The 121920-nt window shown below is 44.5% G+C and overlaps 1 protein-coding gene across 2 annotated transcripts; it reads left to right on the top strand.

Annotated features, from left to right (window-relative positions):
* Positions 1–2324: 2324 nt before the first annotated feature.
* Positions 2325–84331, top strand: ctnnbip1 (catenin beta interacting protein 1). Of its 2 annotated transcripts, none has more exons than XM_033048530.1 (4): positions 2325–2491; positions 39063–39186; positions 47856–47946; positions 82328–84331. In XM_033048530.1, the coding sequence occupies exons 2-4, from the start codon at positions 39091–39093 to the stop codon at positions 82384–82386; spliced, it is 246 nt and encodes an 81-aa protein (XP_032904421.1). In that variant the 5' UTR covers positions 2325–2491; positions 39063–39090; the 3' UTR covers positions 82387–84331. The 2 variants fall into 2 exon arrangements, with proteins under 2 accessions (XP_032904421.1, XP_032904420.1); XM_033048529.1 differs by lacking the exon at positions 2325–2491 and adding an exon at positions 34250–34312.
* The last annotated feature ends 37589 nt before the right edge of the window (positions 84332–121920 follow it).

The following is a 121920-nucleotide window of genomic DNA, read 5'->3' as shown; positions in this document are numbered from 1 at the left end:
CTATGCATGACATCTTTTTACTCACGAAGTCTGGTGCGCGGACAGTCACCACACAGTCCTTGACAGGACAGACCCGGATCCAACGGCAAGGACCTCATGGGAGTTGGGAACATAGAGCATAGAACAGTACCTTCGACCCACAATGTCTGTGCCAACATGATGCCAAGACAACCGCTTATCTACCTGCACATAGCCCAAATCCCTCCATTCCCTTCATATACATATGTCTACCCAAAAGTCTTTTAAATGCCACTAATGTATCTGCTTCAACCACCACCCCCAACAGGCCTGGACCACCAAAACTGTGGTTTGTCAGGAACCTCCCCCTCGACCTGCCCACCATGAGTGACCCTGCATTACAATAAGATAGACACAAAATGCAAGAGGAACAGGCAGCATCTCTGGAAAGAAGGAATGGGTGACGTTTTGGGTCGAGACCTTTCATCAGACTAACGCTGGGAATAAAGAGAAACCCCATGAAACAAAAAAATCCTTGTCACGAGCAGGAGATTGACAACGTCATTGCTTTGTGACTAATCTCTAATTAGTGGAAACCACAAAATGCTTCACATTGAGCAATGCATGGCAGCAGTGAGAACAAAAAGAGCATTGATGGACAGCGTGACATTTATCCAAGACACGTGTACTTGTGTTTCCAAAACCTGTTTAGCTTTGAACCAGGTAAGAGAAGAGAGGATAGCTCTGTAAAGCGAGGTAGATACAAAGAACTGCAGTTGCTGCAATCTTAAGTAAAACACAGAGTGCTAGAGTAACTCAGCAGGTCAGGCAGCAACTGTGGAGGTAATGCATAAGCAATATTTCTAGTCGGGACAGGTTTTAGAATAATTATAGTCGGGGGGGGGCGGGGATCGGGAGAGAGTGAGAAAGAGACGTGGGGTTGGGACAAACATATCTGTCAGGGAATGTTGCTGACTGGCCTGCTCCAGACTGCAGGAGTACGTGCTGAGGGACGCACTGAAGCTCGATGCAGCCAACGCCAAGGCTCTGTGGGGCAGGACCACAGTCTGCTGCTGGACTTTGACGGACAGAGTCTGGTTGGGACACCCCTCAAACAAGGGAAGGGATATCACTCCAGGGGCCACATGAGTGGCGATGGTGCCTAAGTGTAAAGAGAGGAGTAAATATTACTGAGTATACCACTTTGGTAGTCTAGGGGTTCTATCTTTGCACATCTCACTTTTTCTCCTTGCTTTTTCTCCCTTGATTTCTTCCAACTATAGCTAAAAGTTAAAATTGAAGCTGCACAATAACTGTATTATGTCATATGCCGTTGGTTCTATTTTTGTACATTTGCTTCTAATAAATAAAAATATTAAAAAAAAACAAAAAAACATTACTGAGTATGACACTTCAACGTATAGACAGTGTGAAGAGATTTTGTACCGATTTTAGTTTAGTTTAGTTTTAGAGATATCGCATTGAAACAGGACCTTTGGCCTACCGAGTCCATGCTGACCATTGATCACAAAAGGTTTCAGGTCGAGAAAGGGTCTCGACCCGAAACGTCACCCATTCCTTCTCTCCAGACTTGCTGCCTGTCCCGTTGAGTTGCTCCAGCTTTTTGTGTCTATCTTCGGTTTAAACCAGCTTCTGCAGTTCCTTTCTAAACACTGACCGTTGATCACCCGTTCACACTAGTTCTATGTTATCCCATTTTCTCATCCACTCTCTGCACACGAACAGCAATTTACAGCGGCCAGTTAACCTACAAATGTGCACGTCTTTGGAACGTGAGTGGAAACCGGAGCACCCAGAGGAAACCCACATGGTCACCAGGAGAACGGAAACTCCACACAGATGTCAGGATCCCTGGAGCGGCTCTACCAGTTGCGCCACTATTTTTAGTTTTACATATACGTGTTTTATTCTGAACAAAGTTTATTTTAGGGGTCATATAAGCTGCAGCAAGCATTTCCAATGCTGGCCACTAAACCCTCCAACTCCATTGACATAGTCAATGTCAATGTCATCCATGTTTACCGCCCCACCAGCGCCCCCTGGCGCCGGGAGAACAGCGCCGTGTGCCGCACCAGCGCCCCCTGCGGCTGGGAGGACCAATCTCTCAGCGCCCCCTGCGGCTGGGAGGACCAATCTCTCACCGCCCCACCAGCGCTCCCTGCGGCTGGGATGACCTATTTCTCGCCGCCAGACCAGCTCACCCAGGCGATTGGGGGCAAAGATTATAGAGGATATAAGATCTTTGATTGGGGGACCTCGCCGGGTGTCGCACCAGCGCCCCCACCCTTCTGGCGGCTGGGAGGACCAATCTCTCACCGCCCCACCAGCGCCCCCTGCGGCCTGGAGGAGCTCCGGCACCCACTACCGTCTCAGCTGCTGCCCCCGTCGGTGGAGCGCCCGGCGCGGCCCGCCTCACTCACTCACTCGCCCGCCCGCCCGACGCCCGGCCGTGCTCCCCGCACACACACACACACAGAGAGACCCTGGCAGGGCAGGGACGCGGCCTGCAGCGGTAAGGAAGCATCTCTCCCCGTCAGCAAGGTTGTGCCGCTCTCTCCCCGGGCCGACCGGGCTCCCCCTGGCAACCGCCGCCCGCCCGCCCGTCGCCGCTTTGTTGTCCCGCCGGGACCTGGCCCCTCAGCGGCGGCTCCTCATCACACGAGTTCAGTTGCCGAGGGGATGGTCGGCGGGTGGGGTGGGTGTGTGTACCTGTGGCCGGTGAACGTCCAGGCATTGGCCGGCGGTGGAGCGGAACAAAGAGGCGCTTGTTTGGCAGCATGTTCCTTCAATCGGTTCATTGTTCCAGCCCTGGATCACGGAGGGGAGGCTGTGTGCCCAGTGAGGTAGCCCTGTGCAGGGAAGGTACCCCTTATCCAAGGGAAAGGTAGCCCTGTGCCCTGAAAGGTAGCCCGGTGGCCCTGTGGCCGGAGACATTGTGGCCGGGGAGGTAGCCCTGTGGCCAGAGACATAACCCTGTGGCCGGAGAGGTAGCCATGTCTAGGGAGTGTAAGTCCCATACCCAGAGAGGTAGCCCTGTGGCCAGAGAGGTAGCCCGGTGCCAGGGAGAGGTAGCCCGGTGTCAGGGAGAGGTAGTCCTTTCTATGATAGGTAGCCCTGCGGCAGAGGGAGGTAGCCCTATAGTAGCCGAGTGTCCGGATGGGTAGCTCATACATGGAGGAATATCCTTGCGCCCTGAGGCTATTCCTGGACCCTCAGTGCTACCCCTCTGCATGGGGGGGGGGGGCTCTGTCCAGGCGCGGTGGCCCTATACCCCGAGGGGCAGTTGTGTGCTGGGACGGGGTTAGCTTTGTGAATGAAGGAATGACATTTTAAGGACACTTTTAAAATCTATATATTAATTTTGGTGCTTTCTTCGGAGTGAGTAAAATGTTGAAAGCAACATAGAATCGTGCAGCAACAGTTGCTATGTTGCACGCTATCGGAAGTGCTGCCGTTCAGCTGAGAACGAAACTATCACATCACACTTCTCTGAAGGACAGCAGGAGGGTGATGTCCAGATCTGGCTCCTCATTCAACCTTGCAGAATAAGCATGTTGTAGTGCCAGCATTGAAGTGCTTCTTGTGTACATTTCTAACAATTACAACAGCGATTATACTTCAAGAGTACTTTTTTCATGATTAGTATCACAATAGCTAAGTCGATTGTGTGTCTGAAGCAGCGTCCTGATCCGCAATGTCGCTTAAGCATTTCCTCCCCAATTACTGCCTGATCCACTGTGTTCCTCCAGCTTTCTGTGTACCGCTCCTTTTCGAGCATCTGTTGTCACTTGTGAATTGATCGAGGTTTATGTCAGCAAATATGTCAACCCTTTAATGACAATATGAGTCTGAAACCTTACAAATACAGTAGGAAGGAACTGCAGATGCTGGTTTACACCGAAGATAGACACAAAAAGCTGGAGTAACTCAGCGGGTCAGGCAGCAAGTCTGGAGAAAAGGAATAGGCGACATTTTGGGTTTCGACCCAAAACATCACCTATTCCTTTTCTCCAGAGATGCTGCCTCACCTGCTAAGTTACTCCAGCGTTTAGTGCCTATCTTACTGGTAGAGTACTTTGCCAGTAAATGCGTTTTTACTGTTGAAGAGGCTGTTGAGGTAGAATTATGTCCTGAAACGTTTCTGATGTTTATGTGAAACAATGGAACAGGCAGTTCCTCAATTTTTACATTTCATCGTGAAGCCTTCACTTCAGATAAAGGCATTGCAGGCATGCACTGAACTGCAAATCGGTTTAAAGCTCAATGTGGACGTTGAAGTGAAAGCTTCCAGACCCAGTTGAATGTGTTCTCAATTGAACTGAGTGAACATCTATGTTTCTATGACTGGACAAGCTAGATGCAGGAAAAATGCTCCCAATGTTGGGCGAGTCCAGAACCAGGGGCCACAGTCTTAGAATAAAGGGGAGGTCGTTTAAGACGGAGATGAGTAAAAACGTTTTCACCCAGAGAGTTGTGAATTTATGGAATTCCCTGCCACAGAGGGCAGTGGAGGCCAAGTCACTGGATGGATTTAAGAGAGAGTTAGATATAGGGTGATTTCACGAAAGGTCACTGGAGCGTAGATCCTCACCCACGTGACCGCAAAATTTAACTGGGGTACAAGCGTCACTTCCGGTACATGTTAGTGATGCTGAAAACATGCACTTTCACACCCGTTAAAAACCGCGAAAACGGCCAGTTTTTGAGCTGTAAATTACTGTGCCAGTCGGGGTGACGGTGAGGCACAGCTACCTAACTTTACAGTCCAGAAGAAAGATAAAAACTAAGGTAAATTCAAGAGGGAGCTGAAGGTGCAAAAATAGCGGAAGTGATCAGCGGACATTTGCCGTGGAGATATAAAGATCGAAAATATCGGGAATTGTCGCGTTTGCTCGCTGCATTTCATCAAAAGTAAGGCATTATTGACTTTTTATCTTTATTCATTTGTTATATGAAAAGTTTTAAAAGTGAAAAATCCGTCAGTAAAATTGCAAAATCGCCCATGGTTCTCAGGTGGGTTTTAACATGCAAAATGAAAACGCTTCTGAAGCTCCATTTACCATTTAAATAATCGTAAACTATCAATGCGTTTTGAAATAAATTTTACTCAGATGCAAGCTAAGGAATGGGATAATTGTCAGCTGTTAATTGGACAAAATCAGGACATTTTATTATTTGCCAAAATATATTTCTCAATGTCTCTTGTTTAAAGCCTGCACAATCACCCAAACTACTTATTTATTTATCATCTAATAACAGACAAGCCTGCAGCATGGAATGATGTCAACAATCCTGATTGGGCACCCACTGTGAGCATTGGGAAATATATTTTGGCAAATAATAAAATGTCCTGATTTTGTCCAATTAACAGCTGACTATTATCCCATTCCTTAGCTTGCATCTGAGTAAAATGTATTTCAAAACGCATTGATAGTTTACGATTATTTAAATGGTAAATGGAGCTTCAGAAGCGTTTTCATTTTGCATGTTAAAACCCACCTGAGAACCATGGGCGATTTTGCAATTTTACTGACGGATTTTTCACTTTTAAAACTTTTCATATAACAAATGAATAAAGATAAAAAGTCAATAATGCCTTACTTTTGATGAAATGCAGCGAGCAAACGCGATAATTCCCGATATTTTCGATCTTTATATCTCCACGGCAAATGTCCGCTGATCACTTCCGCTGTTTTTGCGCCTTCAGCTCCCTCTTGAATTTACCTTAGTTTTTATCTTTCTTCTGGACTGTAAAGTTAGGTAGCTGTGCCTCACGGTCACCCCGACTGGCACAGTAATTTACAGCTCAAAAAACTGGCCGTTTTCGCAGTTTTTAACGGGTGTGAAAGTGCGCGTTTTCAGCATCATTAATATGTACCGGAAGTGACGCCTGTACCCCAGTTAAATTTTGCGGTCACGTGGGTGAGGATCTATGCTCCAGTGACCTTTCGTGAAATCACCCTATAGCTCTAGGGGCTAGTGGAGTCAAGGGATATGGGGAGAAGGCAGGCACGGGTCATTGATAGGGGACGATCAGCCATGATCACAATGAATGGCGGTGCTGGCTCGAAGAGCCGAATGGCCGCCTCCTGCACCTATTTTCTGTTTCTATATGTTTCTATCTTTTTAAAAGGTAGGGGTCCACCTCACTGAGATATTGAATTTCCAGTCGGATTCATAGGCCTTGGTTCTTATAGACCGTAGAACAGTGCAGCACATGAACAGGCCCTTTGCGAGTCAGGAGTGTTTTCAGACTAGTACTTTCTTCCAGATGGCAGGGGTGATATGAGAGCGTGGCCAGGGTAGTGTGGGTTACATCATTTTTGAGCCAGCACCTTCTCTAGATCCCTTCGATGGTGGAGGGGTCAGTACCCGTGATGGACTGGGCGGTGTCCACCACTTTTTATAATTACCAGTCATTCCAGGAACCAGGAACCTGCCGAACCAGGCCATGATGCAATCAGCCTGTATGCTCCTCAGTCAGGTCTTCAAGAGATATGCACGCCCAGGAACTTGGACAAGTTGACTTACTCCATTACCAACCTTCTTCTTATTTCGTGTGGCATGCACAGCCTAAAGTTATTGGACAACTTGTTCTATTTGATCTTCCATTTGTGCACGTCGAGTTGATTGCATTAGTCGAAACAGGGCGGACCACGTGAAGGTTGCAATCTTCCACCCCATCGCCAACCTGTCAATGAAGATATGTTTAAGAAAGAACTGCAGATGCTGGAAAAATCGAAGGTAGACAAAAATGCTGGAGAAACTCAGCGGGTGAGGCAGCATCTATGGAGCGAAGGAATAGGTGACGTTTCGGGTCTCGACCCGAAACGTCACCTATTCCTTCGCTCCATAGATGCTGCCTCACCCGCTGAGTTTCTCCAGAATTTTTGTCTACTGTCAATGAAGATAGGTTTGTAGAACCTTGGCCTTCTTCTTTTAAAGTCAAGGGAATGACCCAGGATGTTAGTGCTCAAGCCTCTGGAGTGAGAGTTGTGGCTGCAATCCTCTGACCAGAAGCCAGAGGTCCCACGGAGGGACAGCTGAAATGCCAGTGCAGATCAGCTATCCTGCCTTGGAGCAATTGATGCTGGTGCTGCAGAGAACTCAAAGATGGAATTACTTACTAGTTGAGGTGGATGCAAATGTGAATATTCCAGACAGCATTAAAAGTAGAGTGTGCCTCCTTTAACCTTGACCAAGAAGCCTTGCGATGAGGTGCAGCAATGACAGCCACTTCTCAATTGGTTAGACTGATGTCCCCTCTTGACAGAGGAAGTCGGGTGTTACCAGCAGATACTTAGCGATGGCGGCACGGTGGCGTTGTGAGTAGACTTTAAAAAATATATATATTTATTTTATTAGAAGCAATTGTACAAGGAGAAAGTAATCGACATAACAATTATACAATTTTCGTACAGCTTCAGTTTTAACATTTTATAAACTAATAACTAAAATGGACAAAAGAAAAAAGGAAAGAAGGGAAAGGAAGAAGAAAAGAAAAAGAAAATAATCCATTCGAAAAAGACGCAAAAGAGAAAAAAGAAAACCCCCTGAACTAACGAAGAAGTGAAAGAAGCGGAGATATATCCCTCTACCCTTCCCTACGCCCGCTCACCCGACCCTAGCACCGGTTTTGAATTTGTGTTCAACCATTATGTTGTTGAAGAAATTCAATGAAAGGAGACCATATTTTGGAAAATTGATCTGGTTTGTCAGACAGTGCAGTGGTAGACTTGCTTCCTTACAATGCCAAAGTCTCGGATTCGATCCTGACTACGAGTACTGTCTCTACAGAGGTTGTACGTTCTCTCTGTGGGTTTTCCCCGGGTGCTCCGATTCCCTCCCACACTCTAAAAAATTACAAATTTGTAGGTTAATTGGCTTTGAAAAAATTGTAAATTGTCTCCATTGTGTAGGATAGTGCTAGCGTGTGGGGATTGGTGGTCGGCGAGGACTCAGTGGGCCAAAGGGCCTGATTCCGTGCTGTATTTCTAAACTAAACTAAACTAAATTACACTGAAAGCCTCAGCTAAGGTGGAGTGTTAATAGGAATTCTGCACCTTAGTTTGTCACACTTGAGCGGATGTCCATGAACCACCCCTTTGTGAAAAATCTGTAATGCGCCAGATGCAATCAGTGTGAACAAGCGATCAGATCTTGTGGAATTTGGGAAGTAATATGCAGACTAAACATCAGATCGTAATGCTCTTGCCCTGGCAAACATACAGCCTTCACTCGCCAACTCTCAGACACCTCCTCCTACTTACCCTCCGACCATGATCCCGCAGATGAACCTCAGACCATTTCTGATTTTATCACGTCTGCTGTCTGCCCTCCAAAGTCTCCAACATTGTTCCACAACCCCACACAGCCCGGGGTTCCCCCCAAAATTCATAAATAGAACTGCCCTAGCAGACCCTTTGTTTGCTCCTGTACCATTGAATTAATTTCCACATACCTCAACTTCATCCTATCTCCCCCCCCCCCCCCCAGTTCAATCCCTCCCCACCTATGTCCAAGACACCTCACACACCGTTCGTCTCTTCAATGATTTCTGTTTTCCAGGCCCCCACTCCCTCATCTTTACTAGGTCTGAAGAAGGGTCTCGACCCAGAATGTCACCCATTCCTTCTATCCCGAGATGCTGCCTGTCCTGCTGAGTTACTCCAGCATTTTGTGTCTACCTGTCTATCCTTCAAATGAATGCCTGTTAAAACACTTGGTCATTTTCCTGGGCAATTTGGCTTTTTTCCTTCATTTTTCATATAGCATAACACAGGAACAGGCCCTTCAGCCCACAATGTCTGTGCCAAACGTGATGCCCGTTAAACTAATCTCATCTGTCTGCACATGATCCATAATCCTCCATTGCTTATTTAAAACCCGCTTTAAATGTGAGTGTTGCTGACAAGGCCACTATGTAATATCCATTAAAAATTAATTTAATTTTTGTGCATCTCCACCCTACCTGTACTCATTTGAACAATGGCCTGACTCATTGGGCACGATTCCATTTGCAAAACCCATTTGCTGGATCCTCCCTTAAGTGACTAACAAGTCAACAGTGAATGCCAAGACTCTTCTTGAAGCCCATTCACTGCACATGCACACTTAAGGTCAGATCTGAAGCTGCAGCAATCCTCCCCAAACTTTCCCCTCACTAACTTTAAAGGCATAGAATCACACAACACAGAGTCAGGCCCTTCAGCCTAACATGTCCATGGCAACCAAGATGCCCCATCTAATATAGTTCCATTTGTCCATGTTTGTCCCATACCCATCTCAACGTTTCCTATCCCTGTACCTGTCCAAATATCTTTTCAATGGAGTTGTTGTCCCTGGCTCAACTACTTCCCCAGGCAGCTAATCCAATATACCCACCACCCATTTATGTGAAAACAAAATTTGCCCCACGGGTTCCTATTAAATCTTTTGTCTCTCATCTTAAACATATGCCCTCTAGTTCTTGATTTCCCTACTCTGGGGAAAAATACTGCATTCGCTCTATTTAATCTCCTAATGATTATATACATCTCTAGAATCTCTAGGTAGACACAAAATGCTGGAGTAAATCAGCGGGACAGGCAGCATCTCTGGAGAGAAGGAATGGGTGATGTTTCGGGTCGAGACCCTTCTTCAGACTGATCTATAATCTCTATATCTGAAGAAGGGTCTCGAGCCGAAACGTCACCCATTCCTTCTCTCCAGAGATGCTGCCTGTCCCGCTGAGTTACTCCAGCATTTTGTGTCTACCTTCTCTATAAGAACACCGCTCAGCCTCTTGTTTTCCAAGGAATAAAGTCGTAGCCTGCACAACCTCCACTAATAGCTCAGATACAGGGGTCCTGGCACGGTATCCAATTCTAACACATCCATTCTAACCCATCCTTGTTAATATAAAGAGAAAGTGATGTGAAACATGCCAGAGATTGAATCCAAAATCCCACTGACTCCCACAGCTATCTTGACTACACAGCTTCCCACCCTGCTGCCTCTTGCAAGAATGCCATCCCTTGCTCTCAATTTCTGTCTCCACTGCATCTGCTCTCATGATGAGCCAAGATGTCCTTGATCTTCAGAAAACGTAGTTACTCCCCCTGCCCTCACCTGCGTCTCTGTATCCCATAGTGCTGCTCTCGTTCACGCCCCCCCCCCCCCCCCCCCCCCCCCCCCCCACCATCCTCTACACTGGAACAAGGATAGAGATCCTCTGGTTCTCACCTTTCACCCCACTCGCCTTGGCATCAAGCACATTATTCTCTGACATTTCCACCGCCTTCAACGTGATCGCACCACCAGTCACATCTTCCCGTCCCGTTCCAGTTTACACAGTGACCATTCTCTCTGCAACTCCTTGGTTCACCTATCCCTTCTCACCCAAACCACCCCCTCCCCAGGTATTTTCCCCTGCAGCCACAGAATATGTAGCACCTACACCCTGTTCTTACACCTCCTACCTCATCCATCCAGGGACCTCAACAGTCCTACCAAGTGAGACACTGGTACACATGCTGCACAAGTCATCCACTGTGTTTGGTGTTCATATTGTCGCCTTATTTACATTGGCGAGACCAAGCCTATCCAGACCGTACACTTGCGCTCACTCCTTTTATTCTCTCTCTCTCTTAGAGACATAAACCTTAAACCTTAGAGACACAGAGACTGCAGATGCTGGAAGATTGTGCAAGAAACAAAACGTTGGTGGAACTCAGCGGGCCAGGCAGCATCTGTGGAGGGAAATGGACAAATGACGTTTTGGGTCGAGATCCTTCTACAGACTGATTCGACAGTTGGTTTGGGTCGGGGCCCTTCTTCAAAGTGAAGAATGGTCTCGACCTGAAGTGACATCAATCCATTTCCCTCCACAGAGGCCGCCTGACCAACTGAGTTCCTCCAGCACTTTGTTTTTCACTGGTTGAAGTGTCAAATCAATGCAGCTAATGCCGTCGAGGTTGAAAACTCAGTGAAAGCACAGCATTGCAACGTGATCTTGCCACGTGATGCATCAACATGTTGTCATCTCACCAAGTGAGTGAAAAATCCCAAGCACCTGTCCTTGGGAAAAATCCCAAGCAGTTGAGTCCAATTTCTGACAGGAATTGTTAGGTTAGGAAGAGACCTAATGACTTCCTTAAACGGCTGAAGAACGATTTGACCAAATTTTGGGTCTAACTTGCTTCAAACATTCTTGTGACCCAGCACTTAATGGCCCAGAATTGTTCTGTTTTTTGCTGCTTTCATGTAATACAGGCCTAACAAGCTCATATTTCACGATGGTGTCCTCAAATGTTTGTTGATAATCTGTCACCTGAGATGGAGACAAAGAGATTAAGAAAGTCGAGAGAGATGTCAGATATTGTCCAAGTGGATTTCAGGGCAGGGTGGAAGTTGGTGGTGAAGTTGTTCAAATTGATGAGTGCAGTCATCGAAGCAGCCCCAGTGCAGCAGAGAAGGAGTTGGGGAGTGGTGCCAGTGCATTTAGAACGAAGAGTATTCGACGTAGTGTGAATGTATCAGTAGTTGCAAGAGAGACCTGGGAACATGTCAGTAGTCAAAAAGTGCCTCTCACACAGAAAAGTTTGTAATAGCCATTTTTAATAACACCTCAAAATATTCAAATATGAATTTTGGTCTTATCCATGGTACCAGCATAATTTTAATGAATTATGCAAGGTTTCTGAGTCAGGATGAAAAGCAACTATTTTGTTTAAAAAAATTACTTGTAGGTCTTTGCTCTAATTAATGCTGCTCCTGCTTTTCAAAACAATATCTGCAAATGGTACAAGCTGCAGCGCATTAAACCATTCTTAAGTAGCGGTTGATGTGAGGACTTAAAAGTGATGACTTGACGTTATTGAAGCATCACCGCTTTCTGTCCCCACTGACATATTAAAATGATGGCAACAGGATGAGCCAAACCACCTTCCAGCCAGTGAAGGGCTTTTGACATATGATCATTGTTCTAATGTAGGAAAAGCGGAGACTAATTTGTGCACAACAATATTTCACAAGGACCCATGAAACGGAGGTCAGATAAACGGCCGAGGGTTAATTATTCGTCTGTTCATTCCATGTGCTTGATTTTGTTCCGATGCAAATCGTTAATGTTTAAAAGTATGATGAAAACTGTGCTGACCAGATCCAAGTTATGCAGAGCCAAACCAACTGGGTTTCTTGTGTAGGAGGGAACTGCAGATGCTGGTTTACCATGAATATAGACACAAAATGCTGGAGTAATTTAGTGGGCTAAACAGCATCTCCGAAGAAGGGTTCCGATCCGAAATGTCACCCATTCCTTCTCTCCAGATATGCTGCCTGTCCCACTGAATTACTCCAGCATTTTGTGTCTATCAATTGGGTGTCTTGATTCTTTTCACGTGATTTTATGTTATTTAGGTGGAAAGGCGATAGGTTCAGAGGCAATATAAAACATTTTGAGGCTTTAATGTAAGAGCGTTCGTAACAATTATCACCAGCCTCCTGAATCAAAGGAGTATTCAAGAATGAAACTCAAAAAGTAACTGTAGACACAGGGACCTGTAGATGCTGGTTTACAAACAAACTCCAGCACTTGGTGTCAAAAATGAACTGGTTGTATTACCATAGCTATTTGGTATTTAAACATTGAAATTTTCACGACTATTTAGATTACAATATTGTGGTCTTCATTACATTTAAGTATCAATTTAAATGGACATTACAGCCACAACAGATTTCCTTAGCTCGGCTATCCATATAAAATACCATCTGGCGGTGCTACATCCTGAGCAGATTTTATTTGTCGTCTCCTTTTACGCTCCCACTGGAAGCAGTGGCGAGCACGCTTCAAAGATTTAAGGAACAGCAGGGTTTAATCGATTAGCTAGTTTAGTGAAAATGAACACTCGTGGATCGAGAGACAATATTAGCAACTGTATCACGTGGATTATAAAGCCATCCTTCCATTGGATAGTATTTGCTGATAGCCGAGATGAAAGAAAAATAACCTAATTCCCATCAGAGTGCTAAATGCGGGGGCCAGATTTTACTGAGGACAATAAACATGTGAAGTGGAAGTGAGTTAGTTGAGGGGAACTGATTGGGTCTCCGTTCAAGGAAGATTTTTTTTTAGGACAATTTGAATGCATTATTGATGTGGGGGCTGCTCTTACATGGATGGTGTGCGTCAGTTGTGATCTCCAAATTTGGAAAATCATTCATGAATGTTGCAAATCCTGACCAAATACTCTGCCTAACAATGTTCTCCAGAGATGCTGCCTGCTGGGTCACTCCAGAACTTTTTGTCATGTGTATCTTTTCCTCAGCGATTTGGCTTGTAAAGTGGTTACTGGTTGTTGATAGACATTAGACAATAGGTGCAGGAGTAGGCCATTCGGCCCTTCGAGCCAGCACCGCTTTGATCAAAGAATATTAATTGAAAGAAGGGATAGCTGCTGATTTATGCAAGAAGGTTTTATACATGGCCCGTTGCTAACTCTAAACCTAGACGTCTTGACACTGGAACTGAAACTTCAAATGAATTCCCCAACAATGATACCTTTCACTGCGATCAACTGAAGTAAGACATTGCAAAAGGCAACATGCAGTTTTGGGAGTGGACTAATTCACTAACTGAAGCTTTAAAGAAGAATGCAAATAGTGCTTGGATTATAGTTTTCAAGGATTTAAATTTATTTGAAAAATAAATTTCCAATTAACTTTATCAATAATCTATGCTGGCGGTCCTGTATTTTACCACTGAATGTGTAAATCTCTTTTGGTGACATTTTGCCTTTAAATACATAGAAACATAGTAAATAGGTGCAGGAGTAGGCCATTCAGCCCTTTGAGCCAGCACCACCATTCAATATGATCATGGTTGATCATCTAAAATCAGTACCACGTTCCTGCTTTTTCCCCATATCTCTTGATTCTTGTAGCCCTAAGAGCTAAATCTCACTCTCTCTTGAAAAAATCAAGTGCATTGGCCTCCACAGCCTTCTGTGGCAAAGAATTCCACAGATTCACAACTCTCTGGGTGAAAAAGCTTTTCCTCATCTCAGTCCTAAATGGCCTACCCCTTATTCTTAATGTACATATAAAGTGTAATATTGATTTCCGTGACTATGATATGGAAAGTTTAGGTATGTTTGCTCAAATTCAACTATTATTCATTAGGTGTAGGAAAGAACTGCAGATGCTTGTTTAAATCGAAGGTAGACACAAAATGCTGGAGTAACTCTGCGGGACAGGCTGCATATGCTGCCTATTATTCATTAGGCCTGGATAGAGTGGATGATGTTTCCACTCATAGAAGAATCTAGGACCAGAGGTTGTAGCCTCAAAATTAAAGGACGTTCCTGTAAGAGGGAGATGAGGAGGATTTTTTTTGTTGTCAGAGGATGGTGAATCTGTGGAATTCATTGCCATAGAAGGCTGTGGAGGCCAAGTCAATGGAGAGTTTTAATGAAGAGATAGATAGATTCTTGATTAGTACAGGTGTCAGTTGTTATGGGGAGAAGACAGGAGAATGGGGTTAGGAGGGAAAGATAAATCAGCCATGATTGAATGGTGGAATAGGCTTGAAGGGTCGAATGTCCTAATTCTGCTCCTATCATATGAATTTATGAATATTTGGGTTTAGAAAATTTGAGGGTGGGGGTGGGATTAGTAGGCAGGAAGGATGCTCCTTTTGGCCAGGATGTCCAGATCCAGCGGTCACAGGCTGTGGAATAAGGGATAAACCATTTAAGGCAGCGATTAGGATTTTTTTTTTTCTCAAAGAGAGTGATGAACCTGAGGAATTCAGTTGAAGTCAAATCATTAAGAAGGTCTTCGATATTTTTCCTGGGGCTGGTGGGATTAACAGCATTGGAGAAAAAAACTGGACACGGTATTCAATTTGGATGATCAGCCATAATGCGATTGAATGGTGGAGCAAATTGAGAGGGTTCAATGGTCACCTGCTCCTATTTTCTGTATTTCTCTGTTAATGTCCTTAATCATTTGACCACTAACCTTCAAGTTGTGAATACAGTTTTGAGCATGTGATGTTGCCGGATTTGACATCCGGTGAATTACTGAAGTGAATTTGCCTATGTTAGTTACAATCAATTCAACGCTGTGTATTTAATCTGCTGCTTTGTTTCTCTGATGCATCAGTAGGCTCATCTGATGATGTCGAACTATGCAGAGGAGGAAGGAACTGGGTTTGATCCCAGAGCTGCATAGCTAACTTTACGCAGCCATGGTTGTGATTAGGAGTTCTCATTTGGGGCGAGGGAGGAGACTGTTGGCCAGATATTTTGTTCCTGGTGGAATATTACAGTTTATAGGTGATCCGGTAGTGATCAATTATATGCAGATCCACATATCCAATGTGATCTGTCAAGCGAGCCACTCGGCAGTGCCTGGCACCCGCACCCAAGCAATATAACTATTCAAGCAATGCATCAACACCTTTGTGTGAGAGAAACTTAGTGAAGAAAGAATTGAATCTCAGGACACCAGCTTACTCTCCATTTGGTTGAGTTTGGGAAAAGCAGGAATACCAATGATCTCAGAATAATTTTTAGCTGATATGAATTTACCTCGGCCATTTTAAGTTGACAACTGCAACCAATACTTGAAAAACAGGTGCGGCACAGTGGCGCAGATGTAGGGTTACTGCCTTACATCGCCAGGGATTCGGGTTCGATCCTGACCACGGTTGCTATCTGTACGGAGTTTGTACGTTCTCCCTGTGACCTGCGTGGGTTTTCTCCGAGTGTTTCGGTTTCGTCCCACACTCCAAAGACTTATGGGTTTGTAGGTTAATTGGCTTTGGTAAAAATTGTAAATTGTCCCTAGTGTGCGTGTGTGTAGGTTAGTGCGAGTGAGCGGGGATCGCTGGTTGGTGTAGACTCAGTGGGGCGAAGGGCTTGTTTCCATGCTGTATCTCTAAACTTAAATAAATACTAAAACACCAAGAAGGAAATTACATAGCCAATTTTTTGAATTTCTATTTCAAAATTATTTAAATTTGGTCTGGTTCTGTAATAGTGTCATGAGAATTGCTAGATGGGAATATCCTTCGAACAGGCAGCATTTGTTTGGTAATGTCATTGCAGATCTAGAAGTATAACATTTTTCCACTGAACCTGGCAAAGGAAAGGGTCCTGACCTGATACATCACCTATCCATGTTTTCCAGCGATACTGCCTGACCCTCTGAGTTACTCCAGCTCTTTGTGTCCTTTTCTGTAAACCAGCATCTGCAGCTCCATGTTTCCACTCGAGGAAATTCTCTACTTTGCACAATGCTTTTTGTGAATAGGATTTCCCTCTGTTAGCACATCTTATCAAATGGTTCTTTGGTTTGGTGGCAAGCGAGGAAAGATCCCTCTCCAATCATTTTTAAATGACTGTCTTTAGGAGGAGCAGAAGAAATGAGAGGGTTCACATTGGGCGGCACGGTAGCGCAGAGGTAGAGCTGCTGCCTTACAGCGCCAGAGACCCGGGTTCGATCCTGACTATGTGTGCTGTCTGTATGGATTTTGTACACTCTCCGGCTTCCTCCCACACTCCCCCCCCCCCCCCTGAAGAAGAGTCTTGACCCGAAACGTCGCCAATTCCTTCGCTCTATAGATGCTGCCTCGCCCGCTGAGTTTCTCCAGCTTCTTTGTCTACCTTCGATTTTTCCAGCATCTGCAGTTCTTTCTTAAACATTTCTTAAACACTAGAGATCTTTGCTCCCTCTAGTGGTGTCAATTGAAACTCCACCAAAAAAGAGATCCTACCATTTTCTAATCTACCTGTTGAGGCCCCTCATTTCCCCCCAGTAAATGGTGGATCTACAATGTACTTCGAAAGTTTTGTCAAAGACGTACAGGCTTGTTGGTTAATCGACTTCAGTGAAATTTATAAATTGTTCTTAGTGTGTAGAATCGTGCTAGTGTAAGGGGGTGACCACTGGTTGATGTGGGCCGAAGGGCATTTTTCCATGCTATATCTCTAAAGTTCAAAGTATAGCATTTACAGAACAACTATATTACAGCCAATGAGTTGTATTGTTTTAATGTAGTGAAATGCAGCAGCCAAGCCATACAAAATATCCCACAAATAGCAGTGAAATAAAAGACCAGGTCATTGTAGATTAGATGCCGGTTAGAATAATGGAAGAATTTTAGTTCCTTTTCAGATAGTACAATAGATCTTTGAGTTTTCTCTGTATTGGTTAAGGCTCCCATTGAAAAGTACACAAGCCTACCCAAAATGTTGTATTCATATTCTGGGCATAGGCTCACACGTCTCTCCTCCTGACTTTGTAGCGTGCTAGTAGTTGGCAGCCCTGGAACCTGGATTATAGGAAAACATTTTGCCGGATAAGTTATCTCACCATGGAAGAAGGAAGATTAATGAGATGATTCCTTCGTGCGACCTACCTAAAGCAGAAATGTTCCATCACCTTTCAGCTACAGAAAGTTTATGATCTAAAGAAATGAAAGGAAAAATAATTTGCGAAGGAGGCTTACAATTTCAGTGCAACACATGCACAATGTCAACGGTGCCGTTCACCGAGGCTTGAAACCGCTTGAACTATTTTCAAGCGAAGACCTTGATTAATTACCACCACATTAAGCCGTCATTCCACTGTAGCACACCAGTTCATCATCAAGAAAATGCCACCAGACCGGCATGTTGGCCACAAGCCTGCAGCGCTTGAGAGACACAAGATCAAAACTGTTTATAAGGTCAGGATTTAATGGCCCAAACTTAGATGTTCAATTTATACAACTTTGATGAAGCCGTTGAGAGGACTTTTGAGAGTCCAGTTAATTTGGCAGTAAGCATACATTTCCTCTGAGTGGAAAAACATAGTGCTCTCAAGAGTGTTTCTAATTTCTAAAGCACAAATACCCTGTGCCATAACCCCTACTTTTCCCAATTCCACATGTCAATGCATCACCTGCTCTTGAAGTAGGTGACCATTTATAGATCTTTGTGAAGATCGAAATACCAAACATATGAACATTGACTTCTCCAATTTCAGGTAGTCTTTGCTTTCTCCTTCCTTCACCTCCCCTTCCCAGCTCTCCCACAGCCTACTGTCTCTGCCTCTTCCTTTCTTTTTCCGGACCCCCCACCCCCTGACATCAGTCTGCAGAAGGGTCTCGACCCGAAACGTCGCCAATTCCTTCGCTCTATAGATGCTGCCTCGCCCGCTGAGTTTCTCCAGCTTCTTTGTCTACCTTCGATTTTTCCAGCAACTGCAGTTCTTTCTTAAACATTTATAGATCTTTGCTCCCTCTAGTGGTGACAATTGAAACTCCACCAAAAAAGAGATCCTACCATTTTCTAATCTACCTGTTCAGGCCCCTCATTTCACCTCAGGAAATGGTGGATCTACAATGTACTTTGAAAGTTTTGTCAATTTTTCCATTGACGTTACAATCAGTATGCTCCAGTAGCTTTGAGCTTTGATTCACTTACTTTAGTTTTAGTTTTTTTTAGATATAGGGTTGTAGACTTTAGGAGAGCCCCCCTTCCCTCCGCCCACTCACCATCAACAACACCACAGTCATATCTGTGGAGTAATTTAAGTTCCTTGGAACCTCATCTCCAGGGGCCTTAAATGGGAGGTCACCATCGACTCCACAGTCAAAAAGGCCCAACAGAGGATGTACTTCCTGCGGCAGCTGAGAAAACACAATCTGCCACAGGCAATGATGGTCCAGTTTTATACTGCCATCGTAGAGTCTGTCCTCACCTTCCCCATCATGGTCTGGTTTGGCTCAGCCAACAAGCATGACATCCAGAGGCTGCGGTGCATCGTTCGATCAGCCGAGAAGGTTGTTGGCTGCAACCTTCCCCCCATCGACGAACTGTGCACTGCAAGGGCCAGGAAGTGAGCGGGTAAGATCATCTCTGACCCCTCTCACCCAGGCCACAAACTCTTTGAAGCACTTCCCTCTGGAAGGCGACTCTGGACTGTCAAAGCCGCCACAGCCAGACATAAAAACAGCTTTTTTCCACGAGCAGTAGTTCTACTCAATATCCAAAAGTCTGTAGCCTCCTTTTGCTCTGATATTTTATTTCATTTTTCACATGTTTAAATTATAATGTTGTATTTTTAATTGTCGTTGTTCCTTGCGAGCAAAGCACCAAGGCAAATTCCTTGTATGTATACATACTTGGCTAATAACATTTATTCAATTCAATTCAATTCAAACAGACCTTTCAACCCACCAAGTCCAAGCCGACCATTGATCACTCGTTCCACATTATCCCACTTTCGCATCCTATACACTGGGGGCAATTTACAGAAGCCAATCAACCTACAAACCTGCATGGCTTTGGAATGTGTGAGGAAATCGGAGAACATGGAGGAAAACAACACGGTCACAGGGAGAACGTGCAAATTCTGCACAGACAGCACCTGAGGCCAGGGTGGAGCTGTGAGGCAGCAGCTCGACCGCTGCACCACTGCGCCGCCCTATTCTGAGCTGTGGCCCATTCTGAGGTCTGTTCAAAGATCCATTCAAATAACTGAAGTGGGTGCCTTTGTCATTTGTTGTTTCTTAGCCACTTGAATGATTCACAAATTTAGAAAGTTTGCACAAAACATTTTGTTTTTCAAATTCCTTGAGCAATATCAGCAACTTGAACTTATTAAAGCATTTTTTCCGCACATAGTCACTTCACAAGATTATTATGAGAAAAAAAATCCTAACAGACACAAAAATACCCAAATGCTTGGTCAAAGATTTAGGTTTTGCAGACTACCTGAAAGAAGAAATGTGACGAGAGGCAGAGATATATACAGAAGGAATTCCAGAACTTGGGATTGGGCAGCTGAAGGCATGGTCATCAGGAATGAGGCAGTTACATTCATGGATGTTTGAGGCCAGAAATAGAGGAGCATGAGAATCTCAGTGGATTATGGAGGCAGAGGGGGAAAGGCCAAGTTTATGAAAGGAATTGAAACCAAGGACGGAAACTTGTTGAAGCTAAATTACATTCTAGACCATCAGTTTTTATAAGGGTTTAACAGCCAAGACTATGTTGGATAATTAATACAACTTTATTGAAGCTTTTGGGAGAACGTTTACAAGTGTAGGTAATTTGGCAGTAGGCACGTAACACCTTTCCTCTGATTGGAATAAACCGAGTGCACTGTGGAATGTGTTTAATTACTGGAGCACAAATACCAAATACTGCGATCCACATGAATTTCCCAACTCGACATGTCACTGCATCACTCGCCCTTGAAGTAGGGAACCATTATAGATCTTTAATCCCCTCGAGTGGTGTCAATTGAACTTGCAGCTGTAGTTCTTTTTAAGTTAGCAGGCATTTTTAAATGTAACATGAACCATTCCCTTAAGCCTTATTTTTCAGTCCAAGACTGTATTGTTATGTGAAGCAGCTCAGTTTTTAATTGGATTGTAATTTTTCATATCTTTCATTGCGAGTGGGTATCCTTATAATCCCTTATAATTTTAGTTGAATGGATTCATAACTTAGTCATAGAGTTGCTCAGCATGCAATACACCCTGGGGCCCACCATATATACGCTGATCATCATGCCTCTCTTACCTGCATTAATTCCATAACTCTTTATGCCTATCTTATTCAAGTACTTGATCAGTTGCTTCTTAAATGTTGGTACTGTTCTTGCTTCTACCACTTCCTCTGGCAGCTTATTCCAGACACCAACTATATTTGGAAAAAACCCTCGTCCCTTTTCAACCTCTCATCTTAAATATGCCCTCTAGATTTATCCACCATAACATGGAGAAACAAACTTGCTATCTATTACGTCTATAGCACCTCTCAGCCTACCTTGCTCCAGGGAAAACAGACTCACCCTATCCAATCTTTCCTTATAACTCAAGCTTTCTAATCCAGGCAACATCCTTGTGAAGGTAGACACAAAATGCTGAAGTTATGCCCCTGTCCCACTTAGGAAACCTGAACAGAAACCTCTGGAGACTTTGTGCCCCACCCAAGGTTTCCGTGCGGTTCCAGGAGGTTGCAGGTAGTGGAAGCAGGTAGGGAGACAGACAAAAACCTCCGGGAACTGCATGGAAACCTTGGGTGGGGCGCAAAGTCTCCAGAGGTTTCCGTTCAGGTTTCCCAAGTGGGACAGGGGCATAACTCAGCGGGACAGGCAGCACCTCTGGAGAGAAGGAATGGATGACGTTTCGGCTCGAGACCCTTGTGAATCTTTCTGCATCCTGTCTTGCTTAATTACATATTTCATACAGCATGGCAACTAGAACTCCAAGGATGGCTGAACCATCATTTTATACAATTATAATGACGTTGCAACTATTGTACTCAATGTTGTGGCCATTGACGGCAAGCTTGTTATATTCTGTTCAGCTATGTTGTCACTTTCAGGTATTATTTACCTCCCCGGGTCCTTCTGTTCAACAAAAGTCCCTAAGACCGTGCCTTTCACTATGTGTGTCCTAATCTAGTCTAACACCCCAAATTGCATCACTTTGCACTTGTACAGGTTAAATTCCATCTGTCATTCCTTCACCCACTTTCCCAGTTGTTCAATATCCTGTTAGACAACCTTCTTCACGTCCATTATACCAGTGATTTTGATGCAATCTGCAAACTTACTAATCATGCCTCCTCGTGACAAACAACAGAGGGCCCAGCACCAACCCCTGCAACACGTTTCTGGTCATGGGCCTCCAAACTTAAAACCAACTTTTACTGGATCTTGGGTTGCTGATTTTATGTATCATCATCCACCTGCCACACCAACGGGGATCGCTGGTCGGCACCGACTTGGTTGGCCGAAGGGTCAGTTTCTGCTCCGTTTACCTTAACTAAACTAAACCAAACCTATGATTTCCAGTCAGTGCCAAGTTAGTTAAGTCTTGGCAATGAATCTTGGTTGTGAGGTTCATAGATAAAACTTAGTTACCATTCACCTAACGTGACACAAGATGGGAACCAAATCTGGTACATTCTACTAAGCAGAACTGCATAACTTTATAATGGTACCTGATAATACATCCAGCCTCTAAAATGTAGCCTCTAACATCTAGCCTCTAAAATGCCAAATCAAACCATGCATCCCATGTATGGATTATAAAGAATTGGATAATAGTTTAGGCACGCTGGCACTGCCTGAAAATATGTAATGGCCGCCCTCTGTGTTTTAAGATAAATTGCATTTTAGATCGAGTAGCCAAAATTATAAATTGTTTACACCATAACCTAAAGTTAAGGGCCTGTCCCACGAGCATGCGACCTGCATGCGGCAAGCGCGACCAAACCGGAAGAGGGGGCCGCGCGGAGGTCGCGTGAGTGACGTGAAGTTCTAGCGAAGTCCGCGGGAAGTTCGCGCGTGACGTACGGCGTCAAGACGCTGCGCACGCCCGTCGAGGCGGTGCGTACGACATCGAGGCGGCTGCGGCCAGCAGGCCGTTGCCGCACGGACTTTTTGAACACGGTCAGTTTTTCGGAGCCCCGCGCGATGTCGGGACCAGCTCCGCACAACTCCATACGGCTCCAACGATCGAAGTGGGACCGGCCCCGCGAGGCCGTACGGCTCAAGCGACCACGTTAGGTCGCGCTTGCCTCATGGAGTCGCATGCTCGTGGGACAGGCCCTTTAGTGTGCGCCTATTAAATCTAAACCTATGTAAATGAAATTCTTCTCAAGGGTGTGGGTTGTATTGGTGTACTTCATTGATCTATTGTGTAACCAGGCTGTAAAAAGGATAGGTTTTGAGATTCCACTGCTCCCACATACACTGTCAAACTACCCTCTGGGCGTCCCATGCATTTAAAATTAGAATCCATGAACACAAAGAACCATGAGTAGATCCAAAATTAAAAGAAAAACAATGCATGAATGCATTTCCACAGTCCCCTTAACCTCAGGATATCCCGACCATATCCCGACCAGACTGAAGTGCTTTTAAAGTGTCATCACTTGTACGAAACACGGAGGCCAATTTGACGGCGGCAAGCACCTACATGCAATCAGCAGTGCAATAATTAACACATTGGTGTTGTGGACGAGGCATAAATGCAACATCATTTCATGTAAAACTCTATAATGCAGAGGGGAGCAGTGAAATAGGACTCCCTCATAGGACTCCCTCAATGCTTGTTAATTGGCCAGATTGCACCGTCACCTGGACTGCCGATGATTAAAGGGCCTGTCCCACTTAGGCGATTTTTTTGGCGACTGCCGGCGACTGTCACAGTTGTAGCAGGCCGCTGAAAAAACAGCGCCTGGACCCCCCCCTACGACAATGTCTACGACAAGCTACCACCTAGTCGCGGCAAGCTACCGACGACCCATTAGGACGTCCACCTACGACAACCTACGACCACACAGGCGACAACCGAAGTCAACTTGCGTCCACCCGAGACAAGCTACGACAAGCAATGACCCTGTCGGCGACAACTGAAGACAGTTCAGTCGCCGGTACCTGTCGCCGGTTGACGTAGGTTGGCATAGGTAGTCGCCAATGGATTTCACCGAATCCACACCCAGCGACAACCTGTGTCATCCTGGCGACAACCTACGACAGGAGAAGACAAGCTGCGTCAAGCCCACAGTCCCCGAAAAGTTTTGAACATTTCAAAATCCAGCGGCGACCAGAAAAACGTTACGACTCTTTAGGCGACTTGAGGAAACTACTCACGACCATACAGGGATCACCCCGCGACCATGTGGCGACAGCCTAGTCACCTTTAGTCGCCGAAAAAATCGCCTAAGTGGGACAGGGGCTGAACCCTCTGCACTCCACATATCCTTCCTGCCTGATCATATTCCCCATTAGCCTGGACTTACCCACACCAGCACAATCCCCTGTTTGACTTGCTGAACTAACCTCATCGTAACATGCCTGTCTCCATAACCCTCCCCTCATTTCTCACCATTCCACGTGGTGGCAGGAGATGACAAGGGAAAAGGGTTGCAAGGTGAATATAATACATTGATCACTGCATTGTGTATAATCTTTCTTATTTAATAGTCTTTGATAATTTTCAAAAGTAATCAATAGCTACCTGTCTTATTATGAAGTATTGGCACTGTAACGATCCAACTAAAGATGTACTTCTGATGTAGTAGTTTGCTAATTGATAAACTACTGTGGGGCGCCTATTTTTTCTGAAGAAAAGCCACTTTGTCATTTATTTCAGAATCAATGACTTCATTCCACCCTAGTCCTTCCCGGGAGATTATTCCTTTTCAAATTAACTCAGCTTGTACACTTCATTGCTTGTGAGATAAAATCTCAAAACCTCTTCCGTTGATGTTGCTTTTATGCAGGTTTCTTAATCTCTTCTTTCATTATTGTTTTTAATATGATTCATACTTTGAGATGTCTTTAGACTAAAAGCAAACAATCTTTTTTGAGAAAGATTTAAAATTCCCTTAAAATATATTTTCTGCAATACAATGCACTTTGCATTCTGACTCACAGAAAAGTCGGAGTAAAGAGCCTGTCCCACTTGGCGATTATTTTCGGCGACTGCCGGCATCATTGACTGACGTATCAGGTCACCGAAAAATATGCGGCGTGATGACGTCTGACGCGCGGTGTTTTTTCAAGTGTCGTAATTTTTTTGGTTGCCGCTGGATTTTGGAATGTTCAAAATCTTTTGGCGACACTGATATCGCCAAGTGTGACAGGCCCTTTAGTGAATGAGCTGAAGCCATTGTAGTCATCAGACAGTGCTTGTTCTGCATTTTTCTCCATTTTGTGTGTGTGTACAGCTGGAAATAAAACTGATATATTTAAATGTCAGTTATATTTAAAGACACGATTCGAAAATACAAGATTGAGCATGAATGTTAGAACTGCTGTAAGACTTGCCCGTGCTGCTCAGCCTGCAAGGTGGGCTGACTGAACAAATTGTGAGCTCAAGTACGTGTGTGAAATGTGTCACAGACATTCGCAAGCTGACTTCATACCTTACTCAGCGCTTGTTGGCGACTGTATTCTCACATCGAATATTTGGAGCTTTTAAAATTGGTTCTGGCTCTCCATTGTCTGACAACACTGATCCCCAGACTTGCATACTTCCCTTGTACCAGTAATGGATACCACCCCAGCTGTCTTATACTTTAATATTAAAAAATTCATGCACTTTGGCCAGGTCTTTTTACTCTTGCCGTTTTGCAGATCATATCACAATAAGACTCTCTGCCACTCTCTGGCTGAAGAAGTTTCCCTTCGGGTTCCTATTAAAGGGCCTGTCCCACTTACGTGATTTTTTTTTTCGGCGACTTGCCGGCGCCCGTCATAGTCGAAGCAGGTCGCCGAAAATTTAAAAAATGTTGAAAATCCCGCGGCAACCAGAAAAGGGTACGACTGTTGGGGCGCCTACTCACGACCAAACAGGCGTCACCCCGCGAATCATGTATGGTCGTGAGTAGTCGGCCAAAGAGTTGCACCTTTTTCTGGTCGCCGCTGGATTTTCAACATTTTGAAACTTTTCGGCGACCTGCTGAGACTATGACGGGTGCCGGCAAGTCGCCGAAAAAATTTGTGTATGTGGGACAGGCCCTTTAGATAGAAGGAATGGGTGATGTTTCGGATCGAGACCCTTCTTCAGACTGCTTGACCCTGAGGAACAATCTAAGAAGAAAATTGCACTTTCCTTTACTATTGACGTCAGACTAACTGGTCTGCAGTTCTCAGTCTTTTGAATGGTGGATTATATTTGCTACCTTCAAGTTTGTCGGAGACATTCTTGGATCTAGAATTTTGGAAAATGGCAAACAATGCACAACTATCTCCACAGCCACCTCTTTCAAACTCTTGGGATGCAAGCCATCAGATGTTGGGAATTTATCCACTTTCAGGCCATTTCATCAGTCTAATGGTAGACAAAAATGCTGGATAAACTCAGCGGGTGAGGCAGCATCTATGGAGCGAGGGAAATAGGCAACGTTTCTGGTCGAAACCCTTCTTCAGATTCATCAGTCTCTCCAACTCATCAGTCTAATACTATTTTGCAACTCTTAATTTTTTTGTTAAATTGCTCATACACTTTAGAACTATTGTTCTTAACCGTTTCCAAGGTTTCTGTGTCTCCTGTGAAGAGGGACACGAAATATTTGTTTAATTTCTCTGCTGTTGTTTCTTATTTCCAAAAAATGCTCAAGTCTCTAAGGTACCAATGCCGACCTTTGCTAATCTTTTCATTTTGCATATCTACAGAAGCTTCAATTGACAAAAGGCCAATATTTCTGACAACAATCATTCATCTTTACTACTTCCTTTTTCCTCATCAATGCCTTGGTCCTTGGCCGAATTCAGACATTTTTGCAATTCTCAAGCTCGCTACTCTTCGGCAAATGGTCAGCCTTTTTATTCGTTTAATACCACTTGTAACTTCTCATGTTAGCTGTGACTGGATCTTTTTAGACTTTAGACTATAGTTTCAGGTTGAGCCACTTCATTCTCAATCCTGATTTAAAATTCTATCTTGTTATGATCACTCTCTCCAAAAAGCCCCTTCATTGCTAAATTATTAATTAACCCTTTCTCCTTGTCTAATGCTAGCTTTAAAATAGCATGTTCCCTCATTGGATCCTCAACATACTGATCTATAAAACTATCTCCTATGCATCATTTTCACAAAATCACTGATGATAAGATTCACTCAGATAAAGTCCTCAATAATTGTTGGATTACCCTTGTGATATGCACCTCTGATTTCATGGTTTATACTATGTTCTATATTATCATTTCAGTTTGGGGGCCTTTAGACAACTCTCACCAATATTTATTGCCATTTGCAGATTATTGGCTCCACATAAATAGATAATGCTTGATTTTCTAAGCTAAGATCCTTTCTCAGTTGAGATAAATATAAATGGCCCCTGATTTAAACTGTAAACTGGTAATTTAAAATGCCTTCATCCTGACCTCCATGTCCATTAAGATGGCATGCTGATGTTCCATTAAGATGTTACGTTTCTAGACAGTATTTTAGCGACATACATTGTGACTTGTAAGTGATCGTAATTTTGCCTATTAATTCCGTCCTTCAGCTTGTGACTGGATGGTGGAAGAGCTATGAGAGATCATGCTGTTTCTAACATTGTGTTACAGCATCAAGAAAAAACGATAATCCTATTTTAGTCATAATGCAGTTGTTTGAGCTGAGTGAGATTGATGTTAGCATAATTAGACAATGAAACCTGAGCTGAGGATGAGAGATAACCAGCAAATGTCTTGGATCATTTCAAACTCAGACGTGATAGTGGCTTGGCCACTGCTTCCGCCAGCTGAAGTCTCATTTATGTTGACAGTTGGCCAATTAATTCATCGCCTTAAAGCAGATAAAAAGCCAAAGGATGTTCTGTTCTTAAATTCGGAAGTCGAATGTTGGAAACTCACCAGATTCTGTGCTTCCTTCTTTGAATTTATTCTAAATTTTATTTGATATCTTGCTTTCCACTAAGCTGACATCTAGAGTCCAGAATAGGAGACGGATGCATATAGGTTTAGTTTTTACATCTTGCATAAAACATGTAGAACATAGAATAATGCAGCAGAAGAGCAGGCCCTTCAGCCAACAATATCTGTGCCGAGCATGATGCCAAGACCAACTCTTATCTGCCTGCATATAATCCATTTCCCTCCATTCCCTGTATATCCACATGCCTATCCAAAAATCTCTTAAATGCCACTATCATATCTGCCTCAAACACCATCCAGGTAGTGCATTCCAGGCACTCACCATCCTCCGTATTTAAAATAAACATTCCTTGCACATCTCCTTTAAACGCTGGCCCTTTCACCTAAAAGCTATGCCATCTAGTATTTGATTGTCTCCATCCTGGCAAAACATTCTGAATGCCTACCCAATCTATGTCTCTCATAATTTAACATACTTCTATCAGCTCTTCCCGCAACCTCCGGCGTTCCGGAGAAAACGATCCCAATCTGTGCAACCTTTCCCAGCAATTAATATCCCCTAATCCAGGCAACAGTCTGGTAAGCCTCTGCACCCTTTCCAAAGCCTCTAATTGTAATAGGCCCAGTGCCATCGAAAGCTCACCACACATTAACCCAATCATCCCCGGGATAATTCTCGTAAACCTCCTCAGGACCCTCTCCAACGCCAGCGCATCACTCCTCAGATACGGGGCCCAAAACCGCTCACAATACTCCAAATACTGTCTGACCAGTGCCTAATAAAGCCTCAGCATTACATCCCTTATTTTTAATTCTAGTCCTCTTGAAATTTGGCTTTCTTACTACCGATGCAACTTGCAAATTAACATTTTGGGAATCCTGAACCAACACTCCCAAGTCACTTTGCTGCTCTGATTTCTGAATGCTCTCCTAATTTAGAAAATAGTCCATGCCTTTAATCCTGCTACCAAAGTGCATGACTGCTCACCTTGCTAAGCTATATTCCATCCACTTCTTTGCCCATCGCCCAACCTGTCCAAGTCGATCTACAGAGTTCCTGCTTCCTCCACCCTACCTGCTGCTCCACAGATTCCCTGCTACCTTTACACTACCTGCCCCTCTACCTATCTTCATATCATCCACAAACCTGGCCACAAAGCCTTCAATTCCATCATCCAAATCATTAATATAAAATGTGAAAAGTGGCGGACCAAACACCGACCGACCCCTGAGGAACACCACTAGTCACCAGCAATCATCAATAAAAAGCCCCCTTCATTCCCACTCTTTGCCTTCTGACATTCAGCTAACCTCTATCCATGGTAGACAAAAAGCTGGCGAAACTCAGCGGGTGAGGAGTGAAACTCTATGGAGCGAAGAAAATAGGCAACGCTTCGGGTCGAAACCCGAAACGTTGCCTATTTCCTTCGCTCTCACCTGCTGAGTTTCTGCAGCTTTTTGTCTACCTTCGATTTTCCAGCATCTGCAGTTCCTTCTTAAACAACCTTCTATCCATGGTACTATCTTCCCTCTAATACCATGCACACTCATCTTGTTTAGCAGCCTCACGTGCGACACTTTATCAAAGGCCTTCTGAAAATCCAAGTAAACAACTCCCACTGATTCTCCTTTGTCTATCCTACTATTTACTTCCTCAAAGAATTATAACAGATTTGTCTGGCAAGATCTCCTCTTCACAAAACTGTGCTGACTTTGGCCTATTTTATCATGTGCTTCTAAGTACTTGGAAACATCATACTTAATAAAGAACTCTTAAATATGGTCTGAAGAAGGGTTTCGACCCGAAACGTTGCCTTTTTCCTTCGCTCCATAGATGCTGCTGCACCCGCTGAGTTTCTCCAGCTTTTTTGTGTACCTTCGATTTTCCAGCATCTGCAGTTCCTTCTTAAACTCTTAAATATGGTTCCTGTTTCTGGTTGTTCACTAACAAGACATTCATTTTTGGCTGTCTGTCTAGGAAAGAACTATTGAACTCAGTGAAGAGCCTGAGTTTTAGTTTAGTTTAGAGATACAGCATGGAAACAGGCCTTTCAGCCCACTGAGTCCACACTGACCAGCAATGATCGAACCCAGAACTCTGGTGCTGTAAGGCAGCAACTCTATCGCTGTGCCACCATGCCGCCCATTATTTGAGTTATGAGAAAGGATTGGAATTTGTGGACTTTTTGTCTGAGAGGTGACCTTATGACAAAGGCAGAAACAAAGGAGATGGGAAAAATGTTCCTGAAATTCTACTTATAATTATTTTGTAACAGTTCTTCTTCTTATCGAGTCCACACACAAGATTAGAAGTTGTTCAGCCAGAGCTGAACACACTTCTCGGCATCTGCACAATGGTGTCTGTCTTGCGCTTCTTGTGCTTCTTGTGCGTGGTGGTGGAAAGATTGGTTGAAACAGGGCCGCGACGTGAACGCTCTTTCCTTGGCCCCTGTAACAGTTGGAAAAGTTACATTAGGTTTATAAAGTCATTGAGAATGATAGCAAGAAGTTTGACACAAAAAGGTGAATGCCATTAATTTTCAGATAAAGCGAAGGTGAAAACAATGGCACAATTTAAAAGACAGCATGAGGTTACAGTAATACAGTAGGTTTTATTGTGGCTAGGTGAGTTAGGGTGAGCCACCAAGATGTATCAGAGAATTGTGACATTTCACAGTGTAGTGAGTCATTGTCTACACAGGAAGAAGGGTATAATGATTATAGTGGAAGAGGGAGGAGGTAACATCCAATAGATATTTGGCATATGTAGACCAGGAGTCAATGACAATTGTTATTTTTAAAAAGGAGAACGACGAATAGGCTTTTATAGTAATGTATTATTTTCCATGAAGGATAAATATATTTCCAGAATATAGAGTTCATAAATTTATATTGGAAGAGGACTGATATGGTGCTCTATGTTCAGTTAGTTTTTAAATGGTGGCATCTGGGTTACTGTACTCATTCTAAAGATTCCTAGATACGATATACCTCGATTTCCAAAACATTTTTCTCAAAGTGAGACTTGCAGATAATATTAAAACACAAAATACCTGAACATTATCTTGACAGATACACAAAAAGGGTCAGTTGTGATAATATGATACTGTAGGTAATTGTGAACTAATTGATAATTTTATGCAAGACAGATCACTAGATATGCACACTGTTGTGCAAGTGGATTTTAATGGAAATTATTAAGGGGGGAAATATGTTTGGGGTGTAATAATAAATATTTAGGATGCATTTGCTGGCAGAGGATGGGAATAATTTTAGAATGCAATCATTGTACTGATCTTATACTTTAAGCATGCAGCGTGGAAACTGGCCCTTTAACCCTCCTAGTTCTCGCTGACCAGCAATCACTGACCCTATCCTAGACAGTAGGGACACTTTTACAATTTTGCCAAAGCCAATTAACCTACAAAGCTGCACGTCTTTGGAGTGTGGGAGGAGACTGAGCACCCGTAGAAAACCCGCACGGTCACAGGGAGAACATGCAAACTCCATACAGACAGTACCCCGTAGTCAGGATCGAACTCGGGTCTCTGGCCACGTAAGGCAGCAACTCTACCGCTGCTCCACTGGGCCGCCCTTATCCGTGAAATAATCTGGTGAACTGAAACAATTACCAATAAAGCAATGCTTTGGACTTTAATGGAAAATGAATCTTTGTAAATTGACTTTGTATAGATTAATGGTGATGCTGGTTCTACGAGATTTTGTCCAATTGAGAGACAACCACAAAGACTCTTAACAATTATAGGTGAGGTGAGGTACCTTGCAGATCTTTAAAATAATGAGGTGTAGATAACATTTTATTTATTATGGACGGTGAACATAAAATTAGAGGCCATGAGGCCATGAGGCCAGATTTAAAAGACTCTTGCAAAGAAAGTAATGGCAAAAACAAAATGTTTCCCATAAGATAGTTACTTTTCTGTTCAGTAGAAATTAGTGTTCTATGAGATGGAGTTTAACTGGTTAATCTTTGCATAAAAGTGCATGACATTTTTTTTCCTATATTCCAAGAATAACCATACATAGAAGCTGTCCAATGAACTGTCTCCTCCCCTTTCCACCTTCCGCAGAGACCGTTCCCTCCGCAACTCCCTGGTTAACCCAAGCCACCCACTTCCCAGGTACCTTCTCCTGCAACAGCAGGAGATGCAACACCTGTCCCTATATTTCCTCCCTCGACTCTGTCCAGACAGTCCTTTCAAGTTAGGCAGACGTTCACTTGCACCTCCTCCAACCTCATCTACTGTATCCGTTGTTCAAGATGGGGACTCTTATACATCAACGAGACCAAACATAGACTGGGCGATCGTTTCGCTGAACACCTTTGCTCAGTCCGCCTGGACCTACCTGATCTCCCGGTTGCTAAACACTTTATTCCCATTCCCACACTGCTCTTTCTGTCCTCGGCCTCCTCCATTGTCAGAGTGAGGATAGATGCAAATTGGAGGAACAGCATCTCATATTTCACTTTGGCAGCTTACAATCCAGGGGTATGAACATTGATTTCTCTCACTTCAAGTAACCTCTGCATTCAAACTGTCTCAAGGCCATGAAGGTCACTGTATAAACATACTTCCATCTTTCTTCCTTATTATTAGCAGTCTTGTTAGCCATGTTCTTATCCAGAAATATTCTTGTGGAGCTGCAGCTTTAAAATATTGTAGGAAAGATTCACGGATATATAAATTAATTATAAGAAATGAAGCTCACTATGCAGCTTACAATGAAGCTGTCTTTATTTACACACTGACTATTCCTACTTTCCACTGCAGTATTTGCCCTGACTCTGTCTGTTCAGACTATGTCATGTGGTAGCTGGAGAGTAGATGCCTTGTTGCTGAAAACAAAGCTCCCTCTTTTTTAACATTGCCCTAAATAGGTCATGATGCAATGAGAGTACTGTATACTGTTTACTCTGTGAACTTCATGTGAACAGGGAATTTCATTGCACCCTATGTATCTGACAGTAAACTAATCTGAATCTTCATAATTTACAGCCAAGACGTCTACCTTGTAATTATGAGCAGCTGTAAACAAAAGTTAGAGACTGTTAGAGTTTAATAGAAATAAGCTTCTATAGTATTCTTTCTTCAGAAGTACTCAAGACCGATTTGTTATCCAGTTTATACTGATGCAAGGCTTTGTATCAGTGTCCACCATCTACAACAGTTTGCGTTACCCAAAGGAAGGCACCTGTACTGTCTGTACCGGTTTTGATGTGCGGGTTTGTAGGTTAATTGGCTTCTGTAAATTGTCACTAGTGTGTAGGATAGAACAGAGCGGCATGGTGAGAGAGACAGTAGAGTTGCTGCCTTACAGCGCCAGAGACCCAGGTTCAATCCTGACTATGGATGCTTGTCTGTACGTTCTCCCCATGACCGGCGTGGGTTTTCTCGTGATCTCCGGTTTCCTCCCGCGCTCCCAAGACATACAGGTTTGTAGATTAATTGGCTTGGTATAATTGTACAATTGTCCCTGGTGCTTGTGGGATAGTGCTAGTGTGCGGGGATCGCTGGTTGGCGCGGACATGGTGGGCTGAAGAGCCTGTTCCCACGCTGTATCTCTAAAACTAAAACTAAACTCAGAAGGTCAAGAATATCTCCAGCTGGTGGGGATAGCTTAGCCAAGTGCAGAGCTAAATTTAAACTCTGAACTTGTAATGTTCGGAGCAGACGGCCTGTCTTTAAAAATTAACTGCATTGCACAGAGGTCCATTGTTCTGAATAGGGAATGACACAGGAGCCAGGCTGGTAACTCGATCATGCCAACTCTATATTGAGCTGTATAATTACATGTTACTTATTTTTTTACTGTTTGGCATTGGTTCAACCATTGGGTATGTTAGGGGGATTTATTCGGTTTAGTTTAGAGCTACAGTGCGGAATCAGGCCCTTCGGCCCACTGAGTCCACGCCAACCAGCGATCCCAGTAAACTAATTCTATCTTACACACTAGGGACAATTTACAATTTTACCAAAGTGAATTAACCTGCAAACCTATATGTCTTTGGAGTGTAGGAGGAAAGCAGAGCATCTGGGGAAGACTCACGCAGTCACGGGGAGCACGTACAAACTCCGCACAGACAGCACCTGTAGTCAGGATCGAACCCAGGTCTATGCTGCAGTAAGGCAGTAACTACCGCTGCTCCACCAGGCCACCCTCTCCCTTGCTTTCCCCTGAAGATGCCTCTCTTCTCTCAGACTGTGGAATTGAGTGCCGCGGGTCTTTCCCTCTTTCCAGACAATTTCACACGTGCTGATATATATATTTTTTTATTAGTTTCCATAAGTTAATGGCTTTGGTTTTCAAGCATATCAGATTAGGATATATGAATGCATGAAAAATTGCCAGAGTGGAATAGTCAAGCAGCATGTATATGCCATATTTTGTTTTACTGTGTTCAACACTCTTCATTCAGATTGAATGGAATGAATTTGCTCACAAGCAGGAGCTTTTCATAACTGCACATTTTGTAGCCTGAAGATTCAATTTGTGCAGTAGCTATTTTTAATATTTCAATGCCATCTCGCATGATATCTTTGAGAGTTGACAGCAGCTTCACTGTACCAGACATGATAACTCGCTTCCATGAAATCAAAAGCGATAATTTACTCAACAGGATTAGCACTCAGTTAATTTGCCGTGTCAATTTGTTTGGGTTGTTTGCTGGGCTTCATGGTAGAGCATTCACACGCCAGACGTAAATAGGAGTTTTGTGTCGACATGTGGCTTTCTGCGCTCATAAGAATGGACCTTCCTGCTGTCATTTACTTTGTGTCACAGTAGCGTAGACGGTCTTCAGGCCGAAAATGTGTTGCGACTTCCCTTGGATCGGAGCTGAGCTGATTCCTCGGGAGGAAGGGGGAGGGGTGACAGATTCCACACAGTGTGGCACACAGCAGCTCCAGCGAAGGGAAATCATGGATCCTTGTGGGTAAGCAGGATTTGTGCTGTGCAATGGGAGAATAGGAAATGAAATAAGTTTGGGAAATAAATTCAATGTCGTTCAACTTAGCTGTTGCCTGCTTGCTCGTTTTGGAGCATGATTTATATTGACCAGTCATGCCTATTAGCTGTTTAAAAATAGCACCGGGACAAAATTATGGTGGCTGCCACAGTGTTCTTTTGTACCCAGTAAATTTGTTCTTGAGAAGCAGTAACTGGTCTGCTTTTAAGATTGTCTGAGCTTTGGAATGGGAGCATTGCCATTAAGAATTGCCTTGCCACTCGGAAAACGTTTGAAATTTTTGACATACAAAAATAAAGATATAATTTGGCTAAAAGATTTATAATCTCCATCCATTTTAAGGATAAATTGAAATACTGCCTCATAGATTAACTGCAAAATAATAAGTGTCTTGTGTAAGATACTAAACTGCAATGAAACAAACTGCACACAGGTTTCTAAATGATGTTGGGCTCCTGCTTATTATTATACTGCAGAGCTGCTACATAACACCAAAAGCTGTAATGGGGCCGAGAACATGTGCCATAGTGTTGTTATCCTTTAGCTGTAGACTCAGTTACATACAGTAAACTTAGGTCTTTTGTCTCATCAACAAATATAGAGGTCAGTCAGTAAACACAGCGGTGTGAAGGTAGCCGAGAGGTAACAAATAAACTGCACCAGCGATACATTGGATACCTCTACTGGAGTACAATATATGACATTAAAGTTGCAAACAGCCTGACTCCAACGCTTCCCTCTTTTTACCCTATCCCTGCCCTCATCCCCGGTGTGCACACACTTCTCGCACTACTCTGTCCCGCTGAGTCAGCCTTTCGTGTCTATCTTCGGTAGTAAACCAGCATCTGCAGTTCCTTCCTACACTCTAGCTACTCTGCCCCTTCCCCCTCCTTCGAATGCTCATCTCCCATTTCCCTTTATCTCCCCTTTTTCCTCCCCCCCACTGTCCTATTCCACCCATATCCCTCCCTCCCTCTGGATTTATATTTCACTCCTCCTCTTTCCTTGTCCGACACCCTTTTGACATATTTTCATGGGCACAGTGTCACAGCAGTAGAGTTGCTGCCTCATAGTGCCAGAGACCTGGGTCCAATCCTGACTATGACTGCTGACTATGCAGTTTGTATGTTCTCCGTTTGTGTTTTCTCCCGTATTCCACAGACATGCAGGTTTGTAGGTTAATTGGGTTTCTGTAAATTGTCCCGAGTATGTAGGATAGAACTAATTTACTGGTGATCGTTGGCTGGTGGTGGACTCTGTGGGTGGAAGGGCCTGTTTCCATGCTATATCTCTAAACTAAACCTCAAGCCTTTGTCACTTACTCCACCCATCTGCAAATAAAACCCATCTCACCTGTATCTACTGATCACATGGCAGGAAAAGACACTTAAAAGAAGGGACCCGTCTTCAGAGTGAAGAAGGATTCGGACCCAAAATGTCACCAATCTATATTCTCCAGGGATGCTGCCTGTCCCGTTGAGTTACTCCAGCACTATGTGTCTTGTTTTGTCAACTAGCATCTGCAGTTCCTTGTTTCTATCACTTGTCAGGCTTTGCCCCACCTCTTTCTTGCTTTTTCTCCCCTACTTCATCAGACTGAAAAAACATGTCCAAAAACACTGCCTGTCCAGTCCCACGCAGTTGCTTTCTGACTCGCTGACTTCCTCCAGCAGTTTTTTTTTGTTCTAACTCCATCCCCAAGGGAGAGCTTGGTAGATAACTTGCACGTGCTCTACATCTTAAAGTTTTGTCCAAATTCAACACAGCTTTTGTGAACTTAAATGCATGTGCAGAATGTACTAATTTTACTGAGGTGCCAGTCCTCTGCCCAGTTCATTGTAAACATGAATAACATGAGCAATAGACAGCCTGCGGTTCAAAGTTGATGGCTTTGTGCTGGTTGCAAGTGCCCCATGGTGGCTGCAGGTGGTTCGCTCAATGTGGTCTGGCAGCATCTGTAGAAGGAATGGACAGACAGCATTTTGGATCGGGACCCTTCTTCAGCCTGTCCATTCCCTTCACAGATGCTGCCTGACCCGCTGAGTTCCTCTTGCACTTGGTGTTTTGCTCAATATTCCAGCACCTGCCGTTCCTGTGTCTATTCTTTATTTCAGATGGATTATGACTATTACACACCTCTTTCAATGGTTAAACGGAGCTGCTGACCTCCTGTTACGTTTTATAGCAAGCACTAAAACTAGCCACACATCCCTTTCCCGAGAGACCGATTCCATGGGAGGTCAGCTGTGCATCATCAGCAATGCAAACGCATAAGGTATTCAGGCTGCCTGGTGGGCTGGTTTAAAATGTTCGGTCTCAAGGGTGTATGACGTCTGACGTCCAGCAAATAAATCTGCCAAGGAGGGCAATTTGGCAGAGCTCTTCCACAAGAGGAGTTCCGTTTTAGCCAAAAACAGAAAGGTGTCCTTGTGTGACCTTTTTCACACTGTAAGCCATCGTGCAAAACTTCAAAATGTAGGGGGAGAGTTTCTGTGGTGTTGCTCATTACTTCTGCTGCTGCAGCTTCACTTTACTTTCAGACCAGAACCACAGATTGAAGTTAGGTTTAGTTTAGAGATACAGCGCGAAAACAGGCCCTTCGGCCCACTGAATCCACGCTGACCAGCAATCCCTGCCCGTTAACACTATCCTACACACACTAGGGACAATTTTACATTTACCGAGCCAATGAAACTACAAAACGGTACGTCTTTGGAGTGTTGGAGGAAACCAAAGATCTCGGAGAAAACCCACGCAGGTCACGGGGAGTATGTACGAACTCTGCACAGCACCGGTAATGGGGATTGAACCCCAGTCTATGGCGCTGCAAACATTGTAAGGCAGCAACTCTACCGCTGCACCACCTGTTCTGGATTATAATAATAATAGATGATTAGACTACTAAGAGATTATTAGAATAATAAATTAACTAGTGTCTCATTTATTTATTTACATTCTTGTAACCGGCTTCCGTCTCCGCACCAAAGATCCCATAGGAAACTAGTGCGGAGACGGAAGCCGGTTACAGAAACATCCTCGTAAAAATAAACGTTATTTGGTAAAAATCATCTCATTTTCAGAATTGTAATTTATTAACACAAACTGTTCCCCTGCAACGTTGATTACACTGCGAGTCGGGTCGGGTCCGGTTACGGAAATGGATGAAAAAAAGGCCCACGTTCCGCTCCGTTGCGTACTACACGTCAGCCCATTGCATTTAGCAGGAGTGGTCTATCTTGCTCCGCTATAGGATCTTTGGCTAGGATAGTGATGCAGCAGATAATACTGCTAGCACAAACTACAGTGAGCTGGGTCCCATTCTGACCTCAGCTGCTGTCTACCTCCAGGTGATTTGGTTTCTTCCCACATTCCCAAAGATGTGTTGGTTGCTAGATTAATTGGTTATTGTAAATTTCCCCTTGTTGTAGGAGGGAGGTCAGAAATGTTGAGGTGGGAGTTAGTTTAGAATTGCAGCATGGAAACAGGCCCTTTGTCCACCACAAGCCGATCGTCCATCATCTACTCACACTAGGTCCATGTTATTCCACTTTGTCATCCACTGGACATTTGGGGCAATTTTTCAGAGCCAATGAACCTACAAACTCACACGTTTTTGTGACGTGGGAAGGAACTGAAGCACCTGGAGAAGACCCATGTGAGTCACAAGAAAAACGTGCAAACTCCACACAGACAGCACTCGAGTTCAAAATCAAACCTAGGTCTCAGCCACTATGAGGCAGCACCTGTGCCATTGTGCACTCCCCCCATGGGAAGATAAAAATAATGAGCTACATGGAAATAAGAGGGAGAATGTGAATGAAGTGGTTGATCTAGGAGTGGGCATAATGGGCCAAATGGCTTCCAACTATGTGTATGAAATATAATATATGAACATAATGAAAAATGGTATCAGTGAGACAGGAAGGTAAACTGAAGTTTGATCCAGAGCTTGAAGATCCATTGAACCAATGACATCTTGTATCTGACAATTTAGTCTTTTCTGAACATACTTTGAATGCTTATAAAGTTGTTAGTGATGGATTTCGCACCAATTTTCTGTAGCTATTATTGGTATTGGTTTATTACTGGCACATGTCCCACGGTACAGTGAAAAACCTTATTTTCGTGCTATCCAAATCATATTATACATGAGTACAGTCAAGCCATTCACAAGTGCACAAGATAGTGCAAAGAGGAAAATACCAGAATGTAGTATGTAGTGTTAGAATGCAAACCATATTGCAGCACAGTGGTAGAGCTGCTGCCTTACAACGCCAGCAACCCGGGTTTGATCCTGACTGGGGGTGCCGTCTGTGGAGAATTTGTACATTCTCCCTGTGATCACGTGGGTTTTCTCCTGGTGCTATGGTTTCCTCCCCCATTCCAAAGACGTGCAGGTTTGTGGGTTAATTGGTTCTGTAAATTGTCCCTAGTGTGCATGATAGAACTAGTGTATGGGGATTGTTGGACGGCGCGGACTTGGTGGGCCAAAGGCCCTGTTTCCATGCTGCAACTCTAAACCAAAAAAATCTAATTTAAGCATTGTTGCAGTACTGTTACAGTATAGATTATAAAAAGTGCATGTTCTGCAAAGAGGTAGGTTGGAAGATGGATTTCTGCACCCAAGCAATTATTACTGTTGAAAGAAAATATGACCTTTATGGTGTCAAGGCATAAAAATATGGTATTTAAAAATATTTATCTTCCTATTATTAAGTGATAACAGAGTGACTGGAGCTGAGCAGATGAACCGTGAAGGTGCCCACGGGAAGACTCCCGATGAGATGTACATCCAACAGAAGGTGCGAGTGCTGCTTATGCTGAGGAAGATGGGATCAAATGTGAGTGAAGAGCTTAATGTGCAGCCATAACTAACTGTTCCTCAGTATGTGGGAGTTGAATGCAAATTATTAATAGGATAAAATGATATCTTGCATAAGGAGGCCATTTTTTTCATTGTGATTGTGTTGGGTCTTTAAAAGAGCTGCCCAATTAATTATATCTTCTTGCTCTTTCCTTCATTGCTGTTCAGATGAAAGTTGCTAAAATGACATTATAATCTGCACAGCCCCAACTTGAGCTGCAGCAGTGTAATTTAATGATTTTTAATCTTTCTTCACATTAATTCTCTGAACATTTATTTTAATATTTATTCATTCTTCAGCGTCAGGGAATGGATTATGAGCAAGGCCAGCAATATCTGTCATCTCTAATTTTTCTAGAGAAGATAGTGGTGAGCTACTGAACTACTGAAGTCTAGTTTAGAGGCACAGCATGGAAACAGGTCCTTCATCCCACCAAGTCCACGCCAACCATCGATCATTTGTTCACACACTAGTTCTACACAATCCATACACACTGGGGGCAATTTACAGAGGCCAGTTAACCAACAAAGCCTCACGTCTCTGGGATATGGGAGGAAACTGGAGCACCTGGAAGAAACCCACGCGGTAACAGGGAGAACGTGCAGACTCCACACAGACAGCACTCGAGGTCAGGATTGAACCCGGTTCTCCGGTACTAGGAGGCAGGAGCTCTATATTTCCTGATCGTAATGGTGTATCAAAGGGGCCCCTGTCGATAGTGGTGTTCCCACACACCGGCTGTCCTGAGCTACAATGGCAGAAGTCACTGATTTGGGAATTGCTCACAGAAGTGCTCCGGCATGTCACTAGAATACATTTTGTAGATGATCCACACAGCAGCCACTGTGCACCGATGTGGAGAGAATAAATATTTAAATTGCTGGGTAGTGTACCAGTAAAGTAAGCTGCTTTCTCCTAGATCGTTTTGAGTAACTTGGGAGATATTGGAGCAGTATTCATCCAGGAACATGGAGAGAGTATTCCGTCATGTTCCTGACTTGAGCCTTGTAGATGGATGAAAGGTTTGCTGTGTCAGAAATGAGTCGTCGGGCCAAACAGCTAGGAAACAGGCCCTTTGGCGAAACACATCCATGCCATGCCCCATCTAAAATAGTCCCACGTTTGGCCCATATCCCTCTAAATGTTTCCTATCCATGTACCTGTCCAATAAAGTAGCTCAGGAAGGACAGCCTCTGACCCACTGTTGTGGCCACGTCTTCATGTGCCTGGTTCAGTTAACTCCTGTTCATGATGGATAATTCAGTGATGTTAATGCTACAGAATGTCCAGGGTGGGTAGTGGTTAGAGTCTGGTGATTATTTGGCAATTCTGTGGCATGGGCGTTACTTCCATCTCTTTAGTCCCTGCCTGAATACTACTGTATGAAGTTATAGACTACTTAATTTACTGAGGCATTTCAAATGAAGTTGAACATTGTGCAGTCACTGGTGAACATTTCCACTTCTGACATTATGATGCAATAAAGATCTATTGCATGAAAACTGGTAATTGTGAAGAGAATAAGGGTTTCGACCCAAAACGTGTCCATGTTCTCCAGAGATGCTGCCTGACCAGCAGAGTTACTCCAGCAGTTTGTGGCGTTTTCTGTTAACTTATGAGATAAGGCTCTTTTTCAGCAATGGTAAGAGGTTTTCATCTTAATTTGGAGTGGTAAAATTCAGAAAGCTAGGAACTTACACCAACACTGTGAAAAGATGGGGAATATATTTAATATAATGAATTGAATTTTCAATGTGAGCCAATATCGAATTTATTACAATGTAGAGGTCTGCACAACTTGCTCCCAGAGACAGATAGAATAAATCGTGGGCGGCACAGTGGCGCATTGGTAGAGTTGTTGCCTTACAGCGCCTGAGACCCAGGTTTGATCCTGACCATGGCTGCAGTCTGTACTGAGTTTGTACGTTCCCCCTGTGACCGTGTGGGTTTTCTCTGTCTATTCTGGTTTACTCCCTTGCTCCCAAAACGTACATGTTTGTAAGTTAATTCCTTCAGTTTAAAAAAAATGTAAATTGGTTCTTGTGTGTACGATGATGCTAGTGTACGGGGTGAATGCTTTTGGCGCAGACTCGGTGGGCCGAAGGGCCTATTTCTGCCTTTTACCACTAAAGTCTAGACTACATTTTGTATTCTTGAGATGAGGTAGTGCTGGTCTTGCAGTCTTTTGTGCATTTGTGGGTTTTGGGGGCTGGAATTAATGTTTGAGGGCATTGGGGGAAGAAAGGAATTTGATAAATATGTCACTTCTAGGGATCATGGTCTGGCACTGCACTGCTAAACCATGTTGCCAATATCCGCAGGGAAAATTGGTCCCAGTCGCTTTGCAGTCCTCCGAAAGGAATGTGGCAAAGAGAAGGCTGCATAAGTAGACACGAAAAGCTGGAGTAACTCAGCAGGTCAGCAGCATCTCTGGAGAAAAGTAATAGGTGACATTTTGGGTGGAGACCCTTCACCAGACATCAGGTCTGATGAAGGGTCTTGATCTGAAACGCCACCTATTCCTTTTCTCTAGAGATGCTGCAGGACCTGCTGAGTTACTCCAGCATTTCATGTCTATCTTCGGTGTAAACCAGCATCTGTATTTCCTTCTTACACAGCTTGCATAGGCGATCTTTGATAATAATGATAATAATAATAATATATTTAATTGTCATTGCACATAAGTGCAACGAGATTTGGTATGCAGCTTCCATCCGATGTCATAACTTAAACAACTAATAAAATTTAGATTTAGATATCCAGAGAACATGGTTTATAAAAAGAAGGCGCCGTCAAGCATTCCAAATGACGCAGAAACACTTTTTTTAAAATGTTTTTTTTATTGGCGGTTCACGTGGAAAATTTGATTTCCGTTTGAATAATGTTGAAAACAATTGCATTTTGCAATTGAATTTTGAGGCATTTGTTTACAGAGAGAAGTGCAAGTGATAGGAGATGGGATTTTGAGACCAGGAAGGTGTAGAAGGTAAAGTATGGAGGTGTGAATTAAGGATGATTGTCCTTTATACGGATCGGCTGGAAAATCAGGGAGAGGAAACAAGAGGCACTGAAAATTGAAAGTCTGAGATCTGCAGATAAATGTGACAAGGTTTGCTGCAGACCTTTCAAAAATTAATGGTTTTGAAATGACTAGCAGCTTATTGGAACATCTAATTTAGATCATTATTTTCTGCTGCACCTGGTGCTGCAGCTGTCAGAATTCTTCCTTCCTCTCAGATGTGAAAACCCGTGAGCTCCAACTGCTGTTGAATTAAAATTGCCATCCTGAACTTTCTTCCCCTCCATCCTTTTTGATCCCAAATGATCAATCCTCAACAGAGCCCATCCTAATGAACTCCCAGCCTGAGGTGACATTGGGACTCTTCTTCTATCTCCATGCCCATTTCTTTTGCCCAGAGTCTTCACCCTAGATTGTGGACCCTTCCATCTCCAGAATTTCAATCCGCTTGGATCTTCTGCTTTGGCCCCTCTTCCTCTCTAGACGTATTCTTTGCTAACTACTGACGTTGCAGTCCATCTTGATTTTTCACTCCCCTTACTCTTGGTCCTTTAAGAGGCACAGATTCCATGATGGTTCAGCCACTGTTTCAAAGAGTTACTGAGTTATACAGGAAAATCCCAAACTCTATTTGGCAGTCAGGAATGTTTTAAGTTGGAACTGCAGATTACTGTGGCTACCTGGAAAATCTCCAGCTCAGTAAAGTACTGATCTCAAGTTCAAATCCTAAAATGCTTATTTATTTATTTATTTATTCCGAACAAGTAAAGACATTAACGACATTAATATTAACAAAATCGAAATTATCAAACAATTGGACATTACAGTCAATATTTACAAAGCAATGAGAAGAACAAAATCAAAGTTCCAATGTCCAACTCTGTGTCTGCACAAGCTCGAAAAGGAGTGAGAAGAAGAATAACTTATTAAATCTCACCCCTTTTCCCCAACACTTCTACCATATTTAAAAATCAATTCATTACTAATAATAATACTACCCTAGGCAATTTCCCGTAATACCTACAGACATATATATACATACAACTATTATGTACATACAAACTTCATAACTGAAGTACCCAAACATAAGTAAACAATAGTAAAGCAATAGATAAACACTAACCCCCACTTGTCAACCATCCCCTCCATCCATGTGTGAGTTTTGTTTGTTTTTAACTATTGGGCATCTCTCCAAACGACATTAGTTTATTTATTTATGTCTTCCCTGGACATGGACATATCTGGCAAAGCCTGCATTTCCCATTCCCTACTGCCCGCTGGCTTTGTAGCAATTCAGAATGCATTTAAACACCCACTTTGATGGGTCTGGATTCGCACACAGCCACAAGGAACTGCAGATGCTGGAATCTTGCCTAGAACACCAAGTGCTGAAGTAGCACAGTAGGCCTGACAGCATCTGTGGAGGGCAGGGGTAGGTGACGTTTCTGATCGAGACCCTTCTTCAATATGAAAAAGTGTCCCAACCCGAAACATCACCTATCCTTTTCCTCCAGAGATGCTGCCTGACCTGCTGAGTTACTCCAGCACTTAGTGTTCACATGTAGACAAACTGGGTAAAGATAGAAAATTTCCTTTGTTGAAGAACATGAGCAAACCAGGAGTTTATGACAATCTGACATTTTCATGGCCATCAGTACTAGTTACTTGATACCGGTTTCTTTTATTCCATATATATTTATTTGATTTTTAATTCCTCAGCTGCCAATGTGGAATTCAAACCGGTCCTTGGATGCATAGTCTAGGCTTCTGGAAATGTGACCAGTAACTTAATCATTATGCTCCTGTGGAAGGTGAACTTTAGGGAAAGGGAAAAAAATGAGTGTGTATGCTGCATGTAGTTAGTGCTCTGAGTGAAGTTTCAAGTGTTTCCGAACAATGGGGTGATCAATAGATTTGTCGAAGGTAGACAAAAATGCTGGAGAAACTCAGCGGGTGAGGCAGCATCTATGGAGCGAAGGAAATAGGCAACGTTATGGGTCGAGACCCGGCCAACATCTGCAGTTCCTTCTTAAATAGATTTGTCGACATCAATTAATTTGTTAATAGCTCAATAGATAAGTTAGTTCAATGAAAACAGTGTAAGATTAGGCAATTGGGACTGCAAATGCTGCCAGTAACTTAAATGCTGTACACTGGCCAAATGTTAATTCCTTCACAGAATTCCACTATTTGCTGAGGTAGCATTAAAGATCTTGCTGCTCCATTTAATGAGATTAGGGTAATTCTATTTGGAAAATAATAGCAAAGGTTATTGAAGAAATTTGCAATGGCTCGTGCAAGCTGAGGGATGGAAAGCCAACTCCGTACTCAGCTCAGTGCTAACAAAGGTTTAATGATGTTGTTACAAAGGCAAAATTGGGGAAACCATCTGCATTTCCAGAAATGCATCTGATACATAACTTGGCTGCATTAATGCACTTAAAAGCGTAGGACTTTAGGATTAGAACACTCAATGCCCTGAATATAGCATGGGGCCTTTCACAGCTCTTAGCCTTGCACTTATATTCCTTCGTTCTTGGCACACAATGGCTGCAGTGTAAAGCAACTACATAGTGCACTGCAGTTGCTTGCCTGGCCTATTCAATAACACTTCTCACACCGGCAATCTCACTTACCAAGGAGGGCAAGGTCTACAGACACATGGGAACACCTCCGTTTGCATTTTCCCCTCCAAGTTGTACAATATCCTGATTTGGAAATACTGCATCATCCCTTCATTAATACGTGGCTTAAATTCTGGAGCCTCTCTCCAAGTGCTCCATTCACGTACCCTCACCAGAATATTACAGCAGTGCAAGATGCAACTCACCATCTCCTTCTTCTTGGCAATAAATGCTGACCTTGCCAACGATGTCAAAATCCCCCAAAATAAATAGCAAAAAAATCTTTACTTGCGTTCACTCCAATACAAGATTCAGGTGGCGAGTAAGTGCTATCTTCATGCTACTACCATCATTATTAAACTGGCAGTTGGCTTATAAATGGCCAAATGTGTACGAAAGAACTAAATGGCCATCACAGCTTATTTTGTTAAAGGAGCCAGTGCAGTAGTACAGAGACACGAGATCCTCTCCCAGTCTGTGACTTCCTCCCATTACAAAAACAAGCAGCTTTTGAATAGAGGCACCAATTTCTAATTTCAGAGATGGAGAGGCTTTTGCTACAAAACTCTTCTTGTTCTCCAGCAGCCAAACTGGTTTGTTGATTCTCCATTCCTTCCACTGAAATTACTCCCCTGTAAAACAAATAAAAGACTTGTTACAAAATGTGAAAATAATCTGAGGGTATGTGCCCTAAAATACGCCAAAGGGAAGTTATTGGAGCAAGATCGCAAATTGTATAAGCCGTTGAAGCAGCATCCTTATTGACTAGCTCCTGGGGATATGGGGGATTGTGGAATGGAGTGGGGTCTTTAGTTGGATAAGGCCAAGGGCAGATGGTGGACAGATAAAGGGCTCCTCTAAAGGAGCGCCCTTTAATTCTGAGGCTATGACCTCTGGTCTTCGACCCACCCACTAGTGGAAACATCCTTTCCACATCCTCTCTAGCTATGCCTTTCATTATTCTGTAAGTCTCAATGAGGTCCCCCCTCAACCTTCTAAACTCCAGAGTGTAGAGGCCCAGTGCTGTCAAACGCTCAAATGTTAACCCACTCATTCCTGGAATCATTCGTTTTTTACAAAACCTCCTCTGTACTCTCTCCAGAGCCAGCACATCGTTCCTCAGATATGAGGCCCAGATTTGCTCACAGTACTCCAAATGCAGCCTAACCATTGCCTTACAGAGCCTCAGTAATACATCTCTGTTTTTGTATTCCAGTCCTAGCATTGAATTTACCTTCCTTACTACCGATGATTTGTTAATGACAAAAACATGATTTCTTCCCACCCCTTGTCCTCCCTTATTGTATTGTGTACTAGGATATTGTTTTAAGAAGGAACTGCAGATGCTGGTTTAAACCAAAGATCGACATAAACAGCTGGAGTAACTAAGCGGGCAGGCAGCATCTCTGGAGAGAAGGAATGGGTGACGTTTCGAGTCGAGACAGATATTGTTCTCCAGCTGACCAAAGGGCCTCTGCTATCTGTCATGGCGAGGGGGTGGGAGCCATTTCATGTGTCAGAGCCAAACCTACTTGCATCCTGTATGCGCCTGTGAACTGTTCAGCTTGAATTGTATTGACCAATGACCTTGGTTTGTTCTGCCCCCCACCTCATCCAGGAAGTGAAAACAAGTGCCCCCTAAGTAGGGACGCCTGTGTACTGGTGTCACATACACTTATTGTTAGAATGTGAAACTAAATACAGTTTGGCTAGGATGCAATGACACACATGCAGCAGTGCGGTAGAAAGTATTGCTGCAGCTGTGCTAACCATCATCATAAGTCTCTTCTGAATTCTTCATTGTGCTGTTTTCCTGCAAAGATTTACAGTTCAGGGTGGAACTTCCTGTGCAGGTTTGTAAAGCACAATAACATATCACTAAAACACAACTAGACAACTCAAAAATATTAACCCCTTATGACACAAGTTTTTTTTAAACCACATTCAGAAGAGCCTGACTGAATAAATGTTTGTGCGTGTTGAATTCACTGCAACTGGATTCAGTCTTCTCATTTAGGAAGCATAGTGTAAAATGCCCCAATATTTCATTGAGATTTTAATACCTCTTTTCCTCCATTGTACTTATTCATGCTGTTCAGCTGTCAGTGTTCAGTGCTAGAATCATGCCTGGTTGAAGAGATTGGCTTTGACTTCAATAAATCGCTCTTGGTTGCAATGATGTCGGGAAGATTACTGCAGAGGAATTGCTGCCTGATTTTATAAAACCGTTCAATTTTCCCAGCACTAGAATTTCTTGATGTTTGAGCAGTATTAAACCACTACCTTAATGCTTCTTTCAACGTGAGAAAAATAAATCAAAGTGACCTCGCAAAATATACTGGAGTAATTCAGCGGGACGGGCAGCGAGACAGGCAGCATCTCTGAAGAGAATGAATGGGTGACGTTTCACGACGAGACCGTTCTCCAGACTCTTCAGTCTGAAGAAGGTCTCGATCTGAAACGTCACCCATTCCTTCTCTCCAGAGATGCTGCCTGTCCCGCTGAGTCACTCCAGCTTTTTGTGTCTATCTTCGGTTTAAACCAGCATCTGCAGTTCCTTCCTACATGCAAAATATACCGTACTATACTACAAATGTGAACAAATAAAAAAGGGAGTACATTTTTCACAAGGAGGAATGGCCCTCCACCTCATCTGAGTTTTTGTTCTTTCTGCCCCGTAAATAAATAAATATAAATGCTGGATAATTCACTGGGTCAGGCAGCATCTCAGATGAGAACTGACAGGCGATGTTTTGGGTCAGGATTACAGTGAATGTTGGGTTAAACAAGCAACATAACCCCTATTAGTGTCTTATAGGGGTTCTGACCCGCTGAGTTTCTCCAGCACTGTGTGTCCTTTTTAGGAGTTTTTATGTCTGTACAAAATCTCGCTATATGACTGAAATTCAATGCTTAAGAAAAATATATTTTAATTGTACTTTTAGCAGTAGCAGTGCTACTGATCAATTCTGGAAAATAAAACAGGTTCTTTATTTTAACAGCTAACTTCAAGCGAAGAAGCTTTTCTACGAACTTATGCCGGAGTAGTGAACAGTCAACTTAGCCAACTTCCACAGCATCCAATTGATCAGGGTAAGGACTGTTCTCATTTAAGCAATTGCAACTTGAGTTGAAAAAGTTGAAATCCAGATTTTTGTCGGGACCAATCCACCATCATGCAAACAAGAATTCATAATTTGAGACAATTTGGTAAATTGAATTGCTGAGATTTAAGCCAGTGGATATTCTACATTATGCTTAGCCCACTGACGCCTTCTAGTGGCTATATTTGGGAATTACAAGTTATATGTGCACTCTTGCACAAATAAGGGTCCATGATATTACAATGGTTTATGGATTTCAAATAGTTGAAGCAACTTTCCATTCCATCTTCCATCTTGGTCCTGACACACAGTTGTATATGTGTATGAAGGAACTGCAGATGCTGGTTTACACCGAAGATATACACAAAATGCTGGAGCAACTCAGCGGACCAGGCAGCATCTCTGGATAGAAGGAATGGGTGACATTTTGGGTCGAGACCCTTCTTCAGATCCGGGTCTTGACCCAAAACGTCACTCATTCCTTCTATCCAAAGATGCTGCTTGTTCCGCTGAGTTCCGCTAATACAGGACAGTTGGATATAATGCACTGGTTATTTCTGTTATTGATATTGATTTGACTTCGGAGTCAAGTGAGTGACTACGTGAAGAAGGGTCGTCCGTCTGCGTGCGCGTCATTACGTCTGAACGCAAACGCGCGACGGACTGGCAGGCATTGTGTCCTCCCAGTCCGTCAGGATGGGCAGGTAAGGAAAGTTGAATCACTTACCTGCGTTCTTTCGGGCTTGAAGCTTTTTGTAGTTTCAGGGCCCAGATGTCGAGGAGACGGTCCGCGGGGAAGTCGGCTGCCAAAGACCGCAGCATTCCCAGTAGCGGGCAACGGTGTTTCCCGACATTTAGCGCCGGCAGCAGAACCGGCAGGAGACTTCGGGCAGGAGGAGGAGCTCCGTTGGTGGTCCCGGGGAATGTAAACCACCCGCAAGTCAAGCAACCCGTTGACTCAGATGAGTCCGGGGGGGGAAAGAGACACCCTCCCTCAACGGAGAGCGTCTGAGGATGACTCTCCCACATAGGAGCAACTTTTTGGAGAAGTTGCTCCAACAATGACCTGCTCTAAAGGAGAGAGCTGTGTCAGCCCGGGGCCAACAGCAGTGCCGGTGCCAGGAGCCTCGCACATGGGGCAGCCCAATGTCTTCCCCATTGGAGGGGGAAGTACATATGGAAGAAACCACTCTGAATCAGAGTACAAAAGCAGGGGGGGGGAAACCTTCCCAGGGACAAGCAGAAGAAAGGAAGTAAGTAAGTAACTTTTACTTATATAGCACTGTTTAAGTTAACTTGCATTGACACCAAAGTGCTTTACATAAATAAATAATAAGCACAAAAGAAATGAAATACTTCTGCAATCATCCAGGTTCCACTGGGTGCTTCCCTGGATAGAGATCTAGAAAATGTCTCCTGCTCTGAAGAGAGGAGCATTCACGGTCAGTTTCAATCTGACCCAAAGCAAGAATCTCATTTAGGCCCGCTGGAGGGGCCATGTCAGCGCAGGTATCCTCAGGGGCCTGCGGCAGCACCTGTTTTCAGGGCTACCTACAAATCTCACTCTCAGTGGAGGGGAGTGTGAGTGATCAGTAGGTAACTGATCTCGAATTACAATACACTACAATACCATTTATTTGTCATTTGAACCTCACATGACGTTCAAACGAAATTTGGTTTCGAGATCAGTAGGTAACTGATCACGAATTAAAGTATGAACATACTGAAGCACATGCATATGGCCTCAAGAGACAGCAGTTGGCAGAATATCCACACAAATGCCGGCAAGGGAACAGCGCTATCAGGGTGACTTTGGAGAAACCAGCCGCCGAATCCTCTCTTCAGGTAAGACCAGAAGAAGGAAGCAAAAGCTGTCGGACCAATCAAGGTACCAACGACAAGCAAACTTCATCAGTAGGCGACAACACACCCCACACCTCCATAGGGGGTAAGCAGTTCACTGAAGCCGGTGGTAGCTTGAAAGCTGGGCACGGAAATATGATCAGAGTCGTCTTTCAAGGCACTCAGAAATATGGCCAGAATTGTCCTACAAGGCAGGCTCAGTATGATGAGGTTTTCAAACCAAGACCCAAGCAGAGGTCAGTAGAAACATGGAATCCACACTCCCTACCAGTCCAACTTCCAATCAAGGAGAGAAAAGGAACCCACATCAGGGGCCTTTGGGCTTACCACAAGACCACCGGTAGCCATGGAGGTAGGTAGGTCTGGGTTTACTGAAACAAGGGATTGTGGACCAGTTACATGTTGGTAATTTTACTCTTGTGTTTTTGTTCAAAATGACAATAACATGAATTTCAGATCTGGTTTTAAAAAACAGATAACAACATGTGATTATTTTTTACTGCACAACATACATAGGTTCCAAGCAGACTTGGAACTCGGACCGGAATTGTCTTCGAGGCAGGCCCAGTATTTTGGGCAGGATTGCCTTCCAGGACAGGTGACAGATGGAGGATGTCACTTCATCCAGGTTTAACTCATTTGTGCAGTACAGACTTTCAGAAACAGCAATTTTTTGTTACGGTCTAACTACTGTTTTATAGGAGCTTCCTATAAAATGGTCACATGGCATGCATCGACCTCAAAGATGCATACTATTCGGTGTCTATTCACTAAGTACAGGAGATATTTGAAGTTTAACTGGATGGCATGGCTCTGCCAAATGGGTTGACATCAGCTCCTAGACTATTGACTGAACTACGGAAACCAATTCTGGGACTACAAAGGTCTCAAAACCACATAGTAATGGCATATTTGGAGGACATTTTCATTTTTGGAGTCATCAAGAATTGGCAGAAGCATCAGTCAAAGCAAACCAAAACCCTGTTTGAAAGAATTGGTTACCTCATCCATCCAGTTAAATCAAAATTGACACCTACAAGGGTAATTGATTACCTAGAATTTACTATCAAAAACAGTAAATATGTTGGTGACTTTGCCTAGGGGCAAATGACAATATTAATTAAGCCTGCTATGACCTGATAGTCAAATACTAGCCATCTATCAGGCAAACAGCGAGTGTAATTGGCAAATAGTAGCTGCATTCCCAGCAGTACGGGCCTTTGCATTACCAGAATTTACAGCAAGCAAAGGAATGAACACTCAGATTACATGCAGGCCGAATTGGCAAACTATGGATTGCCAGCAGAGGCCATTGTTGAATAACTATGGTGGATAACGAATGGGAGACAGCTCAAGGGAAATTTTGCTCGAAAGCCATCGAGGGTTCTTCAGACCTATACAAGCGGCTAAGGATGGGGAGCCACCAACACAGTCTAAAGCTGTGGGGGCAGATGGAATGAGCAGGAGTCTGTAATTCCCCAACACATGGAATCAATTACCCAGAATTGTTGGGGGCACAATATGGACTCAAGGTTCTCTGTAGCGATATGCAACCGGTGCTTGTTCAAATTCAGATTGATAACACCACTGCGGTGGCATATATCCATTAACAAGGGTGGTGTAAAATCTGTATCTTACGATAGATTGTCGAACCTCATTTGGCACTGGTGTATCGAGAGGAATATTTGGGAAATCTACGAGTTAGATATAACATATAGCTGGATCACGAATGTTTAATAACAACACAGAATGGATGTTGAATCAGACAGTATTTAACGAAATAGCTACACGATTTGGCATACCAGATGTTGATCCGTTTGCATCTAGACTAAACCATTAGTTACCCAGATATGTGTCCTGCGAGCTGGATCCAGGAGCAAGGCAGTGGATGCTTTCTCCCTCAATTGGGGAGGAATGTTTATGTATGCTTTCCGCCAATTTGTCTCACAAACCGATGCTTGACAAAAATCAAGCAAGACTAAGCCACAGGCATATTGGTAGTGCCAGATTGGCCTACTCAAGCCTGGTCTCCAAACATTTTGGGAATTATAGTCCAGCCAGTTATGGCTGTACCCAAGAGCAGGGACCTCCTAGTGAACCCAGTTACAGGGAGCAATCATCCACTACATGAACGTATAACCTGTTGGTCTGCAGATTCTGAGGAGGCCATTTCAAGGCATAGGACTGTCCGAACAAATACAACACAGTTCGGATAACATGTCTTGGAGTTCCTATCAACTCTGTACTATAACTATAAACAAAGTTATAGTGCAATCTATAGTGCCAGAGGCGCACTCTCCTCCTATCTGATGCCGGAAGCAGGGCACGGTTCGATAGGAATGCACCCCTTTACAACAAAATCCATGAAGGGAATTTACAATTTAAGACCTCCAAAGCCAAGGTACATGGACACATGGGATGTGAGCGTGGTACTAACCCTACTTTGACAGTGGGTCTATAACTAACCCTGAAGGTAATATGCTGACAAAGAGTCCAAACACTGCAAAAGCTACGGTTGGACTACATGACCACCAATATGAACAACATAACATTCCTAATCAGGAACCTGATAAAACAGAGCAGGCCAGGAATGCCAGGGATGGAGATCCAGTTCTTGGCATATCCAGAGGACCAATGGTTGTGTGGGTGGTAACATACTAACACCACTATCTGAGAGTTACGGAGAACCTCAGAGGCTCAGAACAATCGGTCCTCATCAGCCATAAAAAACCACACCAAAAGGTGTCAACTCAAACCATCTCCAGATGGTCAAAAGAGGTAATGGCGGTAGCAGGAGTAAACATTTATATGGTTAAATCTCACTCCACCAGGGCTGCATCTACGTCGGCAGCAAGAGCTATGGACGTGCCCCTTGACGACATCCTAGTGGCTGCAGGATGGACGAATGAAATAACGGTCCACCGGTTTTATAACAAACCCATTACCGGACTGGGGGTGTTTGCACGTACCATTTTAAGTTCTGTCCCTTAGTTTCCCCCCCAAGGTTGGGAGGGGTAACTATTTTTTTTTAAACTTTTCTTTCATTTAAAGCATCAGTTTCTTTACTTAACTACGTAATGTCTGAATGCTTTAATGATTACACGCATCCATGGTCAATCCATTCAGTGTGTGACGCCTGGATTCGTAACCAGCGTAAAATCACAGAGCTTTGAAATCTTCACGTAGTCACTCACGTGACTCCGAAGTAAAATAGTAAGATTAAACGAGAACTTACCAGTTTGAAGTTTGATCTTGATTTTATGAGGAGTTACGATGAGCGATTACGTGCCCACCGCTCCCACCCTCATACTATCAAGGTCATATGGAAGTTCTAGTTTCTTCACAATCTTACTATTCTCAGGTCTTCTTTTTATCTGTGATTTAACACCGCTGCTTTGAAGATTGACGCGCACGCAGACGGACGGCCCTTCTTCACGTAATCGCTCATCGTAACTCCTCATAAAATCAAGATCAAACTTCAAACTGGTAAGTTCTCGTTTAATCTTACTATTACAAGTAACTCTGGCACAAGCACTGATCCTTACAGAACACGACCAGTTAACTGAACTACAGGTTAACCCTGCCATCTTGAAAACGATCCAACCATTCTTTGGTCCAACAACCAATTTTAAAATCAGAGAAGTGAGATTTAATTGCCTTGCAGTACCAAAGAGTTGCCCTAAACACAACGGCCCATACGACCTCCTCCTATCCTTGTATGATTTCACTGCCTCGCCTATTCCTAACAGAAAACAAATGGTTAACGTGGGGCGAGGAACTGGGTTTTTCATAAGGAGGTACCGTCCTCCACCTCATCAGGGTTTTTGTTCTTTCCGTTACGTCAATAAAAAAATAAAAGCAACATTTTGGCAAATATCTCATTTCAATATGTAATTCCCTGCTGTGAGAAAGTTTGCAATTCCTATGAAAGGGTGCCTGAATACAGACAAGCTGACTTCTGTACAACTAGTGTCGGCTATCAGGTTTACTGCTCTCTCGAGGAGCTTCCTGCAGTTTTCCAGCAGTTGGCCAGGAAGTTTGTGCACCAGATCAGATCAGGTGCGAGGCAGTGAATCAACGCATTTCATTCATTTAACAAGAAACGGTATGAATTTATGGGTACTACATCCAGATTGAATAAACGTGCTGATCAAAATACAAAAGAAACTCGATTATTGACAACAAAATCCATGGGCAGTTAAGTATATTAGAGAAAATTTGAATCCCAATATGTTGACAACTTTTTATTAGTCACCAAAGTAATGAGAGAATGTGCAGACAGGTTTAAATAGAATAACAAGATTACAGATATGGTCACATCAAAGTTTTGTTACTGGAATTGAAAGATTGAAATTTGAAGTAATGATGTGGAGGCATAAATTCAAACACATGGTCTGCCAGAAAATATAATTTAGCTAATTAAATCCAGATTAAAGCAGCTGGTGGCGGTGGTGGTGACTGTTGTTAAAAAACCCACCTGGTTCACTGAAGTCATGTAAAGCAGGAATCTGCCATCTTTAACCAGTTGGGTTCCAAACATGACTGCTGACATATGGAACTGCAGTTAATTTTTAACTGCTGTCTTAAATACTCTGTCAAACCATTCCATTTAAACACAGTTAGAAATGGGTAATACATTATGGTCTTGACATCATCCCCCACATGCCATGAATGATTTATAAAAATATTAACCCAATCACCTTTTTACAGCAAATATCTTGTGTGTGTTGTTATCATTGCTCCTGATCTGTACATTTCCTCTCTTCATCAGTCTTGAGACTTTTCTGTGCAATATGACAGGAATTTATTGCTGATAAAAGCCGATCTAATCTACTTAACCTTATCCACTGCCTCGAGGATATAATGTGTTGCATGGCCCAGAAATTCCAACAACTAAACGAGAGTAAGTCTGAGGTCATCCTTCTCGGCCCCTCGGACTCAATCAAAATGATAGCAGGCAGCCTTGGAAGCTTTACCCCATTACTCAAACCTCACGTCAAAAACCTTGGCGTGATATTTGACGCCGCATTGAAATTAGACGTTTGTCTAAAGTCAATGCCGTGGTAAAAGCTAGCTTCTTCCAGCTTCGGACGATAGCTAAAATAAAACAATTCCTCCAGTTTGATGACCTCGAAAAGATCATCCACACATTTATCTCTTCCCGCCTCGATTACTGCAACTCCCTTTACACTGGCATCAGCCAATCTTCCCTGTTCCGCCTGCAACTGCTCCAAAACGCCACAGCGAGACTCCTGACGGGCACCCGAAAAAGGGACCACATCACCCCGATCCTGGCCTCTCTCCACTGGCTCCCTGTGCGGTTCCGAATAAATTTCAAGATCCTCCTCTGTCTACAAAGCCCTCAATGGGCTACCCCCACCTACATCAAAAGTCTGCTTACCCACCACACCACCTCCAGGTCCCTTAGATCGGCCGACTTGGGGTTACTGAACATCCCGCGGTCTAGGCATAAGCTCAGGGGCGACTGCGCCTTTGCGGTTGCAGCTCCTAGACTGTGGAACAGCATCCCGCTTCCCATCAGAACTGCCCCCTCCATCGACTCCTTTAAGTCGAGACTTAAAACTCATCTTTACTCTCAAGCCTTTCTTGACGTCCTCTGAGGGAGGGCTATATGTATGTATTTATGTATGTACTTAATCTATGAACCAATGTTGTATAATGTTAGTACCTCCACCAATGTAAAGCACTTTGACCAACGAGAGTTGTTTTTTTAAATGTGCTATAGAAATAAAAGTGACTTGACTTGATTATTTGTGTACTTGAGAAAACATAGAAAATTGGAGGACTTCAGACTTTAGTGGTATAGCACGGAAACAAGCCCTTAGTCTGCGCCGAATAGCGATCACCCCACACGCAAGCACTATCCTACACACTAGGGACCGTTTATAATTTTACCAAAGCTAATTAACCTACAAATCTGTACGTCGTTGGAGTGTGGGAGGAAACTGGAGCACCCGGAGAAAACCCATGCGGTCACAGGGAGAACGTACAAACTCCATACAGACAGCACCCATAGTCAGGATCAAACCCGGGTCTCTGGAGCTGTAAGGCAGCAGCTCTACCGCTGCACCACCTGTGGAACAGGAGCCTATTCTTTATGATCATGCCTAATCCCCTCTCGCAAACCATACTCATTTACACCACATACCCTTGGTGTCTTGTATCGGAACTGTATCTTTCTCCTTACATGTTCACTGCACAATAGTGCCTTACACCTTCATTGATCTGGGTTCAATTCTGACCTGCTGTGGCATGTGTGAAATTTTCCTTTCCTGTGACTGCATGGGTTTCCTCCACATGCTAAAGATGTGTGGGTTAGTAAGTAAACTGGCCGCTGCAAATTGCTCACTGTAAATCTCCACATATTTCCATTAACTCCTCTCCAGAATAGAAACATAGAAACATAGAAAATAGGTGCAGGAGGAGGCCATTAGGCCCTTCGAGCCTGCACCGCCATTCAATATGATCATGGCTGATCATCCAACTCAGTATCCTGTACCTGCCTTCTCTCCATACCCCCTGATCCCTTTAGCCACAAGGGCCATATCTAACTCCCTCTTAAATATAGTCAATGAACTGGCCTCAACTACCTTCTGTGGCAGAGAATTCCAGAGATTCACCACTCTCTGTGTGAAAAATGTTTTCCACATCTCGGTCCTAAAAGATTTCCCCCTTATCCTTAAACTGTGACACCTTGTTCTGGACTTCCCCAACATCGGGAACAATCTTACTGCATCTAGCCTGTACAACCCCTTAAGAATTTTGTTAGTTTCTATAAGATCCCCCCTCAATCTTCTAAATTCTAGCGAGTACAAGCCGAGTCTATCCAGTCTTTCTTCATATGAAAGTCCTGACATCCCAGGAATCAGTCTGGTGAACCTTCTCTGTACTCCCTCTATGGCAAGAATGTCTTTCCTCAGATTAGGAGACCAAAACTGTACGCAATACTCCAGGTGTGGTCTCACAAAGACCCTGTACAACTGCAGTAGAACCCCCCTGCTCCTATACTCAAATCCTTTTGCTATGAATGCTAACATACCATTCGCTTTCTTCACTGCCTGCTGCACCTGCATGCCTACTTTTAATGACTGGTGTACCATGACAGCCAGGTCTCGTTGCATCTCCCCTTTTCCTAATCGGCCACCATTCAGATAATAGTCTACTTTCCTGTTTTTGCCGCCAAAGTGGATAACCTCACATTTATCCACATTATATTGCATCTGCCATGCATTTGCCCACTCACCCAGCCTATCCAAGTCACCTTGCAGCCTCCTAGCATCCTCCTCACAGCTAACACTGCCCCCCAGCTTTGTGTCATCCGCAAACTTGGAGATGTTGCATTCAATTCCCTCGTCCAAATCATTAATATATATTGTAAATAGCTGTGGTCCCAGCGCTGAGCCTTGCGGTACCCCACTAGTCACTGCCTGCCATTGTGAAAAGGACCCGTTTACTCCTACTCTTTGCTTCCTGTCTGCCAGCCAGTTCTCTATCCACATCAATACTGAACCCCCAATACCGTGTGCTTTAAGTTTGTATACTAATCTCTTATGTGGGACCTTGTCGAAAGCCTTCTAAAAGTCCAGATATAACACATCCACTGGTTCTCCCTTATCCACTCTACTAGTAACATCCTCGAAAAATTCTATAAGATTCGTCAGACATGATTTACCTTTCATAAATCCATGCTGACTTTGTCCAATGATTTCACCACTTTCCAAATGTGCTGCTATCCCATCTTTAATAATTGATTAGCAGTTTCCCCACTAGACTAACTGGTCTGTAATTCCCCGTTTTCTCTCTCCCTCCCTTTTTAAAAAGTGTGGTTATATTAGCTACCCGCCAATCCTCAGGAACTACTCCAGAATCTAAAGAGTTTTGAAAAATTATCACTAATGCATCCACTATTTCTGGGGCTACTTCCTTAAGTACTCTGGGATGCAGCCTATCTGGCCCTGGGGATTTATCGGCCTTTAATCCATTCAATTTACCTAACACCACTTCCCGGCTAACCTGGATTTCACTCAGTTCCTCCATCTCATTTGACCCCCGGTCCCCTGCTATTTCCGGCAGATTATTTATGTCTTCCTTAGTGAAGACAGAACCAAAGTAGTTTTTCAATTGTTCTGCCATGTCCTTGTTCCCCATGATCAATTCACCAGTTTCTGACTGCAAGGAACCTACATTTGTTTTAACTAATCTTTTTCTCTTCACATATCTATAAAAACTTTTGCAGTCAGTTTTTATGTTCCCTGCCAGTTTTCTTTCATAATCTATTTTCCCTTTCCTAATTAAGCCCTTTGTCCTCCTCTGCTGGACTGAATTTTTCCCAGTCCTCCGGTATGCTGCTTTTTCTGGCTAATTTGTATGCTTCATCTTTTGTTTTGATACTATCCCTGATTTCCCTTGTTATCCACGGATGCACTACCTTCCCTGATTTATTCTTTTGCCAAACTGGGATGAACAATTGTTGTAGCTCATCCATGCAGTCTTTAAATGCTTTCCATTGCATATCCACCGTCAACCCATTAAGAATCAATTGCCAGTCTATCTTGGCCAATTCACGTCTCATACCCTCAAAGTTACCTTTCTTTAAGTTCAAGACCCTTGTTTCTGAATTAGCAATGTCACTCTCCATCCTAATGAAGAACTCAACCATATTATGGTCACTCTTGGCCAAGGGTCCAAGCACAACAAGACTGCTAACTAAACCTTCCTCATTACTCAATACCCTGCTTGGCCAGCCTTCACAAATGGGGCAGCAGTCCAACCCCACAGTGTGCTTGTGAAGAGCAGCAAACAATGCAACACATCATTGAAGCATGCCCTCAACAAAGACTCAAAGGAGGACTTGTCACCCTTCATACAGCAGATCAAGAGGCAACTGCTTGGCTAAAGGACTTTGCATTCGCTAAATAAATAAATACCCAGTCTAGAATAGCCTGCTCTCTCGTTGGTTCCTCTACATGTTGGTTTAGAAAACTATCCCGCATACATTCCAAGAAATCCTCTTCCTCAGCACCCTTGCCAATTTGATTCACCCAATCTATATGTAGATTGAAGTCACCCATTATAACTGTTTTACCTTTGTTGCACGCATTTCTAATTTCCTGTTTGATGCCATTCCCAACTCCACTACTACTATTAGGTGGCCTGTACACAACTCCCACTAGCGTTTTCTGCCCCTTAGTGTTTCGCAGCTCTACCCATATCGATTCCACATCCTCCAAGCGAATGTCCTTCCTTTCTATTGTGTTAATCTCCTCTCTAACCAGCAACGCTACCCCACCTCCTTTGCCTTTCTGTCTATCCCTCCTGAATATTGAATATCCCTGGATGTTCAGCTCCCATCCTTGGTCACCCTGGAGCCATGTCTCCGTGATCCCAACTATATCATAGTCATTAATAGCTATCTGCACATTCAACTCATCCACCTTATTACGAATGCTCCTTGCATTGAGACACAAAGCCTTCAGACTTGTTTTTACAACACTCTTACCCCTTATACAATTATGTTGAAAAGTGGCCCTTTTTGAGTTTTGCCCTGAATGTATCTGCCTGCCACTTTTACTTTTCACCTTGTTACCTATTGCTTCTACCCTAATTTTACACCCCTCTGTCTCTCCGCTCACACATTTAAGAAACCCTTTCCCTTTAACTCCATCCTCGACTATCCCATTTGACACCCCACCCCCCTTATTCAGTTTAAAACCACCCGTGTAGCAGTGGCAAACCTGCCTGCCAGAATGCTGGTCCCCCACCTTTTAAGGTGCAATCCGTCCCTTTTGTACAGTTCCCCCTTACTCCAAAACTGATCCCAGTGATCTAAGAATCTAAATCCCTGCCCCGTGCACCAGTTCCTCAGCCACATATTCAGGTCCCGTATCTCCCTGTTCCTCGCCAGCACGAGGAACTGGAAGCAAACCGGAGATAACAACCCTGGAGGTCCTGCTTTTCAGCATTTTTCCGAGCTCTCTGAAGTCACGCTGCAGAATATTCATCCCCTTCTTTCCGACATCGTTTGTGCCGACATGCACTACCACTTCCGGCTGTTCACCTTCGCCCTTGAGGATTTTCTGCACTCTGTCCGTGATATCCTGGATCCTGGCACCAGGAAGGCAGCACACCATCCTCGCATCCCGTCTGTTGCCGCAGAAACCCCTGTCCGTATCTCTCACAATGGAGTCTCCCACTACAATGGCGTTGCCTGACGTTGGCCTCTTTGGTTTTGGCTCAACAGCCCTTTTTGCTTCGCAAGCCAGTCCGCCGCTCGGTGTAATAACGTCTTCTGACCCGACAGCTTCACAAGAGGTACAACACCCGGGGACGTTTGCATTCCATGCTTCCCTCCCTCGTTCACCGTCACCCACCTTCTCTCTTCCAGTACCTTAGGTGTAACAATCTTACTGTAGGACTTGTCGAGGAACTACTCCATTTCTCGGATGAACCTGAGGTCATCCACTTGCTTCTCCAGTTCCCCAACACGGTTCTTCAGGAGCTCTACCTGGATGCACTTCTCACATTTGTAATCTTTGGTTACTGGAAATGTGTAGAGAATAAAAATGGGATGAGTGTAAATGGGGGATTGATGGTGGCATGGGCAGTGTGTAGAAAAGCCTGCTTCCTTGCTTCTTGGTCTATACATCTAAATGTATTCGGTGGCTTGAGCACGGCCTTCTGCGATAGAGAATTCACCAGGTTTACCCGATTCCAAGTAAAGGCGCTTTTTTCTCATTTCAGTTCAATGTGCCTTACTTCCTATTGTAACCTCATGTTCTGCACGCCCCAGTCAGGGGAAGTATCCTCCTGACACCCAGTCCTGACATCTAGCTCTATCAGTTGTTCTCTCAGGTTTACTCCAGATGGATGTTTGATGTGGATCTCCACCTCACACTCTCCACACTTCACCCGTCATTGAATAATTAGAAAGCAAATGGAATTCATTATTAGGGATAATGTGAGGTGTGAGCTGACGAGATGCCCTATCTAAACAGCCTAAATAAGATTTCTAACAGGATAGATTGCTTTCGGTTTATTTATTTTGTTTTAGTAGTAAGATGGAAGTTAAAGGATCAATGGATGTCTTGCGTAAGTTATGGGTATAGATATATACGTTCTACTTGTGTTGCCAGAGGTATTTAGCAGTGATGTCCGAAGGGATGTCTTTGTGTCTCAATGAAGATATAATGAAGGGAGTGAAGCATGGGTAATTCTCTCACAACAGCAAGACAACACCCTGGCTGTTTTTTAAAGAATGAAGTGTAAAAGTAATACTGTGTCCTTCAAAGATGGCCAGTGTGTTTTCCTCTCGTTTTAAAACCCGATCCCAAAAAGGAAACTTGAGATTCAATTCACTTTTGCCTCATTTGTGATCTCTGGTTTCAAAGAATATTTTGTTTCCTTTTGTTGACTTTCATTTAAATATAATAATTAGTTTCACCTGGTATTCTAAGGCTATAATCTCAAGTCAACCTGATTGCATTGCCAGATGAGAAAGGTTTGATCTTTTTGGCAAGTCATTTTGGCCAGGCGCAACAGCCTTGCAACATTGAGAAAATCCTCTCTGCACCATTCTGACAGCATCACATTGATGTACATGAGGATGATGCAGAGCGCATCTCGGAAAGCAAATTGAAACCAAAAGCAGATTACAGTAATGCCGCACCAATTTCAGAATCGACCAGGCATGAAAAGGAATAATGGCCAACACATTTGCAAAGTTATTGCACATTCTGAACTGCAGGAAGGAACTGCAGATGCTGTTTTACTCCAAAGATAGACACAAAATGCTGGTGTAACTCAGCAGGACATGCAGCATCTCTGGAGAAAAGGAATTGGTAACGTTTTGGATTAAGACCATTCTTCACACTGAGTCAGGGGAGAGGGGACCTAAAGATATGAAAAGGATCATACCTCTCATCTCTCACCTTTCATACCTCTAGTTTCCCATTTCCCCTGACTCTCAGTCTGAAGAAGGATCTCGTCCTGAAACATCACCTGTTCCTTTTCTCCTGAAATGTTGCTTGAACCACTGAATTACTCCAGCATTTTGTGTCTCTCCTGGAATCTACCTGGTTTCCGATGTGCAATTTAATAGATCAGATGCACCATAGCTGCATTAGACATGAAACATAGAAAAGTACAACATAGCCCTTCAGCCCACAATGTCTGTGCCAAACTTGTGCCAAAAAGCTGGAGTAACTCAGCAGGACAGGTAGCATCTCTGGAGAGAAGGAATGGGTGACTTTTCGGGTTACCCAAAATGTCACCCATACCTTCTCTCCAGATATAGAAACATAAAAACATAGAAAATAGGTGCAGGAGTTGGCCATTTGGCCCTTCGAGCCTGCACCACCATTCAATATGATCATGGCTGATCATCCAACTCAGTATCCTGTACCTGCCTTCTCTCCATACCCCCTGATCCCTTTAGCCACAAGGGCCAAATCTAACTCCCTCTTAAATATAGCCAATGAACTGGCCTCAACTACTTTCTGTGGCAGAGAATTCCACAGATTCACCGATTTCACAGATGTGTGAAAAAATAAATTCTCATCTCGGTCCTAAAAGACTTCCCCCTTATCCTCAAACTGTGACCCCTTGTTCTGGACTTCCCCAACATCGGGAACAATCTTCCTGCATCTAGCCTGTCCAACCTCTTAAGAATTTTGTAAGTTTCTATAAGATCCCCCATCAATCTTCTAAATTCTAGCGAGTACAAGCCGAGTCTATCCAGTCTTTCTTCATATGAAAGTCCTGCCATCCCAGAAATCAGTCTGGTGAACCTTCTCTATACTCCCTCTAGGATATGCTGCTTGTCCCGCCGAATTACTCCAGCTTTTTGTGTCCTCCTACAATGTTACAGGGTGTGAGGCACATACCATTTCAGAGCTACTGAAACTCTCAAATTATTCAATTTTTCGATTATGAATCTGCTGTAATGTTAAGCCGTTGAAATGAGAAGGTTCTGGGAATGGAGTTTCACTAGAATGCGTAATCCTCTGGGTGGCATTGTGGCACAACACATTGGTGTGTTGGCGGACTGCCGGAGAACAGTATTATTATAGAAACAAGGAACTGATGATGCTGCTTGACAGAAAAGGACATAAAGTGCTGGGTAACTCTGGGTCAGGCAGCATCTCTGGAGAACATGATCAGGTGACGTTTTGGTTTGGGACCCTTCTTCAGACTCGAATGGTATTCATGTTTATACTGTATAGCCATAGAATATTCTTCTAGTTTCAAAGGCCGGAGAAAAGAGAATGCAGCTCATACAATCCCTGTAATGGAGAGGAAATTGGTAGGATGAACCACCAAAGGCATTGTTTTCCACGTCCTAGCTCCTGTGAATTGAGATATAGGCAGTGCCTGCTGTAATGTTATTGAAGTTAGAAGGTAGACAAAAATGCTGGAGAAACTCAGCGGGTGAGGCAGCATCTATGGAGCGAAGGAATAGGTGACGTTTCGGGTCGAGGACTCGACCCGAAACGTCACCTATTCCTTCGCTCCATAGATGCTGCCTCACCCGCTGAGTTTCCCCAGCATTTTTGTCTACCTTCGATTTGTCCAGCATCTGCAGTTCTTTCTTAAACATTGAAATTGGAAGGTTATTTATTTATTGGATCTTTTCACCATTGCTGATCTCAGGTTTGTCTTTAGTATCCACTCAATTGAGGAAGCTCAAAAGAAAGAGAGGATATTGATTTTCCTTCATTTTTGCTGAAACTTTGCACTTCAGTTAAGGCCAACATGGAGTTTGATTTTTGTGTGAATAACCAGACGTCAAATCAAATCTATCTTTTCACCAATATTGTTGTTACTGCTTTGCAGTTAAAACCAAGGAGTTCTCAGGACAATGAAGTTGTGCTGTTTTAACATCGCATGGTAGAGCACCTCAGTACTAGCAAGAAAACAATAACTAGCTCGAGTGAAGGTCTTCTCTGCACCAGGGCCTAACTCTCCTGACCCCATCCCACACTCTAACCCCACCTTCCTTTTTTAGTTTAGTTTAGTTTAGAGATACAGCGCGGAAACAGGCCCTTCGGCTCACCGGGTCAGCGCCGACCAGCGATCCCTGCACAATAACTACTAACGTACACACTCTAGGGACAATGTACACGTATACCAAGACAATTAACCTACAAACCTGTGCGTCTTTGGAGTGTGGGAGGAAACCAAAGATCTCGGGGAAAACCCACGCGGTCATGGGGAGAACGTACAAACTCCGTACAGACAGCACCCGTAGTCGGGATCGAACCCGGGTCTCCGGCGCTGTAAGGCAGCAACTCTACCGCTGCGCCACCGTGCCGTTCTTCTCTGATTATGAGTAGTTTTTAACTTATTGGGCTTGGCACGAAAGATTTGGAGAGTTTACTCTGAGCTTGTATACTCTGGAGTTTAGAAGGATGAGAGGGTATCTCATTGAAACATATAAGATTGTTAAGGGCTTGGACACGCTAGAGGCAGGAAACATGTTCCCGATGTTGGGGGAGTCCAGAACCAGGGGCCACAGTTTGAGAATAAGGAGTAGGCCATTTAAAATGAAGACGATGAAACACCTTTTCTCACAGAGAGTGGTGAGTCTGTGGAATTCTCTGCCTCAGAGGGTGGTGGAGGCAGGTTCTCTGGATGCTTTCAAGAGAGAGCTAGATAGGGCTCTTAAACATAGCGGAGTCAGGGGATATGGGGAGAAGGCAGGAATGGGGTACTGATTGGGGACGATCAGCCATCATCTCATTGAATGGCGGTGCTGGCTCGAAGGGCCGAATGGCCTACTCCTGCACCTATTGTCTATTGATCTAAAGGTACAATTATGAATCCCACCTCAGCACTTAGAGCATTTAAATTCATATAATTAAATAAATCTCATTGTTGTAAAAATCTGTTTGTTTTCCTCGCGTCCTTCAGGCCATGATCACCTTGCCTTTAATTGTCTGTATACCTGCCTTATGTTCCAATCTGTTGCAAGAGTCTTACCATTGGACAGCGTGTAATTTTTATGCATCATAGGTTTGATAACAAGAAATACAGATTTAATATAACCAACTTCACTACTCACTAATGCTAAATTATACAGCCGGCACCTCCATGTAATGTAGACAAAATATAAATTCCAAATTAATTGGCAACATTTTCGTCCTAATCTTAACAGCAAGAAACTAAAATACATCATCGTTTTTACTATTCAAACTGCAAAGTGGTGCCTTGAATGAGGGATGCCTCGTGTATATTAATGATTTGGACGAGGGGATTGAAAACTTTGGGACCAAGTTTGCGGATGATATGAAAATAGGTGGAATGGTAGGTAGTGTAGAGAAAGCAGGGACTCTGCAGAAGGACTTGGACAGGTTGGGAGAGTGGGCAGAGAAGTGGCAGATGGAATATAGTGTAGCAAAGTGTGGAGTCATGCATTTTAGTAGTAGGAATAAAGGCATAGACTATTTTCTAAATGGGAAGATAATCCAGAAATCGATGCAAAGGGACTTGGGAGTGCTGGTGCAAGATTCCCAAAATGTTCACCTGCAAGTCGAATTGGTAGTAAAGAAAGCAAACACAATGCTAGCATCTATTTCAAGAGGGCTTGTATACAAAAACAGGGGTGTAATGCTGAGACTCTATAAGGCGCTGGTCAGGCCGCATTTGGAATATTGTGGGCAACCTATCTGAGGAAGGATGTGCTGGCTCTGGAGTGGGTCCAGAGGAGGTTCACAAGAAAGATCCCAGGAATGAGTAGGGTGTTTGTCGGCACTGGGCCTGTACTCGCTGGAGTTTAGAAGAATGAGGGGGGACCTCATTAAAACATACAGAATAGTGAAAGGCTTGGATACAGTGGATGTGGAGAGGATGTTTCCACTAGTGCGAGAGTCTAGGACTAGAGGTCATAGCTTCAGAATTAAAGGACGTTCTTTAGGAAGGAGATGAGGAGAAATGTATTTAGTCAGAGGGTGGTGAATCTGTGGAATTGTTTGCCACATAAGGCTCTAGAGGCCAAGTCAGTGGATATTTTTAAGGCAGAGATAGATAGATTCTCGATTAATACAGGTGTCAGAGGTTATGGGGAGAAGGCAGGAGAATGGGGTTAGGAGGGAGAGATAGATCAGACATGATTGAATGGTGGTGTAGGCCTGATGGGCCGAATGGCCTAATTCTACTCCTATCATTTATGACCTTATGACATGCTGGAGATATGAGATATTGCTATAGAGAGCAAACTGACATCAAGAGATCCAAAGTGTTGGAGTAACTCAGCAGGTCAGGCAGCATCTCTGAAAATTAGACGTTTTGCAGGTATAATGCAGGTATAAGAGAGCTCACAGCACCTAGTCTTTCCCCCAGTCTTTCCATCACCTTTGGAAACTTTTATTGCTGTTTATCAACACGAGGACCAAAGTTGTGCCAATGAAAGACAAAAAAGCCACAATGAGACTGAGAAACAAGAATGAAATTGTTAGAGACATCAGCCAAACCTTAGGCTTACCAAAATCAACTGTTTGGAACATCATTAAGAACAAAGAGAGCACTGGTGAGCTTACTAATCGCAAAGGGACTGGCAGGCCAAGGAAGACCTCCACAGCTCATGACAGAAGAATTCTCTCTATAATAAAGAAAATCCCCAAACACCTGTCCGACAGATCAGAAACATTCTTCAGGTGTGTATTTGTCAATGACCACTGTCCACAGAAGGCTTCATGAACGGAAATACAGATGCAACACTGCAAGATGCAAACCACTGGTTAGCCGCAAAAAATAGGATGGCCAGGTTACAGTTTGCCAAGAAGTACTTAAAAGAGCAACCACAGTTCCGGAAAAAGGTCTTGTGGACAGATGAGATGAAGATCAACTTATATCAGAGTGATGGCAAGAGCAAAGTATGGAGGAGAGAAGGAACTGCCCAAGATCCAAAGCATACCACCTCATCTGTGAAACACGATGGTGGGGGTGTTATGGCCTGGGCATGTATGGCTGCTGAAGGTACTGGCTCACTTATCTTAATTGATGATGCAACTGCTGATGGTAGTAGCGTAATCAATTCTGAAGGGTATAGACATATCCTATCTGCTCAAGTTCAAACAAATGCCTCAAAACTCATTAGCCGGCAGTTCATACTACAGCAAGACAATGATCCCAAATGTACTGCTAAAGTAACAAAGTGAAGAAGGGTTTCGACCCGAAACATTGCCTATTTCCTTCGCTCCATAGATGCTGCCTCACCCGCTGAGTTTCTCCAGCATTTATGTCTACCAATGTAACAAAGGAGTTTTTCAAAGGTAAAATATGGTCAATTCTTGAGTGGCTAAATTCACCCGATCTGAACCCAATTGAGCATGCCTTTTGTATGCTGATGAGAAAACTGAAGGGGACTAGCCTCCAAAACAAGTATCAGCTAAAGATGGCTGCAATACAGGCCTGGCATAGCATCACCAGAGAAGCCACCCAGCGACTGGTGATGTCCATGAATCGCAGACTTCAAGCATTCATTGCAAGCAAAGGATATGCAACAAAATACTAAATATGACCACTTTCATTTACATGACATTGCTGTGTCCCAAACATTATAGTGCCCTGAAATAGGGGGTGCTATGTATAAACACTGCTGTAATTTCAACATGGTGAAACCAAAATGTATAAAAATGGCCTTTATTATAATCTGACAATGTGCACTTTAACCACATGAGATTATTTTTTTTCTATTACAAATCGCAAATTGTGGCGGACAGAGGCGTATAAATGAATGATGGGTCTTTGTCCCAAACATTATGGAGGGTACTGAAGGTTTCATTTTGGGTTGGGATCCTTCTTCAGTTAATTATGTTAGTTGTTTTATCGTGGCTAGAATGAAGGTGATTAGGTGAAGCTGTTGCAGGTGTAACATGCACACGCAATGCAAGCCCTTTGTCGACACTGTTCCTGCTTCATGCTGGATAGGCACAGCAGTTACCGTGCTATTTTTAGGGAAAGGTTCAGCAGGAAATAAGAATACATTTTCTGCCAACAAATCTGTTAAATTTCATGCTGATGCATAACCACCCACATGTGAGATTCAGTGAACTACATATTCTTCATCAATATGAAATGTCACTGCAGCTAACACAGATAATATCGCACCTCTGCCTGTAGCACAGATTCCTTGGGAGCACAAGAGGTGCAATATCTGTTATTCAGTGTACTCCATGGTGCTGAGATGATTGCCTGAGTTCTTAAGGTGTTTTTTTTATTAAATACTAAAGCAAAACATGGTGGGGTTTCGACCCAAAACATTGCCTATTTCCTTCGCTCCATAGATGCTGCCTCACCCGCTGAGTTTCTCCAGCATTTATGTCTACCTTCGATTTTCCAGCATCTGCAGTTCCTTCTTAAACATTTTGACAGAGAATGCCTTTGCAAGAATATTTTTGCTAATGACAATAAAGCCTTAAGTGCCTGTCAAATAAAGTTATTAAAATTGCTGCTTCACAATATCAGGTAATTGATTTATTTATATCAGGGTTTTTTAATATCAATATATATATTTATTTAATATCCAGTTTGATTTATTTCTGTGAAACTCCACCCTCTCCAAAACAAGGCGTTTGTTTGGTGGGTGAAGAAAATCCATTGGGTGGAAAGTATCGTTGAGCGATTTCCCAGCCCCCCCCCAGTGAATCGGTGAAACAGCCTCATCTCAGTAGAATTGAACATAATCCTCAATTATTTTTTCCTGTGGAAATTTCAGCTGTGTTTACAGAAATGATTTTCTGTAATTAGTTCTCGGCTGCCCAAAGTCTCACAAAGCAGATTATTTGATGATTTAGTCTAGATGAATGTTTCAAAGCGGTTAATAGACAATAGACACTAAGTGCAGGAGCCAGCATCGCCATTCAATCGCCATGGCTGATCAATACCCCAAGCAGTACCCCGTTCCTGCCTTCTCCCCATATCCCCTGACTCCGCTATTTTCAAGAGCCCTATCTAGCTCTCTCTTGAAAGTATCCAGAGGCCGGCCTCCACCACCCTCTGAGGCAGAGAGTTCCACAGACACACAACTCTCTGTGAGAAAAGGTGTAATATTTGGGATTGAGGATAGAAAAATCAGGAAAATTCAGTTTGGGAGAAATAAAGAACAATTGGTAATATTTTCAGTTTTGCTAAGACAATTAACCTATTAGATCTTAACTTTAATATTATAGCTTAGAATGTATGAAACTCGGGGGTGCTCAGCTCTGAAATCCCCTTCATGAACTCTTTGACTTTCCTACCTCTAACCTTCATTGCGATATTCCTTTAGGCATACCTCTGTGACTTGATATTTGGTTGCCTGCCCTTCTTTGCCTTTGGTGATCTTCAGTCAAATATTGTTTCTGAAAATTTCTGTGAGGCATCTTAGGGTATTTTTCATGTAACTGGCACTATCTAAATACAAGGTGTTGTTGATGAACCTGGGCTACACTATGTCTTCATCACCATAGTCACTCGTGAAACAATTTTTCATTTGGTTCATTCACACTGTTTCCATTTACCCATGGGACATAGTGTTTAGGCAGTCTCAATGTCAGATGTGAACTGTAGGGAAAAATGTTGCCCAGTTTTATAAAAGGAGCACAATCAGGCGTAGCCCGTCATGCTCGATCCACCATTCATACGTTTATAAGTAACAGGAGCAGAATTAGGCCACTTAGACCTTCAAGTCTACTCCATTCAATCATGGCTGATTTATCTTTCCCTCTCAACCACATTCTCATGCCTTCTCTCCAAGATAATGGCTGATTCAGCAAGATCACGGCTGATCTTGTACCTCAGAACCACGTTCTTTCACAAATGCCATATCCTCATAACTCATGGGTCAGGTGTTATCTCTGGGGAACATGGATAGGTGACTCAGGTCAGGACCCTCTTCAGAGCCATATCCTTATATTGTATTCACTGAATATCTCAAAATCCAGCAGTCTTTGATTTGAATATACAGTCTATCCTCAGTATTCGAGACCTCTTTATATTTGATTTTGGTTATAGCAAATGGCATGTCCCTTCGGTAATTAGACACCACCGTCTCTTTAAGAACACAGGCTGCTAGTTACACTGTGCAAAGTCATTGACGTTGACAAGCAATTGCTTCACTCAACACTCATGCAATGAAACTCATTTAAACAGCGCAACAAGAACTTTGTATTTGAAAACAACTTGTTGTTTCACAGCATGAGTCAAAGTCAAAGTTGACTTCTAGGAGCGAATCTCTTACTCAGTTACAGGGGTCAATCAGCAATAATGGACATTATTTCCCCCTCCACTCATGGTCCGTCCGTATCTGTTCTCAATGACTGAGCCTCCACACCCCTCTTGCGTGGATCTGTCCAAAGGTTCACTGCGTTATAGGTGAATACATTTCATCTTTGTCCTGAGCAGCCAACCTCTTATTTTTTAAATGTGACTCCTAATTCTACACACTCACACCAGGAGAAATATTAACCCTACATCTACCCTGCCATTCCCCTCTAGAATCTAGTATAGAAACATAGACATAGAAATTAGGTGCAGGAGTAGGCCATTCGGCCCTTCGAGCCTGCACCGCCATTCAATATGATCATGGCTGATCATCCAACTCAGTATCCCGTACCTGCCTTCTCTCCATACCCTCTGATCCCCTTAGCCACAAGGGCCACATCTAACTCCCTCTTAAATATAGCCAATGAACTGGCCTCGACTACCCTCTGTGGCAGAGAGTTCCAGAGATTCACCACTCTCTGTGTGAAAAAAGTTCTTCTCATCTCGGTTTTATTAAATTCACCTCTCATTCTTCTGAACTTAAAAATTGCCAGGTGATCGCATTCAAACATAGACAGGTCCAAGTCAACTCAAAATGAGAAGTGTATTCATTAAAACATCGACTTCGGTCCATGTGTTAGTAAACCTTTCTGTCACACACTCTCTTGTAAGTCTCTCCTTTCTTGGGTGAGAGACCAGATCAGCATGCAAGATTCTAGCTGCAATCTCACCAGAGTCTTATATAATTGTAATAATACATCTTGTGCTCGAATCCTCTTGCAATAAAGACTAATATTCTGTTGGCCTTGTTAATTGTTTGCTGTATGTTCATGATTGCATCCAAGTCCCTCTGTACTGCAACATCGTTCAATCTTTTGCCATTTAAAAAATACTTTGACTATCTATCACCTTCCAAAAATTTGTATTTGTCCACAATATATTCCATCTGCTGCATCATTGCCCATTCACTTAATCCGCGTATATCCCCTTGAAGCCTTGTCTGCATTCATCTTTCTCCCGGCATTTCCCCTAATCTTTTGTTTCCTTTTATTCTGCTTTTTTTTTAAATGGTAAATTTTTAAATGTCGAATCTGTGGCCTATTGTAAGATCACAGTCAGTGCATAAACAACCTCCATAGCCACCTCCTTTAGAAAGCTGTGGTGCAGGACATCAGGCCATGGAGATGTACTACCTTTCATGCCATTAACTCCTCTGGTGTAATTTATTACTCATACTAATTATTTTGTGTTCCTTACTTAGTCTAGTCCAGTTATATTGTACTATTTTCAGGAGGTTTACTGTAAAAAACAGACATGCAAAATAGTTAATTTCTCTACCATTTTGTATAATTCTCTAGTCTCAGTCTATAAGGGACCAAAATTGACTTCAGCTAATCATTTAATTTTTATTTAAGCATTTAAACTTTAGCATTCTGTTGTAAAGTTTCTTACTGCATTACACTGGTGCTTTACATTCCAGCTTCTTAACAGTCTCAGTCCTCCTTGTGTAGGTGTTATCCTGATAAAGTCTAGAATGTTTCTTTATCCTCTCTGAACTTAATGAATCAACACAAAGATGTTTCATTTTGAGAGGGTTGTGCTGGAACCAGTTCCCTATTCTGTCCTGCAAAATAAATTTTGCACAAATACAAAACAGAAAACTCAAATACTGCTGTAATTATACAACAGATCTCCTTTGATGTTGATTATAGTTGTACGATGCGCAGCTGTAAGATTACAGCAGTGTTTTCAACAAAGATGATAAGGGTGGCATAGTAGTACAGCTAGTAGAGATGGCGCCAGAGGTCCAGGTGCAATCCTGATCTTGGTTTCTGCTATGTGGAGTTTGCACGTTCTCCCTCTGACTGCTTGGGTTTCCTCCAGTTGCCCTGGTTTCCACCCACAGCCCTGAAACCTGTGGCTTTGTGCATTAATTGGCTGTTGTGGAATAAAAATGGGATCAATGTAGGTTTCTGGAGCTTGCTGCCAGAACCGACAGTGGGGGGCAATGATGGTGCTGAGTAATGTACAGAGATGAGGAATATTACGGAGATATGTGATTGCAACAATATTTCCTGATTACACAGTCCCAGTCACCCTTCCATTTCTGGCCATATTGTCCAGAGGTGAGAATCAGCATTAAATGCAATAGATTGTTTTTGATACATTCCATAAACCTACTTCCCATTACCACATGAATTTCCACGGTATAAACCTTGCTGTAGCTTGAGGCAGTGGCTCAATTAGCTAGATATGTCTCACGTGGATGCTAGGTTCACCTCTTGTGATTGCTTGTGAACTTCATTAACCCATCTCCAGTAGGTTAATGAGGTTCTCAATCAAACCAGCGTGTACTCCATAGATGCAAGTGCACGCAACATTATGGCCACCGTTGTTCAATAGTTAGAGGAAATCTGACCTATGATGGAGGTCTTGTATAGCTCAGTCCCAATCAATGATCTGCCAAGCCTTCGCTTCTAGTTTGGTATCCAGGCAAATTAGTAGAACGTCAGCATTTCTGGACAGCATCATTTATTGTCCTCGACAGCCTTGAGTGTAGGCTTCAACTACATTGTGGTGCCATTCCCAGGTCTTTATCGAAGTATAACTGGAAACAAAACTATCCACTGATCTTCAAGCCAGTATTTAGTAGTTTGGGGCACAGCGGTAGAGTTGCTTCCTTACAGTGCTTGCAGCGCCGAAGACCCGGGTTCAATCCTGACTATGGGTGCTGTCTGTACGGAGTTTACACGTTCTCCCTGTGACAGCGTGGGTTTTCTCCGAGATCTTCGGTTTCCTCCCACACTCCAAAGACGTACAAGTTTGTAGGTTAATTGGCTTGGTATAAGCGTAAATTGTCCCTAGTGTGTGTAAGATAGTGTTAGCATGCGGGGACCACTGATCGGTGGGCTGACGGGCCTGTTTCCACGCTGTAATCTAATCTAATCTAAACTAAACTGTAAACTAAACTCAATGCCTAGGAACAGAAATACCAATGTATCAGCAAGTCCTTGCAGGCACTGCTTTTATGGATTTGTTTTTCATCTTATTGTGGTGTTTTGATATCGTTCCTTCAGTCACATAGTTAATTTGAACATGAGCCGTCTCCTGAAGCAATTTGGGAGCTGAAACCATAATATTAAATTGGTGTGTCTATAATTGAGCAGGAGTGTTCTTTAATTCAACTCTAGTTCAAACGAGTTAGATATTGCTCTTCTCGAACAACTTACAGTAACTTGTTTAAACATGAATTAGAAACATCTCTGTTTTTAACTGTAACCTTCACAATCCTACTGCCAATTTCCCTTGTATGAAGCTCTGTATAGTTGGCAAACTCGCTCATCATATGTCTGTGCATCCATCTCTGACTATCAGTCATTTGTATGATAGTCAAGAAGAATCAAGAATGTTTTATTGTCATATGTGTCGAAACAGAACAATGAAATCCATACTTGCAGCTGCACAACTTTTTTTACTCTGTAAAAAAAAAACAGATAAATAAATAGACTATAGTCGTGCAAAGTAAAAAATATTGCCCTCCAAGTCCATATAGTTTGGATCTTATTTGGTAGTGTTTAATGGCCTGATGGCTGTTGGGAAGAAGCTGCTCCTAAACTTGGAATATTACATATTTCATGCTCCTGTACCTTCTTCTCAATGGCAGGAGTGAAATGAGAGCGTGTCCAGGGTGGTCTGGGTCTCTGATGATGCTGGCTGCCTTTTTGAGGCTGCGACTCTTATAGATCCCTACAATGATGTGAAGGTCAGTACCCTGTGATGGACTGGGCAGCATGGTGATGGCAGCACCATATGTGACCATGTGGTTAAGTAGAAAGTGTGTAGGAAAGAACTGCAGATGCTGGTTTACACTGAAGTGAGACACAAAATGCTGGAGTAACTCAGCGGGACAGGCAGCATCTCTGGATAGAAGGAACGGGCGACGTTTCAGGTCGAGACCCTTCTTCAAACTGAGAGTCAGGGGAGAGGGAGATACATAGATAGGGAAGGGTAAAGTGTGAAAACGGGACATCAAAATGAGATGTAGCTCAAGGAAAATGTAGAATAGATCATTGTTAGCTAGGAGAAGGTGACAACAAAGCAAACAGATGAAATGTAATCAGGGGGACAGTCGGATTTGATGAATCTTTATAGCAAACCAACAACTTCGGCAGCAAACTCTCTATAGCTGCTTTCCATTAGATGTAAAAGAAGTCAGAAGCCTCAAAACTATAATTAAAGACAGTGGGAATATTATGGCCTAAGCTTTTTACATTTCATCTTTATGATATTTATGAAAAGTTGCTAAATTTTCTGATTGCACAAAAATAGATAGGAAAATTGCTCAGGATGATATAAAGAAGCACCAGAGGTGAAATGAGTAGATAAGGAAATAGGTTATAATATTGAGGAAAATATGATTTTTTTTTTCTCTTTGACAGGATTTTTTTTCTTCAAGCATAAATCTTTGTGCTCCTTTGATCCTTCAAACCAGTCTTCAAGAGGGATGAACTTTCAGAGCAGCATTGCAGAAATATTGATAGTTTCTCCTGTAACAACTTCCTTTGAGTTTGCTCCTACTATATTTCTCGTAATTAATATTTTTAATCTCTTATCAATTAACCAAAAAGTTGACTAACTCAGCGGAATACAAGCAACACATTGGGTAATTCAGATCCACATGAATTTTTTTCTTTGACATTTATCCTTCAGGAAAGACGGTTTAAAGAATGTGCAGTGGTGAATATGTACATACATGGGTGCACATACAATCACATCTAAGTCTGTATGTTCCAACACTAGACCCATGGATGCAAGTACACACCCATCCATTCAAAACCAGTCTTGAATATCTGACAATGCTTTCCTCCAAAGGAATCTTTTGTTTTCTGTCACACAGTGCTGGTCGGCTTGTTGGAAAGCAGTCTATAAATAGTGAGGGAAACACAAAGTCTCAGTGGGTCAAGGAGCATCTGTGGAGGGAAATGGACAGGCGATGTTTCAGGTCTGGACCCTTCTTCAAACATCATCTCTCCATTTCCTTCCCCAGGCACTGCCTGACCTGCTGAGTTCCTCCATCAAGTTGTGTCTTGCTCAAGATTCCAGCATCTGCAGTCTCTATAAATAGTGAAATCTGTTAACAATACCCTTCCTCGCAGCTTTCTCGATCTCAGCCCGTAATATAGCGGGAACATTGAATCATTCTCTTGTTGCTCTGCCATATTTTGTTTGGAGAATGAACACAGCAGCGAAGCCAATGGATTAACCTTCAAAATGCAGATTCAATTTAGGAAAACTGAGTTACTTGCTCGCAGTGTGGGAATAGTTTTCCAGACGGGGAGATGAAGGTAACCAGCAAGAGATTAGTTCTGACCTCAGTCGGTTTTAAGCTTTGAATTGTCAGGAGTGTATCCATCTTTGGATTTAATTCCCTGGATTCGAGGAATAGTACAAATTGAAATTAAAAAACGCACAATGCAAAACGAATATATAGAGTCTCCTTGAAAACTAGTAGTCAGCTCGTCGTAATGCATTGGGTGAATTGGGCTCTGCTTCTATTTAGCGGCGTGTATGTTGCGTTTCGAGCAGGGTAGCCAGGTGGGACGGTTTGTTTAATTAGATTTTTTTCCCTGCATTCAACTTGCATGTGAGCCTGTGGCAGTTCCGGGGTCAGGTCTCCAAGGGGAATGAGCGTGTCTCGTAAGTTGCCTGATTCTGTTATAATGCGGCAGCTTATGTCTGTCGTCTTTGAAGCAAAGCACAGACTCGGCCGAGGAGATGAGCCAAGCTACAAATTTAATTTCAAAAGAAAATGATGGCAATTAACTGCACACTTTGAAAATACTGGTCCTCCTTCCCTTGATTAACAGCTGCATGCCGCACCCTTATTCTGCGAAAGGACTTGCACACTACAAAGGTTGTGCTGGATTGCAAAATGTGCTTCACAAATCTAGTACTGCCATAGCAACGCTATATATAAAAAATCACACCCCTGAGAATTGCCTGATTTAAAGGAGGTTTTTTATCAAACCTATTTTTATATGGTCATAAATGATCTATATGCTTACTGCTTGTTCGCTGACAAGCTGACCATGAACTGCAAAGCCTTGCACCATTATACATTTCACATGGATGGGAAAGGTTAAGAGGAATATGGCCCAAATGGGATTTGCTTGATTGAGCTTCTTAGTCAGCATGGATAGGTTGGGCTGAAGGGCCTGTTTGTGTGCTGCATGACTCTATTGTTGCAAGTTGAAGATAGAGATAAAGCCTTGACAATTTGAGCTGTGAAGGCTGGCACCATGGCAGAACTTGATCCAAGATTACAAATCTCTTAAAGCACAATACCCGAATTATTCGGCTCGTCCCAATGCAGAAGCCTGAAACCACGCACCACCAGACTCAGGAACAGCTTCTTCCCCTCTGTATCAGGCATCTGAACGGTCCTTCCCTAAGCTAGGGTAATGTCCGATTCACCTCTACTCCATTGCAAACATTGCAGACTATGGAACTGATGTGCTACAATGGTGAGAACTCTATTCTGCTCTCTGTATCTTCCCCTTTGTTCTACCTATTGTACTTGAGTTTGGCTTGATTGTACTCGTGTAGCATTATATATCTGATTGAATAGTATGAGAATCCAAAATACTGCAGATGATGGGATCTGATACAAAAAAAACAGATTGCTGGAAAAACTCAGCAGGTCAAGCCACATTGGTGGAGGTAAAAGGTGTACGTTGATAATTTGGGTTGCATCAAGACCTCGTGGGAGGAGGAGAGATTGCGAGTACACAGAGGTATGAAGGAGGGATGGGATGTCAAGTGCCCTTAATATTTTGTGTAGGAAGGAACTGTAGATGCTGGTTTACACAAAATGCTGGAGTAACTCAGTGGGACTGGCATATTCTCCTGAGAGAAGGAATGGGTGATATTTTGGGTCCAGACCCTTCTTCAGAGAGAAGAATATGAGAGAAGTAGATTGAGTAGAGTCTCTTGCCCAGAGTGGGGGAAATCGAGAACCGGAAGGCATAGGTTTAAAGTGAAGGGGGAACGATTTTATAGTAATCTGAGGGGTAATTTTTTCACACAAAGAGTGGTGGGTGTATGGAACGAGCTGCCAGAGGAGGTAGTTGAGGCAGGGACCGTCACATGGTTTAAGAAGCAATTAGACTGGTACATGGATAGGGCAAGTCTAGAGGGATACGGGCCAAATGCAGGCGTGGAACTAGTGTGGAGGGGGAGTTGAAGTGCTGAGCCACCGGGAGTTCATGTAGGTTATTGCGGACTGAGCGGAGGTGTTCGGCGAAACGATCGCCCAGCGGGGAGACTAAGCGGAGGTTGGGCGATTGTTTCGCCGAACACCTCCGCTCAGTCCGCAATAACCTACCTGAACTCCCGGTGGCTCAGCACTTCAACTCCCCCTCCCATTCCCAATCCGACCTCTCTGTCCTGGGTCTCCTCCATTGCCAGAGTGAGCAACACCAGAAATTGGAGGAACAGCACCTCATATTCCGCCTGGGTTGCTTGCGTCCGGATGGCATGAACGTTGAATTCTCCCAAGTTTGCTAGCCCTTGCTGTCTCCTCCCCTTCCTTAACCCTCGAGCTGTCTCCTCCCATCCCCCCGCCCTCGGGCTCCTCCTCCTCCCTTTTTCCTTCCTTCTCCCTCCCACCCCCCATCAGTCTGAAGAAGGGTTTCGGCCCGAAACGTCGCCTATTTCCTTCGCTCCATAGATGCTGCTGCACCCGCTGAGTTTCTCTAGCATTTTTGTGTACCTTCGATCTTCCAGCATCTGCAGTTCCTTCTTGAACACGTGGAACTAGTGCAGATGGGACATGTTGGTCAGTGTGGGCTAGTTGGGCCGAAGGGCCTGTTTCCACACTATGACTATAACTATAAACCAAGCACTTTGGCCCAGCTTGTCCATGTTGACCAAGATGTCCTATCTGCACTAGTCCCACCTGCCTGCGTTAGGCCCATATCCCTCTAAATCTTTCCTTTCCATGTACCTGTCTAAATGGCTTTTAAATGTTATAATAGTATATGCCTCAACTACCTCTGGCAGTTCGCTCCATATACGTACCTCTCTCAGCGTGAATCCTCTGGTATATTCAAAGCCAAAGTAAATCAATTATAGAGAAACTGGGTAATGGGAACAAAGCAGTAAAGTGAAGAAAGATACATAAAAAATAGGTGCAGGAGTAAGCCATTCGGCCCTTCGAGCCAGCACCGCCATTCAATATGATCGTGGTTGATCATCCACATTCAGTACCCCGTTCCTGCTTTCTCTCCATATCCCATGATTCTGCTAGCCCTAAGCTCTATCTAACTCTCTCTTGAATGCATCCAGTGAATCGGCCTCCACTGCCTTCTGAGCCAGAGAATTCCACAAATACACAATTCTCTGGGTGATACGTTAGGAGACCAAAACTGTACACAATACTCCAGGTGCGGTCTCACCAGTGCCTAGTACGACTGCAGTAGGACCTCCTTGCTCCTAAACTCAAATCCTCTTGCAGTGAAGGCTAACATGCCATTAGCTTTCTTCACTGCCTGCTTTACCTGCATACTTACTTTCATTGACTGATGTACAAGGACACCCAGGTCTCGTTGCACCTCCCCTTGTCCTAATCTGACAGCATTCCGATAATAATCTGCCTTCTTGTTCTTGCCACCAAAGTTGAACCCAAATATCAAAGGAACGATGGTCCTTTTGAACAGTGGAGCAGGTGCCAGCTGCAAAATGGTCTATTTCTACCGCTATGTCATAAAGTCTGAGCTTTATAACATTTACACCACCCACACACCCCCTAGTCATTATTACACCTTTTGTTTCATTGTGTAAAGTTTTCTGATTAATTTTGCATGCGTTTTAATCTTATATGTGAAATGTTAAATTGACCAACTCTCGACAAATATTTGAGAGGAGCAATTTCCACAATTCTGTTGTCTTCTGTGTAAAGAAGTGTTTTTGGAGCACTCTAACCCACCATTACAACAAATATATTCTCCATCGCTCTTCTCTGTTTTCTCATATCTCAGCTAGATCAACCTTTGTCTGTCTGTACTCCAGGTAATAAAACCGCTTCCATTTATAATACTCCTTTAACACGGCAAGATATTCCAATGCACTTCACAGGAGTGCTATCAATAATTTATTGCTGAACCACTTAAAAGAAATTATAGAACAGATGATCAAACGCTTGGTCAGAGTGGTAGGTCTTGAATGAGACTCATGCAGGAGGAAAGATAGGTAGAGAGGCAGGGATGTTTAGAGAAGGAATTACAGGCCTCAGTGCCTTGATAGTTGAAGGCACGGCTACCAGTTTTGGAGCGAATAAGTTCTGGGATGATCAAGAGGAGAAGCACAGGTGTGATGGAAATCTGTAGACCTGAAGGAGGTTGGAGTGAGGAAAGAGATGAGACCATGGAGGGACGAAAACTTCAATATGTGGCTTCACTTACTCTGGAATGATGTGTGCTACTAGAACTCATCAACACCACGGTGTTAGATGACTTCCAGATCATGAAGAGTAAAGTGAGGGAAGATGTGCGATGGGCTAGTTCACTTTCATATCATTCAAGCCTAATTAAAACCTGGCCTCATAATTTCACTTTTTAGTCCTACTCCATAACCAGGAATTGATTTCAGAATTTTCTGGTGATGTGGGATGTTATCAGCTTTTTTTCCAGCTTTAATTTTATTTGCATTTAAATATCTCATCTTGCCGGCTTATTTCATCCATTCATTTGTATTCGATTCATTTCTGATGCTGGTAGTTGGAGTAATTAAAAGTAATTATATATTTGCACGTTTCTATGCATTAGCACACAATAGGATTAATTGAGACATGGAGTGCAACCACTGGGTTAATTACATTCCACTGTCTTCCATGGTGAGCTGTAATATGTGTTTATCTGCTGCTTCTGCTAATGATCTAAATTTTAGGGCAATTCATCGTTTATCACCTCTCATCATTTGGGTTAATGCCTCTCTCTGTGTGTAATATTTTTAGGTGTGCATTGTAAACTGATGGTTGCACTTAAAAAGTGACTCTGCTGAGGTTTCTGAATAGGGGGAAGTGCAAAGGCATTCACATAAAAAATCTTCAGAACCTTGTATCAGCTGCATCACGTGCCTAGAGAAAAATAGTATTAGACAATAGGTGCAGGAGTAGGCCATTCGGCCTTTCGGGCCAGCACCGCCATTCAATGTGATCATGGCTGATCATCCTCAATCAGTACCCCGTTCCTGCCTTCTCCCCATATCCCCTGACTCCGCTATTTTAAAGAGACCTATCTAGCTCTCTCTTGAAAGCATCCAGAGAACCCGCCCTCTGAGGCAGAGAATTCCACAGACTCACCACTCTCTGTGAGAAAAAGTGTTTCCTCGTCTTCGTTCTAAATGGCTTACTCCTTATTCTTAAACTGTGGCCCCTGGCTCTGGTGAGATAGAGGTTCACGTGCACCTCCTCTAACCTCATCTACTGCATGTGGTGTTCCCAATGTGGCCTCCTGTACATGGGTGAGACCAAGTGTACACTCGCCAACCGTTTCACCAAACGCTTGCTCTCGGTCTGTCAAGGCCTGCTGGGACTCCTGGTTGGCAACCATTTTAATTCCCCTTCCCATTCCCACACTCATCTTTCTGTCCTGGGCCTCCTCTGTTGCCAGTGTGAGGCCACACGCCAACAGCTTGGGTAGCTTACAACCCAATGGTATGAACATTGAATTCTTCAATTTTAGCTGACCTCTAACAACCCCCCCACCCCCTTTATCCGCCGCCCCCTCCCCACCCCATTCTTCTGGCCCCACCCCTCCCTTCGTGCTCCATCTGTACTTACACCTATTTCTCCTCTCCCCCTCCACTTACATTCCTTCCTCTGACTTCACAATTCGCAACTCTGCAATCCTCTTTTCAGCATGTGACAGAGAGGGTCAAGAATTGGGCATTGATTCAGTGTTTAGATTGAATCATTATGGTAAAGATGCGTTATGAGATCAAGTTGCTTTCTAAATTATTATCCGCCTGTGATAGGCATTGTTGAGTGGTACTCTGAAAGGTGCAGTGAGAGAGGAAATTGCTGGGATAGACTGCAAGATACCTAAGTGCAGCAATACATTTAGAGCAGCTTTGAGAACGGGTCTGTAGGCGTTTGCGTTCCTTGCTCAATTCCATGTTGCTAATTTAAATTCAAATGCCTCATCATTGAATCAGGGTTCAGACATGTTCATGTTGCTGTGGAAAGCTCTGCAATTTGTCAACAAATTATCTGTTAACGGTTAGGAAATCCATATATGGTTTTTGCAAACACAAACGCATTTTCTATTTGGTATATAGAAAGGTTCAGGACAGGAACAGGCCCTTCGGCCCACAATATCCGTGCTGAACGTTGTGCCAGATTAAACTAATCTCCTTTGCCTGCATGTCATCCATGTCCATCCATTTCCTGCATATCCCTGTGCCTAACTAAAAGCCTCTTACATGCCACTATCGTATCTGCCTCCACCACCACCCCTGGCATTCGCCAATCTCTGTCTAAAAGAAAACTTGCCCCATACATCTCCTTTAAACTTTGCCCCTCTCACCTCACATCTATGACTTTATAGATACAGAGGAGAAACAAGCTCTTCAGCCCACCAAGTCAGTGCCAACCAAAGATCACCACATAGCCCCTCCACAGTTGCTGCCTGATCCACTGAGTTCCTCTCGTACTTAGTTTTACCATTGAGTTGATCCTCTTTAGATAAAAGGCTATTATATGATCCCCTTTGATTCATGATGATGATCATTCTTATTATTTAACAGGATTGCAAAATGCTGTAAGAACATTCATGGCTTGATTTAATTTTACAGCCTAATTGCAATGGCTTTAGACCACCTGTTGCATTTTGAGCTGAGCATGCCATTAGTTTTTACACAAATCCCACTCCATTATGAGTGGCGGATCGTTGTGTCAGCAGTGTGAACTGAGTCCAGTCAGGTTGAAATTGTGCAGGAAGGAACTGCAGATGCTGCTTTAAGCCAAAGACAGACACAAAATGCTGGAGCAACTCAGCGGGACAGGCAGCTACTCTGGAGAGAAGGAATGGGTGACGTTTCGGGTCGACACCCTACTTCAGACTCTTCGGGTCGAGACCCTTCTTGCACTGCAGTTCACTTGCAGGCACGTTCACAAGCAGCTACAGTGAATTCTAACCACTGTCGCCTCTGTCACCCGATGTCTGATAATGTTCCTTTAAATCTTGCAGGTGCAGAGGACGTTGTGATGGCTTTCTCCAGACAAGAAACCGAGGACAGGCGGCAATGAATGGATGGGGCGGCAGGCAGCAAGACTGTGGACAATTCTTATTGCAGATTCCAGAGTGCTCACAAGTTTCTTGATTCTCATGTACTTTAGCATTACGGCAATGCCTGTGACTGCCAGTGTCGTTCACCTGGACTGCTTCTAACGGCAAGGGGGGCAAAAAGACCCACCGTCTTTTTGGTTGGTCAAAGGGATATGCTGTCCTCTTGTGTTTTATTTTAATATGTGTGTGCATTGTCTTTACTTTTTCAAAGTACATGGAGGCTGCTGCAGCCAGGGTGTTGCGTGATTCGAGCTGGTCCTCTGCCCCGTGATGCTCTCCGTTCAAGCTCCACTCGTGCACTCCCGCCATGGAAGGAGATGCCGTGTTTTCCAGTTCACGCTGGCGGGTTCTGTGGAGAATTAACTGACGTCACGTGTTCTTTTCCAGCAGCTTAATAAACACAACAAACGCCAAAAACTCCTCTTTGGAAACCGCACTGCAAGGAACAAGTGAAACGTTAATTTAAGTTTCGCTTTTAGGTCCTCCTAATGTGGTCATTTGCTCCTTTTGTATCAGCGATATAGCTGCTTGAAACAAAATCTAAAACCTTGGACAATTTACAATGACCAAAAATGTATTGGACATGCCCTTACCTCACATGCCCTTCTTCTAAGGAAAATGGCTGACACTGAATAACATCTACTTGAAGGAAACACTCCAGAGGACATACGCAACATATTTTACAAACCGGTTTAAGCAACAAGGCAGCAGGCCACCAGGGAGAGATCTGGTTTTAATGATCCATGCACCTGGTTATTGAGTTACTGAGTTGTGAGGATGCTGTTACTGTGGTAACCATCCCCAGTGTGGTGTCACTGGCCTCGTGAGACCAAGGGCATCCATTTAATAGATACCTCTGTACCCGAGCCCTTGATGTCCACAAAGTGGAAGTTCTCTTAGCCGTATTTTACTTTTTGTGGGACAGCAGAAAGACAAAATCTGTCTTGTTGAAGACAAGTTTTGACTGCGTCCTGTTTTTTTGGAACCTCTTGGGCTTTGCTCTCTTTGAGTGAAGCAAATGGTGCAGGTGTATGTGTGTTTTTGTTTTGAAAACCTGCTTGGATGTCGGGTGCCTGATATTGTAAATATCTACACTGTTGCCACAGGGTATTTCTTGAAACTGGGTACTTCTAAATTGGTTATACCGAGGCAGATTTCTGTGTGCCGAGGTCTACTATCCTTGATTTTGGATCATAGTTAAGAAAATCCATTTTTCCATGCAAAAATACCCCGTTGTCGCATATAATGAGGGCGATCTGATTCAGGAGGCAGGGTTCTCGGCTGCGAGACCCTCCAAATTGGTCATAAGCGATTAAAGCTGCCCTACAACCAAACTCCATCCCGTCCCTTCCTACACCGCTAAGTAGAATGAAAGTGCACATCCTGCTCCTCAATGGGCAGAAGGTCAAGCCCATTTGGTGTAGCTTTCTTCTATACAAACCGATGGCAAATCTGTTGACTATGTGTCAGCCTCCTCGATCTGCGGATAAACACGCAATGTGTGATCCAAATCAGTGTAGGATTAATAGGGATGTAATAAAGGACTGTCTTGCTGGAGATGTTGCTGTATCACAAGGCGTTCTGGATGAAGACCCTCTTGTCACTTTGTATTGTGCATCCATTAATCAACACAATAGATCATGTACCTCATGTCTTTCCCCCTCCCCTTCTCCTCCCTTCCCCACTCTCGCGTCCCCTTACCCAAATAGCTTGGCAAACAAGATCATTTTGTACTCTTTAACAATGGCTGTTGTTCGGTTGGCATCCTCCCATCTGTGTCAGGTATTAGATAATGCAGTTTTTCAAACATTGGTGAGGTTGGGTGTTGTGAGAATTCTATGATTGTTGATCATTACTGGTTAGAATAATTGAAAATACATTGAGAACTGTCATGTTAAACCTTGATTACGTATGTTGTCTTTTTTTTCCCCCCCACGAACAAATGATTTGCTCTGGTGTGTCACTTTTATAAGCAGCCTCCATTGCCAACACGGCATCAACCAATAAATTGGATGCAGAGTAGAATATCTAACCTGGCTTTCAGCCAACAACTAACTCCACAGCAAATAACGTCAGTTTACTCAGGAAACTATTTATTTGAACAATGATGGAAACCGATTCGGTATTGACCATTGAATATCCAACCGAAGGCAGGATATTCTCACCGGAAATGGGGGACAACTGTGTGCACATTTTGCCCATCACACTCACTAAAAGCAAGCCAGTCACAAGGTTTGATCAACCAATCATCCCCACTGTTGGAATATCTTAAAGCTTAATTTGTTTGTTTAGTTTATTGTCACATACGCTGAGGTACGGTGGGTGAAAAGGTAAACTTTTGCAATAACTCCCACGTTCTCAATACTTGGGGTCAATACACCAATCAGCTGTAAAACAAATCCGCAAATCTTCACTATTATGGAATAGAAATTGAATTAAAGATCATGTGATATGAGTAGAATTAGGCCATTCGGACCTAATTCTATCAAGTCTACTCCGCCATTCAATCATGGCTGATCTATCTCGCCCTCCTAACACCATTCTCCTGCCTACTCCCCATAACCTCTGACACTTGTACTAATCAAGAATCTATCCATCTCTGCTTTAAATATACTCACTGACATTGCCTCCACAGCTTTCTGTGGCAAAGAATTCCACAGATTCACCACCCTCTAACTAAATACATTTCTCCTCATCTTCTTCCTAAAAGAACGTCCTTTAATTCTGAGGCTATGACCCCAGTCCTAGACTCTCCCACTAGTGGAAACATCCTCTCCACATCCACTCTATCCAAGCCTTTCACTATTCTGCACGTTTCAATGAGCCCCCCCCCCCCCCCCTCTCTCTCTTCTTACGAATCTTTTCTCCGTTAAGATAGACCCAAACCCCTACGTTACTGTTTGTCCTCTGGCCAGTAATCTCCTTGCAGTTGGAACGGAGGGATTTGAGCAAATGTTTTTACTACAGCAGAAGAGAGGTTGGCTCAAACTGCAGCTGGAATCCAGATGACCTGATTTCTAGCTCTTTTTTTAATTATTTCAAAATAGACTTTATTCAGGTAATAAATATATGTAATACATGAACTGTGCAAAAAATTCATCCGACGTGTTCGGAGGCTATACAAATTATTCAATACAGTCTACATACATTGCTCAAATTTCACAAATGCTGCAGGAAGAGGTACAGGTGTCTCCAGCATTTGGCCACATCTTGCTTCAGGTACAAATGGTGAGTGAGCCCACTACAAGATTGCCTCACTTCCTATCAGGCGGAATTTAAAAAGTTCCCTTCGTAGATTCACTTTTGCTCACCAATAGAACTACACTTCTATAAGGTGTGGAAAGGAACGGCAAATGCTAATTTATACCGAAGACAGACACAAAGTGCTGGAGTAACTCAGTGGGTCAGGCAGCATCTGGAGAGAAAGGACGGGGTGTAGGATGGAACTGCAGATGCTGGTTTAAACCGAAGATGGACACAAAATGCTGAAGTACCTCAGCGGGACCGGCAGCATCTTGGGATAGAAGGATCCTTCTTCATGGGTAACGTTTTGAGTCTGGACCCATCTACATACTAAAAGTAGAGGGGAGAGAACAAAGCAGGGCTAGCAACAGATGACCAAGGAAGGGTGGAGCCCACAATGGCCCATTGTTAGCTGGGGAAGAGATGATAACGAAGGGTTACAAAGATGCCAACTAGTAGGATAACTAGCGAGGGGGGAGGATTTCTAGAGCAACTGTCATGTTAGACAATGGGATATCTCTTGATTGGAATGGCAGAAACAGCAGTTAATTTGCTTGCAATTGTGATAACAACCAAATAATCAGTAATGTTGACAGATGGATATAAATCTAGTTGGAAACGGGAAACTTCCTCTTTAAGTAACCCTGAAGTCAGCACAACACTCCCTCAGTACTGCACAGGCATGTCCCTGGAGTGGGAATCCAGGTGTCAGGGGTTTAGGGGAGAAGGCAGGAGAATGTGGTTGAGAGGAAAAGATAGATCAGCCACGATTGTATGCAGGGGTAGATTTGATAGGCTGAATAGCCTAATTGTGAGTCTGAGAAATGTGTCGTATTAATGTTTTTTTGTTCTACCTGCGTAACACAATTCATTGCAATGGCGAGTGTACAGCATGCATTACAGCTGCAAGCCATTGCTAGCTCGTGTACCTCCCTCGTGTCCCAATTTCCCAACACCTCTGAGAATGCTGCACACCTGCTTGCTTGTGTGACATTTTTTTCACTTCCTTAGTCCAGTGTTATTCATACTCTCATGAGTCTCATGCAGGGTGAGAAATAATGAAATTAGTCATTGGAAACTCAACCGGAGACTAACCAACCGATCTCCGTGGCAGAGTGAATGCAAAAGTAAACTAGATAATGCCACAATGCACTACAGGTCTGGCAGTGTCTGAAGCAAAGTTACGGTGCTGTTGTTGAGCTTCATGTGAACAGTGGAGAAGGGCAAAGGCAGAGAGGTCCATGTGGGAACAGTGGGGCAAATTAAAGTGACAGGTGACTGGAACTTTAGGATCGCATCTGCAACCTGAAAAGATATATTCAGCAAAACAATCGGCCCAGCTGCATTTGTTATCGAATGTAGACACAAAGTGCTGGAGTAACACTGTCAGGCAGCATCTCTAGAGAGAAAGGATGGGTGACATTTAGGGCCGGGACCCTTCTTCAGAGTGAGAGTGGAGGGGAGGGAACTGGAAGTAAGAAAAGGCCAGGACAAAGCAGGGCCGGCAACATGACCAAGGAAGGATGGAGACTATAATACAAGATACATTTATTTATTTGTCACATGTACCAATTGGTACAGGGAAATGTGTGGTCGCCATTTGAATAATAAAGAGCACAGAACACGATAGTCTTTAACACAGACATCCCCACACAGCAGGATCAAAGTTTCCCACTGAGGGAAGGCTCCAAAATTCAGTCATCCTCCTCCGTTGTCCTCCCGTGGTCGAGGGTCTCCCGAACCCCCCGCTGTCGCTGCTACGGGCGGCACGACGTTCAGGCCCGCTCGCCGGGGTGATGGAAGTCCGACGTCGGGACTGGAGGACATCCTCCGCGGCTTGGACATCCGAAACGGCCACCTCCTACCAGAGTCCGCAGCTCCCGTAGTCCACAGGCCGCGCTGGGCGGAGATTCAACGCTGGCGGCCCTCGGCAAAGGGTCCCAGGTTTCCGCGATGTTGAAGACAGCGCCGCCCGCTCTGAAAGCTCTGCAGACTACAGCTCCGATGTAGATGCAGCAGGCCCAACACTCCGGAGCTTCCATGGTGATCCCAGGTAAGGCATTGCCCGCTCCGTGGTGAAACGTTGCCTATTTCCTTCGCTCCATAGATGCTGCCTCACCCACTGAGTTTATCCAGCACTTTTGTCTGCCTTCGACTTTCCAGCATCTGCAGTTCCTTCTTAAAAAAACCCAAATGTTCCCCAAAGCATTGCGATTGCATATGGAAGCAATTCGTTGATGATGCAGTCGTTGTGACACATCAACAAATGCAGGCTGTTTGCAACAGGATTGCAAGGTGCAGACAGCGATGCAGACTGAGATAGCCATAAAATGCAGGACATGAAACAACATGCATGCATCCTTGGCTGCTGATTTTGAAATGTCCTCATGAAAGAAATGGAGAGGAAAGAGAGAATAGATAGACGCACTGACTGACCGATTATTTCTGTTTAATTTATTTATCATTGAAAAATGCAGCACCAAGATTTATTTTCAAATTACCACCCTAGAAATTTAAGTGAAGCGAATTATTCAGGTTTTGTGAAAATCGGGATTGAAAGCCCTCTCTTAGTCTGTCAGCTGTGCAGGGAAACTTGAACCTTGAACTGATTTTGATTAACTATATTTATCAAGGGATAAAAATACCTTGTGATCTACTTTCCTTTCCTAATTAGTTTGCACTTGTATTTGCTTACATGAAATAATGCTGCCTAACCCCCTCATCTTGCAGTCCAGTTGGATTCAAACCAATTAGTAAATTATTGTCCCTGCTCTAGCTTACTCCAACCTCAGTTTTTTTTCCATCACAGACTATTAATTGTAAACGTGACGTTGTGCTTGTTCTGAGGTGAATGACTATAAACCATGCCCTTCAGTGAACCTTTCCCTGTCCTTCGAAAAGCCCACAGCCATTCAGTCCCAGGGACTCCTGCACTCTTAAAGAGTGGGCTCTTAGCCCAGTTCAGTCCTGAGCTTCTTCTTCTTCTTGCGTATGGGGTGCACAGCCTAAAGTTGTAGGACAACTTGTTCTATTTGATCTTATTTGATTGTGCACGCCGGGTTGATTGCATTAGTCCAAACAGGGCGGACCACGTGAAGGTTGCAATCTCCCACCCCAGTCCTTAGCTCATGGTGTGGAAATGAAATAATGTGCTCCAGACCCAAGCAACACGGGGCGGCACAGTGGCGCAGCGGTAGAGTTGCTGCCTATGCCCCTGTCCCACTTAATGCCCCTGTCCCACTTAGGAAACCTGAACGGAAACCTCTGGAGACGTTGCGCCCCACCCAAGGTTTCTGTTAGGTTCCCGGAGGTTTTTGTCAGTCTCCCTACCTGCTTCCACTACCTGCAACCTCCGGCAACCACCTGCAACCTCCAGAAACTGCATGGAAACCTTGGGTGGGGCGCAAAGTCTCCAGAGGTTTCCGTTCAGGTTTCCTAAGTGGGACGGGCATTATACAGTGCCGGAGATCCGGCTTCGATCCTGACTGCTGGCTGTACGGTGTTTGCACGTTCTCCTGTGACCACTTGGGTTTTTCCCCGGGTGCCCCGATTTCATGTTCATAAGTGATAGGAGCAGAATTACGCCATTCTGTCCATCAAGTCTATTCAATCATGGCTGATCTATCTCCCTCCTAACCCAATTCTCCTGCCTTCTCCCCATAACCCCTGACACCCGTACTTATCAAGAAGCTATCCATTTCTGCCATGAAAATATCCATTGACTTGGCGCAGCGGTAGAGTTGCTGCCTCACAGCGCCAGAGACCCAGGATTGTAGACAATCCTGACTACAGGTACTGTCTGTACGGAGTTTGCACGTTCTTCCTGTGACGACCTGTGTTTTCCCCGGGTGCTCTGTTTTCTTCCCACACTCCAAAGAGGTACAGGTTTGTAGGTTAATTGGCTCCGGTAAAAAAAATTATAAATGGTCCAGAGTGTATACGACAGTGCTAGTGTATGGGGATCACTGATCAGCGCGGACTCGGTGGGCCGAAGGGCCTGTTTCCACGCTGGATCTCTAAACTACAAACTAAGCATATTGAGATCTGTTCAACTTCCAAGCTGTTTTAATCACTGTATTAGATTGTTGCATCTCATTTTTAACCAATTCAAAAAAAAAATTGAAAATAGTTCTTATTGAAAAACAAGAGCAAAATTATAGCACATGGTATTGGGGGTGGGGTATTGACATGGAAAGAGAACTGGTTGGCAGACAGGAAGCAAAGAGTAGGAATTATCGGGTCCTTTTCAGAATGGCAGGCAGTGACGAGTGGGACCAGTGACTAGCAAGGCTCAATGCTGCGACTCCAGTTATATACAATATATATTAACAATTTAGACGAGGGAATTAACTAACATCTCCAAGTTTGTGGATGGCACAAAGCTGGGTGGCAGTGTGAGCTGAGGAGAATGCTATGAGGCTGCAGAGTGACTTGCATAGGTTGTGTGAGTGGGCAGATGCACGGCAGATGCAGAATAATGTGGATAAATGTGAGGTTATCCACTTTGGTGGCAAGAACTGGAAGGCAGATTATTATCTGAATGGTGTCAGATTAGGAAAAAGTGAGATCCAATGAGACCTGGGTGTCCTTGTACATCAGTCACTGAAAGTAAGCATGCTGGTTCAGCAGGCAGTGAAGAAAGCTAATAGAATGTTGGCCTTCATTGCGAGAGGATTTGAGTTTAGGAGCAAGGAGGTCCTACTGCAGTCGTACGGGGCCCTGGTAAGACCACACCAGTTGTATTGTGTGCAGTTTTGGTCTCCTAATTTGAGGAAGGACATTCTTCCTACTGAGGGAGTGCAGCGTAGGTTCACCAGGTTAATTCCCGGGATGGCGGGATTGACATATGAGGAAAGAATGGATCGACTGGGCTTGTATCCACTGGAATTTAGAAGGATGAGAGGGAATCTTATAGAAACATATAAAATTCTTAAGGGATTGGAGAGACTAGATGCAGGAAAAATGTTCCCGATGTTGGGGGAGTCCAGAACCAGGGGTCACAGTTTAAGTATAAGGGGTAGGCCATTTAGGACTGAGATGAGGAATAACTTTTTCACCCAGAGAGTTGTGAATCAATGGAATTCTCTGCCACAGAAGGCAGTGGAGGCTAATTCACTGGATGTTTTCAAGAGAAAATTGGATTTAGCTCTTAGGGCTAACGGAATCAAGGAATATGGGGAAAAAGCAGGAATGGTTCACTGATTTTGGATGATCAGCCATGATCATATTGAATGGCGGTGCTGGCACAAAGGGCCGAATGGCCTACTCCTGCACCTATTTTCTATATTTCTATGTGAACACGGCGTAACTTTTCAACTAAGAGCGAGGTGAGCAGAGAGTGAATCAATGTTACTGGTATCCTGTGATTAAATCGTTGTTTCATAATGCAGAATAAAGTTAAAGATTTGTCAGAATAGCATCATTCAATTCTTTTTATCATTGATTCCCAGTTTAGCAACTTTGTGTGTGTGTGAGTGTGTGTGTGTGTGTGTTGTGTGTTTGTATATGTTTGTGTGTGTGTGTGTGTGTTTGTGTGCGCGTGTGTGTGTGTGTGCGCGTGCGTGCGTGCGTGTGTAAGCTGTTGATTGATGAAGGGATGTCGAGAACATATCACTAAAATGATCACAACATTCCCGATCTCACTAAAAAAAAAGCAGGTTTTTCTTTGCTGAAAGATATTTATTCTTTTGATAACATCACACAAACTGTAATTCCAGAAAGTAAGTTAAGCATCCCCCTTCTACAGACTCCATTGGTCAAATTGCCAATTTACTGACTTTTGTTGTCCCACAAAATGTAATACTACGTTTAAAAACTTACATCCATCTAGATAACTGCTGACATCTTCCAGATTTATATCCATTGTACTGATGCGCTATAATGCTGTGAGCTATATTTTCCCCTTTGCTCTATCTAATGTTCTTGAGTTTGATGTTCTTGAGTATTGTGTATGGTATATTTGATCTGTTTGGATAGGACGCAGAATATAGCTTTACACTGTACCTCGGTACACTTGCCAGGTAGAAGGGTATTGGTTTATTATTGGAACGTCATCGAGATACAATGAAATTCTGTGCTATCCAGCCAGATCATACCATATCTGAGCACTTCAGGTGGTGCAAAAGGGAAAATAAGCAGAGTGCATAATATAGTGTTACAGCGACAGAGTAAGTGCAGCTTTAAAAAAGGCCAAGGGTAACAACGAGGTAGATTGGAAGATCAAAATTCATCCCTACCACGTGAGCGGTCCGTTCAAAGGTATTATTACAATGTGACGTGTTTAAATATGGTCAATTTCTTAAGACTTTTTGTCTTTTGAGATACAGCGTGGAAACAGGCCCTTCACAAGAAACTGCAGATGCTTGAATCTTAACCAAAACACGAAGTGCTGGAGGAACTCAGCAAGCATGGGAGGGAATGGTCAGACGACGTTTCAGGTCTGAACCCTTCTTCAGTCTGAAGAAAGATCCCAACTCAAAACGTCAACTGTCCATTCCCTGCCCCAGATGCTGCCAGACCTGTTAAGATCCTCCAGAACGTCATGTTTTGCTCTTAGGAATATTTTTATGGATATGCTGATTATTATTCATGCTCTTGACATTTCTTTTCCTTTTGATGAAAAATATGTTTGCATTGGCAAGTTGTTCCTGGAGTAATCATTCAGTTTCTCATTATTCCTAAGTTTAATGAGTACATCTTATTGGGGGTGGCAAAGTGGTGCAACGGTGAAGTTGCTGCCTTACAGCGCCAGGGTTCGATCCTGATCACGGGTACTGTCTGCACGGGGTCTGCCGTTCTCCCTGTGACTGTGTGGGTTTTCTCTGGGTGCTCCGGTTTCCTCCCACATTCCAAAGACGTGCAGGTTTGTAGGTCAATTGGCTTCTGTAAGTTGTTCCTAGTGGACATGATGGAACTAGTGTATGGGTGATCACTGATCAGCGTGGATTCGGTGGGTCGAGGATAACAAGGTAACAAGCTGGTGATTGGGTCTGAGGATAGATTTGTCTGAAGAAGGGTCTCGACCCGAAACGTGAGTCTGAAGAAGGGTCCCGATCCGAAACGTCACCCATTCCTTCTCTCCAAAGATGCTGCCTGTCCGGTTGAGTTACTCCAGCAATTTGTGCCTATCTTAGATTTTTTTTTAATAGATTAATGGAATCGAGGTTAATACAGGAAAGTGAGGCTTGTGTCAAAGATGAGCCTTGATCCCAATGAGCGATGGTACCTGCAGGGAAAGCTGAATGATCTGCTCCTGTTTCTACTTATTATGTTCTAACGTTCTCTTCCCTTGCCCGAGGACCAGACAATTAAAGCTCTTCAAGCAGACATTTTCTTTTGGGAATACAATGAGTAGTTTCATTTATTGCATCGTTTAGCATCTGCATTGTAATGACCCAAATTTGACATTTACAGGTCATTGACTCGGATCGCTATTCCTGATCAGTGTTTACATTATTTTTTTGGAGACACAATGAACTGTAGATGCTGGTTTACAAAAGAAAAAGATACAAGATACTGGAGTAACTCAGCGGGTCAGATGCGCCTTTGGATAATGTGGATAGGTGACCATTTAGGTCGGGACGCTTCTTCAGATTTATTGTGGGGGGGGGAAGAAAGCTGGAGGGGAGGCAGGGCAGGAAAAAGTCTGGTAAGTGATAGGTGGATAGAGGCGAGAGTTTATATTTTGATTTGCCTTTTGGACAATAACGCCCGAATTGGTAATATAACTCAAGTTAGTGCTGCTGCCTCACAGCTCCAATGACCTGGGTTCACTGTTTTTTTCTTTGTTTTTATCAAAACATTTACTCAATTCTTAAAAAATAATATTTACACTACAATCAAACAAGCCAGAACCCACCACCATAAAAATATACAAACATATATCCATAATAACCTACTATACAACAATGATACAATCCTTATTGAGGATACATTCAACACCCTGCGGAGCCCAGCGGTCCCGGAACTCCCTCAGGGCGCCCGTGGACAGGGCGTATTCCCTTTCTAACCGCACCTGGGCACGAACGTAACCCCGGAAAAGGGGACAGCAGCTGGCTCGGGCAGAGCCCTCCACCGCCTGGTGCCGTGACTTGCGGATGGCCAGCTTGGCCAGGCCCAGGAGCAACCCAACCAGGACAGCTTCATCCCTACCCTCTCCCCTACGCACAGGGTGTCCAAAGATGAGGATGGTGGGTGAAAAATGCAGCCAGAAGGCAAGGAGCAGCCCCTTTAGATATTGGAACAGGGGCTGCCCCCTCACGCACTCCATGTACACGTGGTACACAGACTCTTCCAGCCCGCAACAGTGGCAGGCGGCTGGCGAGTCTGTGAACCGCGAGAGAAATAGGTTGCAGGGAACTCTTCGGTGCAGTACCCTCCACCTCAGGTCCCTGATGTAGAGGGGGAGAATCCCTGCGTAGAGGGACCCCCACCGGGGGCCCCCCTTGCGACCGGAAGGCAACACCAACTGCCACTTGGTGCCTAGACTGTGGACCAGGGTGAGGAAGTGCAGGGTGTGGAGGAGGAGCCCGTACAGGACACGCGTCTTGGAGGGAGATGAAGGGTGTCGGGGAAAGGCGGCTCAAGTTGTGTGGGACCGGCTCCCGGGAAGGATTACAGTGCCTGGGTCCGATGAGTACTCCCGGCTGAGCGGGGGTTTGCTCAACCCCAGGTTCACTGCTGACCTCGGGTGCTGTCTGTGTGGAGTTTGCACGTTCGCCTTGTGGCCATGTGCATTTGCTCCGGGTGCTCCGGTTCCCTCCCACATTCCAAAGACATGCAGGCTGGTAGGTGAACATGGCGGCTGCATATTGCCTGTGGTGTGGGTGGGGGGCAGAATCTGGGGGAGGAGAGAGTTGATGAAAAGGTGCGGAGAGTAAAATGAGTTGGGGTAGGATTTTTGTAGATGGTTGCTTGATAGTCAGCCTGGGCAAAAGGACCTGTTTCCATGCTGTATCTCTCTTTAACAATCTTTACTCCTTATGCATAAATGCAAATGCATCAAACACTGGCCACAATCGCACCTCCTCGGAAATGAGCAAAATGCAATGTGCCAGAACATGCCGTGCCATCCATAATGTTTGGGACAAAGACCCATCATTTATTTATTTGCGATTTGTAATATAAAAAATCACATATGGTTAAAGTGTACATTGTCAGATTTTATTGAAGGGTATTTTTATACATTTTGGTTTCACCATGTAGAAATTACAGCTGAGTTGATGACATAGTCCCCCCCATTTCAGGGCACCATAATGTTTGGTATACATGGCTTCACAGGCGTTTGTAATTGCTCAGGTGTGTTTAATTGCCTCCTTAATGCAGGTAGAAGAGAGCTCTCAGCACCTAGTCTTTCCTCCAGTCTTTCCATCACCTTTGGAAACTTTAATCAACATGAGGACCAAAGTAGTGCCAATGAAAGTCAAAGAAGCCATTATGAGACTGAGAAACAAGAATATCTATCTATCTATCTATCTTCTATGTCTCGTGCCATCCGTCTGGCTGCCGTCCGGCTGCCTTTTTGCCTTTTGATTCGTGCCCGATACTCGCAGATGTCCAATCGGAATGGCCGATGCTCGCACATGTCCAATCGGAATGGATCCATTTACATGTACGGCCGCCGGCTGCATTTCTTCCTTTGGTTCCTTGCCACGCCGGATCCAGACGCTCAATCTCCGAGATCTTTTCCATTTCGGTAGAGATTTCACTTTTCTTTCTAAGTATCCCCTCCTCATTATATTTCGTCGTGTTTAAGTACACGTTTTTAATCACATCCTTCTCCCCCCCCGCCCCCCCCCCCCCCCCCTACCCCCACCCCCCACCCCCCAGTATTTCACAAATAAACTGGCTTCTCACCCATACAAGCAGCCATTTCAGCTTCCAACACACTTTGAAACAAAGTTGCAAGACAGGAACACTCTGAACTTTTCTCTGCTGCAGCAGGCAGGGGAGGTGCAATTGGATTTTTTTTTTAATCCACTGCTGAGGGAGGCAGGGGAGTGCTGGAATCTTACATTTGGGAACGGCTTCAGTTCCATTGGAGGAGACGGGTGCATGGTGGAATATTGGCTTGGGGGATCACACCATTGGGGGAGCCTGCACTTGGTCTAGTAACTGTTAAAGACATCAGCCAAACCTTAGGCTTACCAAAATCAACTGTTTGGAACATCATTAAGAAGAAAGAGAGCACTGGTGAGCTTACTAATCGCAAAGGGACTGGCAGGCCAAGGAAGACCCACAGCTGATGACAGAAGAATTCTCTCTATAATAAACACAAATCCCCAAACACTTGTCCAACAGATCAGAAACATTCTTCAGGAGTCGGGTGTGAATGTGTCAATGACCACTGTCCACAGAAGACTTCATGAACAGAAATACAGAGGCTACACTGCAAGATGCAAACCACTGGTTAGCTGCAAAAATATGATGGCCAGGTTACAGTTTACCAAGAAGTACTTAAAAGAGCAACCACAGTTCTGGAAAAAAGTATTGTGGACAGATGAGACGAAGATTAACTTATATCAGAGTGATGGCAAGAGTAAAGTATGGAGGAGAGAAGGAACTGCCCAAGATGCAAAACATACCACCTCATCTGTGAAACACGGTGGTGGGGGTGCTATGGCCTGGGTACGTATGGCTGCTGAAGGTACTGGCTCACTTATCTTCATTGATAATGGTAGTAGCGTAATGAATTCTGAATGGTATGGACACATTATATCTGCTCAAGTTCAAACAAATGCCTCAAAACCCATTGGCCGGCGGTTCATTCTACAGTGAGGCAATGATCCCAAACATCCTGCTAAAGCAACAAAGGAGTTTTTCAAAGCTAAAAAATTGTAAATTCTTGAGTGGCCAAGTCAATCACCCGATCTGAACACAATTGAGCATGCCTTTTATATGCTGAAGAGAAAACTGAAGGGGACTAGCCCCCAAAAGAAGCACAAGCTAACGATGGCTGCAATACAGGCCTGGCAGAGCATCACCAGAGAAGACACTGGTGATGTCCATGAATCGCAGACTTCAAGCAGTCATTGCATGTAAAGGATATGCAACAAAATACTAAATATGACCACTTTCATTTACATGACATTGCTGTGTCCCAAACATTGTGGTGCCCTGAAATAGGGGGTGCTATGTATAAACACAGCTGTAATTTCTACATGGTGAAACCAAAATGTATGAAAATACCCTTTATTAAAATCTGAATCTGACAATGGGCACTTTAACCACATGTGATTTTTTTTTCTATTACAAATCTCAAATTGTGGAGTACAGAGGCAAATAAATAAATGATGGGTCTTTGTCCCAAACATTAAGGGGAGCACTGTAAGGCAACACACGAGACTTGCACGTTCACACGTGATCGACATTGCCAAGGACATCACAGCGTGCTAGTAATTCATCGTTCTGTGTACCGCGGTGACCGGCTACTGAAAATAAGCATGGTTTTATTTGTGTCTATGTCTCATGATAAATTGCAGCAGTCTGACCTTGCAGAAGCTCTGTGCAATCCTCCGTCACATCTTGTCGTTTAGCGTGCAAGATTTAAGTTCAGGAACTCAATGCAAGCCAGGTCATCGTCTGATGCATGTGTCTGCTGACTTTACCTCTGCAAATCATCTGGTGGTTATTTCATTGCCCTCTCTACCCCTCCCGGCTGCTCCAGAAAAGATTAAAACAGCCGTCAATCATCTTGCCACAGGCTTGATTTCCAATACAAGCAGCAAGCAGTGAGCAAAGGAAAATATTCCCAGCACTAAGATGCATTGTGGAAAACAAGGTGACACATTCATCTGGAACCCCATTGGGGTTAGGAGGGAGGAGATAGATCAGGCATGATTAAATGGTGGAATAGACTTGATGGGCCAAATGGCCTAATTTTACTCCTATCCCTTATGACCATAGGACCAGAAGACATAGGAGTAGGATTAGACACAAGATGCTGGAGAAACGCAGTGGGACAGGCAGCATCTCTGGAGACAAGGACTGGGTGATGTTTTGGGTCGAGACCCTTCTTTTTAATATTTTGTTCATTTTAATTAGATCATCTCTATTCTTCAAACCCCAAGAGGGCTCTTCTATTCCATACCATCACCCCCTCCCCTTCCCATCCGTAAATGAATCACACCTTTCTGAAATATTGTTCTTTATGAATACTGAAGATTGCCATCCCGACAAGTTAGGTAATAGGTGGAGATGGAGTGGGGGGGGGGGGGGGGGCGGGGGGAGGGAGATGAAACCAGGTGGTGGAGCAGGAAGGATGGAGATGGTGAACAGAGGAAGGTGAAACTGAGGTGGTCAGTTCAGTGTGTAGGAAGGAACCGCAGATCCTGGTTTCAGCTTTTTGTGTCTCTGGTCAGTTCAGGGTGTGGGTTGGGAGAACCCTGGGGTGGAGCAGAAACAAGTCATTCAGCCCATCAAGTCCACTCCACCGTTCTATCACGGCTCAGCTATTTTCCCTCTCAACCCCATTCTCCTGCCGTCTCCCCATAATCTTTGATGCCCTTGCCAATCCCTGCTTTCTAAATGGCTTTCTAAATATTCATTGACTTGGCCTCCACAGCCGTCTGTGGCAATTAATTCCACAGATTCACCACCCTCTGGCTAAAGAAATTCCTCCTTGAGACAAGCATCCTCGCAACATCATAAAAGCTTTTCAAAAACTAGAAACAAGAAACTGCTGATGCTGGTGTATACCACAGACAGGCATAAAGTGCTGAAGTAACTCAGCGGGTCAGACAGCATCTCTGCAGAACGTTTGGGTCACAGACATATTGGGTCACCGAATCATAGAGTTCTACAGTGTGGAACAGGCCATTCAGCCCAACTTGCCTACACCAACCAACATGCCCCATCTGCTCTAGTCCCAACTGCCTGTGTTTGGCCCATATCCCTCTAAACGTGTCCTATCCATGTACTAGTGTGCAGAAAGGTCTCCAGAGATGCTGCCTGACCTGCTGAGTTACTCCAGCACTTTGTGTGTTTTCTCATTGAAACTTGTTCACTATTTCTAGTTTTTGAGATACAGCATTGAAACAGGCCATTCGGCCCATTGAGTCCATGCCGACCAGCGATCACCTGTCTACCAGTTCTGTGTTATCACACTTTCACTTCCTACACACTAGGGACAATCTATAGAAGCCAATTAACCTATAAACCCCCATGTCTCTGGAATATGAGAGGAAGTCGGAGCACCCGGAGAAATCCCACGCAGGTCAGGCAGCATCGCTGGAGAATAAGGATGGGGTGACATTTCAGGTTGGGACATTGAAACATATAAGATTATTAAGAGCTTGGACACGCTAGAGGCAGGAAACATGATCCCAATGTTGGGGGAGTCCAGAACCAGGGGCCACAATTTAAGAATAAGGAGTAAGCCATTTAGAACGGAGACGAGGAAACACTTTTTCTCACAGAGAGCGGTGAGTCTGTGGAATTTTGTGCCTCAGAGGGCGGTGGAGGCAGGTTCTCTGGATGCTTTCAAGAGAGAGCTAGATGGGGCTCTTAAAAATTGCGGAGTCAGGGGATATGGGGAGAAGGCAGGAACGGGGTACTAATTGGGGATGATCAGCCATTATCACATTGAATGACGGTGCTGGCTCGAAGGGCCAAATGGCCTACTCCTGCACCTATTGTCTAATGTCTATTGTCTATTGTCTATTGACGGTCTGAAGAAGGGTCCTGACCTGAATCATCATCCATCCTTTTTTACCAGAGATGCTGCCTGACCCGCTGAGTTACTCTGTGTCTATATTTTCTAAACCAGGTTCTCTCTCTCTCTCTCTCTCTCTCTCTCTCTCTCTTTGCCTCTGGTTGACAGCTTTCTGCACTGTAGGATATTATTTGCAAAATGATTTGTTTGGCATGCAATGTGAATGCATTCTCACCTACACGGGGGCTAATTGCTTCACAGATGACAAGTCACAGGCAGACAAGTTAATCTCCGTCCCTTCCCCAGACAGCAAAGGCATTGATGGAAACTGTTTTAAAGGATTTTTTGAAAACAAGGTCACCTTTGTGAAATTAGCACAAGCTTAACCGATTGAATGAAAGACTCTTGTACTCATTGAGAGACGTTAACACCTACAGGATGCCTTGACGTATTTCCCAACTCGTGCAGGTAGACAAAAATACTGGAGAAACTCAGCGGGTGAGGCAACATTTATGGAGTGAAGGAAATAGGCAACGTTTCGGATCGAGACCCTTCTTTGCGAAATCTCAACTCGTGCAGATTATTTTTTGAAATGTGATCGTGGCTTAGTTTAGAAACATAGAAACATAGAAAATAGGTGCAGGAGTAGGCCATTCAGCCCTTCGAGCCTGCACCGCCATTCAATACGATCATGGCTGATCATCCAACTCAGTATCCTGTACCTGCCTTCTCCCCATACCCCCTGATCCCTTTAGCTACAAGGGCCACATCTAACTCCCTCTTAAATATAGCCAATGAACTGGCCTTAACTACCTTCTGTGGCAGAGAATTCCAGAGATTCACCACTCTCTGTGTGAAAAATGTTTTTCTCATCTCGGTCCTAAAAGACTTCCCCCTTATCCTTAAACTGTGACCCCTTGATCTGGACTTCCCCAACATCGGGAACAATCTTCCTGCATCTAGCCTGTCCAACCCCTTAAGAATTTTGTCAGTTTCTATATGATCGCCCCTCAATCTTCTAAATTCTCGCGAGTACAAGCCGAGTCTATCCAGTCTTTCTTCATATGAAAGTCCTGCCATCCCAGGAATCAGTCTGGTGAACCTTCTCTATACTCTCTCTATGGCAAGAATGTCTTTCCTCAGATTAGGAGACCAAATCTGTACACAATACTCCAGGTGTGGTCTCACCAAGGCCTTGTACAACTGCAGTAGAACCTCCCTGCTCCTGTACTCAAATCCTTTTGCTATGAATGCTAACATACCATTCGCTTTCTTCACTGCCTGCTGCACCTGCATGCCTACATTCAATGACTGGTGTACCATGACACCCAGGTCTCGTTGCATCTCTCCTTTCCCTAATCGGCCACCATTCAGCTTAGTTTAGTTTAGAGATTCAGCGTGGGAACAGACCCTTTGGCCCATCGAGTCCGTGCCGACCAGCGATCGCCCGTATACTGGTTCTATGCTATACACTAGGGACAATATACAAAGGCCAATTAACCTACAATTCCCTTATCATGTACCTGTGTATCTATACACTGTAAATGTCTCGATTGTAATTATGTATTGTCTTTACACTGACTGGTTACCACGCAACAAAAGCTTTTCACTGTACCTCAGTACACGTAACAATAAACTAAACTGAAACCTGTACGTCTTTGTGATGTGGGAGAAAACCCACGCAGGTCACGGGGAGAATGTACAAACTCCGTGCAGACAGCACCCGTAGTCAGGATCAAACCTGAGTCTCTGGCGCCGTGAGGCAGCAACTCTAACGCTGCGCCACCGTGCCATCCCTCCATTTTCTCATCCACTCCCGGCAAAGCAGCTTCTAATGCACAACATATGTAGAATGCAACAGTGTTCGGTAAATCCCTAATGTAGGATGCAGATTTATTGCATAGCTTATAGGGACAACTTTAAAATACATCTTATCCCTGTTTCAGTGATTTGTGTGTCCTTCACTGCATTTACACATGCTGCCATTGTTTAGTTTAGAGATACAATGCAGAAACAGGCCCTTCGGCCAACAGACCACGCACCAGCGATCCCCGCACACTAATGCCCCTGTCCCACCTGGGTGATTTTTTAGGGAACTACAGGCGACTAGGCTGTTGCCACATGGTTGCCGGGGCCTGTATGGTCGTGAGTAGTCTCCTCAGTCGCCCCTGGATTTTATGGATTGAGCTGCCAGAGGAGGTAGTTGAGGCAAGTACTATAATAGCATTTAAAAGACATTTGGAAAGGTAGTAAAGTTGAATTTTTTAGTTTGGAGATACAGGATGGAAACAGGCCCTTCAGCCAACGGTCCACGCCGACTATCGATCACCCGTTCACACTAGTTCCACATTATTCCACTTTCACATCCACTCCCCACACACTGGGGGCAATTTACAGAAGCCAACGATCCCACAAACCCGCATGTCTTTGGGATGTAGGAGGAAACCGGAGCCTCCAAAACCTATGCAGTCACAGGGAGAACGTGCAAACTCCACACAGACAGCTCCCAAGACCCTTTAACACTTTTTCTCACAGAGAGTGGTGAGTCTGTGGAATTCTCTGGATGCAGGTTCTCTGGATGCTTTCAAGAGAGAGCTAGATAGGGCTCTTAAAAATAGCCGAGTCAGGGGATATGGGGAGAAGCAGGAACGGAGTACTAGTTGGGGATGATCAGCCATGATCACACTGAATGGCGGTGCTGGCTCGAAGGGTCAAATGGCCTACTCCTGCACCTATTGTCTATTGTCTATTGTCTAAGGCCAGGACTGTAAATGGGGCATCATGGTGGGCATGGGCAAGTTGGGTCGAGGGGCCTGTTTATGTGCTGTATGACTTTATGAGTCCACACTGACCATTAAAGCCCATTTATTACTAATCCTACATTCCCAGTATAAAGAAGGGTTCCGACCCATTCCTTTTCTCCAGAGATACTGCCTGACCCGCTGAGTTACTCCAGCACTTTGTGTCTATCTGTGGTATAAACCAGCATCTATCTACAGCTCCTTCCTACGTGAATCTCATTTCATTATTATCCCCACAATCTTGTTCATCCTCCCAGATTCTACCACTCGCCCTCTGGGGGTTATTGTGGTCACCATTAGCCCACCAACCCACCATTAGCCTTTGGGGTGTAGGAGGGAGCCGGAGCACTCGGACGAAACCCACGCGATGAACCCTGCAGACAGGCAGCAGTTACGGATGAGCCTGGTTAGTGATACCCAGGTCCCACACAATGAACAATGGTTTTCAACAGCTGCAGATATCATCCAGCTTCTCAGTGTTCAGTCCGTTTCCCAGCATATTATCCCTTGTGGTGGAAACAAGCAAGAACTCTGCTGCCAGAAACAGCAGAGCCCCCGGGAGAGGAGACTGTCAATCTCAGGAGGTAGTGGACTGTAATTACATGTGCCTCACTGAATCTCCTCCATCAGTTGGAGAGGAAGAAATCTGCCTTGTCCATCCTGCTGCAAGTTTCCTCCGGGAATGAAAAGGATTAACTGGAATTCTCTGCCTCAGAGGGTGGTGGAGGCCGGTTCTCTGGATGCTTTCAAGAGAGAGCTTGATAGGGTTTTTAAAAATATCGGAGTCAGGGGATATGGGGAGAAGGCAGGAACGGGGTACTGATTGGGGATGATCAACCATGATCACATTGAATGGCGGTGCTGGCTCGAAGGGCCAAATGGCCTACTCCTGCACCTATTGTCTATTGTCTATTGTCTAATACACATCTTGCTAGGCACCTCAGAGAGCTTTACAGCTGGTCATAAGGGATAGGAGCAGAATTAGGCCATTCGGCCCATCAAGTGTACTCCGCCATTCAACCATGGTTGGTCTATCTCTCTCTCCTAACCCCGTTCTCCTGCCTTCTCCCCCTAACCCCTGACACCCGTACCAATCAAGAATCTATCTATCTCTGCCGTAAAATATATCCACTGACTTGTGGCCTCCACAGCCGTCTGTGGCAAAGGATTCTGCAGATTCCAAGGTGTTTTGGAAGCGTTACGCTGTAGGGAACAGAGCAGCCAATCTGTTCACAACCAGCAGCGCAGCGGTAGAGTTGCTGCCTCACAGCGCCAGGGACCCGGGTTCGATCCTAACTACGGCTGCTGTCTGTACGGAGTTTGCACGTTCTACCACGTGGGTTTTGTCCAGGTGCTCCGCTTTCCTCTCACACTCTAAAGGCGTACAGGTTTGTTGGGTAATTGGCTTCTGTAAATCGTAAATTGTCCCTAGTGTATAGATTAGTGTTAGTTTACGGGCTGATCGCTGGTCAGTACGGACTCGATGGGCCGAAGGGCCTGTTTCTGTGCTATCTCTAAACTCTAAAGTAAAGCTCCCCAGGTGGACTCAACTGACCTTTGACACCACTGAAGCACAGCTGACCAATGAATTAAATTAACAAACATCAAACTCGCGTCAACCGTTTTTTAAAATCAAATTGTGAGGAATATTGTTGTGTAATCTGAGTAATCCCAATTATTACGTCAACCCGTTTGCAGAAATGTGGGTGGTATTGCAGATAGTGGAGATGGTTGTCAAAAACTGCAGCACGATCGTTATCGATTGGCCAGGTGGGCTGAGGAATGGGTGATGGAATTTAATGCAGAGAAATGTGAGGCGTTGCATGTTGGAATGTCTAACATGGGCAGGACCTGCACAATGAATGGAAGGGCTCTGGGGAATGTTGGAGAGCAGAGGGATCTGGGGAGTGTTGGAGAGCCGGTATTAAGTTCCTTGAAGGTGACATCTCAGGTAGATGGGGTGGTCAATAGGACTTCATTAGTCATAGTATTGAAGTTGGGAGGTCATGGTGCAGTTGTACAAGACGTTGGGTGAGGCCGCATTTAGAGTATTGTGTTCAGTTCTGGGAAAGATGGTGTTAAATTGGAAATGGTACAGAGAAGGATGTTGCCAGGACAAGAGGGTCTGAGCTATAGGGAGAGGTTGAGCAGGCTGGGACACTATTCCCTGGAGCACAGGTGGATGAGGGGTGATCTTATAGAGGTGTATAAAATCATGAGAGGAATAGATCGGGTGGATGCACAGTCTCTTGCCCAGAGTGGGTGAATCAAGAACCAGAGGGCATAGGTTTAAGGTGAAGGGGGAAAGATGTAATAAGAATCTGAGGGGTAACATTTTCACGCAAAGGGTGGTGGGTGTCTGTGACGAGCTGCCGGAGGTGCTATGTGAGGAATGTTTAAGAAGCAATAGGTACATGGATAGGAGAGGTTTAGAGGGACATGGGTCAAATGTAGGCAGGTGGGACTAGTGTAGATGGGACATGTTGGTCAGCATGGGCAAGTTGAGATGACGTATGACTCTATGACTCTAACACGTCTGTTTTGTGATGTTCTTTGTATATTCTTCCTTTTAACAAATATTTGCCAGACTATAATAAAATATCCAGAAACAGAAGAGCATGTTCTAGAGGGTTTGAGGAGGTTTGAGACTAATGATTGGTCAATGGTTCTTTATTATTACACGTGCTGAGGTGCAGTGAGATGCATCTTTTCTATACAGTTCAATGAAGTATTTCCATACCTAGTCACATGTCTTTTCATCTCAGGCCTTTAACCAACCATCTGCCTATCAACCCCCCCCCCCCCCTCTAATATCCAACTAGAACCTGCCAGGCTTTGTCCTGCCCCTCCTCTCTTCCAGCTTTCTCCCCTCCCCCCCCCCCCCTACAATAAGTCTGATGAAGGGTCCAGACCTGAAACGTCACCCACTCCTTTTCTCCAGAGATGCTGCCTGACCTGCTGAGTTACTCCAGCACTTTGTGTTTTTTTTCTCATATGAACCAGTTTTAGTTCACTCGCTTTAGTTTATGAGATACAGCGTTGAAACAGGCCCTTCGGCCCACCGAGTCCACTCCGACCATCGATCACATGTACACTAGTTCTATGTTATCCCACTTTCCCATCCTACACACTGGGGGCAATTTATAGAAGCTAATTCATCTACAACCCTGCACATCTTTGGGACGTGGGAGAAAACCCATGCGGTCACAGGGAGAACGTGCAAACTCCGTACAGACAGCACCCATAGTCAGGGTCGAACCCATGTGTCTGGCGCTGTGAGGCAGCATCTCTACAGCTGCACCACCGTGCTGCTGGCAAAACCTTCTTGTCATCTTCGAAAGAGCTCATGGCCTTTTCTACATGAGAAGATTTGGTTTCGTTTTCCATCCAAAAGACAATGCAGCAAATCCTCAGTTTCACCTACAGTTGTTCAGTCCCATCCGAGCATCATTTCCAGATGAGATTTCTGGAGTTATAATCAGCAATGGTTGTGAAGGATTTACCATTTCCTTACGCATGTGATATATAGGACTAACATGATACAACTAACAACTGCAGATGTACATGCAATAAGCATACACTTATACCAGCACTGTGGGAATATCCTATTAACTTGGTATCAATAGATGTTGCAGACATTTTATGTTGCAATGTGATCCTTCACAACCATTTATGTCGATGCTGTGCTTTCAAAAGGATGCCCCAAATGTGCCTAAAATAAGGACGATAGGAATGATACGGAGTTGGTTAAATTAAGAGATACAGCGCGGAAACAGACCCTTCGGCCCACTAAGACTGTGCCGACCAGTGATCCCCCTGTACACTTATACTATCCTACACACTAGGAGGAATTTACAATTTTTACTGAAGCCAATCCATCAACCTGCAAACCTGCACGTCTTTGGAGTGTGGGAGGAAACTGGAGCGCCCGGAAAAAACCCACGCGATCACAGGGAGAATGTGCAAACTCCGTACAGACAGCGTCCGTGATCAGGATCGAACCCGGGTCTCTGTCGCTGTAAGGCAGCAGCTCTACCACTGCACCACTGTGCCTATAAGTACAATTAGGAATAGGACCAAGTCACTGGCATCCTATCGATCAATAAATAGCAAGTACCATGTCCTTTGTAAGACAACAATTCTGGAAATGGGCCATTCTGCCAGGACTACCCCAGAGCCTCATTGGAGACAAAAAATAACTCTTGGGAACCTACTCCCCCCCATTCCCACACTGACCTTTCTGTCCTGGGCCTCCTCCATTGTTAAAGTGGGGCCAAACGTACATTTCGCATCTCACACCCCAGCGTACGAAAATTGACCTCTAATTTCAAGTCGCCCCTGCATCCTCTCTCTCTCCATCCCTTCCACACCCTAGTCGTCACACTAGTTTCACTGGCGTCCTGTTGAGTTCCACTGTCTGTATATCTCGTTAGCACCTAGCCCACAGCCAACAATGGACCATTGTGGTCTCCACATTTCCTCGATTATCGTTGCTTTTTACATATCTTCCATCCTCTTGTCCTGTGTGCTGCCTATTTCTCTCATTTCCCTTTTCCGACACTCTCAGTCTGAAGAAGGATCTTGACCCAAAACGTCACCTGTTTCTTTTCTCCAGAGAGACTGCCCGACCTGCTGGGTAGGTCACTCCAGCATTGTGTGTCTGTCTCCACTCTTGGGATTGCAGGTTACAGCTTAGAATCCACTGAAACAAGGTTTACTGTCAACATAATCAAAGAGCCATAACGTGCTGCCTTGTGTTTTGATGCAGCCTTTCCACATCCAGGGCAGTTCAGTTAATTTGTACAGATAGCTTGGAGCCCTTCCATAAAGGTCACCTCTCTCAGTACTGAAGAAGGCTCTCGAACCGAAACGTCTCCCATTCCTTCTCTCCAGAGATGCTGCCTGTCCCGCTGAGTTACTCCTGCTTTTTGTATCTATCTTCGGTTTAAACCAGCATCTGCAGTTCCTTCCCACACATTTTGTCTGCTCAACAGTAAAAGATGGACAGATTTCAGCAACGTAATGGAGAGGGACTTTGTCCCGATATTTGACAGGTCCAGCCTGCACTGATCAATTCAGCAGCTCAGTGAACAAAACCAATTTGCTGAAAGGTTAGATGCAAGGAACTGCAGATGCTGGTTTGCAAAACAAGGCACAACGTGCTGGAGTAACTCAGCGTGTGAAAGTGCACCTCTGGAGAACATGGATAAGTGATACTTCAGGTCAGGACCCTTCTTCAGAAGAAATCAGTCTGAAGAAGGGACCCGACTTGAAACTACGCCTATTAATGTTCCTACTGAGATGCTGCCTGATCTGTTGAGTTACTCCAGCAATCTGTGACTTCTTTAGTAAACCAGTGAAGCAGTTCCCTGTTTCTACAGATCACTCTGGATGAGAATGAAGCGAAAGATGGCATTTTGTGACAATCCTGTATTTCAACTCTCACTGACAGATTATTTTCTGATACATATTTAATTAAATAAACTTGCGTCCCCAGCTGTCTCGGTAGATTTGAAGGCAGCACGGTGGCGCAGCGTTAGACTTTGCTGCCTTACAGCGCCAGAGACCCGTGTTCGATCCTGACCTCGGGGATGTCTTTATGGAGTCTGTACGTTCTCCCTGTGACCGCGTGGGTTTTCTCCGGGTGCTCTGGTTTCCTCCCACACTCCAAAGACGTGTGTGTTTGTAGGTTAATTGGCTTCAGTAAAAAGGATAGTTCTAATGTAAGGGCTGACCGCTGGTTGGTGCAGACTCGGTGGGCCGAAGGGCCTGTTTCCGCGCTGTATCTAAAGTATAGAGGCCATCATATTTTTTGCCACATTTTTTCGGTCAGGTATTTATTGCGCATTGTTAATTTACACATCAGGCTGGCATGTGACCTGGAGGGGAACCTGGAGGAGGTGGTGGTGCTCCCATCCACCTGCTGCCCTTGCCCCCTGATGATAGAGATACGAATTTGGAAAACCCTATCAGTCTATCCCAAGCAAGTACTTGTTGTGATTTCCGGGTTATCGATCCCAACATAACCACAATATAGACACAAGGGACTACAGATACTGGCTTACAAATAAAGACAGTGCTGGAGGAACTCAGCATCTCTAGAGGACATGAATAGGTGACGTTTTGGCTCGGGACCCTTCTTCAGACTGATTAACATGGGAGGAGAAAGCTGGAAGAGAGGTGGGGGTGGGACCAGGCCTTGCAAGTGATAGGTGGATAGAGCTGAGGAGGGTTTGATCAGCAGATGGATGCTGCCTAATAGTTTGACCAATTGCTGCCTTACAGCGCCAAAGAATCAGGTTTGATCCTGACTGCGGGTGCTGTCTGTACGGAGTCTGTACGTTCTCCCCGTGACCTTCGTGGGTTTTTCCCGGGTGCTCCGAGTTCCTCCCACATTCCAAAGATGCACAGGTTTGTAGGTTAATTGGCTTCAGTAAAGATTGTAAATTGTCCCCAGTGTGTAGGATAGTGCTAGTATATGGGAATCACTGGTCAGCACCGACCCAGTGGGCCAAAGGGCCTTGTTCCTGTGCTGTATCGCTGAGGAGAGACACAAAATGTGAGGCCAGAGGAAGGGATGTAATTGGAAGGGGAGGGGAAAGGGGGAGCGGGGGATAGTAGTAGGAGGAAAGAGTGGGCATCCAGGTGGGGCTCAGGGAAGAGAGATGGAGGAGAAGGTGGGGTTGTTGGTTAGTTATCTAAAATTGGAGAATTCAGTGTTCATATCGCTGTGTTGTGGGCTACCCATGTGGAATATGAAGTGCTGTTATTATATAACCACAATGTTACAATGTCTTTGGATAAAGTTAGATGCCCAGTTGCTTCAGTTTAGTATATTGTCACGTGCACCGAGGTACAGTGAAGAGCTGTTTGTTGCGTGCTAACCAGGCAGCGAGAAGTCGATACATGATTACAAACGAGCCGTCCACACTGGTCGGATACATGATAAAGGGAATAACGTTTAGTGCAAGATAAAGTCCAGTCAAGTTTAATTAAAGATAGTCCGAGGGTCTCCAACGAGATGGATAGTAGCTCAGGACCGCTCTCCAATTGGTGAGAGGATGGTTCAGTTGCCTGATAACAGCTGGGAAGAAACTATCCCTGAATCTGGAGGTGTGCGTTTTCACACTTCTGTACCTCTTGCCTGATGGGAGAGGGGAGAAGAGGTGAGACTGCTCCTTGATTATATTGGTGACCTTTCCCAGGCAGTGTGAAGTGTAGATGGAGTCAATGCAAAAGAAGTTGGTTTATGCTTCCACAATTGGGATAAGAACCTTGTAAATTGTATAGTGTCATAAATTAGTTTTTGGTTTCTTATTATTGGCCTGTATACCGAGATACAATGAAAAGCTTTGTTCATGAGCTATCCAGTGAAACCCTACTTTACACAAGTGCAATCATGCCATGCACAAGTACAACAAGTAGTGCAAAGAAAAAGATACCCCAGACTGCAGAAAATAGTGTCACACATTATAGTGCTACAGTGACAGAAAAAGTGCAAGGTTGGTTGGAAGATCGAGACTAAATCCTCACTTCTGGGAAGACCATTTTAGTTGTAAAAATTGAAGGCAGAGAAGAAGCTGTTCCTGAATCTGGTGGTAACTGTTTTCAGGTTTTAATATCTTCTGCTCAATGGGGGAAGGGAGAAGAGGGAATGAACAGGGTTAAAATGGTCCTTGATTATGTTAGCTGCTTTGCTGAGGCAACGTGAAGTGTAGATTGAGTCGATGTGGGAGAGTCTGGTCTGTGTGTTGGACTGGGCTGCAGTCACAACTCTCTGCATTTTCTTGTGGTCTTGGGCAGAGCTGTTGCCACTGATCAATATAAGATGCACCTTGATAGGATGCTTTCTATGGTGCATCTGTAGAGGTTAGTTATACAGCACGGAAACAGGTCCTTCGGCCCATCTTGTCCATGCGACCAGGTTACCTACGTAAACTGGTCCCGTTTGCCTGCGTTTGGCCCATAGATCTCTAAATCATTCCAATCCAAATGTCTTATAAACATTATAATTGTACCAGCCTCGACCACTTCCTCTGGCATCTCATTCCACATACCTGTGTGTGATCAGGTTGCTGCCACCTTAACTATTTCCGCTCTCACCATAAATCTATGCCCTCTAGGTTTAGAACTTGCCAACCCTTGGAAAAAAATTATGACCATCCACCATCTACAGAGTTTGCAATAGAATCTTCATAACATTCACTGATTACACTTTTACACCATGAAATCTAACCTTCGTAGATAGTAAGAGATCCTGGGGTAACTTTAGATCAATTACCAATATCCATGTCTTTGTCACAATGCTGTTTAGTTTAGTTTCGCTTAGTTTAGAGATACAGCGTGGAAACAGGCCCTTTGGCCCACCAAGTCCGCACCGACCAGCGATCCCCGCACATTAACACTAACTTACACACACTAGGGACAATTTACACTTATACCAAGCCAATTAACCTACAAACCTGCACGTCTCTGGAGTGTGGGAGGAAAGTGAAGATCTCGGAGAAAATACACGCAGGTCATGAGAACAACGTACAAACTCCGTACAGACAGCACCCGTAGTCAGGATCAAACCCGGGCCTCTGGCGCTGCAAGGCAGTAACTCTATCGCTGTGCCGCCATGCCGCCCGTTATCGAGATGCATTCCCACGTGGCACCAATGTGAAACAGACTTCTGTGTAAGAAGGAACTGCAGATGCTGGTTTAAATCGAAGATAGACACAAAAAGCTGGAGTAACTCAGCGGGACAGGCAGCATCTCTGGAGAGACGGAATGGGAGACGTTTCGGGTCGACACCTTTCTTCAGACTTCTCCCTAAATCACGCTCAATTAGTATGCCAGTTGCAGGTGCCGAGATGTTGCATTAACCTTGGACACTGGAGCTTCCATGTTAATGACCTGTGGTGGCGTAAGGTTTAAATTAAGTAACAAGCTACTAATGTTGGCTTCACTTAAGGTCCAGTTTCCAGATGTAGGCGAAGAGAGATCTGAGGCTTCTGTGCGGTGAAGGACTCCGATTATATCATCAATCGTGAGTCAGAATGGATTTTTAATGCAATTCGACACTGAGATCATGTTACAGTTTCCAGATGATCTATATGGAGTCTGCCTGTACTGTCCGCCGAGACTAACTGCATTTAGGCATTTTAACAAAATAAATTGGATATTCAGGAGAATTTATTGATTTTAACTATTGGTTTAAGAAAGTGCCTGAGAAAAAAACTGCATTTGATGTAGACTTTAGATTTTAGGGATACAGCGGGAAACAGGCCCTTCAGCCCACTGAGTCCATACTGTCCCGTGATCACTCCATACTATCCTACACACTAGGTGCATTTTACAACTTACAGAAGCCAATTAACCTACAAACCCCTGAACATCTTTGGAGCGTGGGAGGAAACCGGAGCGTCCAGAGAAAACCCATGTGGTCACAGTGAGCACGTGCAAACTCTGTTCAGACAGCACCCAAAGATAGGATCGAATCTGGTTCTCAGCTGCTGTTATGCCCCTGTCCCACTTAGGAAACCTGAACGGAAACCTGAACGGAAACCTCTGGAGACTTTGCGCCCCACCCAAGGTTTCCGTGCGGTTCCCGGAGGTTTCAGGTGGTTGCTGGAGGTTGCAGGTAGTGGAAGCAGGTAGGGAGACTGACAAAAACCTCTGGGAACCTCCAGGAACCTCACGGAAACCTTGGGTGGGGCGCAAAGTCGACAGAGGTTTCCGTTCAGGTTTCCTAAGTGGGACAGGGGCATTAGCGTACAGAGAACTAAGGAGAGGGGAGTGGGACTATGGTATTGCTCTCCTGGGAGCTGGTATGTGTCAAATGGTGTTCCCCTGTGTCGTATTAAGCATGGGTTTGCAATGTCTTGACGACTTGACTTGAATTAGCTTTGCACATAGTCATTGAAGCTGGGACAATCAGAAAGTAACAGGTTTCTGTAACCAGTCATGTATTGGAGAGAAGATACACAAAAATGCTGGAGAAACTCAGCGGGTGCAGCAGCATCTATGGAGCGAAGGAAATGGGCATCGTTTCGGAAGTTGGGTTTCCTGGAGTTTGCTCACCCAACCTCTCCCTTCAACCTCGAATATATTCAATGACTCGGCATTCACGACTCTCTTGGACGGAGACTTCCACACATCTACAACCTTCCGAAAGAAGAAATCCTCTTCATTCACATTGTTGGTGGGAGGGGAAAGATTTAATGGGAACACGAGAGGCAACTGTTTCACACAGAGGGTGGTGGGTAAATGGAACGAAATGCCAGGGGAGGTGGTTGAGGGAGGTACTATAACTGCGTTTAAAAGACATTTGGACAGGTACATGGATCTTAGAGTTAGAGGGATCCGGGCCCAATGCAGGCAGGCGGGACTAGTGTGGATGGGGCATTGACGGGTTGGGCCGAACTATGTGACTTTATGATCCAGTGCATATTTACCATAGGACACTAGTTCATCCAGTGGTTCCCTACAACAAGATGGCAGTTCACCATTTCCGTGTATATTATTCTAGTTTATTAGTTAATTCATTGAATGAAACTGGCTGGAAGCCAGGGTGGAATATGGCCTCAGCCATCTAGGATATAAATCTAATCCTTGTGTCTCCCAGTTGAGTATTATGTTGACTTTAGACTTTAGAGATACCGCGTGGAGCAGGTCCTTCGGCCCACCGAGTCTACACCGACCAGCGATCCCCCCGTACACGGGCCACCGAGTCTACACCGACCACCGAGTCTACACCGACCAGCGATCACCCCGTACACGGGCCACCGAGTCTACACCGACCAGCGATCACCCCGTACACGGCCCACCGCGTCTACACCGACCAGCGATCACCCCGTACACGGCCCACCGCGTCTACACCGACCAGCGATCACCCCGTACACGGGCCACCGAGTCTACACCGACCAGCGATCACCCCGTACACGGGCCACCGAGTCTACACCGACCAGCGATCACCCCGTACACGGCCCACCGAGTCTACACCGACCAGCGATCACCCCGTACACGGCCCACCGAGTCTACACCGACCAGCGATCACCCCGTACACGGCCCACCGAGTCTACACCGACCAGCAATCACCCCGTACACGGGCCACCGAGTCTACACCGACCAGCGATCACCCCGTACACGGCCCACCGAGTCTACACCGACCAGCGATCCCCCCGTACACGGGCCACCGAGTCTACACCGACCACCGAGTCTACACCGACCAGCGATCACCCCGTACACGGGCCACCGAGTCTACACCGACCCGCGATCACCCCGTACACGGCCCACCGCGTCTACACCGACCAGCGATCACCCCGTACACGGCCCACCGCGTCTACACCGACCAGCGATCACCCCGTACACGGGCCACCGAGTCTACACCGACCAGCGATCACCCCGTACACGGGCCACCGAGTCTACACCGACCAGCGATCACCCCGTACACGGCCCACCGAGTCTACACCGACCAGCGATCACCCCGTACACGGCCCACCGAGTCTACACCGACCAGCGATCACCCCGTACACGGCCCACCGAGTCTACACCGACCAGCAATCACCCCGTACACGGGCCACCGAGTCTACACCGACCAGCGATCACCCCGTACACGGCCCACCGAGTCTACACCGACCAGCGATCACCCCGTACACGGCCCACCCCGTACACACCGACCAGCGATCACCCCATACACGGCCCACCGAGTCTACACCGACCAGCGATCACCCCGTACACGGCCCACCGAGTCTACACCGACCAGCGATCACCTCGTACACGGCCCACCGAGCCTACACCGACCAGCGATCACCCCGTACACTAGCACAAACTACACACTAGGGACAATTTGCAATTTTTACCGAAGCCAATTAACTTGCAAACCGGTACGTCTTTTGAGTGTGGGAGGAAACCCACGCAGTCACAGCGAGAACGTACAAACTCCGTAAAGACAGCATCCATGGTCAGGATGGAACCCGGGTCACTGGTGCTGTGAGGCAGCAACTCTACCGCTGCGCCACCCTCAAGGACTAACTCCTGTAAACGTTGAAATAAATCAAAAAGATTATATTTCAAGAGAGAGTTAGATTTAGCTCTTAGGGCTAAATGAATCAAGGGATTATGGGGAGAAAGCAGGAACGGGGTACTGATTCTGGATGATCAGCCGTGATTATATTGAATGGCAGTGCCTGCTCGAAAGGCCGAATGGCCTACTCCTGCACCTATGTTCTCTGTTTCGATGTATATTCTTCAACAGAACAAGGTGGCACGGTGGCGCAGTGGTAGAGTTGCTGCCTTACAGCACTTGCAGTGCCTGTGACACGGGTTCGATCCTGACTACGGGTGTTGTCTGTACGGAGGTTGTACCTCCTCACCGTGACCACGTGGGTTTTCTCCAAGATCTTCAGTTTCCTCCCACTCTCCAAAGACGTTCGGGTATGTAGGTTAATTGGCTTGGTGTATGTGTAACATTGTCCCTAGTGTGTGTAGGATAGTGTTAATGAGCAGGGACCGCTGGTCGCAGGGCCGAAGGGCCTGTTTCTGCGCTGTATCTCTAAACTAAACTAAACTGAGATGTGAGTGACTACTTCTCCTACGCACCCTGACACTTAAACCTGTAGATGTTTTTATTTAGCTCAGGGATTTATTCTGATGAAGGGTCGTTAATTGTTTCTCTCTCTCCACAGACACCGTGTGTGAAGTTCAGTATTTTGGGGACGTTTTGTTTCTTATTTCAGCTTTCCAGTACCCACAGTATTTAGCTTTTGATCTAATTAAGATTTATTACATCAGCCGAGACAATGAGCAACGTCCCAATGGAATGAACGATAATAGAGTAAAGTGACGTAATCTTTGGGCCGACAGTAACTGTGCGCGCGGTGTGCCTCTGACATGTCACGAAGCTTCGATTGAACAGAGGCCTTCACTGAACCAGTTTAGATATTTTAATAGCTACACAAAATTGCTGATAATTCCTGAAATATCAAAGGAAATGCTTGCTTATTTTACTTCTGGAATCAGATTGTAATCCCATTTCCCAATTGCCTTTTGAGACAAACAAGTACTTTAAAGGGTGTTGTCATTCTCAAAGTTCTTTTGAAAACCAACAGTGTGGGAGAGAGGTGATATCATTGCCTCCATAATAAGTCACTGGTTGTAGCCTCATGAAGTTGTTTTAATTTTATCATTGTGTGCAATTTAGACCTCCTGCTGTGTGATATATTTACACTGCAGGCTGTACGTGAGTGAGATTATTGCCATACAGTACAGAGACAGGCCCTTCAGCCCAACCTGTCCATGCCAACCAAAATGCCTATCTACACTAATCCTGTTTGCCTGCATTTGGCCCACAGTTGTTCCATATTTCCCATGCTTGAAATGTCCAAATATCTTTTAAATGTTATTATGATACCTGCATCTACCACCTCCTCTGGCAGCTTGTTCCGTACAGTCTACCCACCACTGTGTGCAAACAATTGCCTCTCAAATCCCTTCTAAATCTTTCTCCTTTTACCTTAAATTATACCCTCTATGTTTGGACCCTTCTTCAGACTGTAGGAGGGGTCTCGACACGAAACGCCACCCATTCCTTTTCTCCAGAGATGCTGCCTGACCCACTGAGTTACTCTAGCATTTTGTGTCTATCGTCACAATGCTCCAAATGTGGCCTCACCAGCGCCTGATGGTGAGGCCTAACACGCCTCAGTGTTAAAGAAAGAACTGCAGATGCTGGAAAAATCAAAGGTAGACAGAAATGCTGGAGGAACTCAGCGGGTGAGGCAGCATCTATGGAGAGATGGAATAGGCGATGTTTCGGGTCGTGACCCTTCTTCAAACGTCGCCTATTCCTTCTCTCCATAGATGCTGCCTCACCCGCTGAGTTACTCTAGCATTCATGGCTACCTTTAAGCCTCAGGGTTACATCGCTGCTTTTATATCAGGCCCTCAAGTCCTGGCAATATCCGCGTAAAATGTCTCTGTGTTCTTTCCAGCTGGGGATGGGGAGAGAAGTGCTCTGGGAGCAGACGGAGAAAGTACCTCAGTATGTTTCTGTGTGCTCACTTCACCTCACCCACTCCCCTTGGCTGCTTCACCCAAGGATCTGCCGGCTTGTGAAGGGACAAGACAATAGGCAATAGACAATAGGTGCAGGAGTAGGCCATTCGGCCCTTCGAGCCAGCACCGCCATTTAATGTGATCATGGCTGATCATCCACAATCAGTACCCTGTTCCTGCCTTCTCCCCATATCCCCTGTCTCTGCTATTTTTAAGAGCCCCATCTAGCTCTCTCTTGAAAGCATCCAGAGAACCGGTCTCCACCGTCCTCTGAGGCAGAGAATTCCACAGACTCACCACTCTCTGTGAGAAAAAGTGTTTCCTCGTCTCTGTTCTAAATGGCTTACTCCTTATTCTTAAACTGTGGCCCCTGGTTCTGGACTCCCCCAACATCGGGAACATGTTTCCTGCCTCTAGCGTGTCCAAACCCTTAACAATCTTATATGTTTCAATGAGATCCCCTCTCATCCTTCTAAAGTCCAGAGTGTACACCAGTGTACACTAAGACCCCCTGATAGCAGCTCTCCCTGGTCCCCGATCAAACTCCTTTAATCACTGTGAGGATTATTGTTTTAGTTTTAGTTTGAAAGATCCAGGCCCTTAGGCCTACCAAGTCCGCGCTGACCACCAATCCTTCCTCTACACTAGCACGCTCCACCACAACTATTAACCTACAAACTTGGACGTCCTTGGAACGTGGCAAGAAACCGGAGCAACCGGAGAAAAACCCGCGCGGTCACAGGGAGAACGTATAAACTCCATACAGACAGCGTCCGTAGTCAGGATCGAACCCGGGTCTCTGGCGCTGTAAGGCAGCGAGTCTACTGCTACGCCACCGTGCCGCCAACAATTGTCTGATCTCAAACTGAATCTTTTTAAAATGTACGAGATCAGAGAAATAAAAGTCTCCAATCTACACAGAAAACATATTTTGATTTTGACCTTATCTCGATTCTTTGCTGGTTTTCTGTAATGCTTTGCCAGCTGCTTTGGTCTCCGTGATGTGGTCAAGTGATTAGCTCCTTCCTTCCCTCTCCCTCTCCCTCTCCCTCTCCCTCTCCCTCTCCCTCTCCCTCTCCCTCTCCCTCTCCCTCTCCCTCTCCCTCTCCCTCTCCCTCTCTCTCTCCCTCTCTCTCCCTCTCTCTCCCGCTCTCTCTCTCTCTCTCTCTCTCTCTCCCTCTCTCTCTCTCTCTCTCGCTCTCTCTCTCCCTCTCTCCCTCTCTCCCTCTCCTCCTCTGCCCCTCTCTCCCCCAATGCTGCTATTAAACCCCTGTCCCACGGTACGAGTTCATTCCAAGAGTTCGCCCTGATTCGAACTCGGAGATTTACGATAATGGCCACTCGTCGGTACTCGGGGCTCTCGTGGCCATTTTTCAACATGTTGAAAAATCTTCACGAGTCTTCCCGTGCTTACCTGCCGTTAGCGAGTCTTCCCGAGTACCTGCCGTTAGCGTTACGAGCCACTAAGAGACGTCCCCGAGCTCCAACGTACCCGCTACGTTCATTCTCCGTGCTTACCACGAGTTTGATTTTATTAAAACTCGGGCAAGCTCTTGGAATGAACTCGTACTGTGGGACAGGGCTTTGAGTCTTTCACTGAAGCAAGCTACTGTTTCTATTGTATTGACACACCGCTGTGTTTCATGTGGGAACCTGCCCAGTGGACATCTGTAGCCCACCTCAGCAAGCGAGATGCTCATGAAGGTATTCTCCAGTCTGAAGAAGGGTCTTGTCCCGAAACGTTGCCTTTCCAAGTTCTCCATGTGCTGCCTGACCTGCTGAGTTGTGTCATTTATTTTGTAAACTGCCACCTGTAGTTCCTTGCATCTATTCGATGAAGGTGTTGGCTGCATTCATTGTAGTGCAAGAGCAAGTAGGAGCAACAGGCTGTGGGTGAAGGTTTAAATATAAAAAATTAAAGATGAAAAATAATTGGTAAAGGTTTAATTTCAATGGTGCAGCTGGTAGAACTGCTGCCTCACAGCGCCAGAGACCCACATTCAATCCTGACCTTGGGTTCTGTCTGTGTGGAGTTTGTACATTCGCCCTGTGACGGTGTGGGTTTTCTCCGAGTGCTCCGGTTTCCTCGAGACTCTTCTTCTGACTGAGAGCCAGGGGAGTAAAATACGGAAACATTTAACCAAATCGAGGAGCTGAATGCATGAAGAAACTACAGATGTGCAAATGAAGAATGGCAGATGCTGGTTACTTGGGGCTACTGAACATCCCGCGGTCTAGGCATAAGCTCAGGGGTGACCGTGCCTTTGCGGTTGCAGCTCCTAGACTGTGGAACAGCATCCCGCTTCCCATCAGGTCTGCCCCCTCCATCGACTCCTTTAAGTCGAGACTTAAAACTCATCTTTACTCTCAAGCCTTTCTTGACGTCCTCTGAGGGAGGACTATATGTATGTATTTATGTATGTACTTAATCCATGAACCAATGTTGTATAATGTTAGTATCTCCACCAATGTAAACCACTTTGGTCAACGAGAGTTGTTTTTTAAATGTGCTTTAGAAATAAAAGTGACTTGACTTGAAAGTGACTTGACTTGGTTAATACTCAAAAGGACACAAAGTGCTGGAGTAACACAGCGGGTCGGGCAGCATCTCTGGAGAACGTGGATACTGTAGGTGACGTTTTGGACCAGAAGAAGGATTCTGTACAATTGCACAATTATCGTACAATTATAATTTTGAATAAGTCTAGAGCACAGCCTTGGTGTGGAACCTTTCTTCAGATCCGAAACATGGCCTATCTATGTCCTCCAGAGTTGCTGCCTGACCCGCTGAGCTACACCGGCACTTGGTGCAGCTAAGTTGGGTGAGACTTTGTTTTTAATGACTTATAAATTAAAGCATGCAAGCTGTCCAGAGCGCAGGAATCGTGGTTTTCAGATCAATGTGAATCGCAGATTTATTCAGTGAAATATCAGCCTAATTGCCATGAGGCTGTTGAGAACCAGGAGAGGCAGCTGTAACTATAGCAACCCAAGGCCAATAACTGCATCAATTATCGTGCTTCTCTCTGCAAGGGGGAGCAGTGATATCTGGGATTTTAATTTTTAATAAAGGTGAAGAAGGTTGGATCTCATGTCTTGACTAATTCCTTGGCAGGCAGGAGGCTGAGGGGTGATCTTATAGAGGCTGTATAATAATGAGGGGAACTGAGAGGGTGAATGCCCCCCTGTCGGGGAATCAAGAACCAGAGGACATACAGTATTCAAGAAGGAACTGCAGATGCGGGAAAATCGAAGGTACACAAAAAAGCTCCCTTTTTCCTTCCTTCTCCCCGCCACCCCCTATCAGTCTGAAGAAGGGTTTCACCCCGAAACGTCGCCTATTTCCTTCGTTCCATAGATGCTGCTGCACCCGCTGAGTTTCTCCAGCATTTTTGTCTACCTTCGATTTTCCAGCATCTGCAGTTCCTTCTTAAACAAGTACATGGATAGGAAAGGCGGGACTGTCATATGCTGAGAGAATGGAGCAGCTGGGCTTGTACACTCTGGAGTTTAGAAGGATGAGAGGATATCTCATTGAGACATATAAGATTGTTAAGGGCTTGGACACACTAGAGGCAGGAAACATGTTCCCGATGTTGGGGGAGTCCAGAACCAGGGGCAACAGTTTAAGAATAAGGAGTAAGCCATTTAGAACGGAGACGAGGAAACACTTTTTCTCACAGAGAGTGGTGAGTCTGTGGAATTCTCTGCCTCAGAGGGCGGTGGAGGCAGGTTCTCTGGATGCTTTCAAGAGAGAGCTAGGTAGGGCTCTTAAAGATAGTGAAGTCAGGGGATATGGGGAGAAGTCAGTAACGGGGTACTGATTGGGGATGATCAGCCATGATCACATTGAATGGCGGTGCTGGCTCGAAGGGCCGAATGGCCTACTCCTGCACCTATTGTCTATTGTCTATTGAAAGGTTTAGAGGGATATCAGCCAAATGCGAGCAAGCGGGGATAGTGTAGCAGGCATCTTGGTCAGTATATGTAAGTTGGGCTGAAGGGCCTCTTTCCGTGCTCTATTCTACTTAAGAATAGAGAATAGAAGTGTCGTGAGTCACCTCTGTGAGTGTGTCACGGAGCTCAATCCAAGGTCAGCGCCAGTCTATGACGTAGATGTCTCGTGGCGAGGGATTGTGGTTGTCAGCGGGGAGAGCTCCAACTAGCACAGAGCTATTACTCAGTATCCTGGAATGGCTTAGCTCATTGGGTTGTGCCTATTTACCAAACACTCCCAGAACCAGGGCTGTGTGATGAGTAAGTCTGGAGCACAGTGACTGCATGGTGGTGTTGCTGCCTCACAGCGCCAGAGACCCGGGTTCCATCCAGTCTGCGGGTGCTGTCTGTCAGGAGTTTGTACGATCATGTGGTTTTTCTCCGGGTGCTCCCGTCTCTTTTCACTTTCCAAAGACGTGCAGGTTTGTAAGTTAATTGGCTTTGGTAAAAATTGTAAAATCGTCCCTAGTGTGTAGTGTATGAGGCGATGGCTGATTGGCGCAGACTCGGCGAGCCTCAGGTCCTGTTTTCATGCCATATTTCTTCTTCTTCTTCTTGCGTATGGCGTGCACAGCCTAAAGTTGAGGTCAACTTGTTCTATTTGATCTTATTTGATTGTGCACGTCGGGTTGATTGCATTCGTCGAAACAGGGCGGACCACGTGAAGGTTGCAATCTCCCACCCCCCGTAAGTCTGAAGTAAAAGTCACAACCGTGGTTTGACAATGATAGTTAAGGTGGTTTTGGAGCTGACGGGTATGGAGGGATATGGGCCTAACGCAGGCAGGTGGGACTCGTGTAGATGGGGCATCTTGATCGGTGTGGACACGTTGGGCCGATGAGTCTGTTTCCATGCTGTAGGACTACATGACTTTATGATTCTACGGCCGAGCATTGAGCCTCGTCCACACTACAGTTTCACTTGTACATTCCCCCTCTACCTTCCTTTCCCCAATCGCTCTGCCCCATCAGAGAAGGGGTGCTTCACAGACAGTATTGATCCCTCAACATTATCAATTCCGATCATCTAATCATCAATCAAAAGTGTTTAACTGTTATATGCATTGGATAGGAACTGGAATAATGATAGATTAGTAGGACTGGATGTTACAATCCCAAAGGTTTTTCACTACAATGGACATTTGGTCTTCTAGGGGATGAACACTAGGTGATTTTGCTTCCAATCAGATGCATCTTCAGTTGTGTACCTCAACGTCACTGGGTGTTTCGGCCTTTTATCACAAGACGCTCCCTCAGTCGAGGCAGGCCCACCGCAGGGTGATCAGCCCTGGGTGTGTGTCTTATGGTCAGCCTCTAGATGGTCACGTGGCAGTCCAGACAGCATATTTTCTCTTCAGCCACAGCCAGTGACTGCTCCATTCGGCTTTTTTCCTTCCAACTTCCTCTCTAGTGCTGACTGTGGCTGGTTGGGCTCTGGACTCGTGTCTGTTGGTGGGACAGTACTTGGTTGAGCTTCGCCTGGGGTGCTGATACCCTGTGGACTGTGGTGGTCAACCTGCCACTGGGCTTCACTCGACTGATTTGACCTACCTCTTAGAAACACGCAACAAAAGCTTTTCGCTGTACCGCGGCACACGTGACAATAAACTGAACTCAGACTCAAACTCAAAAATGGCAGCATGATAATGCACTGATCCATGGGAAGCTGCTGAAAGTGGTGGACATTGACTGGCACAGGCTGTGATCTCTCTATTATTGATAGGATCTACAGGAAACACTGCTTCAATGAAACAGCAAATATTA

Source organism: Amblyraja radiata, chromosome 31 (genome assembly GCF_010909765.2).
Source record: "Amblyraja radiata isolate CabotCenter1 chromosome 31, sAmbRad1.1.pri, whole genome shotgun sequence".
NCBI classification, from domain to species: domain Eukaryota; kingdom Metazoa; phylum Chordata; class Chondrichthyes; order Rajiformes; family Rajidae; genus Amblyraja; species Amblyraja radiata.
This window is presented reverse-complemented; position numbering and strand designations above follow the sequence as displayed.

Coding starts and splice junctions, on each gene's coding strand:
- ctnnbip1 (XM_033048529.1), top strand. Junction 39,187..47,855: donor TGAGGAAGATGGGATCAAAT/GTGAGTGAAGAG, acceptor TTATTTTAACAG/CTAACTTCAAGCGAAGAAGC. Junction 47,947..82,327: donor ACAGCATCCAATTGATCAGG/GTAAGGACTGTT, acceptor TAAATCTTGCAG/GTGCAGAGGACGTTGTGATG.